This window comes from Erithacus rubecula, assembly GCF_903797595.1.
Source record: "Erithacus rubecula genome assembly, chromosome: 2".
In the NCBI taxonomy this organism is placed as follows: Eukaryota; Metazoa; Chordata; class Aves; order Passeriformes; family Muscicapidae; genus Erithacus; species Erithacus rubecula.
Window position 1 is genome coordinate 60,934,638 of NC_136685.1, and position 103,032 is coordinate 61,037,669.

Consider the following 103,032-nt stretch of genomic DNA (forward strand, 5'->3'; position numbering starts at 1 on the left):
AGTAATGAAGCTGAAGAAAAATATATCAATTTCACATGGTTATTGAGATTATAGGCAAAGTACAGATTTTCCATGGGAATACCTTCTGATTTCTGGGAAGCTGCAAAACACAAAATTATCCATAACCTGGAAATTTTTCCATTCCTCCATGAGTCTTTACTACAAACAAGTTGTTAGTTAGCATTTCTTCCTGCCATTTCTTAAGGGGAAAAAAAAAAAAAAAGGAAACACAGCATATAATATGTCGACTGTTACTCATTCTTTGAATAATGGATGCTATTTTCTGCAAAGGCTCCAAGCCATGCATGGGCAAGTTTTCTCTGCAACTGTAGGAAGGTGATAGAGCAACAGTTGTTGAAGGAGAAGGGATGGGAAAGCCTTTATTTCACTTTTGTGATGTTTACTTTTGAAAAACTCAATTGAGTTTCCAAAAATCCAGTGGGGAAACATTTGCCATCCCTGGGATGAGCAACAGGCAGGGGATTAGTCTCTCCTGCTATCACTAATTATGTGTAAAAGCATGGGTTTGGAGATTTATAATGAGATCTCAGGAGATGGGTTCTGCTGTAACTGATTGCTACTACTCAATTGAATGGGAAGATTGCTTTAGATACCTGTGATAGGGATGCTGCCAAGCACTGCAGTGCTGTACATGAAATTAAGGAAAGTGGTGCTGAATGCAGTCCCTTGAACTCAAGAGAGTTTGAGCACTTGTGATCAAAGGTAAATCCAAGCAAAGCATGATCATAATGATCTCCTTGTGCTGAAACTCAGCCCCACTGACCCAGACCTTATTTCCTGGTGATGGGACCAGGGCAGCTACAGCACAGGGACAAGGTTTCTTTCTCCAGCCTCCTAAACACAGCCAGTGCAGCAGGCTTACCTGTCCCTTCCCAGTCACCAGGCAAAGCCCTTTGTGGTGATAACAGTCAGCTATTCCATATTCCGTGTCTGAAAACTTCACCAAGGTTTGTAGCAGCTGTGTGTGCCAGCCACTGCAAGCAGCAGGGCAGGCTGAGCTCAGTGCTTGCCATTCTCCCACCATCCTCCACCCTTCTTATAAACAGATGGGCCTCCTGTACAAGTCATGTCTCAATTGCATTTAGCTAACAAAAGCAACAATTGAAATATCCCCTGCACCCACAAAGAATAATGAGGATTAGAGTCTCCTCCAGTGTGCTGGAAGGCTCATTTGCATTCCTGGTCTGGCCATTCCCATTTGTGAAAGGACCCTCTCCCCAAGGTCTTTCTGTTCCTAAGGCAAGAGAACAGAAAAGCTTTCATTTATGGGGGAAAGTGGAAGATCTTGTTCATCACAACTCATTTATACATAATCCCTACACCTCATACACTTCTGCCACAGTTATCATTTAATTAATTTCTCTCCAGAAAAGTACACCAATCGTCTCCATGTCTGCCCTGTTCATCGTCTCCGGCTGTGGGAGCTGGTCCTGGCCAGGTGCAGGGACAATGGCTGGCTATTCATTTCTCTGCACCAGCTGTTACCCTCAGCATGCACCCAGTCTGGGTCCTGCTGGTAGCAACCCTGTTATGGCTGCTGCTGCAACTTTAATTTTATTTCAACCACTAATCCCGAATGATTGTTCTGAGAACATGCCTAAGTATAGTGAGGGGGAAGTATATTTTATGGAAAGACATGTTCCAGGCTTTAAATCTGTCACAGAACAGCTAATTGGTCTGTGTGAACTTTCAGGCTTTTTTCCCCCCAGACTCGTGGGAGATGCTGACTGGTACAGTCAAATAATGTCAGGTAGTGAATCATTCCCCTGCTATCAGCATTCCCCAAAATCTGTGTTGAGCATATAGGTCAAATTGTGACTGAAGGCATCAGCTGTAGCCACTGCCCAACAAACAATGTATGGAGAGAGGAGAGGAGAGGAGAGGAGAGGAGAGGAGAGGAGAGGAGAGGAGAGGAGAGGAGAGGAGAGGAGAGGAGAGGAGAGGAGAGGAGAGGAGAGGAGAGGAGAGGAGAGGAGAGGAGAGGAGAGGAGAGGAGGAGAGGATGAGGAGAGGAGAGGAGAGGAGAGGAGAGGAGGAGGAGAGGAGAGGAGAGGAGAGGAGAGGAGAGGAGAGGAGAGGAGAGGAGAGGAGAGGAGAGGAGAGGAGAGGAGAGGAGAGGAGAGGAGAGGAGAGGAGAGGAGAGGAGAGAGAGGAGAGGAGAGGAGAGGAGAGGAGAGGAGAGGAGAGGAGAGGAGAGGAGAGGAGAGGAGAGGGAGAGGAGAGGAGAGGAGAGGAGAGGAGAGGAGAGGAGAGGAGAGGAGAGGAGAGGAGAGGAGAATTCTGGTTCTGGTTTCAAGTCCTACTGTTCACCAAAAAATTAACTGTGAGGTTTTTAAAAATGACTTTGAACAAGATGTGTCATAGCAAAGCAAGAGATATAATTTGCAACTGTATGAAAACAATGTAAAAAAAGAGAAAATTTAAACTCAGAAAATATTTTCTTAGCCTTGTTGTCATTCACAGATCTCTTCCAGCTAATTGTCTTTAAATTATTAATTGTCAACCAATTGCTATACTTTCAAACCTTTTTCATTATTATTAAATAGAGACAAAACCTACTCATAGCTGCGTCTGTTACATTTTGCTTAAATTGATTGGATTTTTCCTCCCCCACACTCTCAGCTCAGTCTGTTATATTACCAGGCAAAATTCCACATTGAAGAATGTACTTTATGCCTCTGAGATTTCTGCTCACTTCCTTCCAGATGAGAGAAGGAATTTGCCAGTACTTTGACCTTATACTTTCTACTAAACCAACTTGAATATGTAGGTGCCAAAGGCAGCTTAGTTATTTCATATTTTCCCAGTTTTATATGCTGATAGGGCATCATTCTTTATATAGACTCAGGTCTGAAGAATAGTACATTTTGTTCTTTTACAGGCCAACAGAACAAGACAAATGAGATGCTGTAAACATAGAATTAAAATTCATTAATAAATGAAACTGCAAGCTTTGAAAGAGGTCATTCAGAAATAGCTTCAATTCCAACAGACTCTGTATTAGTGACTCAAAATTGTGTGCACAGCCAATTAAACCATCAGTTCATGCTGAGATAAAGGGATGGAGACAGCTGGATATGTTTTGTGAATTACTGACTTTCCTTACAGGAGACCTGCCTTCTCTTCCCAGCAACTCCACACATTTATGGTATGATGTTGAGCATATCCTCTCTAGTTTAAAATCTCACATTCCTTAGAATAAAGGCCATTATATGGATGGTTTTTGTAAAATTCCTTGAAATCTATGGCTAAAATCAAGCACTTACACTGAAAAATCAATGGCATTATGTATTTACAGAGGAACCTCTCAGAATGCTATCCTGAAATTACACAAAATGTATACAGTAATTCAGGAGTGTTCTAGTTAGATAAAGCTGTCTAAAAAGGCCCTATTCCCAATTCAAATAATGTTTTTCTCTTTTTCATTTTCAGCTTCAGCCCAAATTATATCAGACTCAGAAATCATTAGTATTTCCCACAAATGCCAAGTTCCAGGGGAAAAAAAATAATCAGAAATAACAAGGAAGGATAGCTTCTAAGAGAAATTATATTCCCAAGTGAATCCTGAATTATAGACAATGGGTGCCTCAGGCAGGGGGTAAGGAGGAAAAGAAAATTAGTTTTTCAGGATGCCTGAAGATAACTAAGCAAATCTTGTATATTTAAATTAGCACTTCTTTTTGTGTTTTAACCTCAATGCCTAGCCAAAATTCAAGGTTCTGTAGTAATTTTCTGGTAAGAGGAGTAACGATAAGAGAAGCGGGTGTTTTTGACATGGCTCCACTTATTTACAAACAAGGTATAAAACTTTATTTCCTTTACAAGGCAAAACCAGCAAGCTGGAGACAGCCTCTCAGAAGGGGGTCTGGCACGGCCACCCGCCAGCACTGAGAACAGCAAGATCCCAGGAGATTTTCCCAGCACCACCTTCCCTGTCCTTTTCCATACCATAACTTATTCCTGGCTGGACCTCCTCCCTCTTGGGTCCCCTGTGCTGCTTGCATGGAGACACCATCCAGGCAGAGGGAGCTGCAGACTGAGTCCTCTCTCAAAGCCCCTGCTGCTGGGCACAGCATTGGAATGAAAGAGGCCACTGCAGATAATTTTGGTGAAAAGTTGAAAAAAAGCTGGCATGGCAACCTGAAAACTCAAAAAGGAGAAGATAAGAGAACTGTACTTGCTTTGCCACAGAAACATACCCTTAATAGGAAGATATTCATTACTCTGGGCTTGGTGGCTGCTTTGAACATCTCAGGTTTGTGATTTTCAGGAGCAGACTCCATCAGGTAACAATTCAGTAGCCTTCTGCCACAAGAAGTGTTTGGGATGACTTGGGCAGGAAGAGGATGGGTAAAAGTCATATATAACACAAAGGTGGTATACAAATACTATCAGCATCTCCACTTAGCACAGCCATCACCATTCCTGTCACATGCTGAAAGGTCTCTCTTTCTGTGAGAAGTCTTTTTCAACTTCCAAAAGAAAAGTGTGTTGGGTATCAGTTTCACACCAGGGAATAGTCATGAACTCACTGTAAATGATAATAATAAATTTGTAGTATATATGTAATTTCCAGCAGAAAAAATATGCTACCAACCAGAAAAGAGAAACTAGGAAAAAAAAATGGAGATGTCTTTTTTATTCTTTAATTTGCCATCATTCCTTGATATCTGAGTAAGACTGGGGGCTCTGGAGCAGATAGATCATTTAGGCTCCTTCAGGCATCTTTTTTCTGTAATATAGGTCTCTGCATTACAGAAAAAAAAAAAAAAAGCTGGTATTGAACCACAAGCTCTAGCAATTCTAGTGGATCCATATGAAATTTCTGGAGTTTAGCTCCAAGCACATGATGAAAAGGATGGGAAGTGTGAAGGTGATATTTAGTCTTTGGAAACACTGAGAAGGGATGAAGAGACTTGGAAGAGCTGAGCATCTTTTTCCCCTAAATTCCCTTATCTCTAATCTGAGAGAGTAGGTCTCTCAGGTATTGAGTTTAAATTTAGATTGCAGTGTTGTTTACTACTCTGTTAGGGAAGTCAGACACATTTAATGTCCAGACCTGTAAATCTTTTGCAGTAAAGCAGGGAAAAATAACGAAGTCACAGAATGAACAGCAGTTAATGGAAGTGTATGGATGAATGGCCTGTGGGGTGTTCCCATTGACTGCTGTGCTGATTTATATTGCTGTCATTACAAACTTTGTGTATCATTTCTCATTGTACTCAAAGAATATTGTTACAATTAGAGTGAAATTTGTCTTCATGGGAGGTATTGCCCTGACAGAAGGATGAGGATGATGTTCCTGGGCAATCTGTATTACAACTGGCCCCTTAAGACTGCCAGCTGACATCCACTGGATCTTCATCACCAGATACAGGGCTAGCCCAGGAGTTGGGGAATGGTTACCCACAAGATTTCAAAACACCCACACCTGCACTAAGTCTTCAGATAAAAGACAAATAAGCACCTTTGTGTGGAACTGAGGAAGGGAAAATCCAGGCACCTCCCTCCATGGCTGAGCAGGAGTTGAAAGCAGCTCCTCCTGCTGAGGGTCATGCTCATGCTGCTGAGGGGTGATGTGTGCACACATTGCAGCTAACCACACTCGGTACATCAGACTGAGAAAACCAAGATAATTTAATCATCATTTCACCGTGCCAAGGAAGTAAATACTAAAACATTCATCTTGCATACAGGAAAAATGAGTCATCAAGCTGTCACAGAAAGAGCTGGGGCTGGTGCCAGGACTGGGAAACAGCTATCCAAGATCTCCAGTGCACTAGCTTTCCTCCTGCTCCCCTCAGGCAAAACAACTGATCTCCATCAGAGCTAAAATCAAGCTAGCTCCTCTGGAACAGGGGAAGGTGGCAGGAGCACATGGCACTTCCTAACTTTTGGATACTTGTTCTTTGCTGAGACGGAATGAGGAACCCCATAAAATAGTTCTAGGGGTTTCTGATTGCTTCTGTAGTGGCAAAATGGCAGGCACAAAAAATAACAGTGACAAGCTTTGAAGACCAGCTAATGTTTCATTTCCATCTAATTTTTAAAATTTCCTATGTGTGCATCCAAAACACAGAAGATTAAAATCTTCCCATTAAAAAAAAATCCCAACAGCCTGGACTTTCCTTAATCTCAGAGGTATCACAGTGAGATCTTCACAGATCACATAGCTGACTATTTTTTTCAAAGGCAGGCCAACACAGACTTCTTGCTCCTGTTTTTATAGCTCAGTTCATCCTATAGACTCTCTGCTTGCAGGACCATGAGATTGCCTGTCTTGATATACATGCACACAGGTATGGTTCAGTTTGCATACTTTTCCTCTCCCTACAGGACAAAGACAATATAATAAATAAATAAATAATTTTTGAAACCTTCAAAATTAGCAGTGAAAATAAGATGCTTGGACAAACCTAGTGCTCTGGGGGAGCTGACATTTGATTTTCCCTACTAACACATCAGTAATTCTCTGTGCTACAAAAAAACTGTATGGTTCAGCTTGTTTTCTCTCAGGGTTGTTTCTGAAATCCCCTTTCCACATGCTCAGGAAGGAATCCTTTTATCAAGAACCTTTGCACTACAAGTACCGCACGTGGCTGATACTTGTCTTCATTATAGCCTTGAGTGGGACTGACCATAGTGATGGGGCAGCAATGTGCTGACAACTGAGTATTGCTCCAGTCTCATGAGATAAGGCAAACACACAGATTTTGGCACTTCCATTCAAGAAAAAAAAAAAAAACCCATAAGAGTTGCCACAGTGGACTGTTCTTACTCCACCTGTGCAAATAGTTTTGTATCCATTGGCAACAAATCTGTAAGGTCCATCTGCTTCTAGCCAACACGTCAACACCCACTGATCCCACCTCACATGCACTTATTCTGTGTCCCCTCATTTTACCTGATCATAGAAAGGGAGGAGGAGGGAGAAATCCAGTGGATTTACTCTAATCCTTGAATGCAGCTTTGGATCTGCTCTGTATGGTGTCAGAGCCACCCCCTTGTCTATATAAACAATATCCCGTGTGGAACAGGAGATTCTCTACAGCCTGTGGACAAGAAAAAGGAGAGAAGAAAGGGTAGTGAGAACCACTATTTGGCTTAGGGAAATATAATATAATAGTGTCAGAGTTTGCATTTTATGCCAAAAAAAATCCCACCAGTTTTCTTGTCTTTTTTTTATGAGAACTTGCTGAAGTTGAGAGGCAGAGTGTAATTTTACAGACTCTGACACATTTAGCTGACTAGCAGAGCAAAAAAGCTTAGGAAATACCTTTCACATTCCAAGGTACAAAATAATACATCTTTGGGTTAGTTATCAACCTGGCTTTCTACATGCCTAGGATTTAAATGTAAATCTCTGCCAAGCAGAAGGAGTTTTTAAGAGTGTTAATCACCTAGCCCTTTTTATAATGTGTGAAGTGATTTGAAATCATTGGGGAACATTAATACTTTGTGGAGAGAGTTCCAGGATTGCAGACTGCAGTTTGCAGCTCTGCTAAGACACATAAATCACTTCAGCTGTGGTGGAATGTGCTGATTTGAAGCCACTGGGCTTGGAAATGGAAAAAAGACACGACCTTGAAAGATTCAAACCGCTTTGAATATATTGAGCCCACTCTTACAGCTCTGATTGAGACATTTTCAATAAGCATCAAAGTACAACCTGCAAAATCAAATACTTTCTTCTGGAAAACTTCCAATAAAACTTACCCTTTCTAGCTGAGCATATGTTTAGAAATACTGGGTTTAATCATGCAGCAGTTTGCACTTGATGTAATCACCTGCTGTTGTGCAAACTAAGCTCAAACACCTTTTCTGATCTAGTAATATTGTACATCATTTTGCCATCTGTGTGAAATGCAAAGCCACAATGGAGGAATGCTTTGTTCTGCAAGGGGAAAGAAGTGGGAGAGACAACATTCTTGCTTCCACAAGACTGCCCTGCTGCAATAAGCAGAAGGAAAAGAAAAAAAAAAGATGGAAGGATGAAGGACACTTACGAAATTGTGTAACTTACATAAAATGGAAGTGGAAAAAAGTTAGAGCACAGCAGCTTCATTCCTCTAAGCAAATCAGCCAGAGTGTAACAAAACTATTATTCTTACCATCCTGTCCTCTAACCTTGCTCATAGGCAGACTTGAGGACTGGAAGGAAAACACATTTTGCATCCAGTTTATGTATTATTTATACAAGTCTTGCACTGTCTGAGATCTTGTACTGTGCTAATAGGAAATGCTAAGAAAGGAAATCTCTGAAAAAGGATTTAGGACAAACAGCTGTCGATTGGTGATGCTCAGTAGGATGTCACTAGTGACATGGGAAGAGACAGTGTGTGTTTAAAGATTATACTTGCTTCTAAAAGCCATTGTGTATTTACAGAAAAAGGGGAGTAAACCACTATTCTAAGTTTACCAAATTTTAAGCACACCAAAATCATTCTTCTGAAGAAGTTTCCCTGCCTTCTGCCATGACTTAGTTTAACAGTAAGAATGACATGAGAAAGCAAACTGGACTTGTATGTGCAGGTTGTGAAGATTTACATATTCAGCTTGATTAGCTTTTCTATTGCAAAAGATCTCTGGCTTTTTCTGGAGGACCTCAGTTGCTACCTCCCTTGTGGCAGGCCTTTGCAAGTCAGGAGTGGGGAGTGGTGATTTGGGTGCTGCCTTGACTTTCATGGAGTTCCATTCAAGCTTGGATGACAAGCATTTTTCAGGTTGCCACAGTCCTTTGGCCATCTGCATTTGCCCCATCAATATCCTGCCAAAACAATGGAGCAAAAGCCTTGGTGAAGGGGTGGAACAGAGTGTGCTACCAATAACTCATACAAAGATCCAGAGAGATCCTGCTTCCCATCTTCCTCATGAAGCATTTGTATGTAGAAATGCTTATCAAGATGGAGATAGCACTTAGCAATCAGTATGTAGGTCCATCATACAGCAGTTAAATTATATGCTTTAGAATGAGGTTAAACACTCTAGAATTATAAAAGGCATCTTCCATAGAGCTTTATTTGGATCCTAGTGTACAATGTACAATGTAACCCATAATTAAAGGTTTTGGGTTTTTTTCCTACAGAGATCTTGTCATATAGGGAGAACAGAGATAAGAAAAAGAAGCATGATTGGGAATTAATGAGGCTTCTTGCTAAACTTGTTCCATCATGTAGGAAATGAAATTTCTGCCAAAAAAAAAAAAAAAAAAGGCGGGAGACTTAAGGAGAGAGCATGTCTTTTGGAATAAAGCAAGTGAATATTACAAAACAAGTCCTGCTACTGCTTCACACTTCCTCCCTGACTGTAACCACAGCTCCCTCAGACTGGTCCATGGGTGGTGAATTTAGACTCAACAAGTGGAGAAAAAGTGTCTGGGTCAGTATAAAATGGGCCAACATTAGAGTACCTGGCAGCTCTGGAAATCAGAAAAGACCAAAATTTTGCAAGAGGAAGGCCCAGAAACAGCACATGACACCAGACAGGATTTGGTACTTTTCACTATCCTAACTCTATGTGACACAATGTAGTTCTTACATTATAGAAAATGTGTATTTGGCAAAATTCCCATTGGGACAATTTTTAAAGTCCACTCCTACACATGAAACACTTAAGTTCTCATGAAGACCAGTTACTCTACTTGAAAACAACATCAGAATGTACTTCCCCAATTTTCCTTCCCATTTTCTCTGGTACATTAAATGACTTCATTTCAGAAGTGAGACAAGGAGGAGTGTTAAAAGGAATAACTCAATTCCATCTGCATAGCAATGCTGACCAGGAGGAATCAATCACCCTCCACAGAGAACCTGAGCAGTCCCAGGTCTGTGCTGTGCCTTGCTGCACATCCAACCTGGCTTCAGCCTCAGCTGTGCTGCACAGATTGACCCCTTCACCATGGGACAAACTCAACCACTTCATTATTCAGAGGGGACCCTGTGGGCAGCTCGCCCTTGGTAGCAGCGATTAAACCATCCCTTTTGGCCTTGGCCTCCTCTGAAAGTGCTGTGAGAAGCTCTCATGAAAGCATCCTTCAGGAAAAGAGCAGGGTTTTTTATAAGAAAATTATTTACTAGCTCAAAGGACCATAAAGGAAGAACCTTTCCTTAGAAGGTTCTGCCCTGAGAAAATGTGTATGGGGTGTGTCTGATGCTGTGGGAACACAAGAATTACTTACTATGTTTCTCTCTTTATTCTCTTATCAAAATTATCTATTAAAATTAAAATTATTCTATCAATCTTCTTCTTGTCAGTCATTCTTCCTGAAATCCAGGAAGAGCCCTGCACTGTATTTCCCTCCAACTCTCTTTCTCACCTTACCACTAAGTCAGTGCAAAACCATGTCTTACATGGATTTTTAAAAAGCTTTTTGCTGTAATAGTGGAAAAAGAGTTTGACAAGAAAAATATTTGGAAATCAACTACATGAAAGTCTGGATGATACTGTCATTTGCACCATTACATCAGTAAAACAGATGTTCCAGTCAACACTGGCTTTGTGGTAAGTAATTGGACAAATTGAAAGGAACAATACTTACTCTGAACATTTTTTACCAAAAAGACCTGATGTCACCAGGAAAGCCATAGAGATAGGATCTGTGATCAAATGCCTTAATGAAAACATCTTCTGGGATTTATGGGCTAAGAATTCAGAAGGTTGTTTTGTCCATCCATTATGCAAAGTTGGAGATATTTTGTGGTATAACTGGTATGGTTATGTTGCTTGGGCATACCCTAGAGATAGAAACAAAACCGAAGGAGAATAGATTTTATGTCCAATCTGTGGCCTTGGTACAATCTGGTTTAAAGGTATGGTAGCCCCAACTACTGTGGCTGTGAAGCCACAGGTTCATGATGTAACACGAGTGGCTCACAGGCTACCTGTGCTGAGGATGGGAATGTGCATAGATAGTGAGTGCAGTGATAAAACTCCTGATTTTCACACTGATTCCTTCTTTGCTTCTACAGCCACAGCCTAATACATGGCTTGATCTCATGTGAACTGCCCCACGGACTTCTAGATGTTTGCAAAAATAAAGATTATACAAAATACAGATGCATTCTTAGGAATTTGATGAAAAAAATGTATTTCTTTTGTGGCCTCACCTTAGCCATACAATACTCTCAAGATTTTAGATTTAATGAAAACATTACTCTTGTACTGCAGACAGCAGCTTGGAAATATGACCAGAAAAGCAAGAAAGGCAAAGAAAAAGCACCTCAAGCATTCTTTAAAAAAAAGCTTTCCAAAATCAGATTTTTGCATCAGCCTCTTGATATTCTTGCAGCCTGACTCATAAAATGCTGAGTGTGTGTGGGAGAGGCAGAGAGGGAGAGAAGGGATGGCACTGCCATTTAAAAAATTATTATAAATTGATAAAGCTGTCTGCATTTTACCCTCAAGACATCATTATCTGGACAAGATTATTGCCGTCATCTGTAACTAACAATGCGAAGATGATTAGTTTTGTTTCTTAAATTTAAAAGAGAGTGTCATGAGACTTGACAGCACACATTCTACTTGCAAGGAACAGCTCAAGTGACGAGTTTTCTAGACAGTTTTAGTGATGTTTCTTTATTTGTTCAAAACATAGCAATTTACAATATGTGCTTGCATGATCACAAGTAGTCTGGATTGCCATAAAGCACAAAATTCACAGTATCATTCAGTTTGCTCTGTTTATACCGTTTACTCCCTCTTGCTTCTGCTGACATGAACTGGTTTTGTTTTCTTTTCTGCAGAAGGGTTTCACCCCTGGCTGTCACCCACCACAACATCCTGCTGGCACACAGGCTGCAGACCGCAGAGAGGAAGGTTTGACTTTTACATCCAAATGCAAACCCTGCTGTCTTTGGCAGCTTTCAAAATGTAGGGGAAGCACGTTGTGTGCAGGCCTAAACTTAGTAAAGGCAGTGGGACTGTGGCATGGCCATGTTTTAACCCTTCTTTCTCTGGGCCACAAATTGTTATACTTTTAAGACAAGATGTGTTCAGTAATGTCAGCAAAGCTGTCAAGACCTGTTCTAGGGTGCACATCTATGAATGGGGTCCCAGGCATGATTGGAGCTCTTTTTCTCACTATGCAAGGTGTCTGAGAGAGAACCAAGTGATGTGTGCTACAAGCTTATGGGTGCCTTCCAACTTGAAATATTCTATGACTTTATAAACTGCCAAAAGTGTTCATAGAGAAGAAAACAATTCTGAGAAGTCCCACTGGATCAGTTCCCTGCCATCAGGCCAGCTGGCTGGATGTGTTTGAGTGGAGCACAATGCAAATGTAAGCACACAGAGATACCTTGTTTTCCAGACACAAAGACACAGGTTAGGGAATCCCACTCTTGGCTCTGGCAAACCATTCAGCCTCAGTGTTGCTTGACACAGAAGCACAGACCAGCTTCCCAAGGAGCCTGCAGGGGCTTGGCAGCAATCTGCACCCACCCACTGCTGATGCTCCCATCCCCTTCAGGCCAGAACCAATTCATCAGCATAATGAAAGGTGTCTGAGTGGGTGCTTAAGGAGAAAATTACAGACATTTTTGCTCAAAGCTAAGTGTCCCTGCTTCCCAGCACACATCCTTGGTTGACTTTAGGCATATGTGTGCCTTGATTCCCTGTGGTCATGTCTGAGACAGGCACTTTGGTGTTCAGTGGAGGCAAGGTAGCAATGTCTCCAGTTACAGGAAGGTTTGCATGATTTTAGCTTCCCAGCAAAGTTTTCCAGTGAAACCTTAGGTGTCTGTGGACTTGGAGGTACAAGAGTACCTTGCAGATGTCACATACTTGAATTTAAACATTCCAATGCCATTGAAGTTACCTGCAACACAATTATTTCCATGTTTGTATCTTGAATTCTATATGAACTACTTCATGGTGCTGAATTCCTGAGAAATGATGGTGAGTGTCTTCCACTGTTGTTGTCTTTCTTTTTTTCTCCCTAAGAAAACTGAAACCATATTTCCAAGAAATTAAATTGTGCTCCAAAACAGAATTTTATGAAGGAAGCTTTTTAGAACATCAGCTGCAGAGATGGACCAAGGCCTCTTGACTAACAAAGACCTGGCAGTAATATGTCTTCTATTACCATAACTTTGCAACAGACCTAATTCTGCAAGACACAGACTATCAATTTTACTGGCATGATCTTCTGTGGCATTTAGCAGACTTAGCAAAGACCAGGCAATGCAGATCACTATATTCCCATTCAAACATAATTCTCATTTTAGTGCGTGTTTCCCCACTGGGAAATAAATAGTCAGGTTTTGAGTACCTGTTGTACCAATAAGTATGCACAGTCTGCATATACAGTTACATGGTACATACCATTGTCCTCTCTGGAGAAGAGCTTTGAGCATGCAGCAGCAAAACACTCAGTGTCACTCGGCTTTCAGTGGTTGTGCAGGAAGAAGCTCCAAAAAGGAACAAGGTCATGGACATAGTGCTGCTATATTTGTAGAAATGCTGTACTAGAAAATGCTCAGGTCTGACTCTAAGTGTTTCTCTGAAAGGAGTTTTGATCTGGATCTGATCTGATAAGACTCAGAAGAGTATTTGTAGGTTGAATGACTCCCTCTCTAGGTTACCAGGCTGATATTTGAGTCACTCAGGTGCTCTGGCATAGATAAGCATAATCTGCAATGACATCTAGGCTACACCAGAAGATAATGCTGCTTCTGGTGTATTATTCAAAATATGTGCCAGCAGAGTGGCTTTGGCTGCTTAAATACACACTGCAGTGCATTTGTGGCTAAAGCTATACTCAGAGTGGCAGAACTAAACTGAACTGCCATCCTCAGGAAAACTTTATTAGAGTAATTTCACATTAGGCAGTTTATGTAATTAGTTGTTAAAAACACTGCTTTCTAGAAACACTGTCAAGCACTTACCCTCAAATAACCCATTCAACTTACTTTTAAACCAGAGGTACCTGGAAATACTGACCATACAGATTCCTGGAAATCATTGCACTGGAACAGCTCTTCAGCTTGCTCTTGACTCACTTTGAGAATGCCATTTCAGATTAAAATGCTGAAGGTATCTGACATTGAAAATCAAATAATTATGAGATCTAAATTGATATGGGTTTTGATGCAGAGAGTAAAGGAAGATCACATGAATTTTGAAAAATTACTGACTTTGCCAGTTTCCAAAAGAAACGTTGTGCTTTAAGACCTTGAAAGCATGATTCCCATCATACAGTTATCAGACAAACGATTTTCAAGTAATGCTGAACATAACTTATGCTGCAGACCGTGGAACAAACTTCTAGGACTGTTTTTTTACTAGGTGGAGATGATACAAAGATATCATTCAGGGTTAGTGTTTTGGTATGGAGTCATAAGGTCAGTCCTGTGACAATTATGTGGTGTCATCTCAGCAAAGGCTCTGAAATAGTTTAAACATACTTAATATTTAGTGCTGCCAGAGAAGGGGAGAAACTCAGCCTATTCTAACATATCCAACTAATTTAAAGTAAAACCACTAAGTGTCAGTAGCAATATAATAAGTTTTCAGTACGTAAGATCTTCCTACTTCTTTTACTCTTGTTCTTTCCTTCAAGTGTTTGGTTTTTTGTTTTTTGTTGTTTTTTTTTTTTTTTTTTTTGTGGCAAAGCTTTATGCAGGAATGAATAGAAAAGTGACATTGCTGTCAGCAAGAGAAATGCCTTGGAGCAGAAAGAATACCTCCAGCAACGCTTTGGAGGGAACATGAGAAACTAACAAAACACAACATGCATTTTCAAAATTCATTCCAACATGAGAGACACATAAAATATGGTGTTGTATATATTTCAATCCTTGCTTTGCTCAAGCTCCCAGAAAAAAGAACCAAAGCCAGCAACTAAAAAATGCTCACAAGAGAAATAGCTGCAAAGCTTAAGATGTCACCACCCCTCACAAGAGGTTATACAGACCTGCACCTCAGCACCTTCCCAGCTTAGTTAAAACTCCTTTGAAAAGCACATTTGTCTCCAGTCACTGAATTTTGTACAGAAACAGCTGTGTGCCAGTGCACACACTCCATCAGCTACTCAAACATCCTAGCTGAAGACATGCACAGGTGACATCTTAAATTGTATGACAGTTAGATTTGCCTGGAGCTCATCCAACCTCTCTTCAAGTTTCCACCATGCTCTCAGATCTTATGGACACTGAATTAGCCAAGCTACACTTTCATAATTTCCCAGCACTGCAGGCAGATAACAGCTATCGATGGCTCTTATGCTGTTGTCAAAAATCTGATTCTTCCTACTTCCCCACAGTCAGAATTAATTTCTATTTGAATGACTGGTGCTCCTGGCTGACCTCCAAACTTCCTTCAGACCCGTAGCTGACAAGATCACAACCCCATCACAGAGGAGTGCTAATTGTACTACTGTTTATAGAAATAGGTAATTTTCCCTCCCAGCTTTCTATTATTGTGTCAGGTGCTCCAGAAGCTACATCCCATGTCTGAGCCATTTGCTGTGGAAATTATTTCCTCAACAGAAATGTTGTCCCATACATGGGAAGAAATGTTAGTATTTTATTTTCTCTGGGAAAAAAAATAAATTAGAAAATCAACAGTGCTTGTATATATCCTGAAGTGAAAACCCTGTACAATTCTGAGGCCAGTAGATACTGGATTAAACTTTACACTGGAGGCAAATTCTTGGATACACATCCTTGTTCCTGCTGTTCCTTTCCTGCTTTCAGAAGCAGAGAGAAAATGAAACTCAACAGCCCTAGGCAGTACACAAGTCACATTCTCCTCTGATTGTGACAGATTTATTTTCATTCCAAGTTTCTCTGTTTTTACATGGTGTTCCCAGAAGCCCCTGAGCAGTTTTATTAGTATTGTTAAGATAAATCTAAAATAAGAGAGATATAAAGGCCTCTTCATAGTCCTGTCTCAGCTCCAACACAATACTGAGCCTTACTGGTTTGGTTTTTACTAAATTTTCAAGGCTGAGCCCTTCAGTGTTTAAAGAGCTGTCACGAACTTGCACAGAGAACTACTTCCTGCATGAGGATAGATTGGTACTCTTTGTACCAACACTGGCATCTCAGACAATCACAAAGCCCTTGGTATCTGTCAGCACACTCAGGCTATTCTGTGAGTCCAGACAACCCAGACTCAGGCTTGCAGCAAAATAGAAGCAGAAGAAAAACCAGCTGTAGTTATCTGGCAATACACAGCTGTCTGGTCTCACCCCTCTGGCAGAAGGCTTGGCTCTCTGTCCCCCTTCTTTCAGCCTGGGGAGCACAGGGGTGCAGACACTTGCCAGCTCAGGTCTGGAAGCAGAAGAGCTGCAGCAGAGTGTCAGCCGTGGAGCCAGTAAGCTGTGCTGAGCTCCTGCTCTGCTCCCCCACTCCAGCTGGCTTGGACCCAGACAGCTCAAGTTTCTCTGCGTATTACTTCCCTGCTCTCCAGATTCTGGGGCCAGCACAAGCAGAGGCAGCCCAGATCTGTTTGCACACAGGATCTAAGTTGTTTTCCTGTTGCACAAAGCAGAGCAAAACAAGATGAAAGGGGTAGCAGCTGGAGGTACAAAGCTTTGCAGAGATACCATAACGATGCAAGCAGTTGCTGGATCTGTAAATGGGTAGACCGCTTTTCAAACATTTTACACTTGTGAAAGGCTGCAAAGGGAAATTCACCCATCCTGCAACTTCAAGAGCTGCAGCTGTGGAGTGTAAGCACAGAGCAGTAAGCAGTTTGCTTACCCACGGCTGCTTTCTTCATGAAGCATCTCTTTCTCCCTACTGGAGGGTGCACTTCTGATAAAAAGAATTGGCAGTAAGCTAGAAAACAATCAAAAGGGTTTTTTTCTTCCCCTCCCCTGCCACCTTCTTCTTGGAGAGATTTAGAGAGAGTAGGGCTTCTACGAGGAAAAGAATCACAGCCTGAAGCCGGTGTACTAACTTCCGGTTAACACTGCACGAAAGCATTCAGGGAGCTCCTCACCCACTTCCTCCACAAGTCCAGAGGACAAGGAAACGAAAGCATATGACCCTGCCACAGATGAACAAGGTACAATTTAACATTCGTGCCTTTTTGTGCACAATCTGGTCAATCCAATGGGCAGTAATTCTTCTACTGAATCACACTGCAAAATTATTTCTATTTCACTGTCATGCTTTCTGAACAGTTGCCTAAATGTGCTCCTTGCAGGAATTCAGTTTGCTTTCATTTCAGATCACAAATAAAAAGGGAAACCAAAGCAGTAAGAATAACACAAATTTAAGTATGTGCTTTTATTTTATACTTTCATGGCACATTTTCATTTGTAAACATTAAATTACCAGTCCTCTTTTTCATATGTTGAAAATAACCACCAGACATTTGAGAGAATTACCTGAGATTTAAAAAAAAAACAAAAACAAAAAAACCCAAAAAAACAGAGAGAGAAAAAGATCTGGCATCTTTTACATTGCTCACATACAGTACCATTTTAGGAAGACTTACAAAAGGGAAAGTTTTCCAAAATAGGACAGTTTTCTTTTGACTATAAAGATATACAAAATACATCAAAACGCCTTGGAATGATCAACCTTATTAAGAGTGTGTGGCAAATCAAACAATTGTTTGATTGATCAAACTGTTTCAAACAATTCCACTAATGCATAGTTGAAACACTGTTTCAAACAATTCCACTAATGCATAGTTGAAACACTGCATCAGTTCTGCAGCAGCATGATGTCCACATTGTCATGAACACCTTGTAAAAGCAGCTCTCCTTGGTAAGTGATGATCTTCCGTCGTTTTGCCGCCTTGAGCGTTCCCACCAGGGCTTCAAAGAGGTTGGCACACCTGTCATCAGCAAACAGCACACCAAATTTCACACTCACTTGTCCATCAGCATCTACATGAAAGACATAATGTAGATTTCCTTCGAGTTAGGAGATTACTGGGCAGATAAGGTGACACAGAGAGCACTGAAAGAAAACCCCGCTGTGTTTCCCAATTTATTTGGGATCATATTATAAATGCTGATGATAAACAGCAGGCATTAGTCCTACCTAATCTAACTTTGCCTTTGCTTCCAGAGACTTGTATCAAGGATCATATATCTGCTCTGTTTACTTTTATTGATGATTTTCTGAAACTTATGACAAGCACAGGCTATTGAACCTCTTCACAGTGTTTGGAGGAAATTAGTTTTAAATAATTAAAATCCTAGAATATCTAAAACTTCAGGAGACCCATAAGGATCAAGTCCAATACCCTGCTCCTCCAATCTAAATAATATATTAAAATACCTTTTTCACAATTTTTCACTCATTAATATTTGAGGGTCACATTGAAAAGGCTGCAATGTGAATTTCCACATAAAGCAAAAATTTAAAAATATACATTGATGTTATGTTATTCCTAAAAAGCAGATGCAGTCATACAAAATGCCAGATGTACGTATGCGTTTAGGTCTTGAAAAAACAAGTGGTACCATTACTGACATATAGGAGCAGGCAGCACATCCACAAACTGCATAAATATTTGTAAAGAAAGAGAATTTTTAGCAATAAAAAACAATCTTAAGAGGAAATGGTACCTTCTAAGCAAGCTTAAGAAAGTTTGGAAATACACATGTAACTCCTGGATTACTTTTAGGATAATAATACGATCATGAACAGAATTGAAATGAATGAATTCTGAAGTAAAGAAGTTACCAAGGAAGGAGGTGGAAGGAGAAGGTGCAACTTTCTTCTGTGGTGACTGTAGCAAGTATTGAAAGCCTAAAGAAAAGGTGACTCTTGCAGCTGATTCAGGATTCAGGGAGCAGGATTTCAGGCCTACATCCCCTCTGCTGCAGAGGCTTAAACGTTTAATTATAACAGAACTACTTTAAAGCATGGAACACAGGCAGTACTGTAGGGTCCAACATCAAGTGCATATGCAGGTTTTCAGGTTACCTGCTTATTAGAATTTGCCAAGCTCTTAGTTTGATACAACACAACTACCTCTGTACGACATGCATGCATGTACATACACACATCTATAACATGGCTACATCCACACAGGGATATTACAATACTTACTTTTGGTTCCCAGCCGCCGAATCTCCTCAACTAGGAGGCTAATTTCATGTTCCACATTCATTGTGGTCTAAGAGAAAAAAAAAAAAAAGTAAGTACAAAGTTATTAGGAATCCTATAAATCCTTTGCATCGTTCTGGCGTGTTCTCAGTTCTTTAGGAATGTCACAACACTTCATAAATCCTAGTAGCTTGGAGATGCGTAACTACAGGATAATCTAGGATTTTAGTCTTGAACAGATAAAGAGCCTCTGTACATCCCCATTTGAAGGGAACAGAAGTTACCATCTTGTTACATTCCATACGCAAATATAAGAAGCCAATCTCAAAATATGACAGATGTGGGAAGGTCAAGGAAGGGGAGGGTTGTTTGTTTTAACAAATGAGCTTAAGCTGCCACAGAATGAGAGGTCTTCAGGGGCTTTGCAACTTTCCATCGATGGCCTCAATTAAAATGAAACATCTGCCTTTAAATTTCTCTCTGGGATATGCGGCAGATTTGGTTTCTTAAACCACACCACAGCTTTCTACATATGCTGGGAAGATATTGCAGACACGTATTGCTGGTTACAGACACACATGGTGTCTGAAAGGACAGCAGCTCCTGCATACCCGCTACTGAGAGCAGAACTGCAAAGGGCAGGGCTGCAAGGCTGCCTTAGTTTGAAAGAAACTTTTCTTGTGGAAACGAATTTACAGATTTTGTTTGACTCGGCACTAAACAGATTAAGTCAGCAATGAAAATATGACCCATCTCTTAGAAAGCTTACACTCCCATTATTTGTCAGACTGCCAGTTTTGATATTGGTCATCACAACGGCATAATCATCTATTTAAAGACGTTCTTCTCACTTTAAAGGCTCTTTTCTACTTTCAGCTCTTTAAATTCACGTTGATAATTATTTTCATACATGTACATCATCAATATAAAAGCAGTATTTAGAATAAAAAAGTTAAATTCTACATTTTTAGGCAAGGTTTTAGAGATCAGAGAAGCATGGCTGAGCAAGGAGTAGGGATGCTCGGTATTTCAAAACGTAAATATTTGCTTTATACTGTAGATGCGCAACACACCAACTATCAAAAGCGCACGCCAACTATTAGACTCTAATATTCCTGATGCCAGTACACCGCTGCAAGGCAGTACGTGGTACGGAAATTAAACTTCTCCTTATTTGGCAGAAACGCGCCGAACACATACACACACACACATACACACACATACACACAGGCACATCTGTCACCCCGGCACCGAGCTGTCCCCTTGCAGGCACCGCTGGCCCGCGGCAGGACCGCGCTGGGAGCCGGAGCGCGGCTCCCTCCCCACAGCCGGCGGGATCGCAGTCCCGCCGCCGCCTGCAGGGAGCCCCGGGAAGCGGAACCCGCCCGGGCGAGCGGCAGCCGCACCCGCTGCCCGGGCAGCGCCTCCGCCGCGGCGGGGAGCGAAGGAGCGAAGGACGGCTCCCCGGGCCGCAGGGAGGGGAGGAAGGACGCACGGCTGTCCCCGACCCGCTCCCGCCCGCCGCCACTCACCGCTGCTGCCGCCGCTGTGGCCGCTCGGAGCCGGCGGAGCCGTGGGGCAGCACCGGGCGGGGCCGGGCCGGCGAGGGGCGGGCGGAGGTGGCTCCGTCTCCGGCGAGGGGCGGGCGGAGGTGGCTCTGCCCTCGGGGCCGCACCGCCCCCCTCGCTAATCTCCCACCGCCCCGGGGCGGCGCTCCCGGCCATGTTGGCTGTGCCGTGAGGGGTGCTGCGGGACTGGGCTGGTGCTGCCCTGCCGTGCCGGGGTCCCTCTCCCCTTGCCGTGCCAGGGTTACATTCTGCCCTCGGCACGGGCGTTAGTGACTTTGTCAGGTGAAACACCTTCCAAGGGCAGCCCTTCAGCAGCTCCCCCTCTTCCGTGGGTCAGCTTTCTGACATTCACCGTGTTGCTTCAGTCACTGTCCGTCACCGTCCCAAGCCCCATCTCCGCTGGCTTCCCCGGGTGACATCATGCCACATTCCTTAGCCCGCCCCCCCACTTATTTTCTCCTAGAAAACCAGTTCTCCTTCCAAAGGAAATGAAGGACCTAGGTTAACTCCGTTTACTCTCGATAAAGTTGTGTTGCAGTGCATCTGTGTTTCCACTCAGCACCCGTGTCCTCGCACCCTACGCTGCGGAAAGAATGCAATTTAATTTTTTTCTGTCTTGTGTCATGGCATTCACTGCTAGTTCATCCTCTTCACCTCTCAGAGACGTTTATGTCCTCTCTCAGGACTCAGGCGTTTAAGCTGCGAGCTGCATTAACTCCTAGAAAGCCACGAAGCTGCCGCCAGCCCCCAGTTAGAGTCAAGGCTCGCACCGAGGCTCTCCCAAAAATTCTCACTGCCACAGCTGAAGGCATTGCCGCTCCCGGCTGTCTCTCCCACATCCTCATCAGGCATGACTGCCCCTAAAAAAGAGTTGGTAAAATAAACTATTTCCAACCCTTGCAATTCACAGTTTTCATGCACTAGTTTCTGAAGGTGAGGCTGAGATTCTTTCTCAGACTGTGAGCGAGTTGGGGCTGGTCTATTACTACATTGTCCCATCCCAGATGTCAGGAGGAATAAATAGGTGATGGCACCTCAAACCACTGCAGCAAGCTCTGCTAGGGCTCAAACCTGCAGCTAGATAAATTGATTTGCACAGTTGAAATGTTGTCAAGAAGATCACATTTTTATCGCTCAAGGGATTATAGGCCAAGCCCATTGCTTTTCCAAGGGATTTTTTGGATGGTGTTTTCATTAAAAGATTAACTTTTCCATTGAATAATCACTATTCACCAATCAATTACTGAATTGGTAGTTTAAAAAACCCCAAAAACATACTGCTTTCTGATTTTGATGTGTATCAAAATATTTTCCAGAACAGATTAGATGTATTTTACATCACTAAGGGGTGCTCTTTGCTTAAACAAACTTGATAGTTAGGAAAACAAGATTAAAAGGGCTATGTTCCTAAGATGCTAAATAAATGAAATTAATGAAATTTAAATCTCTCTGAATAGAATCCAAAGACAGTGAAAATTCCCAGGAGAATGTAGTATCTGAAGAGCACTGATGCTCTGTGCATATAATGTCATGTGTGAGTACTGTCTTTCTAAGACCTTTGTTGTATTAGCTGACAAGATGCTAAATACTACAGCTTAAAAAGGTAGTTTTTAAAGGTAGATCTGAGGTAAAGCTTTTAAAAATGAATCTAATTAGTGTGTTAGCAAATACATCGAAGATTCCAGTTATTTAGCAGTATAGAATAAAAGTGCTTGCCTTCTGGTTTTATTGTTGACAACATGCTTTCAGTTGCAATCTAGATTTCCTAATCATCAGAAAAACCTCATTACATTTGCTCAAATAATGTAGGCCTTTGCCTAATGTGATTATTATTATGGATAATTTATGTTTGATCAAGTAATAGTTTGTGACTTTTCAGACTAAAGGTATTATTATTGCTGATGATGGAATCTATGTTAAAAATTCTTTCCAGTTTTGATTCATAGACCCTAATTTATAAGAAGCATCAACTATATATCTGAGAAAGATGAACAAAACTCTGTAATTCCTCATCTTATTTTCTTTTAATGCATTTTTTGAGTAAGCTTAATATATTTTTTTATTATTCTGTCTTTTGAAAAGGAAGTGTTATATTCAAGTATTTGTCTCCAGGCATTAGGAGATTATTGAAACACTTTTGTTACTGTTTCTTTCATGGCCCTTCCTAGTCATGTAATGTTAAAATAGGCTAATAAGAAATCAAAACCATCTGTTACCATGACAATTAAGGTAACAGATACTGCCAAAGTACAAAAATTAGCTGGGCAGCATCAGAACTGAATGACTGATTATGTCCTTACAGGGGCAGCAGCAGTGAGCAGGAAACATGATAATTATGGAGATGATGATTTCCTATCATTCTGTTTCCACAAATTGATGCTGTTTTAAAAATGAAGGAAGTGCAAAATTGTCCTTTACAAGCTCACAGGACAGACATGGAAATATTGCTCATACATATTTCATATAGCTGGTGAAGGTCATCATCAGACTCATAATTCATTATACAGTTTAGCTGTGTAACAGTGCTCCCTAAAACTCATGAGATTCTGCCTGAAAACAGACTATTCTGATTTGACCTTCCTTGGCATCTCACTTTATTGTTACTGTCCCCCCAGATGCCCATGAAGGCAGCCAAACAGAGGAATTATGCACAATGTAAAAAAACATCGCTTGAGAGCCACGCAGTAGACGTGCTGCATCTGATCAAACATCAATTTAACTGGACATTTTGCCTCCAGCAGGGACCAAGAGCAGGCATTTGGAAAACAGTGCAATCAATGAAAACTATCGGTTTTGTCCTGGCTCCTGGCACTGGAGCAAGCAATTATTCCATCTCCTCCTTTCTCCATCACATTCCCTAATCTAATCTCATATAAGACAAATGTTTCTCCATGTTGCTGATCCTTCTTGTTTCTCATTAAAATTTTTCAAACAATTCTGTGTTAGTTTCTGGGACTGAAGTAGCAGAACTGTCAGTATTACTCAGGATGTGTATATACAAAAGATGTAAGGATGTTTTCTGTTTTATTCTCATTCCCAGAAAAAAAATTCCCAACATTTTACTTAACTTTTTGAGAAGTTCTAAGTGCTATGCACAATGGTTTCAAAAACTATTTCCAAAGCTGTAGTAATTAATTGTTCTGTTATAGATAATGAGGTTTACTCTTCCCCTCAGAGCAGTACTTTGCATTTTTCAGCACCATAGGTATTTTACTTCGTAATTTAAAGTAGGATCACCCAAATTTCATCATCTCTTTTCCCATGTCTTCAATGACACCTCTGAACAGCACAGGAGGCCCAAACAGAAATGGTACTAAGAGTGCACTAGTAAAAAGTAATCTCTCTTGGTCATGACTATCAGTTGACTACCAGCTTTACCTCTTTGTCCCTTCCTTTCATTGTCCCTTCCTGTTCATTGATTCTGAATGGAATCTGAATATCTTCTCACCGCATGAGAAATTAGCTTTATAAAAGTACTTAATGTTTACGGTAAACAGGTGGTAAATATATTTGTAGTTACAGGTTTCTCCAGAGACAGGTGTGTAACGCCATTAGGGCCAAGCCTGAAAAATTTTGGGGGTAAGCTACAAGGTCATTTGCTAGGTAATGACCATTTATATTGTTTTCCAACATATATTAACTAGACATTCTCACTTTACTAGCATATGTTGATAGCCACTGCTGTTCTTATTTCGTATAATATGGTTCTTTAAAATTTTTGTCATATTATATGTGCTTATGTGTAGGCAGGCATATGCATCACATGTGCATACAGAGTTTTCTGTTGAAATCCTCCCCAGCTAAAAACCATTAGAGCTGACACCATGATTTGCAGATTTCACTGTTAGATGAGATAATCTTAACAGCCTTCTTACATAACCCAGGTCTTACTTTTGTTTCATAACTTATTTTTATTTGACATGTTGATTTAGTGGAGACATCAATTCCTGCTGCATGTGCCTGTGTCCCATCCCTTGCTTTAACACGGGTAACTTGTACCTGTTCAAAGTGCCAGATTCTCCTTACTGTCTCCAAAGCTGTGTGGAGACTGTGGTGCTGTGATTCAAACAGGAGTGTGTGGATGTGTCTTGTCTTAGCCCAGCCCCATCAGGTGTCTGTGCCATCAGCCTGCCCTGAGTCACTTCTCACCATGGGTGTATTGCACCCATTGCACAGGTGTGCTCTAGGGTTATGACTCAACATGGCTCAACATGAACTCATAAAGCCACGCCAGCCCAGGCTGAAACATCTTAAAAGTCTTCATGCGATTTAAAGATTTCAAGTGGTAGAGGATCTACTATGTTCCTTATTCCTGTGGACTTTGCAACACCACAGAAAATGTAAGATATCTTTTTCTAGAACACAATGTGGTCCTTGGGCACAATGAGATTAAAATTCAAGTCAATGCTTTTATAGAAAGCTGAGGGGTATAAGTGATATTCAGAGTGTATGGACATTAAGGGCAGTCAGAAGAATAGCTGTAGTTTTTGAGACAAGCCAATCAATGAGAAAACAGCACTCCATATCCAAAGTATCTGCATAGCTTTTGGTACAATCATTATCTTCCTTGACCACTCTCTCTGTCTTAAGTCAGCAGTTGTTTCAAGGGAGAAAATAATTTAACCAAAATGATGTGATGATCTGGAAAACTTTCCATGAATTTGTGTGTAGAGCCACATTTAAAAATATTAATTGTACGGGCTCTCTCTTAGCTTTATTTTTCATATAATGACTAAAAACCATCAAACCAAAAGAGAACAACAACAACAACAACAAAAAAAAATCCCAACACTTTCTATTTTACTCTCTCAGTGAGTTGAGAAAGTAACTTAGCAAAATGTAAACATTTCTTTTAATGTAAAAGCAAATCTGCCAGACCAGCCTCAGAGCAAGAGAGACTACAAATAGAAGCACAGTGAGTGCTGGCAGTGTTGGCTCTTGAATGAGCACTTCAATTGAGGTGGATGGAATGATTCACTTAAGCTCACTGGTGTCTGTCCAGGAGAGAGGACTTATATCAGGAATAGCCTCAGTGCATCACAGCCTTCTTATTATTCACTAGGTGCCTCAAACAATATAATGATGCTGCTTCCTGAATTTAACATGTAAATCTTTACTACAGTGGAATAGAAAAGAGGAATACTTAAAATCTCAAAATGAATCTCTGAAATTACTTGCTCCACCCCTAAGCCAAGAGTAAACCTCTGCATGAAATGACAGAAAGATGCTGTATCAATACAAGCTAAAAGACAGGGCCCATAACATTAGTTATACAGCACACCACATGTCTGAGGGCAGTTACTTGAAAACTGTAAGATTGCCTTTCTCAACAGGCACAAAGTCAAAATTAAGCATGGGATGATATTTTTCTGCACAAAAGGATGTGAAGTAAAGAGGATGTGCATGAATGTTTTGAGAGAGCAGAGCATCAGTGTTTGGAGACAGCTTACAAAGAGAAAAAATGTATAAATAGCTGAATGTATGTAATGTGCTTTAGATTGTTCTTTGTTATGAGAGCTGAATATTTGAGAAAGAGCAACATGGAGACTAAATACTTTCTCATATTCCTGGTGTCAAAAAATCTTGTGTGGCAAGGAAACAGCAGCACATCTCCTGATCTCCAGAGAGCATGGGATCAGCTGAATCATCCAGTCACTCAGTCTTCTTGTTTGTTGTCATGATAAAAAATCACCGCTCTTTTTTCTTTCCCTCTACACATATACATACACATACACATTTTGGGGAGTTTTTCAGAAAACAAAAAATACAGGCTTTGCATAAAAGATGTCAAATAATAGTAGCAGAGATGACAGTTACATTGATATGGAATTACTATTCACATTCATATCAAATATAGTTGCAGGTGTAATATCTTTATTTATGGGTTTCATATAAATTTTCTTCCTAAAGCTCAGGCATTTATCATTTGTGAGTCATGACAGGAGTAGATCAAATCTTCTCCTGAAGGAAATGTTATTGAAATGGAACTGTGGATTTGCATTTGTCAGATGCATTTACTTAGCATATGAAATCATGTCATGGCAGAAGTCACCACAGTACTTTTTTTAATTGGTGAAATGTCAAGACCTGCTAACCATGCAATCATGGTTCACAGAAGTTTACAGCCGGCTAAAAATAGGGAAGAAAACTTTGTTTATCACTGGATTCATGGCAGTTAATGATCTCTTAATTCAAGATTCATAAGAATTTTTAAGGATCAATTTTGTCTGTACTTTTGCTTTTCTGCATTCCAGGTTCTTAGCTGAAAAACAGTGCTTATGGTGCATATCACACCATTTGAATCTGATAATATTTGCAATTGCACTGAATTGATATTGTATTTTTAAGTCACATACAGAAACACCTTATTGTTTCCCACATATGGGAAAGTGTATTTTTTAGGGTAAGATCTGTATACCCGCTGTCTTTTAGGAACTCTTTTCTGGCTTCAAGATACAATGCCAGCACTGAAATCCAAATGAGGTTCAAATTCACATGTCATCAAATTTTATCAATTTCACTGGCACTGCAGCCACAAGTCATTTGATCCTAAATAATTTGATTTCATGCTGTGTGAAACTGCAAGAGAGAACAACTACCAGACTCCCAGTGTAGCTTCCGTTTCTCATGGAGCACTGGCAGTGGTCTCACATATTGAACTAATAGCCTAGGAGGATTTCTGTCATGGTGAAGAAGGTCAAACTGTGTGTTGATTTCAGAGAGAAGACAAATACCTGCCAGGGAAGAACTATGAGAATATCAAAATAATTTGTGCTTTTAACTATGCCACATGGTTTGATTATAAATGGGATGATTTTCTCCTGCATCTAACACCTAAATTTTACTAATTTTTCATCTGCAAAGTGAATTACAATTGTGTATCCCAAGCTTCTGGGATAAATCTTACCCTTTCTTATTTTTCCTTGAGTAAATAATGCGCAAGGATCTCTGACATGTTGGAGAACCTTAGATTTGGAAACACAGTTTAAAAAAAATCTATGACCATTCCTTTGTTTGGTTTATAGTTACCCTATGTGATTGTGTTATATGTATATGAATAATATTTGCCTCTGGAGGTATTGTGATGTCATATTTTGAAGCCAATACTATTTGTTCTCTGTCACACAAATAACACACATCGATCCTGCTTCCTTTATGTTTGCTGAAAGAAGCACAAAGCTGCCTTCCACACAGGCAAGTGTTTTCTCTGTGAACAGTTACAGAAACTTCCCAAAGCACTTCCTCTGAATCTTCCTTTCTCTGAGTCTTCCTTAAGTAGGTTTACACCAACTTGTTTTTACAGTTTCCTGCCTCCTTTTTTTCACAATGTGTCATTCAAAAAAGCAGGGGTTTACCACTTTGAGTGCATCACCACTATGTCCTGTATTAGGAACCAGCATATTACTTCACTGGAAGCAGTAAATCTCCATTTCAATTTTAATGGAATCCTGTGCAACAATATTAGATTACATGAAAGTAGGCTTCTGCTGATCTGCAAATTTGTCAGAAATGATAAGAGTGAGGAGGGGGCTGATGATTCTAGAATTGGTGTATCTATTTCTGCTCTAAAATCCAGAAATAACTGCAATTACAGAGCTAACAGGAAGAAGAAATTGGAGGGGTAGTTTGTTTGTGTTTTTTCCCAAACAATTAATTGTGTCACAGACCAAGCAAAGTAAGTCAGTGTTAGCTAATAATTAGTTAACAGTGTTAACATTTTCAAAGGCTTAGTATTAACCACTTCTCATATAGCAAATAGTCATCAATAAAAACTTGGTACATTGGTTAACTGGTTACTACAGATCAAAATGTTTCCATCACAGAGGCAAGCAGAAGGCTTGAGACTAGTATCTCACACCAGAAGAAATTAAGGCATTGTTTTCTTTACTCACTTTCTAAGGAATCCATATCCTTTATTTCATTACTGGGAAACAGAGCTTGTATGTGTTCCCAAACTAAAACTGACTGCAGAGGCTATTTTTCTCACAGGTCAGATGTGAGGAAACAGAACTATTTCACTTCCTTCATAGTCTCTATATAAAGAGAAGAGGAAAATGGGACCAGACCTATTGTTCTTACAGTTTCCTGCATCCTTTTCCACTATGCCTCATTCAAAAAAGCAATGGTTTGCCACTTTGAGTGCATCATCTCAATTTAGAGTATTTGGATATCTAATAATATATATATATATGGCTTTTCCAGTTCATTGACAATATCAGAAAAGCCCTTATTGATAAAAAGGTTGTATGTGAAAGGTACCTTCTGAGTTTGTGGGAGGGCGTTTCATATAAAATACTGTACTCTGCATTAAAAGTGTTCTCTTTCTTTCAAGTTAGTAAGGTCAAACTACACAAACAATTAATCTGACCAAAAATCTCAATAAACTGTTTTTGGGTTTCCTTTTCTCAGCTGTTTTCCTAAGTCTTCAGCCAACTGAGTGGCTAGAGTACTGTGATCAAATATAAACAAGAGAAAGGTTTGAGTTATAGAGTCATAGAATCATTTAGGTTGAAAAAGACCTCTAAGTTCATCAAGTGCTTCATTACAAAACACATTTGGTGCACTCTTGGCCACCCCAGTCTCAGGCTTTTTACCAGGGCTGCAACAACTCCTATTGAAGTGGACTGGGAAGCGGGACAAGAAATTTCTGTTCTTACTCATCAATGAGCTGTAGATGGAGATGTGTGGAAGCAATCATGAGCCCACTGTGTGCTCCTGACACGCCCTGCTTTGCTCTCCAGTGCTATTCCTTCTATCCCTACAACATCCTCTACAAATGAACTGCAGGGATTATGCCTGAGGCTTGCCCTTACTGTCTCTCACCTATAAAAAGAAGCACTACCCAGACATTTTCCAAAAAGAAACCTCCTAGTACATCAGTTCATGGGTCAGGAGAAGATTAAGAGGCAGAGATAGTCTGCAACCTTTTGGTTCCTGTTCAGTTTAAGAGATCTAGGTTGTTACCTTAGCCAGGTAGCAGCAGTGCTTAGGTTCTTGCCTTTTATCACATTCATGTGATATCACATATCACAATCAGCATTGCCTTTTAACACAACTGGTTTTTCATCTATTGAGGAGTACAGAAGGGGTAAGACTTCAGGACAGAATTCAGTCAGACAGGTGACTGTACATTCTGATAGCTTCCTGATCAAATTATTTTCTACAAGAGAGTCAAACTGCTCTTAGCCTGAAAGAAAATACATATGGGAAGAGTAATGATGCAAAGTGCTGCTTTTATTCACCTTTTATTTCATATTCCAGTATAAGAGAGATATGTGCTTCATGCATTCCAGAGTATTCTCTCTCCTCTATCAAAGACACTAATACTGGAAAATTACTTTGGTGGAAAGCGCACATAAGTTGACAGTTCCATGAAAAAATGCGTGGATAGCAAAAGATGCAATAATCTCTCTGTATATATTCACATATATCCCTTCCATTCTGCCAGTCTATAACACACTCATTTTATGATTAATTTAAAGAACTATGAGATCTGAACTTTTTTTTCCTAAAGGAACAGGAGCAAGAAAGTACTTGGCAAAGATTCCACTTAAATTGAGGCAGTTGTAGCACTATGTAGGCTTAGCCCAAATTTTACCAAATATAGCCCCGCTAAAATGAGTGGAACAGAACATGATGTTTCAAAAATAAGGAAATTACATTTATTTAGAACACTTGAATGTGTGTTAATTAAGAGTATTTCCACTCTGCTCAAATCATGGGTTTAGTTCAAATAAGTTTTATTGATTTTACATTACAGGACTGTCATTAGCATTTGCTAACTGAGTCAAGTTCTGATGGTAATAGCTTTTCTTCAGGAATTATTTATACACTGTCAGGAAAACTACATCCTTCTTCTCTGACATCTTGAGACTCTCTATGCAAACAGAAATAGTTTCAGTTCTGTGTATATTTTATTTATCTTACTGTTAAATTTTAAAAAATGGGGTCTGTGAATGGTTTCTGTGAGTAGAAATGAGTAAAATAAAAATGCTACTGTATTTTGAAATCAAGTTCTGCTGTCTAGTGTACTGATGTAAGTACTAAGTTATGTTCCTCGATGTGATGAAATTATGCTTGCTTTTTTAAGCTAGGATACATGTGAGCTGGGGACATGTAGGTGAGGTCAGTGATCAAAGGAGACGAGGATTTGGCTCTGGGGGTCTGGGTCAACTGCAAAGCAGCTGCTGGAGGGGCAGCCACAGCCAGGGCCCACCTTGTCCCAGGGGAGCTGCCTTCATCCCAGGTTCTGCTGCAGGACCTGGCCAGAACTGCAGCCCCACGGCATTGCTGCCCTGCGTGTTCCTGGCTGTGAGCTGCTGGTCCAGACCACTGCCCGGGCAGGGGGCAGCAGCATGGGGCTTTTGCCAGCAAAGATGATCCAGCTGATCTTGGGATCATGTATGGATCCCAGCTTCCCTCGCTAGTCCCTCACAATGTGGATAAAGAAATGCAGTTGGAAATAGATCTTCAAAACAAGTCAAGATGGTTGGAAGGGAAAAAAGAAAAACATAAGACAAGGGACAGAAAAAAATAACATAAAAATTAGAAAGTGTGAAGATATGAGAGTCTGTAAAACGGTCTGTAAAAGCAAAGCTATATATAGAGAGGAAGACCTTTCATTATCAGACTCCTTCCTAGAGCCACCTCAGATGGAGCACACAGCATCTTAATATTCCTCCTATACCTGACTGAAACATCAGAAAAATGTCACAGGAGTGTTGTTTTTAACAAATGAAGCATATTTGAAAGCACATGGGGGTGTTTCTGCTCTAGAGGAATTTAATAGAAAGAAAAAAACCTAGATTATTGCTATCTTAAAAAAATATAAGACACAGAGGGGGTTTTATATTTTATTTATCTTAACATATGAAGAACATCGCTGTGGACAAAAAAAAAAAAAAAGGAATTAATTAGAACTCTTGGGAAACTGATATTAATGGAAAATGGCTAAAAGAACAGACTGGGTCAAGAGGGAGAATCACTCAGTGAAATTACAAACACATGTATCCAGAATAGAGAAAGCAAGCTGGAATACAAAACCCGTGACTATCAATATTGTGCAGGATTGTATTGCTGTCTGTGAGGGAAAAATATGCAGAAAGGTTAAAGCTAGAAATTAAAAATCTTGCATAACTGATTATAACTGAAAACCCTTTAGGTAAAAAATAGTAAGATGAAAACTAAAATGTAAGTCAAGTAATGTAACTGTAAGGAAAAGGACAGATACATTTATATACATGGCTAAAAGCAGGGAATAAAAAAAGAAGGGAGGGTTGAGTATGTGTGTAATATTGGAGAGATGTGAAATTTTGCTTTCAGCACTTCTTCCCACATCGTAACCAATTTCTGACAAATTCAGTAATGTGCCAGAAGTTTCCTGAAGTAGCTATTAACAACCCTCCCAGATGGAGATCATTATTCAGTGGAATAATAATGAATAATCGGGAAGGAATAATGAGGGATAATCCCATCAGGAAGGAATAACATCCTACTTCATCATCGAGTTACACTGCACTTCCATATTCAGGGAGCAAGAGGAAAGAGTGAAAGGTAGGAGAACAATGAGAACTGCCCAAGAATTCAGGGTAACGGAAGCTGAGTAAATAAAGGTAATGGAGGTTAAGACTGTTTTCAGACTAGCTGGGACTTCGGTAATGAAAATTCTAGAGCTTCAAAAGAAAAAAATATATTGAAGGACTACAAAGATAAAAAAAAAGTAATTTGAATATAGCCTTAAAATATTTCAAGGCAGTTGCTATCTATATATAAATAATTTTATGAATAAATATGTATGCTAGTGTCAAAAAGTACAAAGAAAAGTTAATCTTATCCCTTCTGTCTCTACAAAATTATAAAGCATACATTTATAAAAGAGGATATAAACATTGTTATGAATAAACTGTAAATAAATAAATCCAGATGAATTTACAGATAAATATTGTAAAGAGTAAAAGGAGTTTTAATTTCAGTAAGAGACTGAGAGTATCATGCAAGCAAGAGACATTCTTTTCTTTTGGAAGAAACAAACATAGTTTTGAAATCTAAAGAGACGTAGTATTCAACCAGCTGCTCAGGCAGGTAAATATAAAAAAATCACTCTGCCTTCAATATATTCTGCAAAGGAATGCCTCTCTGAAAAGTACCAAACACATGTAGTTCTGCCCCCCCCCCCCACCTCAACCTTTTGAGATGCAGAGATGAAATCTCCTGTAGAAATCTGACAAAATCATAAGGAGCAAATGTTGGTCTCTTCCAGTATCTTCCATTTGATTGCTTTAATTGAAACCCTTTCCTTTAAAGGCTTTTTTCATTTGACTGCTTGCCCCTTTCAATCAGTTCAAGTATTTGGGTGAAAGAGAAAAGGATTCAGTTTTTTAAATATGGGCAACTTTTACAAGGACCTTGATAGACGTATACAAATTAAATGTTTAAAGGAGAGACTGGGAAAAAGTGGTGCAATAGTGAACGATATGGAACGGACACTATTCATTCTGCACTGAGGAAGTTTAGAGACAGGATCCCATACATATTTCAGTGCTGACACAACACGCCAGGGAGGCTTCTGAGAAAGAAGTTATTATTTTCCCTTCTAGAATGCTCCTGCACAGATGTGAGTAACCATATTTTGGTGAGTAACCACATTGCTTTAGATCCACTGTTCACATGGTGAATGCTCCTTGCAAAGATTCTCAGCTTGTATAGAAGGAAAAGAACAAAGCCCCCATTGTTGTTACTGTATGCTACCTGGAAAGGTGTGGAAAGGATTTTTACATCCACCATGGAAAATCTCATAGCTTTAAATGTAGGATGCTCTTTTGATGGAGAAACAATCCCAGTAGGACTGGTAGAACTGGTATGTTCTTTGAAATATGGCTGCCTTTTCAAAGAAGGTAAAAAACAGCACATGACAAAATGGATGTTATTTAAAAATGTAAGGTTGGAAAGAAGTTGCAAACTGTAACACAGAACATACATGCAGAATTTACAAAAGTATGGTTACAATGTCTGTAAGATGGCTATATTCCTACTGAAATGTTCCTTCTACACAAAGAAAATATATATGCTTTTAGAAAAGCAGAAAAGGAATTTATTTCATTTGTAATTATTTACACTATTCTCAAAATCTTCTACTGTCTGGAATAAAGTACCTTATGTCAAAGGTATCTTCTTTTTTGAAAAAAATCAGGCAGTAACAACAAACCAGTTCTTAAGTCTGAGACAGCAAATATTTTCAAACATCTCCTGTTCATTTCTAGACCTAATCTACCTGTCTTTATACTAAAGAATCAGGATAGAACAAGTTCCCAGAACTCCTGATGAGCAGCAAGTAAAGGAGTATATTGACAGAGACTGTAAAACCTGCTCCACAGCATTAGGTATGCGGAAGAATTTAAAAAAGCATTGACAAATAACCCCAGGGCCATTTCTCTAAATTTGGAGAACCAGATGCAAAGTGGAAACTGGACCTGAATACATACTTTATAAGGCTGAAAGTTATTTGAAAGTGTTTTAATTTAAAAAAATAATCTGAGCATATATCTTACTTTAGTGCAAAATAGGTGGTACATGAGATCCACTGACTGTAATAGCAACATCAAAAGCAGGTAGACTGTAGAAATGGCACACCCCCATCACCTAGTGAATGCCAGACCTTGCATCTGTTTATGAGTTGTGTTTGTTTAGAGAAATTGGTCTCAACATGTGTAACAGCTAGTTTTCAGAAAACAATAGTAAGTTCACAGCTGATAAAAGACACTGAAATCAGTTTTAAATGGTATTGCCCTTAAACAAATAAATTTCTTTTTGCTTTTTGCTACTAATGAACATACTTCTGGTCACATATCAAATTGTAAAAGTATGTCTTTTCTAAGAATAATGTATCATTGATGTATAATTTAATAGAATAACTCAATTATTATTATATATATTATTATATATTAGTTATATAGTTTAATAATTGGTGTGTTTCTAAGAGTTACTGGCAGCAAAGTAACCTTGCACTTCAATCCCCTGGGATCACTGGACTTGACCTTCCTTTGACAATGATGATTTTCTCTAACTCTGATCTCCTAAAAGGATGAACCCTTTGATATCAATATGTGTAATCTAACAGTTTCTTCACAGACAATATAATACCACAAAATTAGGTACCACATGGAAATAGTTTAACTCTTAGCTATTCAGTGCTCTGAATTCTAAGAATTACATTAAAAAGAGAAAAATAGGTACAACTCCTAAAAATCCAGGACAAAAAGGTCCTTTTCTTGTTCTGTTTAAAACATAAATCAAGATACTTGAATCAAGTGTTTCAGGTACTGAAGGTTGAATCTACTGTATCCAAAATCTATCATTAATGATAAGTTTTAGTGGGTATTTCACTATAAGCCTTCTTTGTGTATCTATTATGAGCTCTGGGAAATGCTGTGATACAAATTTCCCAAAACAAAAGACTTAAAAGTCTAAATTGTATGGGTAAGTTGCACAGGCAAGTGCAAGTACAGAGAGAAATTACTTCTTACTAATATGCATGAATAGGTTTTCTTCAGTTCTGTGTGAGCCCAGGGCATACCCCTGGCCTCCTTGGGGGTCTTGGAACCCCCCTGGCGAGGGTCTCAAAAGACCTTTGAGTGAGACCCTGGTATCACAGGTGCTGAATTCTAACCCCTGGGGGAAGTTGTCAGCACAAAGAGAATGGAAACAAGCTACCAAAATTAGTGAAGTGTAAATTAGATTGTTAGAACGTAGATAAATAGGGTTTTTTGAATGTTTGTGATAAGGGACACGTGGCCAAGATGGAGAATTTGGGGGGTGGACACCTTTTCCTCCTTCTTCTACCTGTCAACCATGTTGGGTGACACGTTGGCACTCTTGGATTGGATGGGGTCAGGGCTGGACCATTTAATAAAATTGTATTGTATTGGGAAAATTTTGTAAACATGTAATACGTAGTACTAACTATATAAGATAAGCCCTGCCTTGACCAGGCAGATTCCACCATGGATGCCAGGCTGAGCAGACCGCTGCTGGCCAGGCAAAAAGTTCCCGAGATAAGAAAAAATAAACAATCCCTGGAAAAAGAGAAAACCGTCTCCAGCAATCTCTCTTCTGCTGCTTCAGAGAAAACCAGGGTGTGAACCACCTTTGTGTCCCTCTGAGGTGATCTCGGGGCAAAGGAGAAACCTCAGACTGGGACACAGTTCATCTTGTAGCAGACAGCATATTCTCCAGACAAACAAAATTAATTGCCATTGAGAAGCCACTGAAAAGATTTATTTATGTCAATAGATGCTAAATCCAGCATGATGGACACCAGTAAAGTTCAGAACAGAAAATCCCTCCTCAGGCTGGAGGTTTTCAGTGGCTGATCAGGGGAGGGAGGGAAGATCCCACAGTCAAACACAGAAACCTCCTACTGGGACTCTCTGAGGCAAAGATGCTGTGTCTCCATGAAGATCTTTGGAAGCAGAAATTAGTCTGCTACACGAAATGTCATTTTATTGTTTCTGCTCAGTCTTTGCACTGGCACAAAGAACTTCAGAACTGTTTGACTCTTGGAGATGTGGGACTAGTCCATGCTAGGGAACTTCCTCCTTGTATTAGTCTTTGTGTCTTGTACAAACTGCTGCAGCCAAGTGATCCCCAGTAATGTAAAAAAAGAGCTCTTGCTGCAAAAATGCAAATAATAAAATAGCAACTCAATTAAAATAATAAAATATCCAGATTACTCACTCAATTAAAATAATTAGATGTCCAGATTCCTCTTACACATAAACCTCAAAATTATTTTGACAATAAAAGTACTTTGGGGTCCTTACACTTACTCTTAGCTTAAGATATGTACATATATTAAAGTTTCAAACTCCAGTGCCTGAACTAGCACACAATCACTGTAAAAAGCAAGGCACTTGGAACCCAAACACTTACTGATAAGTGATTTGAAAATCTCTTCTACAAGTCTCTCTGTATAGAATCACAATATGCAATTTAGCCGTGGAGGGATCACAATTATTTTACTTGCAGAGATACTGATGTGACAATAGCTCAAAGTAAATGACCAATGATGCTAAATTTGCTTTATCTAAGTCTATAAATCACAATAATTAGATGTAATATTTTTTTAAAGTTATATCTTTAATAGAGGCTATTTTGAGGAATTTCAGCTGAGAATGTGATTGATCTGTTTGGTTTCATCATTAGTGTCATTGGAGTTGCAAAAGTTTGATAATGGTACATTTCTGGGAAGAACCTTTTGTCTGTTATTTTAACTATAAGCTAACGTATCTGTGATTTTCAGAAACTTGAGTTAGCAGAAAACTTTAGTTAACTGTATATTTCGAATAGCAAGAAAGATGAATGTCTACTGTAAGTTCAAAATGTAACTATCTTAAGAGGCAGAAAGGATGAGGTGCTTAAGGGAAATAGAGCAGTCAGCAACAGCAATCTGGAAAGAGAAGAATTGTGAAGCAAGGTGAACTGAAAAAGAAACATAAATTAAGAATGATAGAAATATATGAAGTCGTGACAACTCAGCAGGATTTAAATCAGACCAGACAGCCAAAAGGTCAGGCAGGATACTAGGGCATTCATTATGCACCCTCCAGAAGTCAAAGTAGCTAGGACGCAATTTTGTTAGTGTACTGTAGGGAAAGTAGATCTACCGGGGGACCTAATTGTATCCTTCCAGTATCTGAAGGGAGCCTACAAGAAAGACGGAGAGTGACTATTTACAAGGCTGTATAGTGACAGGGAAAGGCTTCAAGCTGAGAGAGAAAAGGTTTAGATAAAAGGAATAAATTCTTAACTGTGAGGGTGGTGAGGCTCTGGAACAGATTGCCCAGAAAAGCTGTGGATATCCCATCCATGGAAATGGTCAAGGCCAGGTTGGATGGGGCTTTGAGCAACCTGATTTAGTGGAGAGTGTCCCTGTTCATAGCAGGAGGGGTAGAACTACATGATCTTTGACAACCCTTCCAACAGAAACCATTTCATGATTCTGCTCATGGAAATACACAGAAGCTCAGAAAGCACAGCCAAGAGAGACACACGGAGCAAGAGCTCTTGATGCGGAGATAGGTGAGTTCTTGCCTTTTCCTCCTTGCAAGGCTGATGTATGGAGCCGGGCCATTATTGTGCGCTATGTGGTGTTGATGCATACAGTAGTGATGGTGGGAAGAGGAAGCATATAGAGGAGGGCAACCACTTATAGCTGTGATTCTGTGAAGCCGGGCTCGGGAAGCTGCTCGGCACTGCTTCAGCCTCTCACACGACTCACTAGGCCGGGCAGCTGAGCATCCCCTGATTTATCGGGCAGCTTCCTCGGGGTCCTGTGCAGTCTCGGCCGGCCCAGAGAGCGAGACGCCCCGCACCGGGGTCCGAGCCTGCGGGGCCGCCACCCTCCCCGCCCCGCCATACCCACAGGGGGCGCTGCGGAGCGGGGCCGGGCCGCGCGTACGGCCGCTGCCCCCCGGCCCCAGGGCGCCGCGGATGGCGCCGGCACCGCGGGGCGGGGCGGGAGGCCGGGGAGCGCCGCCGGGCCTTCTCCCCGCTGGCCCCGCCCCGGGCCCGGCCCCGCTTCCGTCGCCGCCGCCGGCGCGGAGGGGCGGCCCGTCGGCGGCGCTGGGCGCTCCCCACGCCTCCCTTTCCGGGCGGCGGCGCGCGCAGGCGCGGGGGAGGCGCGCAGGCGCGCGGCCGCGTGGGCGGGCGGCGGGGGGAAGGTGCGAGCAGCCGCCCGCGCGCGGCCGCCGGCGGCGCGTGTGTCCCGTGTGCGCCCCCCCGGCGCCGCCGCGCCGCCGCCTCCCCGGCCCCGCCGCCGCACGCGGATGGTCCGCGGCGCTGGAAGATGGAGGGGGTGACGCTCAGCGAGGCGGAGCAGCGCTACTACTGCGACCTCTTCTCCTACTGCGACACCGAGAGCACCAAGAAGGTGGCGTCCAACGGGCGCGTCCTGGAGCTCTTCCGCGCCGCGCAGCTGCCCAACGACGTGGTCATGCAGGTACGGCCGCCGCCGCGGGCCCCCGGGGGGCGGCGGGCCCGGGCACCGCCCCGCCGTGCCGAAATGGCCCCGGCCCGGCCCTGCCCCTCCGCCCGCCCCGCAGCCCTTGGGCGGGGGTCGTCCCGCCGGCGGGGAGCCGCGGGTCGCAGATCTTTGAGGTTGGAAGGGACCTGTGGAGATCGTCTCGTACAAGCGCCTGCCGAGGCAGGGTCACCTGGAGCAGGTGGCACAGGAGCACGTCCAGGTGGGGTTTGAAGGGCTCCAGAGAGACTCCGCGACCTCCCTGGACAGCCTCTGCTGTCCTCAGTGTAAGGACAGTGTAAGTTTCACCTCTGCCTTGTGTTGAGGTGAAACTTACTTGCTTTAGTATATGGCCATTGCACCTTATCCTGTCTGAAGAGGAGTCTGGCACCATCCCCTTTGAGATACTTATGTGCATTAATGAGATCCTCTCTCAGTCTTGTCTAGCCTAAACAGGCCCAGCTCTGTTAGTCTGTCCTGATCAGAATGCTCCAGACCCCTGATCACCTTTGTGTCCCTCTGCTGGACCCCGTCTGTCAGCTCCATGTCATCCCTGAGCTGAGGAGCCCAGGACTGGACACGGTAGGATGGAGCTGTTGTCTGACCGGCCACCTGAGCCCCTCCAGCTGCAAGGGAGGGGCACGGGGTCTGTGCCAACCCCCCCTTCCCCTTATGTACCTCCGGCTGCAGGGCCGGGAAGGAGCTGCTGGTGTCTCTGCTGGCAGCGTCCAGCAACTGGTAGGTAGGAAAATATTGTGTGCCGGCCATCCACAGCTGTGAGACCCCCAGAGTTTTTTGGGGAGGATGAGTGAGATTGTCCCCACGATCTGCTGATGAAAAGCAGCACAGAAGGAAATCTGGTTTTGTTTCATTAGGAGCTACTGACACTGGTCCACTTCACCTAAGCCATGCAGTCTTTTATGGACATCACTTGCCGGCAAGAATTAACTTACCTGTCATCAGCCAAATGTTTCTAACAATGAAAAATGTGATGTTAAGACTGACACGGTTCCATACTTGCAGGATGTATTTGCACAGTTTTAGCACTTCCTTGGCCAGGTTACGTCTAAAACATGTAGCAGTATTGCAGAGCTACCTGCATAGGAAAGGGAAAGTCTGCTTTAGTATGCATATGTGAGTATTTGAGGAACGTATTCCCAGTGAACCATTCTTATGAACAGCTATTTGTAATAATTTGCTGCTTCTGCAGTTCCCTCTGTCATTGTTCAGTGCTTTAAAGTTTACGTAGTCTTTTAAGCTGCTATGGGTAAAGCTGTATTTAGAAAGCTGTGCCGCCTTTTATGCGGTTTCATCCTCAGCCTAGCGAGATAAGCAGCCCTTTTAACCAAGTATTAAACTTACTGTTGCTAGAAACACAAATGGCAGGATGCTGAAATTCAGTGCCAGGAGAACACTTACTGACTAGGCTGACTGTTGGTGTGTTTTGGGCCTCCCAGCTTGATTAGTTGAAATGAGTTTAAGACACGACGAAGTGGGAGAGGGCTGAATAAGAAATGGTTCTTCCTGGTAAAACCAGTAATCTCTTATTTGATGACTTGTTAGACTGGACTTAATGGTAGGAGAGTCTGCATGCTCGGTATTATGAGTAAGGTTTCTCAAGGGCCACCCACGGCTGCTTTTTGTGTGTGGCCAACCAGTTTCAGAAAAATCATCCCAGGGAAAGTGAATGTTTACATCTACACTGTATTTAGAAACTTCTTTTGCATAAAACTTCTCTGAATCAGTGTATATAAGCTAATGCTAAAGATTTTATTTCATGCAGGAATTTAGTTCAAGAGTTTGGAAAGACCTGGAATTTTAAAAACAAGTGTCCACAGATTATATCCTTATCTTTTGCAGAGGAGGTCAGGTATTTTCCTACAAAGTAAACTGCATCTGAAGAGAGACTACTTGGGCATCATTCCGTGGGTCCTAAATAAATTAACTCAAGAAACAGACCTGGCTTATCACTGTAGTGATCTCAAGGAGAACCTTGCAGTTAAAATGGCAAACAAGATATTAGATTGCCTGAGGAATGAGACTGTAAATAGTACAAAGAAAGTTGAAATGCCCTTAGCAGTTTGACCCATTATGAGTGTCATGTGCAATCACAGTTGGTCACCTGTAAAGTACTTGTACTTGGAAAAGAATTTAGTTGTCTAGTTATTTTGCGTTCTTCTTAAGGTATTGCTCTACCCCAGGTTAATACAGGCATGAATATATTGTATCGGTGTTCTTCAAAGGGAAATTGCATTTGATGGTTTGGAAGCTGAGACTGTGTAATTTAAACCTCAGGATGAAATAGTTTAAGAAATAGAGAAGCACTGTGAAGGAGATGGAATTTTCTTTTGACCACATGGGTGCTGTGTTTTTACCTGTTCATTTGAAGCACCTGATGCTTGTGGGGAAATGAACTTAATTCAGTTACCCAATCCTTACATAATCCTGGAATGCAAGTGTAGTACTGGTCACATGAATGCTAAGCACATTTGTAGGTGTGCAAAACATAGCGTAAAATTGTTGCTCTTCAAGCTCAAGGAGGCCAAGTAGACCTGAGGAACTACTTCAGAGTTTTTCCTTTTCAGTGGTTGGTAGGTACCTTTGAATAGTTCAGAACTGTTTCCATTGGAAATTAAAATGTCTTACAGTTGCATTTTTAGACTAGTTTTACTTGCAAGTCTGTTATCTCAAGGCTGGATATATATGCAGCCTTTTTTGCTAAGAGTTGCATCCTTGTGAGAGATGTGTCTCACAGGAGCAAAAGTCAATATGTGTTTCTCATTGTTCCTAATCAATTTAATTTCTCCCTCTGAGGGACACAGTCAGCTGTTTGTGTAGTGGGGATAAATGAACACAAGGAAGACTGAAACTGTTACAGGTGTTGTATACCAAGCTACAGCACCCTGGAAAGCTAAATGTCTATTTTATACACATCTACAAAAGGACAACTTTATTATCAGAATAAAAATACCCTGCCAAAAATGCATGTGTCAGAACACCAGTCTCTATTAACCTGCATTTCTTCTTTTTTATGCACATCCCTGAAATGAACATGCACGTAGAAGACTTGCATAAAAGAGCGAATGAAAGTGCGTGTGTTGGGGTAAGAAATCCAGCTACTTCACAACAGTTATGAGTCTTCAGATCACTCTCAGGGTGTGGTTTCACATTGCAGCTGACAGAAATCTAATGGTGAGTTGGCACTGAAGAAGGTGCTCCTGTCTTCCGTCAGCCATGTGTTCCTTCTTTCAAAGACACTCGTGCCTGTCCAATGCTGTTGTACACTGGCATAGGGGGCTGTGTAGGCAGAAAATTAATCACAGCTTTTTGTTGGTTGTAACTCTGTATCAGGTGACAGTGGGGTTGAATGAATGTCAGTGCTAGCACAAGAAAGGAGACAGGAAAACTCTTTGACAGAGGGGAAGCAGAGAACTTTCTTTGTTCTAGAGCAATTGGATATTTTAGTTGTGACCTGGCATGGGGTTTGTGTTAGCTTAAACCACTGGAAGATGGAGCTCACTCTGACTCCTTTGAACAGACAGTGAGCTGGTCCAGGGAGCTTGTTCAGCCAAAAATTAGAAGGTTTTGTCAAACGTAGTTGTCACTTTCCTCAGCTTGCAGCTCAATTGCATGTGCATTGGTGTTGGTGTGTGTAAGCAGTGTGACACAACACGATTTGTCCTGAGGAGCTGTCATCCAGCGTGTTTATGTGCTTATGGAGCTTCCCTTTGCTGGAGTTCCAGCCTGGTCCTGTGCACTGAATGTTCGCTGGGATTCACTGTGTGCTGTCCTGGGGTGTATCTTCTAGTTAGCTTGATACAAAAGAGACATAGTTGCCTGTTGTGGAGTGGCTGGATGGAGGAGTGTGCTCTGGGAAATTGGGTTCAAAATCATGTTTCACATCTGACCTGAAACGCTCACGTGTGTATGCTAATGAAGTCTGTTTTTGGTGTCTCTGCAGTGGTGGGGAAATGGCTTGTAGAAGCTACAGTTAGCAAAAAAATGTATTGTGAAACTTATTACTTGTGCATGGAATGAATATAGTGGCTGTTCCATCTGTAGAATTCTTATTTAGGTGAGTTAATAGTAGAACATTTTCTGAATTTGTACTCTTGATTATGAATCACAGAAACTTAATCAGACAAGAAGCAAGTCAGTGGTGCATATGGTACTCATCTGAAATTAATGAATCAAAGCATCTTGCTTTAAAATACAGCATTACTATAAAACTACAAATATGTGAGTATTGGCATGTATTTTCTCTAAAATGAATAAACTGTCATCTTCAGTGCTGGCATTGTACAGCAATGATTCCTGACTTCTAATTTGGTGTCAGAAAGACTTTGACAAATGAATTGAACATGCCCAGTTACTTAAATTACAGTAGGCTTCTATTAGGCCAGTAAAAGCCTCATATAAAGCTATTTTTGGCTGTTGTTAGCAACTTTCAAGCTTTTTGTTTATTTTTAAGAAGTCTTTACAGAGAGATTGGTTTTTCTTGTTCTTGTTTAATTGATGGCAAAAATTACACTCTGGTTGTCTACCTCAACTCTCTGTGAGTTTGCTGTCCTCACATCAGAAGTTGTAAGAAAGTGTGTATCCGTGATGCACCTGCTTCATTGAGAAGTCCAGACTCGGAGTTACAGGCGTATGCTGCCTTCTGTTGTTCTTGGGGTGGTAGTTTTTGGCAGATAGAGGGAACAGAAGATGCACTGGTGGTTTTCTCAAATGCCAGAGCTCATCTGCTGTCAGGCAGCACAATTATAAATGGAATTGCAATCTATAGGCAGAATGTGGCAAAATAAAATTGCAGGTTCTTGATTTAAAAATATTGGCTTATTTGTTGGAAAATGGATGAAGAAAGAAGGGGATCTAAGAAAATAACAGCTTGTTTACCGTTATCGTGTTGTTGCAGTTACTGTTTCAATGAATTTCCTACAAAAAAACTGCCTGTTTGTCAAATCAGTGGAGTCTGCTAAATGCCAACTTTGAATGGAAGCTGAGCCAGGGCATGCTCAGGATTGCCTGTGAGGTAGAGACATGCAGAAGACTCTAACTCATTCTGGTTTGTTTGCTGAATTATTCTTTCAGAACTGATGGGGTAAAAAATTAGTATTCCTCATACATGGTCAATTTCATGCCTTCTTTTCAGTCATGTGAATTTGGAGTATATTTAAAATAATATCACTTTAGATCTTTAAAACGTGTGCTGTATAAGAAGCTTTCATCTCTAATACTGACCTATAAGTAGTCTGTAACAAGCCCTAATGAAAAAATATCACTTTATTTAATCCAACTCATACATTCTGGTTCTTTAAAAATTATTTTGAATCTTACATTAAAATGTCACATAGAAAAGATTTAAAATTAGTTTAGATTTTGAGGCAATATTTGCAACAGGTCCTTGTCACAGTGTTCTTCCAGTGTAGATATCTCTAACTATAGCAATTTTCTTACTAATCTGTAGTATTTGTTTAGCCTGAGCACAGTAAAATTGATGAATCTGTAGACTTATTATTATAATTACCTAATTTACACATAATTTGTACACGTTTATGTGTTTTCATATAAAAGATGTTTGCACACATATATTATTCTGTATTCCAGTCCTCATTTAGTAAACAAAAGTTGTTAAAAACCTGTTGTATGTGCCCGGATCTGCAGTTAAAAATATCTGATTTATGAATCACCTATTTTTTTCCTTCAAATGTCACTGTAATAGAGTATTCTCCTTGCAGCTGAGCAGTAGGTTAGCTTTGATTCCCTGTATTGATGAGGTACATAAGTGTGTACTTTCTGTTAGGAATGGCTTTTAATCTGCTCTTTATCCTGTGAATTATGCTTTGACATTCTGCAGAATTCTGGTAATATTCTTTATTTAAGCAATGTTACTTTCACAGAGACTATAGTGGGCTGAAAATTAATTTCTTTTTATAGTTAACTAGTTGGAGTGGTCTCATATCCCAGCAGCATTTACGAGGAGAACAGTCATTGTTTTTTGAAACAAAAATGGCAAAACTTTAGGACTTTAGATTAAGTCTATTAGAATTAGACTTATATTTCTTGATGTAATTGCTTTTGAGCCTTTGAAATTGGTATTCATACTGTACAGTCACTTACATAGTAAATAATTCCTTCATAATTCTGTATGCCAACACAGCACTCAGATAATTTCAAGTATCACAGCTCAGCTTAGTTTGAAAGCAGTTTATTCTTTTCTTTTTAAACATACTGTCAGATGACAGCAGGGGTGATTAATATCCTTTTTGACATGATTGGATAGAATTCTAGAATCAGAAATATCAGGGCCTTTGGCAAATGCAGCTGTCTTACAATCCAGTTGGTTGTACAAAATTATGGATTGTAAATTTGTTGTTTTACCGGTAAAAGTGATTCTTTTGTGTTAGAAGTTTTAACTACTTCACTGACTGTGGAAAATGGCAAACATGCCTTCATCTTAGTCTAATCTTCTGTAAATGTTACTGCAGATGCTGTGAAATTATAGGACTTTGCTGGCAGTCTCTATGACTTTTCAATTGTATTTACTAGCTTTCAAAGTAATAGTCCTTGCAGACAAGTTTTCTACCTGTTTGGTCATAAATATTTGCTGTTTTAGGTTGGTCCTTCTTGTAGAGTTCCTAGATGTCAGATTGGAGTTCTGTTAGTCATAAGTGAGTGTGGGAGAAATATGATTTTTTCTCAGTGGAGTTCCAATAATGATTAATATAATATTTCCCTATTATTCTTTTTCCTTTAGCATTTCTGTTGTTCATAAAAATATTCTTAAGCCAGCAATGTCATTCTTTCTAAATTAAAATACCAGATTGGTGATAATGTTCATGACTTGCTTGTTTTTCCACCTGGGGTTAGCATCTGAAGTGTTAAATTATCCCTACACTTGTTATACAAAAATACAACATCATTTAGGCAGGTCTGACTGTGTACAGGAACTGTACACAGAAACTGTGTTTTGAGAAGTTAAAAAACTTGGAAAAGATGATAGTCTGACCTGAATTTCTGGAATTACTGACTTCTGACATCTAAAATACTTCTGAAGTATGGTAACAGAGCAATGTGTAGGCTCAGTTTTGAATATATCTTTCAACTTCAATAATCCCAGAAATGGATGACCAGCTGTGTAAAATTTAGCATTAGGTGCTGACATACTCCTGCTGCAGACTAGTGGTTGGGAATTTTGTAGAAAAGTCTGTTATTATTACAATAGCGTGAATGACTTGTTTTTTCTGATTTGAAGCCTCTTAAATAATTTAAGACAATGTTAACAATGGAGTGTCAAATGTAGCTCTGTAAATGTGCAGGTTTTAAAACTTTAACCAAGGTTTGTTTAAATTTTGATAGACACATTGTTAAGGCTTCTTGGCCTCAGTGGGAAGAGGAGAACAGTGCAAAGCTAAGTAACTATTTAACAGTGCTCAGATTGATGCTCAGAGGAAAAAAGACTGGGATGGACTGTAAAGTACTGGACACGGTAGCTTCCTGTAAACTTACATGGATGTGCTCAGGAATAACAGGAATCACATTTGTCCAGGCCACAGCATGACCACTAAATCTGGGATCAGAGAATGCCTTAATCTTCATTTTACATTAGCAAAAAAACCCAGAAGGTTGTGCTCGTTCTTTGAGGGTTTTTTCTGTTAGTATTGTTCTGGCATAATAACAGAAGGTGATGTATGAGGGAAATGTTAAAAATTTAATGAAAGAGAAAGAAAATAATTATTAGCAAAGAATATCAATCACTGGAATGCTTCAATTATAGAGAAGGTCTGAAAGGAATGAAAATGTCTGTATAAATGTTCCTCTCTTCAGCTTTTCGTATTACGAAAAAAATATTCCACCTAATGCTGCATGATAGGAGCAGCCACAATTAGAATATTTGTGAAGTATCTCTTCAGTGCCTGCTGAAGCTAGATGCTTTCTTGATAAGTATACACAAGTAATTCCATTCATTTGTTTATGCTAAGGGAGTTAAATTACATTCTGAAGAGCTCTACATTGGTAGAGCTTCAGAAGTTATTTACTCACATAAACTTAAGAACACACATAAGAACAAGCAAACAACACATAAAGTTAGAGCTTGGTTAGTCTTCATAAGTATTCAGTTGGACTTCTAATGATTGCAAGAGTAAGACCAAGTGCTGCAGAAGATTACAGATGAAGAATGCCATGCTGTGTGTGCCAGCTGAGGCTTGTTTGCAGTTTCTGCTTGTCAAAAACATAAACTGCAAACCTAAAAACAAGTTGTAACTATCTGATGTTGACCAGTGAGGTATGTATGCTATAAGATTCATTGCAGTTTGTTCAAAAAAACCTTGTACTTTTTCTATTGTAAATGAAGCCTGTGAGTAAACTTCTGAAGGTCTGCTGAGGTGTTTGTTGGTTGTACAGTAGACAGATTCAGTTTAATAAAAGAGAAAATAACACAGTAACTTTTTGTTGGCTTGCTGAGTGGAGTGGTCACATTGTGTGACTGGACAGATAAGCAGCAGTTACTGCTCAGGAATGGGGAACTGCAGCTGAGAGCAGAGGAGGGAGGAGCTATTTAGGTTAAGCACTAAACTAAAATTACATAGTAAGAGAATGCAGGTATGTGGAATATCTCACTTTCAAAGTGCTTCTCTTTATTCATCAAAAATGAGAAATTGTTCTTGTAGTTTCCCCAGGCTGTCTTTTGCTGTTGCAGATTTGTGTTTTTTTTTTTTTTAATTTCCAGTTCTTCTGGCTGCTTTATTACCATTTCTGCTTGTAAAGTGTCTTTCTCATGAACATCTACTCTGAAAAAAAAAAAAAAAAAAAGCAACCCAGCAGTACAAGCAAAGAGCAATTCTGCCTTGAGGTCTTCCAGGTGTGTCTTTTTACTTGGGAGGATGGTAGTTGCTTTCTAAGTGAGTATTCATCTGGCTATCTGTATTGTCCTTTGTTGGTGCTACTGAACATATCAGAAGGGTGTACAATTCTTTATTCTGCCCTGGTTTTGAGAGTATATGGCAATATTTTCTCTGAGTTGTAGTCAAGTAGGGCAGTCTGTTACTCTAGACATTTGGAAAAGTGGCTCCTCTAAGTCAGATTCTTGTAGTTGCATGTAGGCTGTACCTGCCTCCTCTTTGTGGATTGATGGGTGGTGGTTGCCATGTGCTACCAGATCAGAATGGATTGCTGACCTCTGGAGAGCCATGGAGCTGTGCATGAGAGGCTCTGCAGATCAGATTCATGTGTAGAGCTTGTAACAGCTTTTGTAGAAGCTGTTAGAAAGACCACAAACTTGGATTGCAAATGGAAAAATCAAAAAAGCTGTTACTGCATTAGGAACTGTCTTTAATAAATTAGGCTAATGCATTGTGAATCTGTGTGCTTCCAGGAATAACAAGAGGTGTTGCAGGCCTTTTGGAATGGGTTAAGCTCAGGAATTACCTAAAGTGTAACTGCACCAGCAGCAATAAAAGTCCTGTGAGGTTTGTGTATGTGGTGTTCAGCATATTCACCTGTTAAGAATTTATTGTTTGTCATAAATCAGAGTTCAAAATTTCCAGTGCTTTTCGCTGCTTTTCTATGAACAAAGTGAAAGCATGACTCCAAATCTGACAACCCTGTACTCAAGGAGTGGGCATGCTTGTAAAACAGATCCCAAAGTACAGGGGCAGAATAATTCCTCTGAGCCTTAAAATACTGGGTCATTTTTTGAACAGCTAATTATTTCTGATGTGATTAATTCTGAAATTTCATTTAACTGAAACAGATGTATGTTTGACCCTGAAATGACCTGTGGAATGGGAAATCTTAGTTCTAGGTATCTGTAGAGAATTAATTGTCCAAGCTGATGAGTAGCTTTTTCTTCCCGGTGGCATTTTAGAAGTTTGCTTCCACTGTGGATCTGTGCAGTGTGAAAATCAAGGGCAAAGAAGTATTAGGAAAAGCTCAGACAGTAAGAGACTCTAAATAGTTCACTGCCAGAGAGTGTGTGTTGTCTTGGAAGTCCTCCAGCACTGTTGGTATTATTTCTTTCAAAGCCTGTGTTCTGAAGCTGAAGACTGAGATGCATCTTCATGGAACAATCAGTAAAACCTATTTGTTATGCAACAGAGAACAGCAATGTCCTGAATATATTCTGTGCCTTGGAATTCTTAGTATTAACTGATTAACTATATTTACTACAATGCCTAAGTACCTAATAAGGTAAATATATATATTAGAGGTAATTTTACACTTGCTGTTCAGCAGCACATGACCATTTTCTGCTTCATACTGACTAAATATTAAATATAGCAGTATTTGTTACCATTCATAGATGCATTTTGCAAATGATCTTTGGATAGGTGTAAGACTTTAAATGTTTGCAATGTTGTGAAACATGGAATTCAGAGCAATGCTTGGACTGTTTCTTTTTGTGGCATTCTTTTTTTATCTGTCTACAAATGTTTTTGGTTTTTTTTTATTTGTGTTCCACCTTGTGCCAAGCTTTGTGGAGCCATGTGAAGAACTGGGTCAGAGACTTGACTTGGTTAAAAATAACTCATCAAAAGAAAGATCTTTGTCAGTTCTCTGTCTTGCAACAACTGTTGCATCTGTGAAGCTACCTGTCAAGCAAGATTTTTGAAGAGAAGTTAAAAATTCTAACTCATATTAGCAGACTAATCAGTATTGCTTTGTCCAGTTGACAATAGGTGAGAGACTGTAGTTGGGAAAACTGTGCCAGGCTATGGTCAGTAATTAGTGAGATAGACTGAGATAAATGAAGTGACAGGAATTGATCTAACAGCAGTTGCAGAATAATGTGATTAGAAGATAATGAATTGGGAGGAAATAAATGTATTCAAGCTAGGAAGAAACGAGTGAAGGCAATTTTCATTGTTCTTCAGTGTGTAGGGATGTCAGGGTTTTTTTCTTCTGCTACAATAGCAATGATTAGGAAATATTTTTTCAATTTATATTACATATCCCTGAATTACAGTAGAGATGTGTCTAGTTTTTGTTGTAGCTGGGGTGAGTAGAGTACATGACTTCAGGAAAGCATCATTGTAGGACAGTATTCTAAAACCCAATTTGAGGTTGTACTCTAATAAACTTTCAAATTGGACAGCATTCTAACATTGTTGATATGTTACATTTTTAAATTTTAAACTAAATTAAAATTATTTCATAATCAGTTACATTTTTATTAACTAACAAAACTGAAGGAAATTGTTAAATTTCATTTTTTATCTTTTTTGTATCTTAAGTAAACAACTGTTTAATGCTTGTTTTTCATTTGAAGGTTATTGTTAATATGCACAGTAAAACTCAAAATAATTTTCTAAATATTGAAGCACAAGTATATTCATAGGGTCTAGTTTAACTCAAATTTGTGTCAAATACATATTTTATAATGAATGTGAAAACTTGTTTTGTATTTCTGGTGCATGGTTCACATGGTATTGTTCATGGTCTTTGTTAGATTTAAACATAAGAGAAACCTTTGTTACTGTAAAGGTGATCACTCAAAGAGGTTTTCTAGAGCGGTTGTAGAGTTTTCCCTGCTTGGATTTATATACTCAAAATCCCAACTGGACACAGTCCAAAGCAACATGCTGAGCCTGCTTTGAGCAGGGGGAGTGGAGCAAATGATCTCCAGAGTACCTTTCCAAGTTCAACTATTCTGTGATTCTGTGTAGGGTTCCTTTGTGTTTAACAATTTTCGTATTTATGTTCTTGGTCTAAAACTTCTTTTTTGATTAACAATGCTCTAGTTTGAATGAGAAGACAGAAAATGTCCTCCTCTAAGTTTGTTCACTCCTCCTCCTGTTAGCACACAGCCTGTGTTGTAACTTCCAGCCCTCTAAAGTTGTGTTCAGGTTTTGCCTCTTGCCACCCTCTCATATGGAACAGTAGGTACCTGAGTAACTCTCTTCAAGCAGATGAAATATTTTTATCTTTGCTGTGTAGGTGGCATGCATGTTGCTTCATTTATTGTTTTAGCATTGAAGTCATCCCTGTTTAAATACTGTTGTACTTTTGCATGAATAATATTTACAGATAATAGGCTTCATTTGCCTTGTAGAAGAACCTGGGGGCAGGGAGACTGTGATATTCTGGAAGACTCTCCCAGAGAGATTTCCTGAGTTCTGGGAAGTGTGTTTTGCTGCATTTGATAGAGAAATGATTTGTTCCACTTCACCTGGAATTTGTAAAAGTTCACAAACCTCTCCAAGTTCAAGGGCCTCTTATTTGAAACCTGTAAGGGTTGCAGAAGGTATCTGCATGAAACAGTGCTCTTTGACAGCATGCTGCTTTCAAAGCCATGTCTGGTTTCTGCCAGCTTCTGGTATTTCTGATGATGTTGTTACATCTTTGCAGTATGATGACTGAGCATGCAATTTAATAATTGTACAGAGGTGTGGTTTTGTGGGTTTTTTGTTTGTTTAGGGGGGTTGGTGTTTTTTGTGTCAAGGGCTTTCAACAATTCTGGAGCTTCACAGAGTTGCTTGCCTTACTCTAGTTAATTGCAGTAGTGTGATCTGAGGTTCTTCATATCTAAGGAGATTAAAACAATTGTGAAGCATTTTGTCTTGAAGATGGCTCTGCATTCCTTGAAGAGTTTAGGGAAATTCCTTATCCTCTCTTCTTAAGCTGATGAAAGCCCTAAACCTAAATCTCAGAGAAGGAATCCTTTGATAATTTTTTATTATTATTCCCCCATTCAGTATAGCTGATTACCTGTTTCATGTTTAAATCCTGCTTCAGGGATTTTCCAGGTACAGCATTTTGAGTGTGTTTGGGTATGATGTCACTCAGTAGAGGAGTTTCTACTAGATGTTTGCATCTAATGGTTTTACTCAACCTTCAATATAACCTAATTAGATTATATTCTGTATTTGAAACAGAGGACTCCTTTAGCTATGAGTGGATTTGACACCTCTTGTTCAGCAGCAGAAGAGCATTTTTCGGGGGGGGGGGGCGGGCGGAGTGGATGGGGAGGATTGGGTGTTTTTGTTTTGTTTTGTTTTTTGTATCCTTAGCTTTTTGCTTTTCTTGATACTTATATCTGATGTACTTAATATATATTTACTTTGAATCCGTGCTTGCCTTTCCTTTCTCATACTTGTCACAGTAGCGTAGTTATTAACTCAGTTTTTAGCTGAAGTTTTTTTTTTCTATCTGGCAATACTGACAAACTCCAACAAAAGGTAACTTGTAGTTAAGCAGTGGCTTTAAAATTGTACAAATCCATTACTGACTAAAGATTCCATAAGCTCAAAATGCCTCTATCTTTGTTTCTTTTCATAACACTCATGAAGGTCTGGTTAATTCATTTATTTGTGCTAAGCCACAAGCTTTTTCTATTTTTCTTGTAGTCAAGTATGGAAATATTCCATCAGTCTTCTAGCATACAGTGCTTTAAAAAATAATTGCTTTTGCTGTCACACTGGTTTAGATTCCTAGCTGTCTCTTGAATCTCCACTGCTTTAGCTCTGCTAGTTATTTAAACTCAGTATAATTATTTTTGGCATTAGTTTGAGTAAAGATTTAGATGTTGATGCCTTTGCTTTTATTTGAATTGTCATCTGTCAATTTACACTGTCACTTTTTTCTTGGTGACACTTTTTGTAGTCCAACCAACCTGTTGAAATTAGTATGAGTTCAACTGTATTGAATTATTTTTTTATTCAATAGAGTTTGGAAAACACGCTGTGATCCCCTAACTTCTCTCCAGACATCATGCTGCAGAAATACTACAATGGGAAAATACAAAATACAAAAACAGAGGAGCTGTGGGGCAATATGTGAAGTGTGATGCAGACACAGACTAGTGTTTTAATGCAATAGTTTTTGTCCAGCAGGATTTGAGCTGCATGTACAGCTCTAAACCTGCTGATCTTCTTGTGACTTTTCTGGAACTAAGAGTTTGTCAATATCCCACACCTTCCTGTGACGGGTTTTACAGCAGCTTATTTTCATGAGGTTGCAGAATTCTGGTGCATGGCAATGAAATAACCAAGTAATTTTTTGTTGAACTGTATCTGGCTCGGTTGTAGTTGATAAACTCACCTGATCCATTGAATGGAGTTACTGAAATCTGTTTTCTGCTCTGGTGGTGCTGAAACACACAGGCTAACAGCTTGTGCATTGGGTAGCTCATTTATTGCTATGTGAAAATGTAATTCACTTTTTCAGCTGGAGCTTGCTGCAAGTAGGACTCCTCTGCACTCAGAACTGTGTCTTCTGAAAGCTAGGAAACCTTTCAGGACAGCTTTCTCTAAATCCACTATTAGTACATCCCAGTAGTCAGGAAAATGGGCAGATGTGACAAGAGACCAGGTTTGCCAACAAGGGAACATGAGTGAGCTCAGGTGGGAAGGATGAGGATGGAAATTAATGCCTATGCATGTAAATTGGTCTGAGATTCTCTGTGCTGATGGTCACAGGCCCAGTTTCTTGGACTTCTGTGCCTGAGATGAGATTGAAAGAGAGAAACTAGTAGTATTACAGAAATATGATGGGTCTCTAAAGAAATATCCAATCCATGGGATTAGGTGGGATCCTTCTGAGCATATTGAGAGAGGTAGCTAATGTTGCAAGCCATCTCTCTCTTTGAATAGTTTTGGAGATTAGGGTTATGTCTCAATGACTGGAGGAAGATGCAGCAATCACCTTCAGGAATGTAAGGGAAGATTTATTTGAGGAACTGCATACTGGTCAGCTGCAGTTTGATCCCTGAGGAATTGTGTTTAGAAGCCATTTCTAGGCATATGAAGGTGAAAACAGTAATTAAGATTACCAAGAGTACTTGTCCAGCAGATTGTCTGGAGCTGTGGTTGAGGAGAGAGAAGCAGTGATGCCATCTACATTGACTTCAACAAGTGTTTCACTGTGGTCTTCCAAGAGCATCCTTGTGTCTCATTTGGAACATTGCAGTCTACATGAGACTGCTCAGTAGATAAAAAGGCAGTCTGGATCATTTAGCTCTGAGAGTCTGATTTGGAATTTTTCATGCTTAGTATCTTATCAGTGACCTGGCACAAACTGGAATGCCCCTCAATAAGATTGCAGGTCATCATTGTGGAGCGGGATGCAGTCAGTATGTTTGAAAACATAGCAGGCTACTCTGAAATCGATGAAATCTGTATAGCAGTTGTGTTTAACATGTCTTTCTATAAGTAACTGTGTTTCCTTTCAGATTATGGAGCTCTGTGGTGCAACAAGACTTGGCTATTTCGGAAGAAGTCAATTTTACATTGCTTTGAAACTCGTTGCTGTGGCCCAATCTGGTCTCCCTCTAAGAGTGGAAAGCTTAAATACAGGTAAATCACAGGACTGGGGGAGTGGAGATTGAGTTGCTGAGTACAATTATTGGTAGTTGACTCACATATTCTTACAGAATAACCTTGTAAATTAGTGTGATATGTCTTTATACATGTTGCTAATTTAAAAATGTGGAGAGACAGTGTTTTCTTAATGTGCAGTAAATACCAGTTGAAATACCTTATTCATTGAATAAGTATTGCATTCATAGTGGGACAAATTAATAACTTGTACCTACTACATGGGAGCAAGTTAATTCTATAGATTGATGACTGATATGAGAAACTGTGTGCTGTGTCCTCTGAGTGAAGTATTAAGAGGAGTAAAGTAAACTGGAAGGAGAAGAAGAATGCAGCATTTGAAGGCTTTTGTAGCTGCTGTGTTTCCAAAACCTTGATTGTGACAAACGGAAGGTTATCTTTTCTAATATTACATTTCTTTGCTCTTGGTTTGACATTTTTTTCCCTTCTAAGAGAAGATACGAAGATTAGTTTAAGGTTTTTTATTAGTGATAACCTCGACCTGTGAAAGATCTTTGAAGTCTGTTATTGGCCAAATCACCTGTTACCCTGCTTTTCAAGGGTCAGCTGTGATATAGGTGGTGAAACAGGAGGAAGGCTTATTCTGGGAAGATGGTTTTGAGCTGCAAGAAGAGCTTTGATGTGAGGCTCTTCTCTAGCCTCTGAAAGAGATAAGTTGACCCATGTCCTTGTTCTGTAAGATGAAAATGGCATAGAAAGATGAAGTAAGGAATTTTAAGGCATTATAGCCCTTGCATTATAGTACACAACTCATAAGTTAAAAATCTCTTTGGAGCACAGTTTTGCCTTAGAGTGCCTTTACTAGTAGATTTCATATCTGTAGAATAATGTTATGATTTTTATATGCTAGTAAATGAAAGAAATCTTTGGAGGTTTTTGTGTCTAAACAATATAGATTAAACAGCAGTTAAGGAGATTTAAAAACAGTCTGATATGACTGAAGTATTTGACAAAGCTATTAAAAATAACGTAATCACTGTCTATACTTTCACAGTTATGTTTATGCTGGGCTCATACAAACTGTTTATACTGCTTTCATGGGGTCTTGTAGCTTTTTGGAAAAGTTCATTGTTTTACTCAATGTTTTGCTAGTATTCAAGTTCCATTCTGTTTATAAGCTGCTGTGTGTTTATAAACTATTTCCCTAGTCTTCCTAATGTGTTCCCTAATCTAAAGCTTTAGTAAGTTGTAGTAAAATGCCCTAAAATGAGAAAGCTGGAAAAAGAACCTTCAACTCTTAAAACTGATAAAACTGGAACTGGATCAAACAACTGTGGAATTTCTCATCAAATGCCTGTTGGAGAAGGGAAAGACAAATCTGTATGTAGGCTTTTTACAGGGATTTTATAAGCTTGGTTTTATTTTAATGTGAGATACCTTAACCAGAAGAAGTGTTTCTATTAAAAAAAAAAAGAGAAATCACAAGAATTTTGAAGGAAATAATTAAATGAAGGTACAGAGTTAATTTCAAAATATAAAATATGCTGCTATAAAGTTAACAACGATTGGAACTTTAATTTCACATTAATAATTTCCTTGGTTCATGACAATATTAGAAATACTTGTAATGATTTCTGAACTTCTAGGAATAATTTTCTGTAACTGGTTCCAAGCCTACAGAATGCAAGTACAATAGAGAGAACATTTATTTTTACCCTAACTGTTTTTAGCTATGGTCTGTTGCCTTGGTTGCAGTGGTTCCAGTCCTATCTATGAATTTCCTGCTTCTAGAATGATTCAAGTGTTGTTGTAACAGCTAACTCAATAATTAAAATGCAGCAGGCTGATAAAATGATTCTGAGCTTTGCAAATTTAGTCCTGCCCATATTCCATCTCCAGGATGTCTTGAAGATGAACTGTTAGAGCCATCCCAAACTAAGCTGGATACTCTTTCTCTCTTCAGACATTTTGAATTAGTTAAAGCTTATATTTTTGATATCTACTTTTTAGTTCTCCATTTTATATACATTCTATAGATTTTCTTAATTTTTTTCTTTCTTTTATCTTGGGAATTTTTTTCACCTTCCTACTTGTTCCTTTTGATTTTTGGTGTGTGTCTTGCCAGTAGACAAGAAATTTGCTGTATCTGAGTTAGTCAATACTAAGTCTAGCATAAGTGTGGTCCAACTGGTTCTCAAGTGCTCTTACTCAGATGGGCAGTAGAGTAAGAATACTGGCAGTAGTTGTTATACTACAAGCCTCCAAAGCTGTCGTTCCTTTGTCCCAGAAAATTTTCCTTCCAGGAAGCTAAAAATTGAGACATGAAAGAGCAGTGTCTATTTCAAATAAATATTTATTTTTTAAGTAAGAAATGCAGCTTTTGGTGGAAGAAAACATTAGGAAGGATGTGGGCATAAAAAGTACAGAGAACTCTTTTAATATATTCAGTATCAAGGTTAGTTCCATTCATGACAGCTCTCACATTCATAATTGAGGGATTTCTGAATGGTAACAAATATTTGTGTTGAAATGAGATTTTTCTGCTGTTACTGGAAAAAGTCAGAGAGGAGAGAGGTAAAAATAGCAGGTTAGTCACGAAGGAACTCAGTAGAGCTAAACAAACCTATATTTATCTAGTCTTGCTTTTAAAGAAGACAGCAGAGTATTTTGTGTTTCTTTTGAGTCCTCTATTATTTTGTGACTTGTGCTGGCACAGCCGATTGCACAGACATGCTCTGTGTCAGTTGGATCATCTGGTGTCTGTATTTTCCTGGTTTTGCAGACATACACATTTTTACTTGTATGCAATGGCTTTTTCACTTTTTGGCTGACTATGGTTTGCTGTTTATTTGTTACTTTCCTGCTGCAGCATGGGGTATAATGCTCATGTAATAAACAGTATGCAATTTCATGTCATATTTTAATATAGTTGTAGTACCACTGACTCATTCTCAGTACCAGAAGCAATTTACGTAAGCAGTCAGCAAGAGAAATTAAATTTGAGCCATGCTTGTAATTTTGTTCTGTGTTGGAGACATAATTTCTAAGTAAGCTGTACAGCAAATTCACAATTTGTGTTTATTCAGAGTGGAGCACTAAGAAGATTGCAGTTTGGATAAAAATGGTAGAAATCTTGCAGTGGGAAATTGAAGTTTTTCATAATATCATTTCTGTGTTGTGCTGCTCTGAACCATGGTACATAAAGCTAATGGGCTTCCTAGCATTTTGTAGAAATTTTGCATTTTAGTTGTTTATATCACAGTGAGGTGACATTGGAATATTTCCAGTTGTATTTCCAGTATTCCCAATTAATTAATTTAGCTTTTGTTGTAGAAAAGTATGTATAGGTGTGTTTAAGCAATAATCACACTTTTTCATATGGCTACATTATATTATGTGTTCTAAGTATGAGAGCATGACATTAGCTCACCAAAAGATGATGCTGAATATACTGCAGTATTTTAGCATTTATTTTGCTGATGATCCATTCTATATGAAGACCCTACTTCTTTGTATGCACTAGGAATGGTAGATAAATTTTGAAAATCATTATTCAGTAATGAAATGTTGACAAAATTAACAAAAAATTATATAAATCCAGATTATCTGGTTGCTGCTGCATTTAATGCACAGTTGTGGTTTAAAGCTGTAATGGAGCAGTGTGAAGTCATCTTTGTGTCCCAAAGTTAGAACTTGGGTAGCAGAATCATGAAGTCTAATACAGAATAGGTGTTTGCTTTTTCCAGCTGCCAGGTGTTGGCTTGACTGTAGCAGCAGTCTCAGTGTGTAAAGAATTGAACATGTGAAATTTGAACTTCAAAATAGAGCAGTGTTTCTATTTTTAATCATCATACTTATATATAGTAAATGTCCTGCTTTATTTTTTTAACAGTAAAGGACCTCCCTCTTCCCAGATTTGTTGTGTCAAAGAATGAACAAGAGTCAAGACACACAACCTTGTATTCTTCAGATGCTGATAACCCAGCTTCATATTCAGGTGTGATTCCTCCTCCTCCACCTGGCAGGATACAAGTCAAAAAAGGCTCTGTGAGCCATGATGCAGTTCAGCAGCGTACATCAACTGATCAACAGGTAAATTAACTTAAAAGATTAAATGGGATTCTTAACCACTACTGTGCTGTGTAGATGTCAGTTTGATAGGGCTTCTAAGCTGGGTTACTGGTTGTTTCTTAAAAAACTATATACTGATATATATTGTGCACAAAGACATATGAAATGAAATAATGAAATGCTTGCATATAGAAGACATTTTTTATGAAGTCTTAAAATCTGTGTTTGAAATATTGTCAGTAATGGACAAAGAATTGAGACAAAAGAAATTCAGTGTGTAAGTTAGGATGGCAAAGATATAGTTTTAGTTATTATGGTATTAATAGATCATTTATTAAATAGTTCCCATCAGTTTCCTGGTCATTGGAACAGCAGTACTGAGGGCCATGGAACACTGAGTTTCTAGTCCTGCAACATACTCTAATACGTGCAAATCTGAAATACTGTATTTAGAAAACAATTCTGTAAATTTTCACAGTTGCTTTTCTCTGCCTCACGTTTTATTGTTTGGTGGTTTAAGTGTTAAGGAGAGACAACAAGAACCAGAAAAACAGACCAAAGTTTTCAAATAGCTTTTTCTTATGTTTTAATAATGAGAAAACTGATTACTTTCTGTTCACTGGTTCTTTCATCTTAAGTGACAAGATATCTGAGTTAATGAAACCTGTAAAGATTTAAAACTCTGTGCTTTCTCATACATAATTCCTTGGATTTACAGTCTTGATGCTCTTTTTCCATGGGGAAGTCCTTTCTGATTCTTTTCTACAAACAAGAGCTGAGTACAAATGCTAAATTTTGCAGGATGTATGTATTGAATGACCTGTTTTCTTCCCTGTGGTGTGCTTTTTTTCTGGGCTTATTTTGTAAAAAATTGAGGATTGCAAATGTCCCATAGTCACTGTGGGAATCGAGGAATCACTCAAAAACGTTTATTAGTCTCTATGGAAATAGCCCAGACTTATCCAATACAAAGAAAAAGTAAATTAGCAGAGGAAATCCAAAATCAATGTTTGACTGCCACTTCCTTTCTTTCAAAGGGAGGATGGGGAATATCATGGAAAAGGACTTAGCAGTAGGTCTCAAGATGGCTTTTTGCTGTCTAGTTTTGGGTTGGTGTGTTTGAGAGAGCTACCAAGCACTTCGCATATTGCAGATTTCCTAAATCTGATTGTGAGGTTTTAGTTGGGTTGAAACTGTATTTTATGTGCTTCCATCATGCTGTTGAGTTTATTTAGTGGACAGTTGTAATTTGATACAGAAGTCTGTAGTGGCATAATGTTAAAATAACAAAAAGTAAAGTAAATCTGATGTTTGAAGTCTTCAAGTTCAGAATAAAGAAGCCATGTGTTCACAAAAGTGTATGTGCATCCCAATTTCATTTCTCTGTCTTGGCTGATAAAAGCAACGTGGTATCTTTTTTACACAAGTCTGTCTGAGATCATCAGAATAAAAAAAAACCCTCTGTATCTAAGTCTTTGAGGGATCTGGCCCAGAAAACAGACATGGAAGAAATGAAACAGACAACACAGCATTTAGTCCAGCAGTTTTAAGTTGTATTCATGGTCTATAAAATCGGGGAAGTATTGTCTGATTTTGCACCCTGTTATAAAACTGAACGTTCCATGGCTGATGCTACATTTCTGACTGTACAATGATCCCCATTCAAGTAGATTTCTTGTCCCAATCTAATACTTAGTGATTCAGTTACCAGGTTAGAAATAAACTGAGAAAGGTGCTTGAGCCCACATTTCTCACTTAACCATGTAAATACTCTAATTGGGTTATTTTATAAAATAAAAGCAGATTTTGTTTTCGTGGAAATTGCTGATTTAGTTGTCTTCACCTGGAGATAGCATTCAGATTTATAAAATCTAGAAAGGGTTTCAGATTCTGAATTCTCATGCCACTTTTTTGACTGATGATATTCAAAGAGATGAAGTCTGGCACATAAAGCACAATATGTCATCTTTATAGGGATCGCTCTTCTGTCTGGAGGAATATGTTGGTTAAACTTAGATATTTCACTCATGGAGCTTATCTTGTAGTTGTTAGATATTCCCTTAGCAAATTTGGAGTTTTGTTTTTTCTTAAACTGTTTGTGGCTTTGAGAATGTGACCAGCACTTGAAAATACAACATTTCTTAAAATGCTATGGCTGAAATATTTGTATGAAATCATAAAGTATCTCAATCTTCATCTGTAGAAACTAGTTCATTTAAAGACAGCTTTCCATATTGCTGAGATTTGTCATGCATAGTATAGTGTCTCCTAATCACAATTTGTGTAGAATAATTTGCTCAGTATATTGTCTACTGAAATGTCCTAGCTAAAACTATTTCTTTGTCAATGCATTATTTCATCAGTGCCCTCAATGACCTTTACTTGGAGGCAAGGAATCAGGAAATAGCAGTCAGGTTGTGTTTCCAAAGAGTAGCTATAAATTATTTTGTGGTAGTTTTTGTAGTTTATAAATATACCACTGGGCAGAATTTTATATCTCTTTAATACTGTTAGAAGATGACTGAAGTCATGCCTAGCTGTCATGGAAGCTGCAGAACTGATTTTAGGAGTCTAGCTGAGTAATGAAAGATGCCATCACTCACTGGATAGCATGTTAACTGCACATCCTAGTGGAGATAAAACGCTGGGTGTATTTTTTTTTTTTTCTTCTGACAGAATTTCTTATTCCTATAAAATAGAGGCTAAGTAGATTTGAGCACTTCTGCGGGTAGTTTAACATCTATAGGAGCACTTGGGTGACATAAAAATGCTACCACCGTGTATATACAGATCTATACCATGACAATAGCGGCTATGTTACTAAAAGCGTTAGAGCACTGAAAGTCTTCTGAGAAGAAGCAACAATGTTGAGATTAGGAGGAGATTCGTGTCTTCTGAAAGTAACTCACCAGTGACTGCAGATTCGCAGTGTTAGAGATCGTTTTGTGTTTTGCTGTTGAAGCCAAAAAACGAGTACTTTTTTCAGCTTTAAGTATAATCCAGTGTTGATCAGGTACTGCTTTAGGATACTTTCACCTCTGTTTTGGGAAAGGGGGTATCTAGCTTCAATAGATTTTGGGACTTTAACATCTGAAAAACACGTATATGACAAATACTTACAGGCTGAACCTTGCTATATCCAGGTGAAAGTAAAAGGTAAAGATGGAGGTACTCCTCTGCCTATGAGTGCATCAAGCATATTCCTGGGCACTCCAGATCATATTTAGTGCTGTCACTGCAGCCTTAGGAGGAGAAGCTCAAATTTGGTACTGTAGCAGACAGAATTTGATCATTTCAGTTCTTTCAACTATATGAAAACTAGTCTGACTTTAAAATAAAGTTTTGTCAGGAGTTCATTTCTGTGCATTTCTGTTTGTAGATTGAACAGGTAATTTCAGATAAAGTATACCTGGCATTAAATTGTTTACAAGCACAGAGCTGGAAAAGATCTCATATGTCATATTTGCATCTAGTGTTTTATTATTATAAGAAATTTTATTGGAAGAGTTTTTAAAAGATCAGGGCTCTCTTGAAACTTTGAAGCCTTTCATTCCACACTGGCTTTGCTGGGGGAAACTGTTCCAGGGCCTTAGTGGGAATATTCATGGGAATATGGTGGGAATTCCCACTTAGCTCAGCCTGTTCATTTAACAACTTTGTCATTAGTATTTGCTGCAGGGTACTACCAGTATTTACTGGAAAACTATTGCATTTCACTTTAGCTCTGTTTTGCTTGACAAAACAATCCATAGTCTCAGTTTCAGTTCATAAAGCACTTACCAGTAATCCTTAATCCTTCTCTGCCTGTGATCCAATTTGAATTCCTGCTTATTGAAAATATTTTGCTACTTCTGTATTTCTTGTTCCAAGTGATATTTCAGCAGTATTAATACTGTTTTCTAGGGTTCTTTCCTGTTTTTGCTTGATGTATTTTCACCTCATATACCTTGGCAGCTGTGAATAAAGCAAATCTGTCATACTTGGCATATTGTAGGGGTCTGATAGGGGTCTTACCTGTGCATCCAGTCTTCTCTTTATGGTCTTTGGTATTAACATTCATTATGCTTGAAAAACTGTATTTTACATTTTAAAATTTGATTGCTGACTGTTCCTTATGTCCTGAAAGGGATCCATCTGTCTGCTGCTGCATTTGTTGTCACAATTTGTAAGCATGCTACGTAGTGTGCATAATCAGTTACCTAAAGTATCAAATTAGGTTATTGTCCACATCAGTCATTTAAGAGCATTATTAGAAACTTCCCTTCAATCTTGTAATGCCCATTCTAATGCAGTCTAGTTTTGCCCCTTCTATAGCCAGTTCTTTTGCACCTTAGATCTTTGTATTAATATCCACATTGTTGGAACTGTCTTGTGTGACACTGCTGGAGTATGCTCACCTTCAGGTTAACTGTAGTGTAGTTCCTTTCTGAAGAAATCACAAAAATACCAGTATCGTTTCTCATGCTGTGATTGATCTCTTTTTAATTTATCTCTAGCTTAATAATTATTTTCCTCAATTGGCTGAACCACACATTCCACCTTGAAATATGTCTAGTGCTGCAGGTGGAGAAGTTCTCATTGAACCTTGGGCTGTTTTGTTCTTTGGTATGAAGGCCAGCTGATTACAAAACCCAGGTTCTGCAATGTAATTGCCATCACTACATAAATCTTTTTTCTTGGTGGATCTGTTGACTAACTCATAAGCAGGTGAGGTGGTATCAGGGCCTGGATCACAACTCCATTAAAGCTACTCTTGATACCATGATACCATGTCTGCCTTCATTGCCTCTGAAATTCTCATTAGGTTTTCTTCTGACCAGATGTGTGAGACCCAGGAAAAGGTTTATAATCTCATTTGTCTCATGTATGCTTATAATGCCCTTGTGAGGCTGAGATCCCTCTGAACAGTGTTGTCCCTTTTGAACATGATCGTGTTGTCTTATGCCAGTTTGTTTGTCTTCATTAAGGCTCTTCCTTTAGAGTCATATATTATATCACCCTTTTTTATTAATATGCTATTTTTAGTAACTTCTTGTCAGTTCAAAAATATCCAAGTACTTCAAGTCTCAGTTTTGTAATACGAGTCTGACAAAAATAATACTTTTGTTACAATGGTTTTAAACGTGAAACTCTTTTTCCGAATTAGGATGCACTACTTAATTTTTGCCTGGTAGCTATAACCTTATTTTTTTGATTAGTAATTGACAAGGATGTCCTCATTAGTTTGATTTAACATGAAAACATTAAACATTTTTCAGCATGCTTTCATTTAGATATTTTCCATGATCATTTAAAGAGATAAAATATGTGGCTTAACATAGTGAAATACAAAATGTTGTAATTTCTTTGATTTATGAGATTTGTCTAGAGGGAAAATGAAAGGTAGTGGTTTAAATATAATTACATTGAAAATAGTAAAAAAATTTATGAAAGTAAAGATTTTATAGTAGCTTATCTATTAAACATCTATTACAGCATGCAGATGCTGAGAAAAATTTTCAAAGTTCCCAAAGAGATTAGGTGGGTAACTTTAAATGACTGAGCTACCAGTAAGCAAACTGTTCTACATGCTACAGTTTAGAAGAGCAGATCAGTTAGGCTCTGTATCCTAGTTATCTTTAAAAAATCTGATTCTGGATGTTTCAGGGTTTGAAAATTAATTTCTTATATTAATAGATCAGACAGGTGGAAGCAAACAACCCTACTTGCTCAGTTGCAGCATGTTCATAAACTCTCAAAACACTCTAAATTTATACAAATGTGTTGCAGCCGAGGCTGCAGTTTTATCTTCTGATAAAACTACTCTGCCTCTGTCTACTGAAGTGTGAAGTTCAAGACAAAACTGAAGTGGAAACTATACAACAAACCATGTTTTCTAGGTAAAATTGGTAACTTTTTATCCAGTGTAAAGGAAGATACATAGTTAATAACCTATATACAGGGTAAATGAACCTGTATGTAATTGCAGTTTCAGTAAATCTCTACTCATTGTGTTTTCCCATGACTGCTTTTGAATGGGAGTCAGTGTTTCTACTCTCCTGCCTCCTCCCCAGCCTTTTTTGGCTTTCATCTTAATTCTTTACACTTGCATCAAGCCCTCAGTGTTTTGGCCAAGACATTTGATATATACACACATATTTGTGTGTGTATATATAAATATGTTTAAAAGAAACAGCTAAGAGTTTTAGTCTCTTAAGATTCTAGCTATCTAGGTGAAGGAATGCCATGAGTTGTGTTTGTGAGTGACTAGGATTGTACAAGGGGAAAGATGGTGCCACAATAATGCTGAATAAATTGAGTTTAAAATGATTTGGGAATGTGTGCCTTATAATGACATTAAAGCTAAAAATGTGGATTGTGCCTCTTCCAGAAGTTTTTTGACATCAGGGCTGGTGACATGCTTTTGCTGGTTAATAATTTTGGAGTCTGTGAGCTCCAAATCAGTTGTGGGAAATTTGTAAATGCTCAGAATTCTGATAAAATGTTGTTTTGTGTACTGAGAACCAAGTTAATTGTTTCCTATGATTTGGCTTCTGATGATCTGATTACTGTTACTATATGCTTTACAGAATCACATGAACCACATGTAAAGTGAAGATTTAGAAGAATTGAAGTTGGGGATCATATTTACAGTTTCTTCCTCTGCCAGCAGTGTAAGACCAGCTGTTAGGCAGAGGCTTACTGAAGAGTCACAGTTCTCAGCCTAGGGCAGGGCTGCTTCATGGTGACTGTGTTGTCACAAAGTTTTAATGTTCACATGCAGTCACTAGAAATAGTGAGTAGTTTCCTCTAGGTAGACTAGCATACATTTGTCTGCCTCAGGTTTTCTTCTGTGTCTTTCTGGACCATCTGATTTGTAAGAATACTGGATTAAATTAATAACATCTGTGTCCAAGTATAGCTTTCTCTACGTTTACTCTGTGATGTTTTGTCTAAAAAATTCAAACATCCTTCAAATCTTGTTTGATAAAAGATGGCTTTGGAAAAAAAGGCAATGGAAGAGAAAGCTTTCCATTGATTTAAGTGATGCAGTGTCATGGTTTTCCTATCACCTGTTGCATAATGCTTAGCACAGTAGCCATTCAACCTCAGTTCCATTTTCCAGCCTCCAGGTGGTACTCTGGAGACCCTGACTCCTTCCACTCTTGCCCCCAGGTACCAGTGAGGATAAGAATGTCCTGCCATTGAAAATTAATATTAGGCAAAGTAAATTAGTTTGGATAATTTTGGGGAAGCCTACATTCAGTCTGCCTGTTGGTACTTGATAGTATGTTTACATATGTTTACATAGAGTATCAAACTTTCTGTGTACTCCCGAAACAGATTTTGAGGTCTTTGGCTTTATTGATATTTTTCAGGATATCTGGAGTTCAAGATTTGCTTTCTTGTTTTCACTAATACAGTTCAGTTCAAATTGGGAGACCTGGCAAACAAGAATTTCAAAAGATAAAAGATACAGGGAATATATAGGGAGTATATACTACGTGAATACTTTGTGCAATATAAATTATTTTTCCTTTGTATTTTATTTGAAATGAAATAAAGTGGTGATCTGAATGTCTTGTGAGATCTGATTCCATGTAGAAATTGCACATGATTCTCTTTATTCCCACCTGTTCAGGAAGAATATAGTACAGTATGGGATTAAAGAGAAGTGTGAGCCTTAGTATCATGGCAACATTACCTTGTACAGCAGAGAAGTATATTCTAGCTGGTGTCATTCTTTTTAAAAAATTGCATCTATGTTTTTGCATATTTAAAAACCAAATGTTTTATTTGGTGATTTTTTTTGTCACCAATCCTTAATTCTGGCTTGTTTTAAATGAAAGTAAATAACTGTGAATTAACATTTGATTGACATTTGGTACTATAATAAATTACACAGTAAGTATTTCTTTTGAGACCTGGTTTCAAATGTAACTTTTATCACAAGGGAAAGTGAGTTTAATAATGTAGTTTCCTTTGTAGCTAAGTCACTTAACCCAGCATTGCTGTTGATTTAAGAACGTTGATTAACAGTGAAAGTTAAAAATGTATTAGATTACAGTGCTTGATGTAAATGTGGTCAGTCCTAATTATACTGTACCTGACTAATACTGTTCCCTTATTTTAATAAGTACTAAAATTTTCACTCTCTAAAATTAGTGTAACTGCAGTGATGATTGTTTGTCAAAATAATAGTTTTAGATAGGCTTTTGCATATTTAGTTATGTAGTAAAAAATGTAAAAGTTTGCTTTGTTTTATTAGGAGTCCACGTCTCCAGTTGTTTCACCACAGCAATCCCCACCAACCTCTCCACATTCCTGGAGGAAGCACAACCGCCATCCCAGCGGAGGGAATAATGAGCGACCTGTTGCTGGATCTGCGCCTTTTTGGCCTCCATTTAGTGAAGTGCAACCAGGTATAAATGTCTTGTTATGCTTCAGCAGTAACCCAGGGCTGTGAAATTCTTAAATAAGTACAATGAATGAGCTTGGGGCAGTTTATCTCTGTTTCCAGTCCTGGAAATTTCCTTGCAGATTCAAGTGTCTGTGTTGATAGCAGCACTGTGGAATCTGTGGTCTTGAGTATGGCACTTCCATTTATTAGTGTCACATGGGAAATGCTAAGGGTTTGAGGGGAGGGAAAGAGAGTGTTGAAGTTTTCCAGTGGAAAGTTTTTAAAACAAAACTGATAATCATGTTGAAATTGTGCAGAAGCTGTCAGTATACCTGAAAATGTGAGGGCCTCAAGGGAAGGCAGCAGATAATATATTGTTTGCTTGAATTGTATTTCTGGTAGATGAGCAGTCTAGCTGAATTGACAGAACAATTAATTTGATTACTTTAAAGTTTATGTAAACAACTGAGGCTTTTGCATTTCCAATCTGTCAAGGTAGAACCACTTGTTTCAGTGATGCTTTTCATCCTTTAATGTTCTTCATTTAACATTAAGACCCTCCCTGTTATTGTAGCACTGTATTCACATTTAAAAATTTTCCCCCTTAATATGTCTTATTTTAAAAAGTTGTGTTTTCTTTTCTGATACCTGGTAGTCATTAAATTTAGGAACAGTTGCAATTCAGGTTTTAGTTTTGATGGTGCTGCTAAATAATGTTGCATTTTGTGGGCTGTAGTTTGAGATTGAACTGTGATTGCTTGTTTTATTTCAGTTATGATACTCCAAAATTGGTCTGTTACCTTTCAGTTATTGTCATTCTGTAATTCTAAGCATCCATTAGAATTGGTTGGGTAAGAAAATAAAACTTTAGAAGTGAATTGGATTGTATGCAGAGTTTCATGTCAGTGAATGAACAACTGAATGTTGTTTCCTATTAAGTCCCAGTCAATTTACTATGAAAAAGAAAAAAATTATTCTGTTTGTTGTTTATATAATCCCTTCTAAGGGTTCAGTCCTGGCACTGTCAGCACTCAATTTCTCAACCTTTTTTCTCCTATAGTTCAGTTGACTTGTGTTTCTCTAAAGCTGAAATACAAGTATGCCTGATTTCTAACTTGTGATGTTTTTCTCACTTAAAAAGTCAGAGTCCAAGACAGTATGCAAACTCTTCCTAGTGTTGAAGAATTCTATATTGTTATCTTAAAGTTGTAATGCCTTGTTAATATTTCAGTTTGGTAATGATTTCTCTGTGATGTTTAATGGGTAAATTTTTCAGAAGTTGTCTGAGCTTGTTTGTGAATTAGCTTGGTATTTCCTGATTTTTATATTCCATACTGGAGCACACCCATAGTTTATTTAAAGTAATTAATTCTAAGATGCTATTATAGAAGAATGGTCCATTCTGGCAATGCTAAAGTGATTTTTCATATATTACTTTAAGAAAAATTGTCAGTGTAATTTGCTGTGGATGATCCTTTTGCACTGCAGATGATTAATTATTGCTTTGAATTTCAGCCATTTGAGACAGTTCACAGTTCCCCCTCTCTCTTGATCTTACATTTTAAGAACAGTGTTTATAGAAGAATTATGTTCTCGTGACATTTAGGCAGAATCAGATAGAACCAGATAGACTGTTGGTTAGTTTTCTTAAGATCAGCACTACAAGCTTATCTTGATTCCAATGCCACATGTTTTTGAGAAACCACGTTAAGTGTTACAGTTTCAGTAGTGCTGTGCCATTTCACTTGTGATCCAAGCAAAATGAGAACCCATGTCTCTGTGCTTGTATTTTACTTTATTCTCAAACATTATTTCACATAATGAGGTTGTCAACTGTAATCATGGAACCTCAAGGGTGAAGATGTTTCTGGTGGGTCAGAAAATAAACAGCATGTCGCGTAAACCAGAAGGGCAAAAATAAAATCTAATTTTTTTGATGGAGAAAGATGTATTTAAATAACTTCCACCATGAACAAAGTTCAACAGTGCTTTCTCTGTTGAATTGAGCTGTGGAATAATTATTAGATAATAACTCGGTTGTTGGTTTTAAAAATCGTACATGATGTCTTGCGGTAGAAATCGAAAGCATAACTGACGGCTTTAGTTATCAATTTCTTGGGAAAAAAAGGAGGAAAACTTGTTCTCATCTCAACAGAGCAAAAGAATTTGGATTTTACAATTTTTTGTCACAGTGTTGTCCAGTAATTCAGTTAGGATTGTGTTAAAGCTTCATATGTATGTTACTGGTTTCGGAGGCACTGTGGCACTGTAAGCTCGGTGTGCTTACAAATATGAAATGACAAGCCAAAGCTTGTTACCATCTCTCTTCAAGAATTTCTGTAAAGAGAACCCCAAAGGATGCATTTTATTTTACTTTAATATTAGGAATTAAAATTCAGTGACAGACATTTATTTACATTATAAATAGTGTAGACTTTTTATAGTTTGCTCAGGTCTCATCTTGAAATGTCAGAGTGAAATCTGTTAAAACCCGAGTCTCTCAAGTCTTTCAGGTGCCTTTGATTTAGCAGCTTAAGATAAGATCATGATTTTTTAACAGCTTTATGTCATTACTCTGCATCTTCTTGCTTGCATCTCCAACTTGAAAAAGTCTTCACAGAATAGTCCAGTGGATGACTGAACACCTGGTAGGAAGCAAAATTTTGTATGAGATGTGAGCTTCCTGTTCCTATAGTTACAAGAGAGCAAAAACTAATGGTCTGTACTTTTACTTTTTAGTGTCGGTTTGCACTACAGCTCCAGCTGCTAGAATGTTGCTGACATTGACAAACTTGGGAAGGAACCCTTCCCTACTTCAAATGATAGTTGAGTGGCATGGAGAATGTGAAAATTATTTTTTGTTACTTTGTAGTCTGTTGGGACTGGAAGCAAAGCAGAATATTTATGTTGGTAGTATCCAAATAATGATCTAAACCAAATTCTAAATATCTGAGCTCTTCTGTTCTGTTTTAGGATATTTGTTAGCTTTCTTTGGTATGATGTCAGAGTTTTGTGTTGATATCTGAATATGTATAAGAAATTGCAGCCCTAAGCCATGCTTCTTTTCTCTTTGGGAGGGACTTTGTAGCACTTTGTGAACACTTCAGGGACAGAAGGAGAACATATCTACAGTGCTAATAGTTCCCTTGCATCTTCAGGGCTCTAAGATACTTACTGGGCTTGCAGGGGACTGAATAGTCCTTTGTCCCCTAGTTAATGCTGCAATAACTGATGATAATTGGCCTTCTTACAAGCTATGGCATACTCTTACCTGGGCATAAGAGCTCCAGCATATTATCTTATTGTCAGAATTGTATTCAGCTTCTGGTTTTATTTCACCCCAGACTGATAAGGAAAACTCTTCTTAGTTTACAGAGTGAGTTGAAAATTTAGTTCTAGTAAACCCATATTTGTCTAGTTACTGAAAAGTATGTGTAAACTAGATAGAACATTTCTTACATTTCCATTTAAATCTCATAGTAAAGGGGGTAGCTTTTATTGCACAGGAAATAATTTTCCATAAGTTATCAATGTGTCGGTAAGATATTCAAGCTAGAGGAAGAATAGAGCAGCTACAGGAATTTGTTAAGTCTTCATACTAAACATAGAGCATTAGACTTCACCAGCTTGTTCAAATCTGATAATTGGTCTTAGGCCTATTCTCCATTTAAAGTGGTATTGCAGATGTTTTCACTGAGGAAGATGCACAGAGACCACTGAAGGTTTTCTTAATTGGGTTACAATGAAGACAGATCATAAAATAAAAGTAGACTTATGGCTTTGAGTCTTCTTTGTGACCCAGTTTTCTTCCAATTTCTCTTCCACCTCTCTGTTTCCAATTTGATTTTGTCAAATTGAGTTACTGGCTGGTGGCAGTCCATGAGTATGTGTGTAGATCCAGGTCTCTGTGGTTACTACTAACCTTTCTCCAGTGTTCTCCAGCTATCCCATCCCATGTCCTAAAACATTGCACTGGAGAGTAAATAACAAGAACAGTAAACCAAGAATGCTCTTGTTGGTATTACTTGAACAGTAGAGAAGGGAAGCAGTTCTTGCAACACCTGTAATGTGCTATGAAGGTATCACAGTTTGATGCTATTGGTGTTTCCATTGCTGTGAAAGTAATGCTTTGGAACAGATACTGTGCTAAGTGGGATATGAATTGAATTGCACCAAGATAAATTGTGTAGAGAAGTGAAGGAGGAGTAAACATATATAAGGTTGGAGGTGATAATGTCAGTGACTGAGAGGCAGAAAGGGGGAAAATCAGTGTATCAGTGTATCAAAAATAAAATTTGAATGTTGTGTATCAAAAGGACTGATGGGAAGGTCTTGTCTTCTCTGACTGTCTGTTAGTCCTGAAAGAGACAAGGTGAAAAGAGACTGAGCTTTTCTCTTCAGTTTCTTTCTAGTGTTTGAGAGTTAGGGGAGATACTGAAGAAGAACCTCAGGGCAAATAAAACATTGTCAGACACCTTATCTTTATTCTCAGCACTTCTGGATAAAGTCACTAGAAGCTCCAGGCCGCATAAGCAGCTTCCACGAATGGAGGATGAATTTCAGACAAAATGATTATAATAGTACCTTTTCATCATATTAAAGCTAACTTATAAAAAATCTTCCACCAAAAATAATTATATTAATTTCTCCTCCTGCAAATACTAATTTTACTCAATGTAATACAAGATTAAATGTGTTCTTCACGATTATGACTACTGTATGTAGTGCTGTATGTTTCCTACTACTGGAGAGAAAGAGGAAAGATAAACTGGCTCTAGGCTTTTTTCTTATTACTTTTCATGTATAGAATGAAAGAGTTAATTGTGTGTTGCCAGGTATTAGATAGCAGTATTGTATACTGACAGTTATACTGTCACTTAAGATGTTAGTCCTCAACATGCTTCACAGATTCTCATATTTCCTTCATTCTGTTTACTGCAGTGTAGTGTCATAAAGCCTTCAAGAACCTGAAATTGTTGATGTTTGTCAGCTTCGTAAATTGATTACCTCTACCTGAATGCACTTGTCACAGCAGGTTTTTTTTAGTCAGCGTCATAACAAGAAATTCTTGGTGTTCATTGCTTGAAATTAAATATTACTGGCAGGATTAAATTTATGCCGTCAGTGTCCTATTTCTTGTTGTCTGGAGAATTTACAGAAACAAGAAACTGACCTGTCTTTTAAAAGGAAGTCTGTTTCTGCATACAAGGCAAAAATTCTTATCTAAGTTTGACTTTATTTGGCATATTTGAACAGAAAGCATTTACTTGTGCAAAGTGTATAGATATAAGGAGTTCAGCATTTCTTTCAAGAATCGAGGAGTAGAATGGAGTCCTGGGATTCTTCTAGATTTGTTCTAAATGTCTTATTTTCTCTCTGATCTGAGTTCCTTAAATTTTTAATTTGCAACTGCAATGTCACAGAATTTTGATGTTTTTGTATGTAGAACAGTGCATAGCCATATCTTTTTGTAATTATTATTTTTGTATTAAGATATTGAACATGGGCAGTTCTTCAGAAGTAGATTATAGCAGGGCATTGGGTGAATCTCACCTAGTCCAGATAGTTATTAGATAGCAGATATCTGCTTTCTGTATGGATGCTTTTTATTATTCCTCTCCTCTTTTTAAGCAACTGAGTTAAGTAGTAGAAATGATGTAGAGGAAAAGGATTGTCTGTGCCAAACCCCTTAGTACTTAAAAGGAATTTCCAAGACTTGTTTGAATGGCAAACTAAAACATGAAAAGAAAAAAGTTTAATATTGATAATGAAGTCCAATGATAATAGCATGTGCCACTTTTAAATAGTATTTGTCCATACAGGTCTTGCTTATTTCAATGTAATGAAAATGCAGAGTGTTTATTAACTTGTTCAAAACCCATTAAATGGGTAAAATCCAATTTATATTTTACATGTGTTAAAATACATTCATTCCTGAGTTCTGTCTTTTTAGTGCAAATTGAAGCTAACATAATGTAAAAATCTACAGGAGTGAGATGTCAGGAGGCAAACTGTGTCACCTTGGTGCCCTTTTTTTGGTTTTCATTTTTCTCATCATTCTATAGTATATCTCCCTGACGGAGATATTTCCATATACGCAGTTCTTTCCCAGTTTTCAAGGTCATCTTTTGAAAAGGAAATATTTCTTCTAATTTCAGGCTCATCTACTTCTAGTGATCCCATATGGTCTGGCCATTCACCACCACCCCATCAAGAAAATTGGGTCAGTTTTGCAGATACCCCACCAACCAGTGCTCTTTTAGCCATGCATCCTGCTTCTGTCCAGGTGTGACACTTTATTGGTATTTGATTTGCCTCATTCAGATTGATGTTGCAATTCTTGTGGTTATTTTTTCCTTCATAATTTTCATTGCAGATGTTTACTGTGTATCTGTGCTGTGTGTTTAGTGCTATTTGCCCAACAGATACTTGTTCCTTTGATTTGCCTTAATTTGGAATGATTAAATGAAAGCTACTAATTTTTAAAATGTCAGCAATTATGACTTTAAAACATTTGTATTTAGCTTTTTATGCATATGTGCCATGCTTTTTTTTTTTTTTTTTTCTGCTTACATACCCGCGGTCATTCCATATTGTATCAGTGTGCAAAAATACCCTGTCATTATCCTGGAGATGCCATCTGGTGATGGTTTGCTGCAGTTTTTAACTACTGTGAGTTTTAACTATGCTTTATATTTTGAAGGTGAGAAGTTGAGGATTCGTAGAAGCATTTTAGGTAGATAATACTGAGGAAAAATATTTCATTTCAGGACCAGACAACAGTACGAACTGTAGCATCTGCTACAACAGCAAATGAAATTCGTAGGCAATCAAGTAGTTATGATGACCCCTGGAAAATAACTGATGAACAAAGGCAGTATTATGTTAATCAGTTTAAAACCATTCAACCTGATCTAAATGGATTTATACCAGGTAAGTTATTCTTTACAAAATATAATTATGAGTGCATCAGTTCTGTTACAAAGACTGTTTTGTACTTAAGCTTGCATACTATTTTGAAGGAAGTTCTGAATTTTGCTGATAAATTCTTCTGTAGTTGTGTGATTCAAGAAAGACTAGAAACTAATTTGCCTTTTTCCTTAATTTAACCCTAGTAATTAGTGCCATTTTTCCCAGAACTGTTGCTAAATAACTCATCACCTTTACAGTAGGTCTGAGTCTTCTAATGATTTCACTTGCCTTAAATATTAAAAATTATTGTTGCAATTTTTTAGGATCTGCAGCTAAAGAATTTTTCACTAAGTCAAAACTACCTATTCTTGAACTTTCTCATATTTGGTAAGTGTGATGATTATTTAAAATAATTACTACTAATAATAAATGTTTAGAAAGATGACAGCTGTCTGGTAGACATCTAATAAGTACTTACTAGAAAGTGTTAAATTTCAGTACTAGACTAGTATGTTCAATCCTGCTCATATTTATGCCAGTTTACTTTAGTGGGTTTTAATGGCTCTGGGCTGGTACTATTTACAAGGCACTTTGAGAAAATTTCAAACTCTTCAGAGTTAAAAAGAATTTTTTTGAGGTTTTTATTGTTAAAAGTGCATTTAAGTTTAAATAATTAATTCCTTGTCTGTATTTATTTATTCATTTATGTCTAAGTAAATTTAAATGAAGTGTATATGTTCACATTTTTAAATACCATTTATGGTACATGATGACAAATCCAGCTTTGAATTTGTGCAAATCTTCAATTTCATTGTATTCTGGAATTTGTACTGCATCATTTCATGCTATCATTAAATTACTTACCTTGGCACTTGCAATCTTTCTTTCAGTGTAATGGTTTCTATTTCAAGTATTTTCACATTTGAAATAAATCATGTTGCCTCAGCACTATAATTTCAGTAGTATACTTTGCCAAAAATCTGAGGCCAATAATATTGTATAGTATTGTCTTAAATGGGCTAAAAACTGGGAGAGATAAAAGTGACTTTAAATTATCTGTAAGCTGTTATGAATGAGGGCTCATCATCTTGTAGAGTAAAGCACGTGTAATGCTAATATGAAGTGTTTAGTAGGATAAAGTGAACGATTAACTTTGTTCATCCAAGGAGCTAAATGGAAGCTTGTCTTTTGGAAATAAAATAGCCTTTAGAAATTGTATTTATGCTAAGTTTTCCTTCTTAGGGAACTGTCAGATTTTGATAAAGATGGTGCACTGACACTGGACGAGTTCTGTGCTGCATTTCATCTGGTAGTTGCTAGGAAGAATGGGTATGATTTGCCAGAAAAGTTACCTGAAAGTTTAATGCCCAAACTGATTGATTTGGAAGACTCAACGGGTAAGATATGGGTTCAACACAAATGTCAGTATTCTAAAATTATGGTCTAATTGTTACAGCAGATATTTTTTTGTGTGAGCAGAAAGCATTTGTCAATATGTACTAAAGCATTGTGCAATTTTTAGAAGTCTTATTGCTCGAAGCAATAATCTTTTTTGGGCATGTACATATTTCTGTAGAGGGCAGTTATTTAGGAACAGTACACATACACTATTACATTTGGAAATACTGAATGTCCTTTAAAGGTTAAGGAAAACAAAATTTTTTTGACAAATAGTCACACTATGGATTTTATTCATGACCAGCTATTCTATTTCAATTTCCCAATCCAGCTATACTTTAGACTCACTTTTAAATGAGTATGCTTTCTGTTTATCCTCATTTGTGAAAATATGGCACGAGTTTCTAAGTATCGAAGGTACTTGAAAAATATTCCCAGATTGAGTGCAGGATTGGTGTTTAAAAATGCAGGATCAGTACCACAGACTTAATTAATTCTCCTCCTGACTTCAAAGCAGGTTTATCCTTCATTATGTTGGCACCTAGTTGTTCTGTGCATTGCCCTTTACCTTTACTCCCAGAAAAAACACTGAATGTATGAGTTGTGCTTGTTAATATGTGCCAAAAACTCAGTCCCATAACTGAAAAGCAAACTCCTGTTCCATGTTAAAGTGGTGTTTAAAAACAGGATGTCTGTGGCCATCTTATCTTTTCTATTTTAAAATAGATAAGGGAAACTAAGTATTTTAAAGCTGCTTTAGATTACTTCTTAATAGGCAGTCTTTGCTTGGAAAGTCAGGTTATATTCTGAGTGCACAGGTACTAGAACTTGTTAGAGTTTTATTTATTTTCACAAAATACTTCAGGGGACTCCCTTGTTGCTATGTTTGTAGGTTGTCACAGACTATAATCTCAAATAATTTATATGTATCTCAAAATTATTGATGAGTTCTTAAACTGGATGCTGTGTTTCTTATTATCTCTGCTTTAATAATGAACCATTTTCTGTGGGAATACATTGGCTCTTCAAAGAGCTGTTGCTGAAGTGTTTTCAGTATGAGTAAGCATTTTGCTATGGTGAAGACATTAGTGAGAAATAACTGTCAATATCTTAATTGGGCGAATACCTAGCAAATGTCTAAAACTGTCTCATTCTCTCAATTTATGTCTTAAAGTGGTGATCAAGCAAAAATCTTGGTAGGAAGTGAAATAAAACACCTAAAACCCCCCAAGAAGTTCACAGCTGGTAGTAGATTTCAGATAAAGTTGCCTGGAAACTTGATATATCAGACATTAAACCAAAAAGTTATGTCTATGTTTGTTGTTTTCATTTTACAGCCAACTTTGTTAATATAAAACTTCTGACTTTCATGAGGTACAAAGTGGTCTTTAAATTTGAGGCAAAACTGCTTCCTCTGATATTAAAGGGAAGTTTTAGTGAATGTTAGAAGGTTACCTTAATGTATCAGCCATGCCTGAAAAATAGAAAAATCTGATTGATACTTTATTCTGCAGTTATTAAGAGTTACAATGAAAAATTAGTTTTTTGCAAACTTGTGGGTCTTTATCCAATCAGCTATATTTTATTTATGTATTTATTTATTTATTTATTTGGATCAGCAGCATTGGAAATAGCTTATTTTACCTAGCACATAACATGAGTTATTGCCAAAACTTCTATCGTGAATAAAATACTTCAGATTAAATTATTGATGTGGTTATAGTTTTTTGTTTAGCTACAACAGTCTATATTTCCAGCATACATTTACTAATTTAAAAGTTATTGATGTTTCTCAACTGCACATGATAAATTACCATTGTTCATCTTAGAAACTGTAAATCAACCTAGAAAGATGAATCAGTTAAATTTTGGTAATAATTTTTCATTTCAGTTCCTGTAAAAATTGTATTTCAAGAAAGCTTTCTTCCAAAATTATCTTAGAGATAGAAATTATAAAGTATTTAGAAACTTAGAGACACTAGAGCATCTTTTTGAGTGCACTTTTTGTGTGGGATAAAACTTTATCAGAGAAAGAGATGGTTGATGATCTTCTGCTGACATGCCTCAGTATGAATGATGTACTGTCACACTGTTGAAGAGGATGAGTTGCTTGAATGTCTTTTAAACCAATGTGCAAGATGGCAAACTTTGTTTCAAAAGCATTAACAGTGTCATTATTAATCCTGTTCTTTTGTTAGAAAGTTTCCCATTAATCTTCTGCACTTGGAAAGTGCTGCTTTTTTCCATTTTGAATTCTGGACTAGTGGCCATCAGAAGGAGGAGTAACAGAGGGCTCCTTGCACCCTCTTCCTGTGATCAGACAGGAAAGGAAGAAGTCTGATGAGCTTGTCAGCCTCTCTCTCATCAGCCCCTGTGAATCCACTGTGTGACCAGCTGCAGGTGTTCCAAACCTGTTTGAGATATGGTCTTAGTTTACATCTGGTTTCATAACTAGGAATATGGATTTCTCTCACATTACACAGACTTATTGTATAATTAAGCAGTTGTATAGTTAGTAATTTTTCTAGTACAGTAGTACATCTCTACAGAATTGTAATTTCTTCAAACTCAATTTTATCTCAGTAAAAGCTACCAACTTTTACAAAAGTTGGAAAGCAAGTTTTGCTTTTCTGTGAATTTTTGTTTGGGTTGGTGCAGCAATGCCATTTCTTCATAAGAAAAAGAATCTGCCATGCCTTATGTATTACACAGTTACTTTAACCCTTAAAATTTCCTATAGAATGTCATATGCATGTTTCCTTTAGGTATTTGCAGAATTCTTTGAATTACAGATAGCTATGTAGTCCATCCATAATAATTCTCAGCCTTCTCTTTTGACTTTGCATTTAACATTGAAAGTTAGTTCAGTTATCTAGAGTGCTGTCAGTGAAATGAGAATTTTGAGGTTTTTAACTTAATAGAAATTTTTTATTCTTATGACACTTCAGCCATTAACATGCAATATGTATTTCCAAAATATTGCCATTGGCATATTTAGGACTTACTTTGTTTGCAATTACCACAGCATGTCAGCTTGACTACTTGGTGATATTGACACCTTGATGTAACCTATTTTTATTGCTTTCCCTAAAAGAAAACAATTCAAGGTGCTAGGTGCTGGGCATAATTTTGGAAACATTATGGAAACAGCCTCTTGTTTGGCTATTTGAAGGATGTTTACATGACCTTTGAAACTCTGAGTTGCTGGTTTTTGTGTGTGATTTTTTTCATGTTAGTAGTACCTCAAGTAGCCCCTAACCTCAAGGTGGCACAATTAATTTCTTTTTGGACTTCAGTGTTTTGGCTGTGCCTTTTGCTGTCTGTGGCAGCTCTTTGGAGACATTATCAGGCAGAATATTGACTTATCTTAGTAGAAGAGAAGGCTGCAGAGTTCAACTCTTTAGGAGCTGAAACCAGTCCATTTTACAATTTCAAACACATGTTGGTGCAACATACACTTGTGACAGTCATCTTCAGTCACATACCCATGAAGCAGTCCTTTTTAATGGTAATTAAATAAACTTTTTTTTGTTTGTTTTGTATAGTATTTTGTCTTGTTCAGAGTTTCAACTCTGTGGACTGCTGACATGATGCTATTATGTCTAGCTACTTATCAGGCTCTTTTTCAACAGTTCCTGTTACTTATACACTGTACAGTTGTTATCTGAACTTTCAGGTTTTTTGAGGCTGTTAATGCCTGGCTTTAGCTTGCATTGTGATATCTAGAATAGGAGACATTGTAGGCAGGATTTTACTGTGTTAGACAGAATGTTTTATCTGCTGTTCAGATTTACTTCAAAAGAAAACTAAACAGTGCCAAAGGGCAATTGCAATGTGACAGCTACTAGACTTACTTAATTTGCAAAATAAGAATGGAAGCACCTCTGGTTTAGTAAGGTGGCTTGAAACTAATGTTCTTTGGGGACTAATCTAAGGTAATGATTTTCTTAACCTGTTGTCATATTTTTTTGTGTTTGCATTGAGATACTGGCTTTGCTCCGACCTTTCATACAAGAAAGTATTTTGTTTTGTAAGATGAAATGCTCAGTGCAGGATATGATATAATAAATGTTAGTGTGAAATTATTTTCTGTTACTGTAAGAAAAACTGCTTAATTCTATATGTAATCTGAAAAAGCTACTTAAAGGCTAAGCACTGGAAGGATAGGATGGTGCAGAGTAATCTTCAAACTCTGGTTTCCAGAAACATCCTTAAAATAAGAATAGTACCTGATGAACAGTGTATTTAACTTACAAGAGTTCTTGGGTTTTTTGGGTTTTGGCTGCTAAGCATTTACTTGAAAAAGATTAAAAGAAAGGGTGCTTTGCACTTTCCATGAGATATGAGCCACTCTTCTAAAAATAAACTGAAAGCAATTTATGATTTTTGTTTATAGTGATTCCTGTCGTTTCAGAAGTTGGGGAACAGACTGGTGAGGTAGGTTACTCCGGCTCTCCAGCAGAAGCACCTCCAAGCAAGTCTCCATCAATGCCATCCCTAAACCAGACCTGGCCAGAACTGAATCAGAGCAGTGAGGTTAGCACTTTTATCTAAGAGTTATTTCACTGCCAGTCAATAAATACAGTTTATATGCATCCATAATTTGTTGTAAGTGAATTGCTAATCATGAAACAGTTAACAGGACAACAGACACAAGAAGGTTCTATGTTAAAATGAAGGGGAAAAAAGGGTTTTCATTCTGGTTTTTCTACCTCATTGTGAGATACTATTTAAAATGTCATTAATCATAATTAAACTTCATATTAATCACAAAAGGTATCTCATAGCATGTTTTGGAAAAGTTGAATTAATTCCTGATGTTTTTCATTTAGGGCATGTTTTTGGCTGGAGTTTTTTGTTACCTCTGACGAATTTTTTAGCAGACACTTTTGCTAAACTACAGAATAAGTTTCTGGACAGATTTGGACATGGAAACTTATTTCTGGAGGCGATTTTAGCCTGAAATATCACCAGTAACGTAGAGCAGTCATGACCCTGTTTCAGAAGCAGAGTTGAATCTGACTCTGAAGTCAGCCATTGGCAAAATTTATTTAAATCGTAAATTTTTACTGTTATGTACTTCTGCCTCATCATCCTTAAGCATATATATTTGCTATATAAGCAGTCTTCTGCAGTAGAACTGTATTTTGTGACAATGTGAAAGTGAAGTTAGCAAGCAGTATTTTTAGTACTTTTTCCCCACAAATGTCATTTGCTTAGATTTATCTTGTTGCTCTGTTTTTAACATTTTTGCCTCTGACTTAGAAGAAACCAATGCTATAAGAGCTACTTCAGATCCCCAAATGAGTTTCTGACTGCAGCCATATGCAAAGCTGATGTAGGCTTACTTTTTATTATGCAAGGGGGAAAAAAGGGAAATAATAATGAAATTATTTTTGGAAAACTATTTTTGGTTATCTGGGACTCAATAACAATTGAAAACTTTCTTTAACATGGAAGATAGTTCTGTCAGTAGCTGAGTATTGCCTTCTATTAGAAGGGCTTTTTGTGGTTATTTTTCTTTCTTTCTTAGACTTCAAGTGAGTAGAAAATTGATAGTAAAAGATTTAGACAAACTGAAGAAAAGTCAGCATGAAACAGAAAATAAGCACATTTTTAAAGTTTAAAAATTTAAAGTTAGGATTAAAGTTAGGAGCAGAGGAAACTTCCTTCATTTCTCAGGAGGGAAGGACTTTTTAAAGTCTCCTGTTCCTTGTAAGGGCAAACACTAGCCTCATAGTCACATTCTTACCAAATTAAAAAATGTTGGAAATTATTTAATGATTCTTAGTTGTTCTGTTTGACAGAGTGACTCAGGTTGCTGGTAGGAAGTTATATTTTAAGGGGGAGGTGGAATAGATATTCGTTCAGTAGTTGCTAAAAATCTATAAATGTCTGCATCTGTATTAAAATTTGGTCAGACACATTCCCTTGTGTTTTCAATAAAGATTTTCTAAGCTAATCATTTGGTAACCTGCATCGTTATTGAACACATTGCTTCAGTGTCTAATCCAACTCAAACCAATTGAATAGGGTAATTCCACTAATGGCACAAAGTGAATTTCAATTCTGTCATGAATCTTGACTTATGAAACTGACCATTCACATCAAGTGGTGTTTTCTTTTTGAAAGTCTGCTAAAACTTAAGAGGTTTGGAGAAGTTCTCACAGGAGCTATACTACTGGATACTAACTATACTAAAATAAGAGTTGAACTAAATGTTTAGTTTTTGTTCTAACAGGAATTTCTGATTTTTCAGATGTGTTGCTGTGCATGTTTCTTTCTTCTCAGCATTTGCTTTTCAGCATGAGTCAGGTCAAAGTCCTCAAGGTTTTAATTCCATGAAAAAATTTCTGGTATTGCTGCAGGCACCAGTCTAATTGTTTCCTCTTTCAACCTCTAATAAGTGTCATCAACAAATGAATTGTTTGTAAAAGCTCTGCATCTTTGTATTCTGTCATTCCAGGCAGTCTCATCCTGTTAGTCTCAAAGCTGTTGGTTTCTCCATTCTTTCTAGCTCATTGTTGATTTATAGAATGCAGTTGCCAGACACAGTTACTGGAGGCTCCCAAATATAGACCAGGACATCAGTTTAAAACTTCAGAATAAAGAGCACCATGAAAATCTACCTTACTTTGAATATATTACATGCTTCACATTCTCATCTCTTCACTCATCACTTCTTTTCTCACTTCTGATGTCTTTTCCATCCAAGTCTCAAGGTTAAGCACTTAGTTTTTGAAGCTTAAAATAGTAGAAAAGCCCATTACAGACTTTTTTGTTGAAAACTGGTATCATACAAGCTTTAACACAGATATGGAGATTTACTATTAAGTTCACAACTGTCACACCTTGTTTCAAATGTCTTGGTGTTCTGTTCATAATGGTTGAGGTTGCTGTGATTTTTAATTTCTAGCAATTAACCTTTTAAAAGTAATTTTAAAACATTTTTGTGAATCTACCAGACAAGTACTTCAGCTTTAGCTAGTGTGAGTTTTACCCAGTCAATGTTTTTAAATTTTTGCAGAGCTTGAGATGCAGTCCCGTAGATTCTTAATATATTTAACTTTCTGTTAACGGGAGAATTACCAGTAGCTGGCTTCTGGTAGTATTTCAGGATGAAGCACAGCAGCCCATTTCCTAGAGTAGTTGGGAGGTGTTGGTGTTTGTCTGTCTTTGTCTAGCTGGGAGCACAAGGTCCAAGTAGTAAAGGTACCTGCAGTTTGGCTTCAGAGCAGGGCAGTAAGATAGGTTAAGCATCTATCTGTAACAAATATCTTAACTATAACATAAGTGCGGTGTGCCCTATGGAAGTTTTGGAAAAATTAACAATATTTCTTTAATGAAATGGTCGGTTTGCCAGTCTTACTAGTAACTGGGAAGCCACTGGCCAAATCAAGTTAAAAAAGATAGACCTAAAATAATATTAATATGTTTCATGAAAATGAGCAGCTGTGCAAATGCAAGAGGCCAAATCAGTAGAAAGGCTGGCAGAACTTGGCATTTAAATTTCTGACTTCAGTAAAAAACTGGCTCACTAACAAGTTTGTATAGGTCCAAACTACTTGCAATGCTGCGTCTTCGTGATGGGGTGGAGTGACACAGAGGTGACCTGTTTAATACTGTTAAACAGGGACAGAGCAGTTGAGAATCCTTACTAAAAGGGTTTTGTTTGATTCTGTCCATGAAGAGGGTAGTTTTCTGTGTTAAAAACAAATACAAACAAACCCCTCAAACCAACAGAAAACCACTGCAAAGCAACAAGAAAATATACCCACCCCTGTACAAGTAGAGTTCCATAATGCTTCCCCTCATTTAAAGTTTGAAATGAGGAGATAAGACTTTTCTGAATTTCATTTCATCGATTGTGAACAATTATTTAGGAATTTCCTTAAGAAGTTATCTCTGAAATAACTGTTTTAGATTTGGTTCACACACAGGCTGTTCACTGAATATAGTTTGATGTAGAGGAGAACACAAGATTAGGTTGACTAACATCACATAGTTTGTCCTATGTCTTCTGGGCTCATTAGATTGATTTACATATAGAGATGGGACAAGAATATCACACACAGAATATTCTGAGTTCCACAACTATAACAAACATAATTTTTGTCCAATTTTCCGAGGACTAAAAATGTATTTTTGATTTTTCAGGCTTGTATTTGTAGTGTTTGAAACTTGCTTAATATTTACATGTTATTTTACCAAAATATAATAAGTTTAGCATTCTTCTTGTGATTTTTTTTTTTTAATCTGGTTTCCAGATCACAGACTAATTTTTTGTACTTCCATGCTTTCTATATCCAGTTGTGGCTGTAACTTGACTCAGTTTGCATTCTTGATAGGTTTCTTCACAGCCATGTGTTGATACAGCATGCCCATATCTTATAAAATTGTTCAGAGATTGATTCATTTGCTTTTAGCAATCAACAATATGTTTGAATTTAATTCTTTGCTTTGTCAGTGATTTAGACTTGTGAAAATGCTCTTTTACAGCGTAGAATCACTTCTCGGGGGTTGCACTGGCAAGCTAAAGTTGTGTGATTGGAGTACTCTGCACAGTGTTTATTTGTCTGGGATTTTATGAGAAAATCAGCATTTACTTAAACAGGTTTGAAACTTGGCAGCTACAAAGCTGAGGAACCTTTCTGTTCTGTACAAATGCGCACAGTGTGTCTCCGATTTTTATCGTGAAATTATATGAATGGCTTAACCAATTCTTTTACTTATATGATGTTCTTTGGCAAGCGTGAACTCTGAAGGTACTTCTGGGTTACCAGTGCACCTGTATCTTCATTATAAAATATGAATATAAAGATTAATATTTACAGATAACAGACTTGGTTCCACAACAATCTCAGACTAAAATAGAAATATTTAATATATATTAGTGTACTTCCCAAGTGCAGTACTCTCCTGTGCAAATATAGTTCTTTCCAGTGCAACCTCTGAACTACTATGCTAAATCTCCTCAGTGATCTTTTACTCCCATCTTCTCATCATGCTGACTTCTCTCCTCTGTCTGTTCAGCAGTGGGAGACATTTAGCGAACGCTCTTCAAGCTCACAAACTCTGACCCAATTTGATTCTAACATTGCACCAGCTGATCCTGTAAGTCAATCACTTAGCTTGCTTGTTTGAAATTAATTTTATTAACACTGAATTTCCATTCATTGTATTTAGCTATTTTGCATGATTCCATTATCTGCTTTTTGGGGAATGGTGGCAAATAGCTTGTTTGCTTATTTTCAGAATATAAATTTTCTAGTACTGCTCATGTTTAATCTCTGATTGCAAAGAATTCCTTTTTCCTGTTGATTTTGAGCTAATGCAACACTTCTGTCAAAATCTGTCATGTGCAAAGCATTTAAACGTAATGTTTGGAAAAAATGTCTAAGTTGATGCAAGGGCCACTCCCTATGATAAGCAAGTTCTGTTGAAAATTTTGTCTTCGACGTTGCTTTGGTTTTTTTTTGAGTTGCAGAGCCTGATTTGTACAAAAACAGTGCCAGCTTCTGTGAAAAAAAACTGCTGGGCTTTAATGGGTGTGGTATTTCATATTCCAAATGTTTTTACCAACTTATTTATTAATAAGGCTTTTAATATCTCTCCAGCTAAACCTGTGGTGTTCTAAGGCTTTACTCTGTGAGGAGTGCTCTGAAGGATTATGTAGTTAAATACCTTGCCAAGTTTGGGAGCCAGAAATACACTACAGTGTTTCAAGTTCTGCTGGTTTTAAGCTTTACAGCATGTGACATTAAAGCAGTTCTGAAATGCATTAGAAATGCAGTATTTAGCTGCTGCTTTCATCCTGCTTTTTTTACAGCCTTAATTAGCACCAAGTGTCCATTTTGATTTAATTAATTATGTGTTGGTGTTGGTGTCCATTTGATTGTGTAATAAAATATAATAGGTGCACATAATAAATATTTAACTGATTTTAGTATTAAACCTTCACATCTGAAAATATATAATACATAAATATTTAGAGATTTTCAATACATCAGCACTCCAGTCTCATTGTTAACACTGATGTTCATGTAGAAATAGCATTTCTATATGCTGACAGCTGGAATTCAATCTGCACTGTTCCCCATGCAGAGAATTAACCTTTAATAAACATTCAAAACAAGTGAAAATGTCCTACTTAAGGCAAAAACCAGTCCACTTTCATCTGAGATTGTTTTTGTTTTAAATACACTGTATTTTTATGTTTTAATGAGGTAAACATGGTGTAAAGGAGTTTATCATTGTTACTTGCTGTATATAATTGCTTGACAGTAGAGAGCTATCACTGTCTTGTTTCTGCAATAAGATAGTAATTTATTTTCACACATAATTAGCAAATGACAGAAATGTTTGAATTTTTTTATATGTTGATAGTCTAAAAAGTGATGGTACATGAAAAACTCTATTACATAGAGTATATGTTTGTGTCTATGTATAAAGAGAAATTCACTGGGAATGCAAAATTTTTTTTATGGCTGATCACATTCTTGACTCCTTTGTTTGAAGTGCTTGAAGTTTAGAAAAGAATAGTAAGCATCTTTGATACTTGCTAAGGCAACAGACTTTGGGGTTAGGGTTTTTGTTTTCCATATTAAAATAAGAACAAATGATGACGAGTTTTCAGTTAGCTGAAGGCAGACTTTTTGGTTTAGCAGTTTCAGTAGTGATGCATATGAATGATTTGTGGAACAACTGGTTCCTCAGAGGAAGGAAAATCAGCTTTCTTGAGCAGTTGTTAATAACTATCTAAAGAGTAAATTCACAGGCCAGTTCTTTTTTAGTTGGAAAAGCAGCTGCTTTGGAGGTAAAACATAAATGGAAAGAGTAAAACCGTACATCTATCCCTTAGTATGGGAGCATAATATCCTTTTTGTAAGTCCAAGTTGGTAACATGTTGTTTTATGTGAAATTAGGTTAATGATGTAAATTAATGCATTATATAAAATCCATTTAACTATTTGAGGCATGACTTCTGTACAACTGCACATTAGATACAGCAGAGGTCTGAAGCAGACACAGTAAAAGTGATCTTTGCATGATAATCTCACTACAGCAGGAAGAAAAAGCAGTATATTTTTAAGTCATAGCTATTCCTAAAAGCTTCCTGCAGCAAGAGTGTTTGAGCTGTGAAAATGGTTTTGCTTGCAACAAAGGTAGTGAAGGTCATTGAAATAATTTCAGAAAATACCAATGTAGATGTATTGCACCTAGTGAAATTGACCTACTTGAGTAGTCAGAACAGATTAAATTTCTGATACAAAGGTATTTTTGAAACTTCTTGTTATTTCTAGGATAGAATGTAATATAATCTGGGGGTGTACTGTCATTGGCCTATCCATTTGTATATTCTGAATATGGATGACAGTTAAAAAACCTCAGACAGCCATGTCCATATTTTTAGGTTGCTTCTGAGTTTGGAGATTATTTTTTTAAGCTTTGTGCAGTCAGTCTTCAAACCAAATGAAAAGGGTTGTCTATAAAGAACTTTAAATGGAGCCCTTTGTTGGAACAACTAATGGCTAAGGCCAATGCCTGCCTAGAGGTATATTCCATAGGGCGTATTATACTGAAGTTTAGAAGATTTTTGCTATTTTATAGACTCCAGAAAATATCTGAAGTTACTACAAAGCACCTATGTCATTGAGCATTACTCATACTATTTAGAGAGGCTGTTATTTTCTGAGGCATTATAAGTAAAGCTGAGGAGTCAGGGTTTAAATTGTAATTTTTTTTTTTTTAAGATATGCTCAAAGTACCAGATGTCTGATGTGCCAGAAATGGTGGAAAATTGGTAAAATTCAGGTCCTACTTGCAGTTATCTATAGAAACATATTCTAGTGCCCTTTTAGCTAAGTTAACATTACAGAAACTACAGCTTAGAGAGCTTTGGTTTTCTGGGTATATTCAGTTCCTTGGGACTGTGCAAATAAACTATATCTATGAAATTTTGTTTAGAATTGACATTGCACATAGTGTCAGACTTTTAAGAGTGATTTAACTAGGTTAACATAACTGTGATCTCTTCCACAGGACACAGCAATTGTGCACCCAGTTCCTATAAGAATGACTCCAAGCAAAATTCACATGCAGGAAATGGAGCTTAAAAGAACTGGAAGTGGTAGGATATTTTATCTTGCTAATTTGGGAAGATTTATACAGTTAGAGTTGGCTTTACTTCCTTGAACATACTTACTTTTTTTCTTCACCAAGGATGAATAAATCTGAAGTTGTAACAAGCATCATAACTGAGTTAAGAATTGCTGTTCAGATAAGTGCAGAGCTTGAACTGGCCATTTGCTACAGTGAGGATTTTGCTATCTCTAGCACAGAGTTTCTTGGAGAGTAGTTCAGAAGCATCATGATGAAGATTGGATTTGGACCTGCAGCTGAATGTCTGGGTTTCCTCATTAAATACTGAAGGAAACTGAACATGAAGATCATAACCTGTATTCATAAAGCTTGTTCTTCTGTGGTCAGAAATACTGCATAATACTGTAATAGTGTTATTTCTGCATTAAAATACACCAATTTTATTCTTGAGTGCAGCACTTAGAAAAGGGCAGAAAACCAGTGTAAAGCTTTGGTGCCAGAAATAAAGGCTAGTTGGAATAAGGTAATTTATCTAGATTTGTTTTTCCATCTAGATCATGCTAACCCTACTAGTCCACTTCTTGTGAAACCATCAGATCTGCCAGAAGAAAATAAAATGAGTTCATCTGTAAAATTTACAGCTGGAAATACTGTTAGTAAGTATCAAAGTGCTTTCTGGTCTCATTTCTTACATTACACAAAATGTAGATCTGATATATACCTCAGTGAATGAAAACTGGCTAGATAGTAGCAGCTCTAAAATGAGACGAACTTGCCCTGAGACCAGAAATATTTCTGATATAAAGTATATATTAGAAGCAGTAATTAAGAAAGTTCTATTGATATCACTGTTTTCCTACCCTATGTGCTCAAGAAAGTTCATTTTTGTCAGCTGTTTTCCATCTTTTTTCCAATTTTTTCCATTTTTTTCCCATCTTTCCTGTTTTCTCTTTTAATCCTAGAATGAAAAATTCAGTGTACATAAAGTGGAATACACTAAGTGGCATTTGATTCTTCCTCAGAACCCTGTAACATGTTTTCTAAAGAGTGAAAATGTGTTGACTGCAATTTCCAGGCAATTCTCATCCGGGTTAGCTACTAAGAAAATGCAACAGTCTTCTACTTCCACTTTTAGTACAGCTTTTCAACTGTTTATTTCCTTCTAATAGCCTTTTCAATTTCCAGCATCATCCAAAGCATGTTGCATTATTTTGATTTGATTGGTCCACTTGTCTAGTATTGAGAGGGGTCCAAGATTATGTGTAGCCTGAATGAATCTCTGGAGTCTTTCTGAGATTCTTGTTTTTGTTTGTTTGTTTTCTTCAAGTTGGGAACTTTTCTACAGTAAAAATTAAAGTTTAAGGAACTCATTATTTTAAATCCTTTGCATTATTAAGACCAGAAATGTTTTGATTGGTTTGTAATACAAGAGGAATTTGTAATACAGGAGGAATTCACATCTTGCAATGTGTTTTGCTTTTGTTATGAACTCTCAAATGTGAGTGGCACTCTTGATCCTGACCAGTGTCCTGACCATGCCTGAGTTTTATTTTTCAAGCAGAGTTATGTGTTTACTAAGAAGCTTTCTGATGCAAAAGAATGAGCAAACATCATCTTTTAATGTGGAACTACTACTCTATACTGGATCTAAATTCAAGAGCCTTTTGGTGCTCCCTTTTCCTTATCTGAGTGTAGCTTAATCTTTTGATGAAGTGTTTTGCTCTCAGAGGAAAAACATAGAGAAATAAAACAAACCACATTGCAGTGTAAGAGATAAGCACTATGTAGTACCTGCAGTGTTAAGGAGGAAAGATATAAAAAATGTAATAGATAAGAATGTGCCTCATTTCTGAGGCCTGGTTGATGAATCTTACTACTTTTGAAAACTTCAGTATCCTAGGCTAAAGTAATCCTTTGAGAGCAGGTAATTCAGAAAAAAATTAATGTTTTTGAGTAGGGTTTCCTCTTCACTGGTAACAAATCAACTGAGTCCCTTTGCTCCACTGACTTGCACCTTGAACTTTGGTGCTCTAGAATAATTGTTTGTGATAAATTATCCTGAGATCAGTTTTTCTATCTACATTCATTCCATATAAATCTTGTGATTTTTTTGTGAGGTTCTTAATTTCTGAGGGAAAAATCCCTCAAGCTTTGCAGAGCTTCTACGGCTAAGGGTGTCCTTAAGAATCTGTCTATGATGCTTTAATAGCATCTCATGTTTCTGTAGGTTTCCTTAATCAAAAGCTGAAAGTTATAAAAAATATCTAGGTCTAAACAAGGTTGACCACTAGCCTTGGAGGTACAGAAGTTACAGTAATAGCAAAGCGACTGCATTGATCTGTGTACTGTACATACCCTTTCCTTTTTCTGGTTTCTAAATTTGGTGACAATCCTTCAGCACTTCTAAAATCAGGCATGTCTTACCCCTTGCTTTTTGCCCTTGGGTGTCCCTTACTCTTTTTCAATGGATTGTTGAAGTTTTGGAATGTCAAGTGTTTAAAAATTGCTGTTTATAAAACTTAGATTTTCTATTTTAAATACTTTACTGTCGTTGTTTATTATTCAGTACATGCCACTAGTAACCAACAACTGATGGTGTTGGGTGAGTGGAGTTGGTTTGTATTGCATCCTTCGATTATTCAGACAAGGGTTTTGAATCCTGACCAGATGATACCCTGTGGGGAAGCAATCAATACAAGGGCATAGACCTTTCTTTAACAAAAGAAATTGGATATTTGAAATTATTTGTGACTTCTATCTGTTAGGGTATGCAAATATGAAACTGCACTTTCTTTTCCCAGCAGATGGTTACAGCAGTTCGGACTCTTACACTTCAGATCCAGAGCAAATCGGAAATGCTGTAACGCGGCAACGGTCAGTACAGTAGTAACTGAAAAAAACAAGTAAAAGGTCTTTAAAGGAGCCTGCTCTCAGCTCCTGGTTATTTGACAACTAGCTTATAAAATGATGAAATAGATTCCTAACTTTAACACTTAGGAATCTGGAAACAGTAGGTTGTCTAATGAATTAACAATGTATGTTGCTTTTGTTAGTGTGTCAAGTGAAAATTAAAAAAAGGAAGCTGTCTAAAAATTTGAGACTAGCCAGCCAAGTGTTCCTTGTGAAGCTCCACTTTCAGTTGGAATCTGAATATTTTCCGTTTAAGCTCAAGGGAATGTAAGCGCATGAGACCATGCTGTTACTTGAAACCAATCTTTTGTATTTTTAAAAATATCTATTATATGTTCTTGGGGAAAAAAAACCTTATGACACTGTAGCCTAAAAGAAGAATTGGGCACAAATTAGAAATATCATGGCAGTAAGTCAATTTCTTTTAATAATGGACTTACATAAAATGAAGGGCAGTCATAGGCCGAGTGTAAATTAAGGGATTGGGGAAAGCTAGGCAAGCACAAAACCAACAACGGCATCATTTCACATAAGAGAATGTGCTGTACTAGCTGGTGCTAATTGTTCCCACTAAATCTGCTTGAATAGGATTAAAACCAGCTATGCCATTAACCATCTTACAATCAGTTTCAGAGGTAAGTTTCAAAACAGAAATAATTAGGGTGACTTCAATAGCAAAGAAAGATTTCCATTTGCCTGTCAGTACAGCAACTTGAAAGATTCTTTCCTCCATTGTTACTTAATGGAAAATGTGATTCTGTCATGCTTTTATGTATGTTTTTGCACTATCAACATGATGGTTTCAACATGTTCTTTTACTCTCTGGCTTTGGGTTAGATTCTCTTGCTGAACTTGTGTAGATGAGTGAAGCTTTCTGATGAGTTCCCACATTATGGCACAGGGAGCTTCTGTCCATGACCTGGAAGTTGTGGCTGTATGCACACAGGAAATTTGTTGTTCCACTTACTCTTTTACTTCCTTCCACTGGCATCTCTTTTGCTAATTGTAGTTTTGTATAGAGATGACATTGTCCTTAATCCTACCATTAGTCAAGACTACATTTTTTTTACTATTTTCAAAAGTAAAAACTGACAAGGCTGTGTCAGATAATAATACTTTGGCATTCTCCTTAAACCACTTTCTCCCATTTTTAATTCTGCTTGTGGTTTTTTTCACTTTACTAGCTAGAGGGATGACCCAAGGAGTCAGCATAATTAGATTTTAATTTCATCAGCTGCAGAGTTACACACTGTTACAGAAGCATTGCCATAGAGAATATATTAATTGTAACTAACTTATTATATTATAATATTATTGTAATAACTCAGTTTTCTGTCTGGACTTAAACATTTAGGAATTCCAGGTTTCATGTGAAACTTGGGTACCCTTTACCTCTCCTAGTTTGTATCTTATGATAATTATAGAAGAATGTTGCAGAGGTCAGTCATAGTGAAGATTTCATCGTGAGTTGAATAAAAAAGCAGCTGTATTCATTGCAGTGATTCAGAAAATCTGTCTTATTCAAATTAGACTAGTTAGGAAGTTTCTGCAAACTCGTTTTAAAAGGAAGTTTTACAAAAATTCTGTATACAATAAATCTGACTTAAATTGCACTTAGTGCGGTAATTTATCCTTCTTTCCTTTCTGCATGTGTTTCTCCATGAATTTGCAACAGGTATCCACTAGATGGTGATCCTATCTAAGAATGAGTCAGAATTTCTGAATATTCTGCCAAGTGTATAAATTTGGAAAATTTCAGGCAGAGAATTAAATTGCTGTCTCATACACTGAGATACTTCTTGAGCTCGATATATATAAAGGCAGGTCAAATAGAAACCAAATATTATTCTTTAATGAATTTGAACTTACCCCATTTAACCTAAATGGGTTGTTGACTATGTCTTAAAAATTACAGTGACTACCACCTGGATGGAATTGCCATATTTAGCATTCTCTATTCTTCAAAATTATTTATTGTTTGGGATATGCATCAAGCTGTTGATTTCCCAAAGATAAATTGCATGTGGTAATATAAGAAGAATTTGAATAAGGGATATTTAAGTAAATGGAAATATAAAAACAATTGTAAAATCAAAGAATACTGAAAGTTTAAAACAAATTTGGCAATTTGAAAATCAATGGCAATCAGGAGGTTTTGCCTCTATCAAACTTGGTTTTTTAATTGCATACTTTGACGAACTTTTGATTTTTAGTTCTGTTGCCACCTAAAATCACTACAGAAGCTTATGTATTTTGCAGATCACATTCAGGAACATCTCCAGATAACACTGCACCACCACCACCCCCTCCAAGGCCTCATGCTTCTCATTCTCGGTCGTCATCTTTAGATATGAACAGATCCTTTTCAGTTACCCCAGGTAGATATGCTTTGTTCTGACTGTATATTATTTTTCAGCACATGTATTCCTGAAGCAGACAGTGTTGGTTTTTAAAATATCACTTCTGAATAAAAAAAGTTACAAATGTTGTCTTTCTTTCTGTATTGTTTGTATTAAAATTTATATTGCACTTAAGTAGCTACTAGAAAAATAAATTTTGAATTCTGGCATTGTAGTTTTTTGGATGAATGTGGGAAGCAAAGTCAGAAAAGAATATTTTGGTTGTATACCCACATCCATATTTGGTAATATAGAATGGATTGCATCTACCAGTAAATTTTCAAGGGGAGTCTTTTTGGAATCACATGTATTAAAGATGGGTATTTAGTATTGACTTCAGAGGAAATGATTAAAGGTCACTTCTGCTGCTCTAGTTGAGGAGTTTTATTGGACTTCTAACTTGTCAGTACTTTTAAATTCAAAGTATGAGAAAATACTAAGAGCTTATGAGTGTAAAAACCCCAAAGACTTAAGATACTAAAACCATGTGAGTATGGCCATGTCTCTACAAGATCCATGATCTGAATAATCCTGGTTTTGTCTGTTTGTCAGTTTGAAAGGAGGTGACATAGCAATTATGAGCCCAAATGTGACAGGTTCATGTGTGGCAAAATGCAGCATTTCTTCATGTTGACGCTGAAGAAAATTTGATAGCATCATAATGTACAAATTAACAATCTTGGCCAAATGTGGTGCATCTTTTACAGGACAGCAACAGGCTGGAGTTGTTGCCTATCCCCCTGCAGTGCCTCCAAGACCACAGCCTTCACAGGTGATGTCACTTCTAAAAAAAATCATATTCTAACTCGGTGCATTATTTTTATATAACTGAATTTTTAAATATCTCTAAAATTAGTATCATTGCTTGATATATTTTTGAAAGCACCAGGGTGTAAATGATGGCAAAACCTATACTGTAGCCAATTGTTTTATTCCTGAATAAAAAGTGCTTCTAGTGGAACCATGGGTAGGGATTAAGGCAGATATTGAGAAGCAATGAGTCGCTCTGGAGCTCTGTATTGTGGGAAAAAGAGAAAAGTTATCCTTTCACATTTCATTATCTATTCCTATATAGTGCATAGGCCATAATGAAGACTGTGAGAGCCATTTTCCAAAGTTTTGCAAAATAAGGGTTTGTCTTCCATTTGTCTGGCACAGGGTAGAGCTTTATGTAATATGCCTGCCCTAAAAAAGAGTGATTCCACTTCTTCACTTGTCACACACTTCGTGATCTTTGCAGTTGTAGTCTAAGTAATACCAGTTAGCTGCTTTGGTAGAAAGCACATCTTGAGAAAGTTTTTTCTTTGTCTCAGCCAGCTGAATCCTTCAACTGCTGTGCAGATCTGGCATGTGACAGATAAAATTGCTTTTCAGTTGTTTCTCACCAGCAGCTACTCGTTAGAATCTGAGTTACCACCAGTTTAAGTCAGTCAGTAGTTCAGAACTCATCTACAAGGATTCAGAAATTATCTGAAGGGAGCATACAGGGACAGACATATTCCACACAGTGATTATATAAGCATGTTTCCCTATGAAACTAGACTAAAAGTCTGTACTGAGCACCCAGAGCCCAAGTGGCTCTGTCACAGCAGAAATATCTGTTGTTCAATTAGTCTAGCTAGTGCTACATTACATCCCTGGAGGGTCTTATTCTCTGGATAATTCTCTGAACTTCCTTTCTCTTAAATATTTCTGAATGCATGTCTTGCTTGAGATGCACATTGTCCTACTGATAGGACATAAATTTTTGTCCACTAAAAAGGCAAATAATCCTAACCATTCTGTCCCTAAATGCTTTTGTTATTTTATTGCAGAGCGCAGGTCCACATGTGCATCGCTCAGTGGATGCTGATGGCCTAATAGCTCATACCAGTACCTCACCTCAACAAATACCAGAACAGCCAAATTTTGCAGACTTCAGCCAGTTTGAGGCATTTGCTGTTTCAGGTGTAAACAAAGAGGAAGACGATGAAATTGAAACACACTCGGAAGCCTTGCAGGTAAGTAGGATGTAAGATCTTGTCAATTGCTTTAATACCACCAACACTTAGGAGGCTTTGTTAAAACCTGTTTTTGCTGTTCTCTGTCAGTGGTGTGTTGTTTGTTGGGGTTTTTTGTTCTGTTTTGGTTTTTTTATGATTTCTCAGTCCATTGCTAGAAAGTAATTACATTGCACACTGCTGCACTTCTTTAGTAATTGCCAAACACCTAGGCAGAAGGAATTCTTTTAGCCTCAGCCCATGATTGTAATTTAAAAGATTTTTGTGCTTATTAGCATATGTGGGCACAAACGTAATTGTGTTGGTGCATTAAGACTTGGCACAGCCAAAACCTTTCTTTGCTCATTCTTGCCAGCATTCCAAATGATTTGCTGGTAATTTTTAAATCTTATCTTTAAAAATATATGCCTTAATAAAGGAGATGACTGTCATGTATTGTAAACATCTGCTAAAAATCCATTAATTTGCTTTTCTTCAAAGTCATTAGACAAACAGTTGAAGTGAATAAAGCTCTGGCATCTTTCTATCATTAAAGATGTTTACAAAACTTGTTTCCTACTACAGACATAGGACTTGAAAGTTTGGAAGCTTTAGTATTAATGTCATAGCTAGTTGCTATTGCAGAAACTACTTCATGTTCTCCTTTGATAATTGGTAGCTTTTATCCAGATTGTAAGTTCTCTGGAACACTTGTGCATCCTCTGCAGAAGTCCCTGTGGTGCTTTGAAGTTCTCCCAGCTGTCAGCAGCATGGTCTTGCTGCACTTGCTCAGGAAGGTCAGTGACATGAGCACTCCCCATGTACCTCATTGCAAAACCAGCTATGGTAGCTGAAACGGCCACTGAAAACTGCTTAAATTGAGCTTGCTGATTGTTTTGCATTGAGGTGGATGGGGAACAGTCATATTGTGTTCCGCTGGAGGGATTAACCTTTGGCAGTGACAGATAATGGTGGTACTGTAATAGCAGAAACAGCTATAGCAGTTTGTGATCAGGCCACAGCCTCTTTTGTGCTATACAGTGCCTCATGACATTGGACTTGTTTCTAAATGAGAATTGAACTAGAATTTTAGGTGTTAACTGCTTTCATGTATCAGAACACAGCATACCTGTTTTTATTCCATTCATTGCAAATGAAGTATATGCTAAAAGATAGATTTCTAAATACAGTTTATATTCCTTTAGGTGGAAAAGCCCTCTGATTCTGCAAGTTCTCTTAGAGTTGCCAAAGCAGATGGAAGAGTTGAAGACAAAGCACCTGCAAATGTCCCCAGTAGTGCGGTATGCAAAGTACCCTTGGAGCAAAGCACAGTTGTCTGATGTATATGAAGTTAAATGTTTATTTTGATTTTCAGCTGCAGCTTTATACACGCCTGCTTGAACCCAGTTTTCTTAGGCCCAGTAGGTGTTTCAAATAGGCATGTGTGGTGATTTTTTGCAGCAGACAATGATTAGATTTATTCTTGAGACAACAGAAAAGATACTTGTAAGTTTTCAAATTTTTGAGAGACATGCCAAATGTTTAGTGCAGAATTTTATTAGCAGCAGCTTTTTACTTGGTTATAAATGTTTAATTACTGGGGGAAAGTGTGCTCTGCATTGCTGTGTGTTTACAGTACTCAGTTGTACTGTGGCAATTCTGCTTGCACAGTTCTTTGTTAGTGTGTAGCAATTTACTAGCCTTTCTCCAGGTGGTAAGATTTAGTACTTCAGGTTTTTTCCAGATGAGAATGCAGCTAAATGTCCTTCAGAAAATACCTGATGGGTTGTAAATTCAGTTGTTTCAGTAACTGAATATGAAACACAAGCTTCCAGGTTATAATCCAAATAAAATGTCATTTCAGATAATTAATAGGCTGTTTCCCTCTTCAGGGTAAAGGCACTACCCCACTTGCTCCACCACCGAAGCCTATTCGTAGAAGATTAAAATCAGAAGATGAGCTAAGACCTGAAGCTGAGGAACATACACAGAAAACAGGTGTCATAGCTGCTGTTCTTGCTTCACAGCCATCTATTCCTAGGTAACCCAAGCAGTATATAAATACATCTGTTACTGGAAAGTTTACATTTAAACAGCATACACATTTTCTGTTTCAGGAGTTGCAAACAATTTCAGTGTGTTCAATTTAGATTAATTCCACAATTTAAGAAGTTTATGGTTTTTAAAGAAGATCATCCCAAAGCCTCTACTACTGGAAGGCTTTAAAGAGACTTTAAATTTTTGAGTGTGAGCTCTTTTTAACTTCTGCAAGCATGTTGAACAAAGGTGGTCGAAGTATTGAGATGTAGTGTTTAATTTTAAATGGTTGCTCTGAACAGTCCAAAATGTGCAGTCTGTGTGTCTTAGCATGAAAGTAGTCTATTGTAATAGTCACTTTGAGGTGAATGAATGTGGTTCACTTTGTTGGGCCTTCAGAAATTTGATAATGACAAGTTTTTAAAATATGCTGCATGCTGTTTGACTGAAACCAACTATGTATGCATATATGAAAGGTATGTATCTGTGTTTCCATGCAAACAAATGTGGTTAATCAAGCCAGAAGTGGGAAAAATTAATAATGTTACAAGTAAAAAAAAATTTGAAAAGAGGATTCTGTTCACTTAAAGAAGGGGGGCTGTAAGTGAGATGTTCAGCTAAGTAGCCAAATTACTTATTACAGTACTTCTAATATATTCTCAGATCAGTGGGGAAAGACAAGAAGGCAATTCAGGCATCAATCAGACGTAACAAGGAAACCAACACTGTTTTGGCCAGATTGAACAGTGAACTACAGCAGCAGCTAAAGGTAATTCCTTAGGCTTTGTGCAAGAGAAGAGCTTCAGAGAGCAAGATGTTAGTGATGCACAGTAACAGGCATCTCTGCAATTCAATGATAAATGTAGTAGAGGATAGTGATATGAAATATTTAGCTATTTTTGTAGATCATAGAATATACCTATTTGTGACAAGCTTTGTGAAATTGCAGATCAAACTTTTGCTACTACAATGCATAATTTTCAATGTATTGATTTGCCTTAAGCTACACTAAAATTTTACCTCACATTGTTAATACTAAGTTACATACTTCAAAAGCAGTATGGAAAAGAGCAGCTGAAGTGGTTTGTGTTCTTCTGAAGGAAAAAGCAAGCCTTGAAATCATAATAAAATTATCAATTATTAATATTTTTAAACAAATGCAGTATTATTAGTGCAACAATAGTCATTTGTTATCTAGGTCAGCTGTCATTGTTTTGGAGCTATCTGTAGGCATCAGCTTAATTGTCTTTCACCTGCCATCTTTCTTACCTAAGATATCTAATTTTAAGTATCAAGATAAATTTTTTTTTTAAATCTTAAATGAAAACATGAATTAATCAGATATTGTCTACAGTTGAAGTTATATAATTTTAGAAACTCAAGCCTGAATTTCGCTTGTTACTGTTTATGAGTGTCAAGGTGCATAAAATTCACATAAGAGGAAAATCTGGGGGAAAAAGTTATGAGTTTCCAATACTCTTAATTTAGGTGAAAGCTTACCCCCTTAACATTTCAGACTTCATTTGAAAATATTATAGTAGGGTTTGCATCTGGTTACTAAATGGCATCACCTTGAAGCAAAGTACTGATTTCTAATGATAAGTAATTACCAGCCAGCCAATCTTCTATTCATTTTCTGGGAGGAGTTACCAAGACTCTAGAATGTAAGTTAGTTCTCAAACTAAAGCAGATTTTGATTGCATGAAGAAGTTTTCAGTACTCATTCTCTGTGGATTGTCAGTAGAAAAATCTTTCTTTCGTAGGATGTTCTTGAAGAGAGAATCTCCCTGGAAGTCCAACTGGAACAACTTCGACCCTTCTCTCACCTCTAAGCCTACTGCCGTTAACTGTGAATTTACTAATTTTGAAAGGGGTATTGGTTTCAAGGCCTATTTAAATATCCATGCATCTAGCTCAGTGCACTCTATTCTACATTAAATGTTGTGGTTCTGTTTTGTCAATTTGTTCACTTTTGTATTTTAAGTATTTTAATTTCAGTACAGAGAGAAAAAAAAACAAACTACTTTTTCCTTGAATGTGACACTGCCTCTCGCATCTTTTTCTGTGGGCATCCGTGATCTTTGTTAGACTTGAGTTTGCAGTTTGTCGCCAAAATTTCCAACTGGAATTTTTTTGTGATTTTTGTTTTCCTGTTGAAACATCTTCGCAGAAGAGGGTTGCTAATCGGTCAATTTTAACCTTTAAGCACATAAACTCTTCATTCACTATGGCATTTATTTTATTGTGCCAGAAAAGAGACAAACTACTAATCTGTCATCAGCCAATGTTACTTCCCAAGCTGCCTTTCACAATTGGAAAGTTGTTCACAATTCTGGAAAGCCTGCCTCTTTGCAATTGCCCAGCTTACTCAGGTTGGGAGAGTCCTTGCAGGCTGTTTGCCATATCAACTGGATTGGATTTTGTGATTTTTGTGGCATTCATTATAGAGTATGTAACCACAGATTTCCAGGTGTTCACATTTTATCCATTCATGGTCCTCATTCAGCCGCATGCATAGAAACATTTATGGCACAATTGGTAGCCTATCAAACAGGTCTTCTTTAGTTCTCCCTTTTGTGAAAAGAGCTGGGTGTAGGTCCCAGACATTAATTGCACATTATCTAAGCACCACCTGTAATTGCATGTCTCACATGTTACCTTTTAATAGCAGATCACATCCACCAGTCTTCACTATAACAAATTGTATTGTCAAGTAATGTGTCAATACCTCTATAAACTTCTAATTCCCAGCAAAAAAAAAAAAAGAAAAAAAAAAAGAAATTAATAAAACAAAAAATGAACAGTTTTGCCTCTTAGGAATTCTGGGGTACCTTCTGTCATCTTGTTTCCAGGCCTTACTTCTCTGGCATTTAGACAGGCTTCACTATTAACAGAGTTCCTTGAGTGTATCTTGCTCTTCAGGTTGATGTACTGTATTAGGATTTGTTGTATATTGTACGATACACACATTTTGATCTCATATGTAAATTTGCATTAATTGCTGACTAACAGCAGATATTCTATTTAATGGCTTCTTCTGGCTGTGGGATCATAGATGTTTAACTGCATGGATGTATCTCTGCAGAATCAGAACTAGCAATTGTGTGATTTTTACACCAATAAAACAGCACAATATTTTAATTTTGTTGATTCATCTTTACCTGGGAATTTAAATTCATTAAAATAAGGGGGAGGGTTTTATTACAGGTTTGCAGGTAATTTTTTGTAATTCTGTGGCATGTACAAGAAGTGATTGATCGTGATCTTTTGGCCGTTTTCTTCCCTCATTTTTAGCTGTTGATCAGAAGTAGTTCTCTTGGTAATCTGTGGCTATACTCCTTTTGTATCCTCCTATAAACAAATTTAATACAAATGTGATTTCTAAAAACTGAATGTTAGTATTGACTTGGGTCAAATATATTTATAGTTCTTTGGACTTAATATCTGGTTTAATTTCCTTGAAAATTCCTTTAAAAACTCCAGATAAATGATCATCAGTTAGCAGTCCTTAACATCACTGTCTCACTTCTGTGCATAAATGAAATTCTCTGAACATCTGCTTCCATTCCAAAAGGATAGGTCAAGTCAGATTTACCACTGGTTATGCTGTTACAATGAAAAACAAGTATTTCTCTTTTTGGTTATCATAAACAGACTGGATAATTGTGGTGAATTGTTACTATTATAAGTATTCCAGCATTTCTTCAGATGTCATGGAAGTGTTGCAGATGGTTTATGTATTTAACCAAAGCAAAATTCTCTGGTATGAAAGGATGTCATAGTTGCATGAAATATGGTAGTTTCTATTTGCATGTAAAGGGATTAAGACATGATAGCTAAATGGGCACAAAGCTGACATATAAATTATATATAAAGTGCAAGGCTTTGACTTGAGAAAACTATATATGAATAGGGAAACGTGAAGAAAAACCCAGCAAAAACAAATTACTCTCTCAAAGTAAAGGAAAAAACTTTAATGTTGATGGATTGATCACTTCTGTTATAACTAAATATATCTAAAGTAGCAGGAACAGAGTGGGAAGAAGTTTTTCCCTTTTTAAAAAAGTGGGAAAAGTGAGTCACTGCAGTTAAAGAATGTTGATCTTTTGAACCAACTGTATCTTGTCCATAGTTTATTTTAAAGTTTAAAATACATTTTTAAATAGTACTATTTTCATATTAATATTTAAGTATTGAGCCTATGTTTATAGCAACAGGATTCTTAAATCAGAATTTAACATTTTAAGCTTAAATGTAAAAAGTCTTTTACATTCAATGTTACATGTACATACGAATTTCTCTAACATCTGTATCTTCCTGGTAGAATGACAAGTCTCAAGTGAAGAACTTCAGCAGTCTAAACATTTTTGTGTCTTGCCAACAAGCCTATTTTTAAGAATTTTTGTGGATTACTTTTAATACATCATTCTGTACATTTTAAACCAGTTTTTCATGATCAGAAGATCTTCTAACTGAAAAACTACTTAATGTCTTAAGAACATCACTGCCAATGATGTTCAGAAATTACCTCACTCAGTAATGTAACCCAACTTTAATCCCTTATAAAATTATCTCCCTGTCTTCTCAATTTCTTTGATCTTGATCTAGCTACTTGATGCGTTCTTTTTTATGAATTTAGATTGTAAGCTCTTTGGGGCAAGGAATTATGTACAGTACAAAAGAGGTGCTCTCTCTATTGCAAATATAAATGTAGACTACTAAATAATATGGAGTGTGATTCATGGACCCAGATGGGATGGATGGACAGCAGCAGGCCTTTCTGAAACACCTGGAAAATGTTTTTCTTTGGACTTTGTCATTGGAAGAGTCTCTCTTCTCGCTTGATTTGTGTTTCTTTTGTGTCTACTAATAATGTGCCTCTTTATCCATTCCACCTGCTTTGGAGTTGCTTTTTTCTCTATTCATTGCCTGTCTTTGGACTGCAGAGAAGATTTTCAAAATGCAAAGGTAAAAAGCTGAAAAGCCACTTTGTTTTGAGCAGTTTTCTAAGTCTATCCAATGTAAGCGAGTATTTTCAATTTTTTTTTTTGTACTTCACATGCACCTCATTTTCCTTGCAATTGTGATGAACTAGATGATCTCATATTACTGAAAATGTCTTATGTGGGATAAACAAAGTTGAGGTTATAAAAACTTAAAACTAAAGAAAATAAATTTGCAGCATTGTTTCTTGTGTGACATGTCTCTGTCCCTTATGGATGGGGTGTGCTGTGTTTCTCTACATTTAGGGCAGAGTTGAGAATTACTCTTCCGGTTTCAGCTGTGCAGTTTGTCTCTAAATGTCACTTTATGGGTGGCCTAGTCTTAATCACTTTTTCTAAAACAGTAAAAAATAGTAAATCATTGTCTCCTGACTCCCAGCTCATTCTAGTCTTAGTTTCTAGTGGAATGTAGTTTCATGAAATTGTAATGTGTTGCAAAAGCACATTACTTCCAAGTGAGTAACAACATTGCAGTTCCTACTCTGTGGGGATCATGAAAAAATAATTTGTATATTTTGAATATTTGCATGGTTATGCAGCATGCTTGTCTTGCCATGTATATTGATGTCCTAATCATTTAGCTGCCTAGAGGAAAGCACAGGAAAACCAAGGACTTTATTATCTAATAATTTAAAAAATTAAATGTTATGTTCTCTTAATATTCTTAACAATGAACTAGGAATTGTACAGGAAAGATGTTAATGTCTGTATACCAGTAGCCAAATGAGACAATACAGGGTTGTCCTGATAGTTAGTACACAAGCAAAATATAAACTTCACAGGAGTCTTTGAATTAATTGCTTTTGTTTGGGGATGTGGAGGAGGGAAGTTTTTTTCCTGTTTAATTTTCCTTTCAGTAATATTTATTGTAATTGGCAAAATGGGCTTTAAAGATGCAATTTCTGCTTTGAAGGTAGATTGTACATTATATATACCTAAAGTGTATACTGATTGTACACTAGTTGTACCTGGTTGTACACTGAGTGTGTTTCAAAGTGATTTCAGAGTACTTTTTTCCAGCCTACTGGTATATAGGTATTCAATGTCTTGCATTTAAATTATTATCCAAAACAGACTTTGTTTAGTTATAATACTAAAAAAATGGAATTGTGACTGAAGTATGAAGTTTGTGATCTTACAGTTTAAATCCAAAGCTTTAAGAAGACTCATAGTACTGTTTATCACACTTCACCAGCATACTGGGCTACAGAAAGCTACATTAATTCTATTTATCTCTGGTAGAATATTTTCTTGATACTTGCAGCTGGAATTACTCTGTTGTTTTGACTGGTCTTGTTTGTGAGAGGCCTATGAAATTAACAATAGTAAAAGCAATTTAAGCTGACTTTCAGTGTAATGTTGATGGAAACCCACATTTTGGCAATACTGCTGTTGAACCATAGGTGACTGTATTTTTTCCCAGTCTGTGGAGGAGCTGGGAGATACATCATACTCTGCAGTGCACCTACACTCCTTGGTGTAACCCTTAGAGCTGCAATGGTGCCTTTTGTGTCCTGTCACTTCTTTGGCTCAAGCAAGGCTGCATTTGAACTGACAGAGGAGGGGATGGTCCATGGGGTTGGAACACGTCCATTGTAAGGAACTGCACTCTGCATCAGGGTTGTCTTTTGCAAGGAGCCTGTGGTTTTTGGTATCCAACCAAAAGGCAAGTAAGGAACACTAACATTTGAAGGACTGGTTGCAGAAAATAAATTGAGAAAATAAATTGATATAATATTGAAAATCAATTGTTTTCCTGGCAGCTGGGGAGCAGAAAGTGGAATAAGCATTACAATAGCAGCGGTGAACACTCACCTAAGGGCTTCTGAAGACCTAGCATCCCCACTGGCTATGTCACACACAGCAAGAAATTTATGTATAGCAAGGAGCTTCAGCAATACATGATTAGCTTGTATTAGTCAAGGTATGGAAAGAGCGTATTTCAAGA

The 103,032-nt window shown here is 37.7% G+C and overlaps 2 protein-coding genes and 1 long non-coding RNA gene across 20 annotated transcripts; 1 reads left to right on the top strand and 2 right to left on the bottom strand.

Annotated features, from left to right (window-relative positions):
• Positions 1-17,231: 17,231 nt before the first annotated feature.
• Positions 17,232-20,680, bottom strand: ABRACL (ABRA C-terminal like). The gene is made up of 4 exons (XM_079298892.1): positions 20,567-20,680; positions 19,038-19,104; positions 17,636-17,863; positions 17,232-17,598 (listed from the first exon to the last, which is right to left on the bottom strand). The coding sequence occupies exons 2-3, from the start codon at positions 19,096-19,098 to the stop codon at positions 17,679-17,681; spliced, it is 246 nt and encodes an 81-aa protein (XP_079155018.1). The 5' UTR covers positions 19,099-19,104; positions 20,567-20,680; the 3' UTR covers positions 17,232-17,598; positions 17,636-17,678.
• Positions 20,681-38,231: 17,551 nt separating this feature from the next.
• REPS1 (RALBP1 associated Eps domain containing 1) lies at positions 38,232-101,268 on the top strand. Of its 18 annotated transcripts, none has more exons than XM_079299196.1 (20): positions 38,232-38,597; positions 53,788-53,911; positions 57,786-57,985; positions 66,213-66,366; positions 72,503-72,630; positions 73,115-73,277; positions 73,580-73,643; positions 74,499-74,653; positions 79,051-79,190; positions 83,688-83,768; positions 86,697-86,784; positions 87,311-87,412; positions 89,558-89,630; positions 91,926-92,044; positions 92,773-92,837; positions 93,880-94,065; positions 95,250-95,345; positions 95,937-96,042; positions 96,745-96,850; positions 97,845-99,222. In XM_079299196.1, exons 1-19 carry the CDS (start codon positions 38,445-38,447, stop codon positions 96,822-96,824), a joined length of 2,277 nt encoding a protein of 758 aa, XP_079155322.1. In that variant the 5' UTR covers positions 38,232-38,444; the 3' UTR covers positions 96,825-96,850; positions 97,845-99,222. The 18 variants fall into 18 exon arrangements, with proteins under 18 accessions (XP_079155322.1, XP_079155332.1, XP_079155324.1 ...); XM_079299206.1 differs by having other exon boundaries at positions 38,233-38,597; positions 72,503-72,567; positions 95,937-96,085; XM_079299198.1 differs by having other exon boundaries at positions 38,234-38,597; positions 79,069-79,190; positions 89,561-89,630.
• Positions 98,951-102,341, bottom strand: LOC306798878. Its single transcript, XR_013773497.1, has 2 exons — positions 102,053-102,341; positions 98,951-102,019 (listed from the first exon to the last, which is right to left on the bottom strand). It is a non-coding gene; the product is annotated as an uncharacterized lncRNA (long non-coding RNA).
• Positions 102,342-103,032: the final 691 nt, after the last annotated feature.

Excerpts from the sequence above, each read along its gene's own strand:
- ABRACL (XM_079298892.1), bottom strand. The coding sequence starts at position 19,098 with ATGAATGTGGAACATGAAATTAGCCTCCTAGTTGAGGAGATTCGGCGG. Across the intron at positions 17,864-19,037 it reads TCGGCGGCTGGGAACCAAAA|ATGCTGATGGACAAGTGAGT; the intron begins GTAAGTATTGTA and ends TCTTTCATGTAG.
- REPS1 (XM_079299189.1), top strand. The coding sequence starts at position 38,445 with ATGGAGGGGGTGACGCTCAGCGAGGCGGAGCAGCGCTACTACTGCGAC. Across the intron at positions 87,413-89,557 it reads TACAGCTGGAAATACTGTTA|CAGATGGTTACAGCAGTTCG; the intron begins GTAAGTATCAAA and ends TTCTTTTCCCAG. Across the intron at positions 96,851-97,844 it reads AACTACAGCAGCAGCTAAAG|GATGTTCTTGAAGAGAGAAT; the intron begins GTAATTCCTTAG and ends TTTCTTTCGTAG.